Source organism: Vicugna pacos, chromosome 10 (genome assembly GCF_048564905.1).
Source record: "Vicugna pacos chromosome 10, VicPac4, whole genome shotgun sequence".
In the NCBI taxonomy this organism is placed as follows: Eukaryota; Metazoa; Chordata; class Mammalia; order Artiodactyla; family Camelidae; genus Vicugna; species Vicugna pacos.
In genome coordinates, this window is record NC_132996.1 from 49,704,513 (window position 1) to 49,848,691 (window position 144,179).

The window sequence follows — 144,179 nt, forward strand, 5'->3', positions numbered from 1 at the left end:
ACAGGGAGGGAAAGAAAAAGAGGGGGATCGAGAAATTGAGAGACCTCGGCATTTATAGGAAAAAAGAATAATAAATTGCTTTCCTTACAAATGAGAGAATCAGGCCTACTAGGGGCCTTTACTATTAGGGTTCCCAGTGCAACCTGCCAGGCCACGGGCATTCGTGGCTTTCTTGTGCCCTCTAGTGGGCAAGGGTGGTCAGTGTTTTTCCGTGAGTGACAGCCAGAGCCTCTTATGCACTTGTCGGCCTTCTTATTACATCATGAATTTTGATAAGCCCATTAGCCAGCCAGGCAGCCAGGAGGAGGATGTCTTTCTCACTTGATGACTACACAATGAGGAGTAATATATTTTAATTTAAACACCATAAACCTATTGAGTGCTTAATTAACTTTAACCGTCTTTAGGGGAATGAAGCCAATTTGAGGGGGTCAAAAGGAGTTGTTTCAATATCAAACAGTTTTACATAGTCAATCCATTCATTCGGCCTACAGCTACTGATTAACACACAAAATTAACATGTTAGTAAAAATTCATATTCAGGCCTCCAGGGAAATTAAGATGCGCGTGCACAGGGCGTGATTAGCAGAGCTATTGTTTTCTCCCAACAATATAATTTAATGGGTTTTTAGAATTACAGAAAGAGAGACTCGGTGCTGGTTTGAATTGATTATTTACCACAAAGCTTTGAAATATAGAAAAGATAGAAAACATCTCAAGCCAAAAGGGCCGGCGAACAGAGGCGGACAGGCTCAGAGTGAGTGTATCTTACTAAGGAGTTTGGCCAGGATGAACTGATGCAGAGGCCGGCTGGGCGCCACCACCAGACAGGAGCCGGGGCCAACAGGAGGGGTGGGGAGAGGCTTTTTGGCTGCGAGGAAAAGCACAGTAAGAGCTACCTTTCCAGGCAGGAGGAAATTATTCCATTTAAGATTTAATCATACTACCCAGCCAGCCTATTCCCTAGAAGTATCTGAAGCATTTACATGATTCAGACACATATAAAAAGAGTATAATTTTGTTTTTAAAAAAAGATGAGTCCACAAGAAAGAGACCAGAGAGTAACAGAATAGGAGGTTATCCCATTTGCAAAGCAAACTTAGTTCTGAGCTTCCTGGTAGCCAAGGAAGAAGTGCTAAGTGCACTGGGATCTACAGTTCTCATTATCGATGTCCTACCAGTTAACATGTAAGTTTGTCTGGATAGACATGTTTCCTTCTTCATGCTGAATTTAAGAGAAATTAATTTGTGTGGTTCCTTACAGGAAGTGTTTATACTCACTGAATAAGACCATCTATGTGTTTATGTATAGCTTAGAAAAAATTACGGAAATGTTCTTCAGAAAGAGCTTCTCATGTTACCACTGCATAAAAGGTGAGCAGAAAGTTTTAAGCTGGAACTGGCAAAGCCATTTCTGTTGGGGGCTAAAATAATACAGGGTAAGTATATGCTTCCTGGTGATCTTTCTTGAGTTCAGGTGATAGCAGTAGCTTTAGGACCCAGACAAGCAGGAAGGATAAAGCACCTTTTCTCACACAGAATTTGCAGGGTTTCTATAGGAACCTCATAACTGACCTGGAAGCCTTCAGTCTCTTGCCCTGTCCAGACCACCTCTACATGGCTGAAAAATGAACTTTCCTAAAACATTTACTTTAATATACCCATTTTGCCGAAAACCCTCCAGTGCTTCCTTGCTCCCCACACATATCTGTTTCCAGCCTCGTCTCTCAGCATTGCCCACAGATCCTCCAGCCAACCCCCAACCAGGCCTCCAGCCCCGCACACACCACTCCCCCATCCCCCGACGCTGCCTTTCCATTTCTTCAAATCCTTCTTTTCTCCACCAAACCTTTCCCTACTCTCCTCACAGGCTAGTTTTCTGCACAATAAGTAATCAAGGCCCTTCATTATCTGACCCCAGTCCTGCTCCTGCCATTACTTTCTGCATGTCCCAAGCTTCAGGCTGCGAGACTGTTGCTTTTCCCCAGACTCACTACGAACGTTGCCGTCTCTGGACCTTTGTCCACACCATCCATCTGCCTTGCTGTCTCTCCTCTTTCAACCAAGCACAAAAGAGCCAGCTCATCTGAAACCTCTTCTGTGAAGCTGTTCCAACCCTCCAGGCAGAGTTAGTCTCTTTCTGCCCTCTGCTCACAAAGCACCTGCCCTCACCTCTTCTAGAGCCCAGCACAGCTTACTGCAAAGATTCAGGACAGCTTCCATCTCCCCTGCCACCCTGGGAGCTCCCTGACAACAAGGGGAGTGTTTTAGGTGCCCTTTCTTTCCTTTCCTTCCCTTCCCTCCCTCTCTGTCTATCCCTCCCTCCCTCTCTTCCTTCCCTTCCTTCCTGTGCCTGGCACTTAACAAGGGTCAGAATATGCTAGTCCAACTAAATCCCCCAGTGATCCTCAGCCACACGCTCCACACCCACCACACTCACAGCTCCCGGGAGACAGGGTCTCAGGGCTTTGCTTCTCTGTGCCCCTCTGTTGGGAGAAGCAGTCACTCTCTGTGCTTGCTGTTGTAGGAAGACCTCTCACTTCCTGTCTGTCTGCCTGCCCTCCTCTCTCCCTTAGCTCTTCTCTCTTCTCTCAGTGGCTTTTCTTCACCAAAGAAGCCTGGCAAGGAGGACAGGTACCAGGAACCAGACAGAGTACAAGATAATGGCTGAGAGGACCCAAAGAACAAGTCTTTTTCCTTAGAGATACTTTGCCCTGGCTGGCCTTGCTTCCTGGAGCTGCGAGAGGCCCAACGTCCAAAGACACTGAAGCCCAGTCCTTGGCAAAGTGAGCAGACCAGCAGTCAGGTCAGTGGGACAGGCTGGGGTCAGAGTGACGGAGAGAGGGGCTGGGTGGGCTCCAGCCCAGGTGACAGGACTGGAGCTCCTGAACAGGAGAGCTGGGGGCTGGGACGAGATGTGCCAGGACACTGGGGTGGCTAGCAGGAGGCAGAAACCTCACGGTGGGCTCACAGGCTGGATTAGGTTGGCAGCCAGTCCCCCTCAAAGAGGAGATGGCATCTTAATGTCCTGTGACCTTGGCCTGCTTCCCCTCCTCCTAACTCTTTTCTTCATTAACTACTTGGTGTCCACTCTGTTCCTCCACAGGTATCAGAAGATGCAAACATGTTCATAGGGAAGCCTGCTCACTACTGGCTGAGAGCAGCGAAGGCAAAGCTGCTCGGAGGCTTCGGTCCCTCCGCTGGGCTGCTTTTGTCGGCACGTTGCTTCCCGACCCATCTGACAGCAGAGGCCAATCCTATCCCGTCAGGTGCTTGGGATTCACACTCTGATCCCCCCAACACACACGCCCTCCCTCTCTGTACTGCACTATTTTATTACAGAATAAGCGTATGTGTCTTTCATCGCCATTGGATGGAATGAGGTTTGAGGGGGAAGCATTCACAAAGCTACCACAGGTTTAGCTCTTCATCAGAGACACACAGGAAAGATGGCTCCCTGAGTATCTGAAGGGACCACGCGGAAAAACATCCTCCACGTCACCAGGGAGGGGCTTTTTGGTGGCAGTCTGGCACACTCACCTTTTTTTAAGCAAAAAAAAAAAAACCTTTTTGGAGTTGGGGAGATAATTAGGTTTATTTATTTATTTATTTATTTTAATGGCAGTGCTGGGGCTTGAACCCAGGACCTCGTGCATGCTAGGCAAGCACTCCACCCCTGAGCTCCACCCTCTGCCCACACTCACTTTTTAGTCTTTAAAATATACGCAATCTTAGGACCTTCAACTTATTTAGAAATTTATGCCAAATAAATGCGTACGTGCTCAGAGATTTAGCTGTATGGACATTCACTGCAGAATTATTTAGGGAAAGCTGGAAACATGCTCAACGATAGATTGATTCATTAACAAACTTATGGTGTCCAGTCAACGGAATACCAGCAGTCTAAAGTAGATTAGTATTTATCAGCAGAGGAAAATAATGTTGAGCCTATCTTATTAAATCACAAAGGCATAGAATAAAAGAGTTTCTACAGTATAATCCCATTGTATTTAAAAATAGATGCATGTCTGTGAATATACAGGGAAACTTCTGGAAGGATAGTTACCAAGATGTTCTCAACAGTTCTCACTATGTAGTGGAGTCCTGGCCCTTTTTCATTGAAACCTTTCTGCTAATCTGCAATTTTTTTATTTTCTAACAATAAAATTATGTCGCTTTTGTAAAAGGAGGGAAAAAAAGAGGAGTTATTTTAAATTACTTTTTAAAAACCTGACCATGCAGCTGTGAGAGCTTCCCACTCTTCATTGAAATAAGATCCCCAGATTTTAGGAAACTGTTATATCTCACTTGGCTAATACTCTGGTTGCCACTCAGCACGCATGCTTCCCCTCCTTGGTGACAGAACCCCAGTGGGACAATCACTCAGCTAAATAACTAGGTTTTCCAGCCTCCCTTGTGGACGGCGTGGCCCTGAGCCTAAGTGCTGCCGGAGGAGACGTATGCAGAAATGTTGTGTGGGGCTGCCGGCAAAACTCTTCAAGGCAGCGCACTCCACTGGAAGTTTTGTCCATCTGTCCTTCCCCCTTCCTGCCTTTTTGTTACCGTGATGGTTGAAGCTCCAACAGCGTTCCTAAAGCACGGGTGACTTTGGGTTGAAGGCCACGTGATAAAACAGTGGAGCAGAAAGGTCGCAGGCGCCGGGGTTCCTGTCACCCCAGCCATGTCTGCTTATCCCTGGACTTCTTTATATGAAAAAAATTACAATACTGTTTAAGTCCCTGCTATTTGGGTTTTCTGCTATTTGCAGGCATTCCTACTCCTCCCTGCTACAGATGGTCAACGGTTACTAAGAGGAAAAATAAAGGAACTAAAAGGACTTGAAATTTTAAATTGGGGTGGCAAAGAGAGCCAGCAAACACTTCAGAGCTGGGCTTTTATGTGCTATTATTTAAAATCGTAAATGCTGACATTTATGCAACTGAGGGAGGAAATGCCATTATTTCAAGCATTAACAGCATAGAGCTATGGCAAGTTATTTCACTTAGAAAATGTTTAACACAGGTACCATAATTGTCAGTTAATGGGTCAGGGAACCAAGAGAGACCTGCCTTTGTGTGCTAGGGCCTCCTCTCTGCAGATCACAAATATTTCCTTTTATGTTTAGGAAATGTAATTATGTCTAATGCAAATTACAAGCCAGAACACCACCACAAAGCTTATTGCTTTTGTGGCAGTTTAGTCTTTGCATTATTTTACAAACACTGCAGCCCCCGAAAGGCAAAGCTTAACTCCCCAGACCCTGTGGAGAATATGCAATCATGCCCGTGGCAGAACTGGTCAGCAGTGATGCTGGACAAAGCTTCCAAGGTGACTTTTTAACCATGGCCTCCCCCAAACTGAAGCTTTCAGGTACCTCCCTCCTGCCTGACTTGTTCCTTTTTGTCTTTTAAGATTCATGTCTGATGTCCCCTCCTCCAGGCAAAGCTCAGCTGGGGGCTTGTCCCTGGTGCTCCTGTAAACCCAGCGCTCACCTCTCTCAGTAACAGCTGCCACCTTATTAGGCATCAGGTGTTGTGCAAACTGGCGCTCTACGTGGACTATCTCATTAAACCCTTGTAACAGTCCTGTGAGGTAGGGGCATGCACATTTTATAAATGAGGATACGAGGCTGAGAGAGGCTAACAGTTCGCCCAAGGCCTTGCAGCAACAATCCCAAGGTCATAAAGTAATGATTCACCCAATTCATCTGGCCTTAGAGGCCAGGTCATAGTGTCTTGTAAACCAGAGGCAATCTCTGATTACACCGTATACTTCCCATCCCTGCAGCATCCAGGAGGTACTCAACAATGTCACCTGAATAATGGACTGGTCCAGCGTCAGTCTATGCCAATCCAACTACACAGACATGGGTTAAACACCACCAGACGAAAGTGAGACTCGGTCTCCGTGCCTGCAAGGAGCAGCCCCAGAGAAGAGGTTACGCGGGAGTCTGTGTATGGGGAGTGCGACCTGTAGTTGAGGATGGAAGCTCACTTGAAGACATCCTCATACTGCGAGGGACACGTGGTTGGGTGGAGTCCACACTTCTCCCTCTTGATTCATCATGTAAACAAACTAGAACCAACAGCAGCTTAAAAACGCATAAGGGCCAGCACCCTGGAGGCAGGGCCAGCCCTGTCCTCTGATTCCAGAAGGCAATGGCTCCAAACTCAGAACACGATTTAGGGGGCGCCCTTGAAGGGGCTCCCAAGACTCACAGCAGAGATTCGGACGAGGCCGATGCCAGCGGGACCCACCCTGTAAGGCTTTTCCTCAGCCTCACAGCAAGGTGTGTCCCTGATCTTCCCACTGTACTCAGTGCTAACCAGACTCGCGTCTGAGACCTTGCTCTGCACCAGGTACGTGTCCCTGCCCGGAGGATGTGCTGAATTGGGCAGGAGGCCTTTACGTCTCCTCAGGATAGCCAGAGACACGAGGAAGTGAAGGCGGGAGAAATGGAGAGGTGAGGCCTGTTGCCACCCTTCTTTGAGCCCTCAGGGCCTTCCGACGCCCCCTCCCTCCCCCCACCTCGGCGAGCCCCTCGGTGGGTGCGGTGCTCGGGAGCCCGGGCCCCGCGGGGCAGGCGCAGGAAGCGGCGCCACGGCGGGCCCTGCCAAGTGGAAAGCGGCTTCCAGCCGCAGCACCTGGCCTCCTGGCAGCTCCTCAGCCGGGCTTGGAGTTGTGCCTGAGTTTTTTGTTCCTGGTTTTTGACATCTCCTCACTCCACCCCTACTTCATTTTTTTCACCCAAAAGCTTCCTCTTGAAAGCCACCCCTTGTAGCCACGTGAGGGGCCGGATGGGGCTGGTCCTGAACGGCTTCCTCAGTTTCCTAGGGACGCTGTCTCTGACTCCTTAGCCAACCACAGGCTAAAGTCTAGCGTTCTTGAAACTGCAAGTCTGATCTGTGAGACGAAAATGAAATCCCTTTCCTCGGGCGGCCTCACAGGGCTGCCCGGGCGAGGCTGTGCTTTGTGGGCAGCAGTTCAGCTCTGCAGGGGACACAGGGCAGGGCTGTCCTCAGCCTTATCCGTGGCCCCTCTAGATGTCAGCATCCTAAAGAGGAACGGGGCAGGCCGGGAACACAGAGACCCCTGCGCCCAGGTGTGCCTTCTCCTTGTGCAGCTGCAGTCACCAAGTGTGAACCCTGTGTCTCCGATGGCGGTTTTACAGCCTCTTGTCCTCACCCAGCACTAGAACAGCAGCCTTCAGCACCTCGTGTCTGGGCTGTCGTCGTGGCTCCCGTCTCCCTTCCCTCTCTCCTCTCCCCTCCCTGCAGCCCTCGAGCACAGTGCGATCATGTCTCCCCACTGCCAACTCCTCAGCACACAGGCCAGCCCAGATATACTTTTCCATCCTCCTCCTCCTCTTTGACAGTTCATACCCCTGCCACACTGCTGCTTTCTACCCCATGGACACGTGCGCACCTGTTGGCGGCATTGCCCCTAAAGTCTGTCCCCCACTCTCTAGTCTGCTGTGCTCCTCATGCTTCAAAATCCAGTGCACATTATACTCCCTGGGACGAGGACCGCCACTGCCCACTCCAGGCTGAATGAATTACTCCCACCTTTACAGTCTGTAACTCCTTCATTCCTTTTTCACCTCCTCCGTGGAACCATGTGCTCTTTGACTCCAGAGCCTGGTGTGGACTTATCTTTGCACCTCCAGCACTGATAGGGCACCTCTCCTATGTAGGGACCAACAGTTTTGAGGAGAGAATGACAGTAAAAGGGAAGAGCAGACTGTGTGCGCAGATACAGACCTATGAGCCAGGTTCAGGTGAGGGAGGAAAACTGGCCTGAGATACCCAGAAAGACTGGCACGCTCCTCAGCATGAGCCCCTGCCAGAGAAAGCCTTCAGTGGGTTACCCAGCCCCCGTCAGTGAGTGCCAGCTTTGGAGCCTTTCCACCTTCCCTGGGTCGGATCGCCCGCATTCCCGAGTCGCACCTCTCCCCTTCCCCAACTTGCTCCTTCAAACATCGTCACCAGACTGCTCACACAACCCCTGCCCCCAGTTGCTTCCTAGCTTGTGGGTTTGGTACCGGTCGAATTGACTTTGGTCTACACTCTGCCTCTGATAACTCAGCTTCCAGGAGAACAGGTGGGGCACCCTCCTCTACCAGGTATTCTTCAAGGACATGACAAATGCCTCATGGTAGGTCGTGTGGCCTCGGGCTGTTACTGTGACGTTTCTGTCTTAACTCGGCACTCCTTCGTTCTGCCTGTTATTACATTTGGCTGCTTGCAGTGCAGACTGGCCCTGCTAGACCGCAAGCTCTCGGAGGCAAGAACCCACCTCATCCACCTCTGTAATCCCCCACCTTGCCTTGAGCACAACAGATGCTCAGTGTATTTCCATTAGCTGCAAATGAAACAAATGAATCAAAGAAGTTATGAGTTGTGTTTAAATAGGTTCATATGCGTCTGAAAGGCACTGTGGTCAGGATCATGGTATGAAGCAGTTCTGGAAGAGAAAAATGGCTCTCAAGGAGCCCATAGTATATTTATGATAATACAGGTGAGTGTCCAAACACTAAAAGCCACAAAGTAATGTAAAGAAAAACTACGTTCTTCAAGCATGCATGCAAAATGAAGCAGAGATTGCACAGAACTTATAAAGGTATTTTCAGGACATGACTCTGAATCGCATCTAGGATTTAAAATACTATTGGCTTTGTTTGGGGAAACAAAGATTCTCTGAAAAGTCTTAATATTTGTTGCATGTAACTGTGAGATTCTGTCATCATGATCAGCCCAACAGGGGGCTCTTCTGGTGCAGCGCAGGCTAGTGATTAAGAGCCAGATCACCTGAGTGAAAATTCCAGCTCCACCACTTACTAGCTCTGTGATGCTGGGCAGTGACTTAACCTCTCTGTGCCTCATGTTTTTCCTCCTGTAAATGGAGGCCATAATAAATACCTACCTCATTGGATCTGTGGGGGGACTAACTAATAACATAGAAAGTTCTTAGAACATAGTAAACCCTATGTCAGCACTGACTGTTATTCTTAAATACACCAACCTTCCAGAGAGGGACTGGGACACTGTCCAGCTAACAAGCATTTGCGTAGTACCTAGTATTGAGGAACTACGCTTTCCTTCTCATTGTGCTTGGGATCTAATTTTTAATGGGAAGCTTTTGTTGCTTGTTTTTAAGTGGCTGCCATCCATTAAGGGCTTGCTCTTTTCACAGAGTATGCATATAAATTAATCATGTATTCAGAAGGAACAGCGTACAAGAGCTAAGACCTCTACAGCCAGGTCCCCTGGGTCATTTGTAAGTGTCTCCACCATGTGACTTAACCTTTCTGGTTCTCAGGTTCCTCATTTGCAAAAAGAGGGTAATAATATGTCTACCTCTTGATACCCTCATGAGGATTAAAGTGTTGGGACATGGAAAGGCTCAGAACAGCCCTTGAGATGTTGTTAATGCTCAATAAATGTAGCTGTTTTTATTCAATAAACAGGTACTGAGCACCAACTGTGTACCAGGCACTGTGCTAGTTACTGGGGATCCAGCATCAAAAAAGGCGAAGTCCCCACCCTCTGGAGGTGTAGTATCCATTAACATCCTCGAACCTGAGGCTAAGGGTGACTAAATCTGCCTGAAATTACTTCCTAGTAAGTGAATAGGCTGTGGTTTGAACCCAGCCAGGGCGTAACCAGAGCACCATCCCCATTCAGCATGGAGCCCTCGGGGATCAGTTTTCACTCCTTCACCACCCTAGAGGCCTTGTTCACTGTCGGCATTGTTAGAATTTCGACTCCTTAGGTTGTTACTCCAGACATGTCAACCCTGGTACCACCTTCATACCCTTTTCTGTGGGAAGCAGCCTGAGGCTGATCCACAAGCAAGACAGAGCCACTAAGTGGACCACCGCTGGGCGCCTGACTCAAAAGCAGCCCAGCTATAGGCTGACCGTGACCTGTGATGTGGCCATCACAGGACCTCTGCCCAGTGAGGATAATGGGAACTAGTTAAGTCAGTTAGACTCAAAGTCTCCCTCTAGAGTATGAACAGAAAACATCGGAGAGAAGCAAACCGATGGGGATGAGGGGCAGGAAGAAGAAACCATCCAGAGATGCAGAGAACACAGAGGGGCCGCATCTCTCTTGTTGGCAGAGGACAGGGGTAGAGACCTCAAACTCCAGGCACCGAGGGAAAGGCCTTGGACCCAGGACGATGGTGCATCCCATAGGATTTCCTGCCCACCTACAGATCCCGCATCCTGACAAGAAGCCTCTGTTAACTGTCCCCTCTGGCTGTGTGCAGCCATCCAAGACTCTCTGACCCCGGCCTCCCTGCCCTGCTTGCTCTCCTACTTCTGTTCCACATGTAACGCTCCTGGGACCCAAACAGGCCTGGAGCACTCCTGCTCACACTCTCCCACGCCCTGTGCCCACATCCTTCAAGGTCTAGCCACATTCACCTTCTGCTTGATGCCTCCGTCAGCAGGCACTGCTCACCGCCTGTGACTTCTCTGATCTCCTGTTTCCTTCTCTGCCTTCAAGCCCACGTCCTGTCTCCCAGCACGACTCCAACCATGTCGTGGGCCTAGTGTCTTCTGGTACAATGCCTTGTACACAGCACAGTGAAACCCAATAGACGTTTGCTGCTTGACTGGCCTTCCGATAATGCAAAGCACCATGGGGCTAGAGAGGCAGTTCCCACCCCCAGCCCCGGGGGACACTTGGCAATGTCTGGACACGTTTTTGCTTGTCACAACTGGGGGAATGTGTTACTGACATCTAGAGGGTGTAGGTCAAGGATGTGCTAAATGTCCTGCAATGCACAAGACAACAGCCTGTCCACAATAAAGAATGATTATGCCTAAAATGTCAATAGCTGATGTTGAGAGACTCTGGGTTAGAGCCATAAGAAAAATAAAAAGAAACAAGATTTGGGGGGTACACTTACAACAGTAACACATTGATAGAAGTGGAATGTTCAATTAGACCATGTTTCTATGAGTACTGCTCATGATTTTAGAAAAACTACAGTGAAACCCTGTGGTCCCAAACCCCACGACAATGATAATTTGGAGAAAAGGTAATCAACGGTTGACAGCAAACTCGCCCCAGCTTTTCCGTTTACTGTTCAATAAGCAATAAGGTGACCCCACATTTTATGGGGTGGAGTTTTGGACCCCATCGAGAGCATTATGGCGGGGTTAGATTGTAGTTCCATGGTGTTGGTAGAAATCGTGAGCAAGACAATGCCATTTTGGACGGTCCAATGATTTTTTTATCCAACCTATGGAGCTTCACTGGGATTTATCCTATTTACCTTCTTTTTAACTTGAACAGCATTTCTCCCTGCACGTCGGTTAAGCGCATAGGCTTTGTAAGGGCAGAGCCAGATTCCACTCTCCGTCTGCCAGTGGTCTGTGTCTGTGCACCCCAGGAGGGCAGGGACCTGGCCTGTGCCACAACCACTGCACACTCAGTGCCTGAAAAGAGGGGCTGCCCAGGAGACATCTGTGGAATGAATGACTGCACTCACCGTGCCTCCGACCTCGTTAGAACTCAGTTTCTTCGTCTGTAAGATGGAGAACACAGCACCGAGGACAGCAGTTGTTGCAAGAATTCGATGAAATGAGACCGTGTAGATCAAGCTGCCAGCACAGAGCTGGACCCAGTTCACTGAACGGCTGTCATCCCTCCATCTTAAAACTAGTGACAGTCTGCTGGCTCTTTCAGAATCCCAAACAGCATCACGATTTCCTCCCCGAATCGTCTGTTCTTCAAAGAAGCATTGTCAAGCCAGAGGAAGCTCCAGAGCACTGAGGCTGGGGTGGGTTTCTTTTTCTGAAACAAATTAAAAATCAAAAGTTCTTCCACGATTTCTAAGCCAAATTTATTCTCCCATGTGGGCTTCCTATTTAAAATTTCAATCTGATTATGCACATCTCAGACTAGCACCAGGAATGGATGAGGGCCAGGGGCTTGTCTTTTTATATTTTCCCAGCATTATCTACCTACAGCAGGTGCTTAATAAATAGTAAATGAACAAAGGAAAGGACCACAACCTCAGGTTTTAGCTACCAGATTCCCCAAGGGTGAAAACTAGTTCACAAACATCAAAGCTTGTCTGTCTGTACCATGGTTCACAACTGGACATAAAGCCATCAAGATGAAAGAGTTTAATTATAGCATCAATGCTTCAGATAAAACCTTGCGGACCCTGTGGCTGCTGAGAGAATTTCTATTAAGGCAGCATCCGTCAGCACACAGACCGGGAAGGCAGCCTTGCACAGCAGAGCAGGTAAAAGGGGCTGGCTCCAGACCATGCGAGGTTCAGTTCCTGGTTCTACAGCTTTCCAATTGTGCAACTTCAAGTCTCCACGTTCTCATCTGTAGGACAACAGTAGACCTGCTGCTATGGGCTGAACTGTGTCCCCTGTCCAGATTCATATGCTGACATCTTAACTCCCAGTACAAAAACTGTAACCTTAGTTAGAGGTAGGCTTTTTACAGAGGTAATCTAGCTTAAATGAGGTCATCTACTCCCATCTGACTGGTGTCCTTACAAAAGGGGTAAATTTGGAGACAGACAGGCACACAGGGAGAATGCTAGGTGAAGACAAAGCCAGAGATCAGGATGATGCTTCTATAGGACAAGGAACAGCAAAGATTGCCAGCAAACCACCAGAAGCTGGGGGAGGCGCGGGCGGATTCTCCCTCACAGCCCTCAGAAGGAGCCATGCTTGCTCCAAATCACATATATAAAAAACAATCACATTGACTTAGAAATAATGCCTTTTCCATTCCTACATTTCAGGAAGTAAGTTTATTCTAACATCAGTCTTCATCACCTAGAGCTTTTTTTGAGTCAGTTTTCAGGAGAACTTCATCTTCATTTTGATCTAAATTATTTGAAATGCAGCACTTCTGAATCTGTATATGATGCTAACCTGAAAATTTTATCCTAAATCACGGCACTATTTTCACATACCATTATAATTGTTAGGTTTTTTTCATTTATTCGTACTTATTATATATTCATGACCTTCACAGTGTAACCACAGTGCTTTGTAAAGTGGTTTCTAAAAGGCGCGTTTATGACAAATTCTAACTCTTGCCATTGTGAAGTCATACCCAAAGGAATAATCCCTAAATCAGTGCTGGGAACCTCTCTAAGCGTTGAAAACTAAGGTTGATTTAGGTCAGTTCAGGCTAATGTGATTTTTCAAAGTAAAACAACTGAAGGAGAATCCCATAACATGAGGGAACTTGAAAGACTTGAATATCAGGCAACTTCTTTTCTGAGGGGCAATTCTGGGGTGGGGGGAGTCCATTACTTTTGTTCAGACAATAAGTAGCTTATGCATGGTTGACTTTATCAATCCCAAAGCTTTTTCCTACGTCCAAGTGATTCTCATCCTTCAAGGCTAAGTTCAAACATCCCTTCCTCTACGAAGCCCCTCCCCCATATAGTTGGAATAATTCTCTCGTCATTTTAGTTTCCACTGCACACCACTGTCCATCTCCCATAGTTTTCTCTAGTCTGGAAATTGAATGCTTGTCTTAATCACTCCCTTGGTAAACAATAGGTTCCTTTTTCATTAATGAATGAGAGAAAATAATTTTATTCTTTCTTCTGTTTATAGCATTATTACATATTTATTGTAAAAACTTCAAATTCCAAAGATTTGTGTCAAGACTAAAGTGTATCTTCTAAAACTCCCCTATTGTTCAATTTTTCATGTATACACTTCCAGAATTTTCAGTTTGCACACAACACACACATGCATATACATGTGCATACACATATATATGAGACATACTTTAAAATAGATAAGGAATCATGCCATAACATGTTGTTCTGTAACTACTCTTATCACTTAATAAATTATGCACTACATAAAGAAATACAAATTTATATTATAATTGTTAATGGCAGCATAGTATTAGAATATCAAAATTTATTTAATCATTCCTGTACTGATGGACCTTTAAGTTGTTTCACATTTTTTTAATAATCACAAGAAATGCTACAATGAAAAGCCTTGAAATTACAGCTTAGAAAAATGATAATTTTCTTAAGATAAATTCTGAAAAGTAGTATGTTAGTTCAAAAGGGTATATTTAATGTCAGTTTTAGCTACTCCCAGCAACCGTGCAAAACAGTGCCTGTTTCCCAGGGTCCTCACCAACATTAGAACTAACATTGTTTTTAATCCTGGCTAAAATGAAAGAATATAAAAAGTAACGTTGCATTGTTTTAATCCCCATTTTTTATTACTAGTGTGTTTGAGCATCTTTTGATTAATTCAATTCTACAATTGTTTATTGTATAATACAATTATTTATATTGTATTATATATATTTGAATCCACTACAATTATTTATTGTATAGTGTAATTATTCATTGTATTGCATTATAATGTATCATTATTAAGTTCTTAATAAGCATTTGGAGAATAATAACAGTTAACACTGCATATATGCAAGGCCTTGTTCCAAGCGCACCTCCACATGGTCCCACCTCCTCTGGGTCATCTGGGTGCATTGATTAGGTACGTGAAGGTTGCCATTTAGTTTGAATAGGAGTCTGTATTAATTTGTTTGAAATATGATTACATTTTGAAAGAATGGTAGTTATTTGTTAAACATTTTACATATTTTTTTTCCATATTATTCCCCCAACAACCTCGCAAGGTCTGCACTATTGCTATTATAATCCTTACTTTGCAGATGAAGGAACTGATGCGTGGGATGCTTAGGTGACTTACACAAAGGCACAGGTCTAAGACATGCAGTCATGATTTGAACTCAGGTTTTCTGATCCCAAAGCCTCCATCCTTAATCACTACACCAAACTGCCAGTGACAGAAGCCCCTGTCAGGGACACTTAACTATCCACCAACAGAAGTAGTATCTGGCTCACAAGCCCCTCAAGATGGCCTCGTCTGTAAGTCAGAAGGGACACTTAAACCTTAAAAGTAAAAACAGTAAGAGCTAGAGATGAACTAAGGCACTGGAAACTCCCATGCTTCCAGCCAGAGCTTCAACCTCTCCATCAGACACAGAAGAACCCCTGAACTGGAGACTTGTTCAGGGCTGGACAGGGTCACAGTGGGAGGTGGATTCCCTGCATACAATGGCAGGAGAGGTTGGGCAGCACCAGTATGTGAACCGGATGGGCCCATTCCATTTAGAAATCTAGACTGAGAAGCTTTGTTAGCCAAGCAAAGACACTTAGAGAGAGCCAAGTCAGGGAGAATTGGAGAGAGTGAAATGAATAAAGGTGACATTTTCTGAGTGCTCACTAGACACCAGGCACTGTGCGTGTGTCTCTGGTAAATCCTCCCAACCATCCTGGGAGGTAGGGATTAACATAGCCAAGCTGCATATGATCCTTGTGCAAGGTCACATAGCAGCAGAGCAAGGGTTCAAAGCCAGGTTTCTGATTCAAGTCCAGGAAGGATCCCCAGGGTTCTATGGATGTGCCTGGGTGGGACAAGGCTCTGGGCTTCTGACCTCACATCAACCAGCACTCCATTTTAATCTGCTTTGTAAAGGAAGGGCAGTTCCAGGTAAGGGTTTATTGGAATGAAAGGGTTCCAATGCTTTAAAAAAAAAGTACCATACCACATCAGGTTCATACCTCCCTTTAACCATCAACCAATCGTACTACATAGGCACATACTAATCATTTACTGTGCACAAGGCTTCCTGGCTGGCAGTGGCATAATGAAAACAAACTGGACATCATGACACTGCCCTGATTCCACACTTACTGCACCAAACAGCAGAAGTGCAGGTGAGTAGGGTAAACACGAGTGCAGAAACAGACAAATGGAACCAATCACGTAAAACAGAGGAAGGTTTTGCTGAAGATGCATGTTAGAGAGGGTCCTGGGATTTGTGATTTAACCAGGAGGACAGAAGACAACAGAGGCAGAACCGCGTAGAGTGAGGTATGTTTGTCCTTATGTCATGAGCACAGTGAGGAACACGTGGGCACAGAGGGGCCGTTTCAGGGACGACGAGCCCCCAGACCAGCAGTCAAAGCTCAAGTAGCCTTTGTTCCTCTGGTCATCCTGGGGAAGATGATGGAAGCGAGAGCAGGGCTGGTACCCCCCAGCCTCGCTGAGTCTGAAACTCCTTCTAGTGAGCCAGGTGCCTTCCCTCCAGAAGATGAGGCCAGAAGAGCCTCAAAATAAATAAATTTTCTGTTTGGTTTTAATATAAAATGTAAAATGTGCATTCCTTTGGACCTGGAAAATTCTCCTTCTGAAGAAGAGATCTGATTACAGAAAGTGTTATCATAACAAATGTCCAATAGCAGTGTGCTTAGTAAATATATTAAGGTACCTTCCTACAATCACACACTAGAAAGCTATTAAAATTAATATTGGGGAAGAATACTTACTAAGATTGAAAGATATCCATGATATTTGTTAAGTAAAAGAAATCAAATTACGAAAAAAAAGTGTTAGAGTATTATTCAATTCTTGCAAAAGGAAAACAGAGTAATATACGGAGAAAAACACCAGGGTATTCATAGAGGTTATATGATTATTGATGAGTGTGGACCGACTGGTGGTTTTGGCCTCTCTATTTTCTGAAGTTTCTACAATAAACATTTATTATTTTTGAAGTAAGGAAAAAAACAAGAAGTCAGTTTTAAATGTTCCTCCCACCCAGAATAAAGACCCAGAACAAGTACACGGCTGGCTGCAATTCCTGGCTCTTATTTCTGTGACCTGGCTTGTTTCTAGACACAGAATTCAAGGTTGGGTATCAGAAGGTACAGACTGAATCCTCGCCCAGGCCCTGTCTGCTGGAGCACATGCCTCTCAACCTCCCCATTCCATCACCACTGTTTCATTTAATGGGGAAAAAAGTATTTGAGTTCAGTTCAGACCCAATGTATATAGGCTATTCTTCAACACTAAGCTGCCACTTCTTATGCACTGTTTCCACGCAGGGCTCTGTGCTAGACACCTTCAAATTACCTCCTTTAACCCTTCAAAAACTGTGAAAGTTAGGAACCATTATTTCTACTTTACCATCAAGAAAACAGAGGCCCAGAGATATAAGTCACCAGCCCAATTCCTAATGACCAGTGAGTGACAAAGCCGGGTTTCGAATTCTGGTCTGTCTGACTCCAAAACCTTCTTTAATCTTTATGTCTATATGATTCTGTCCTTGTAAGGAACCAGCTTATTAATCTTCATAGAGAAAGCATATGTATTGAGAGAGGTCTTCCAAAGATTCTGGGACTGGAATGAAAAACCTCCATCCAGGAAGGTGTCAAATGTGAGGTAATAGGTGGCAACTGTGACAGATAAATTACATCAAAAATGAAGGTAATAAATATGCTATTCAAAACTCATCACATCCTCACTAATTTACATTTTCCTACTAACTGTGCTCTCACATGTGTGGTAGAAACACTCCTGCATATCTCTTTCCAACTTTGCACTCCATGACATCTTGTTGGGAGCTTGAAACTGGCTATGGTGGGAGTATTTACACCACAGAAATTAGCAAAGGCTATGAATCAAGGCTTGATTTATTGTTTTGTTGATTGTTTAGACTTAAGAAGGTGATGAAGAAAATGTTAATAATATAGATTAAACTTAAACTGTGCCATCTTTGGCTGTTACACTATGAGTAGTACAAAAAAGATGAAAAAATATTCTTTCAGTAGCTATTATCTGCTTCACTAAAGAAGCATCTCACACCACTGATAAATGAGTAAGGTTCTGACCTATGTCTTTGTTGTGTCATTCCTGTTGGAACTGCACTCATTCATCAATGATGTGAGCAACTTCTTTGCTGAGTCAGATTGTAATCAGGCATTTATCTGCAGGTCTGATTTTGCAAAATTATGGTTGGACTGCAACCACAGCTGGGCTGCAGATACAAGAGTTCAGCAAAAATCAACAAAAGCACTCTGTAATAATCAGTTGACTCTGTGAGGTTTACAATAAAATGTGTTACATCGTTTAATAATATTTGTAAGTTGTGAGCTATACATCGTCTATGTCAGTAAAATTTATAAGAAATTTTTTTTCTGAAGGAAAAAAATGTTTTCAGTTGTTAAACATTTAAAGCACACCTCTAGATAGAACCATGAACAACCTATATGGCTCCTCCAGCAACAAATTCTCATAACTGTACAGACAAGGTCCTCAGGGATCCCAAGAAATCTCTAGGGGAGTGACATTTCAGATCTGGCCCCTTTTCAAAACACATGTCCCACCTCCCAGCTTCTTAAAGTCACTTATTCTCTGGGCCCATCTTTCAGAGAGCTAACCATAGATCTCTCAACAGAATTAGAAAGTCTCCCCTGGACCATGAGCTGGAAACAAAATAAGCTGGGTTGGACCAGATAGCCTTCCCAAACACCTTGTAAAAACTCGATCAGAGCCTCTTCTTAGTCACAGGTGAAGATTTCATTGCCACACTAATCATGTGACATTGTTAGTTACTGATATACATGTCAATTTCCCCTGCTAGACCATGAGCTCCATGGAAACAGGAGTGTCTCTTATTCATCCCACGCTCAGCTAGAGTTCAGTCAATGTTCTTGAGCTCATGCATGAATGCCTAGAGAGAAGAAGGCTGAAAGACACCTTTACAAATCTGGTGTTGGCCAAATTAGCATCTGTCTCACTGTGCTATTTAGGCATTTCCTGTATTATTCAAGCGCAATATTTTGATTATGATGCTACAACCAAATAGATGCAATAGCAGGTCAATTCAAAAGTCATCCAAATCCTTCAGAATATACTACATATTCTTGTTATTCCTACTATACAAGATACCTGATCATCATAATTAATCAACAATATCCATGGACTTAACAAACAAATAAGCTGCCTTTGCAAATATGACTCCCAAATTTCCAAATATATGGCCTAAAGACACTTTACAAGTATAATGTAGACTTGCCTCTTCAAGTTTTGTATTTGTAGAGGGAACAACCCATGGTTGTGTGACTATGTGTGGTGGGAGCAGGTCCCACACATACAGTTTTATCCAAGGGTATCACATCTACCTTGTGTCAGAGTGTGTAGGAACCCATGCTCAGGACACTTCGAGGACAGGAGACAGAGATGCAGAGAGGTGACAGCTACTCTCCAGAACACAACCAATCCTGAGAGGGATAGCAGGCAACACCCGCACAGGTACCACTGCAAAATCACCTACGGCTTAGACTGCTTCCTAAGTTGTATATGGAATTTTAAGAAAAAGAAGAATGGCAAGCAATACACTTAGGGTAATTAAATCATCGTTTAATTCAATCAGTGACATAACAGGTATCAAAATAGGACCGAATTCTTCTTTGGGATCCATATAGATGTTGATACTGGCCCACCACCCTGATTCCCATGCTTTCATTGGCTTTTAATTTTTCCTTTCAATGACTGGAAATCAAATACACAATTTTATCCTTCTTAATTCTCGCTCACTAGAAGCTGGGAATTTCCTGATATAAGAAGCTAATTAAAAACACATTACTACTGCAAGGGTTGCCTTGCAACTTACCTGACATCTAGGAGTTAATCTCACACATTTAATACCCCACCTTAAATAGGAATAATAGAAGCCAGGAACCAGCTTTCATGACAACTTCCCTAAGACGGTGCTACTTCTTCAGAGCACAACAGCTTTAAAAAAAAAAAAAGGCCATGCAAATGGAGATAAATGGTACGCAGGCCACCGAGGTAATTAAAAATGTATTTTCCATCTCCTAGTAATTGAATTGTGTACAAGCTGCAAGTTAATGAGGTCATCTACCCTCGAGCACTGACAGGAAAGCAGGAATAATTATCTTTCAATTTTTTCTTATGTAGCAATTAATTTTAACCATTCGCCTACACCCCACTTCCACTCCCCTCAATCCAGTCAGTCAAAGTCACGGCTAAACCGAATTGACAAGCAATTGATACGGTGGCGGCACCGAGCTGCCGAGGCGGGCAAGGTAATCAAGGCACTGCAGCTGTTGAGGGCTAAGCGCTTCCAGGTGAATGTCGCCTGAGATTTCGCATTCTGCCACTCGGAGGACACGGGACACACAGTGGTGGCTGACAGAACATCTGGTGCCAGGTGGGCTGGGAAGAGGCACTGCTGACTTGGGAAGGCGACAGAAGGATGGACAAGGATTGATGGATGGACAGGACTTTGAAACAAAATGTCACTTAACAAAAACTGTTATCCAAAACCAGGGAAGAAATGCTCAGTCGCTCGTTAAACTTGTCTTGCGCTTGTGGCATCACTGAACTTCTTGGAGCTTTCTGGCCGGTGGACTTTGGAGTGGGGTCCTAATGGCCAACGCTTCTAGAACTCACAGGCACAAAGAATTTCATATTTAGATCAACAGAAGTTCATTGCTCTTTTTAGTCATCCTCCTCTGAGCCCACTGTTCTAAGACCAGAGCACTGCAGGAGCCTCTTATTCCAATTCTGTGGCTATCTGGTTGACTCAGCCCAAAATGCACCCTGTTTTGCTAGGTATTAACGGTCTGTCCACCTGTGACTGTAGTCAGCCCAATGTTTAGATCAAGTCCTAGCCACTCCACTCCATCCCCACTTTTCTCTGTTGAAATTAGAGCAAAATCTAAATACTTATGAGAAAGAAAGAAAGAAATCAGGTCTTCATTCACTTAGTCTATTCAGACTTACTAAGCACTTAGCTCTTAATACTAAGTAGGGTGGGTTACATCTGTTGTTCTGATACAATTATTATGAGCATCTACTTTCACATTCAAAGTGTCCCATTATGGATGGTAGCTTACATGGCCACCTGGACACAGGGTGCCATGGGACGAAAGTTGGATATAGTGAGAGTATAAGCCTCCTCAAAGTTATATGCTCTCTCCCCTCCTTGAGAGCAGGCTGCATTGACTTATCTCCCCTGACGGTACCCAGCACCATCAGGGAACACAGCAGCCTCTCGCTGAATGCACATCAGTGACTTTGTGAATCCCACGTGAGATGAGAAGTCAGTGCAGGGAAGCTACACCATCAAGCAATGTGGTTTTCTATTAGCCCCTGTGCTGGAGGGGAAAAAAAAAGAAACAGATCTAAGGCTAGTTTCTGCATTCCCAAATCAAGAGAGACTTTTTCAAGAATGTTGAACCAGGCAGAATATATAGCTGGAAATCTTTACATTTTCCCAGATACCTGCAAAAAGGAAATTTCCTTTTGAAAATATGGACTGACAGTTTTGAATTAGAGAGAAAGATTAGCCCAAAGCAAATAAGGTTCTGAAAAGCTATGCATGAGGACAAGAGATATTAACTGAATGTCTTCAAGTCAAGCAGAAGAGCAAGGTTGTGTCACCTCTTTTCTTTGTTCCTGAGACGTCTGTTGCATCTTTGTTCTCATACTGTCTATGCCTTTTCCCAAGGGGACCACACAGGGAAGGGCACCTAGCATCCAGCGTTACTATGATCAAATTCAGGGATGACCCAGGTGGGCTCGGAGCTCCATGGCAGGACAAAAGGAGTCTCCTTCAGAGGCTACTAGGCATGGCAATCCTGCTCCTGTCCATGCCCTGAAACAACGGCAGGAGAGTGATGGGGGAAGCTCTCCCAGGTCACTTTGCAAAGGTGGGTGGCTCTTGTTATAGGTTTGCTGCCTCTGCAATTAAACGCATGCCTGCAAACCCAGAACACAAGGAAGTCATCATGGAAAGATGCACATTGTAACAGAGGTGCTGCAATTTTTCTTATAGGTTTAACTGTCACTGCCCCTGCCTACCCCGAAATAATTCTCTCTCTCTTAAGAGGATAAGGAAGCTAGCACTGATTTAGCACCTACCATGTGCTAGGCAGTTTACCTGTGTTTAATCACTTGATTTTCATAGCTCCCCTATGCCTCAACGTAAAGATGAGAAAACTAAGGCTTGGAGAAATTAAGGGATTTTCCCAAAGACACACAAGCTAGATTTAAGCAAAAGGTTTAAGATGTCAAACCCCTGGCCTTTTCCTTGATGTCCCTCAGCTGGACCAGGTAGGTGAGGTATTCATCTTTTTCTCATTGCAGGTGGCTCTTTTTTACTGCTATGCTATTACCAGATCTAGCTTTCTGGACAAGTGAGATGACATCCCCACTGATGCCTGAGTGTCCATTCTTCGATGATTGTTTTGAGAACTGCCCTCTTCCTCTTCTACAGGTGAATCCCAAATGGGGATGGGGGGAGTGCACCAGCTGTCTCTCATGCCTTAGTGTGACTGAGTTTACCAGGTCACTTCTCTCCTGAATTACGTGGCTATCAGGAAGTAAGTTCTACAAGAAGAGAAGAAATCTAGAACCAGGGAGAAGGACATAGATAATAAATAGGCTGAGGCTGAGTAGTATATTGGTCAGAGTTTTCCAGAGGAACAGAATCAATGGGCGAGACAGAGAGAGAAAGAAGAGAGAAAGAGAGAAAGAGAGAAAGAGAGAAAGAAAGAAGGAAAGAAAGAAAGAAAGAAAGAAAGAAAGAAAGAAAGAAAGAAAGAAAGAAAGAAAGAAAGAAAGAAAGAAAGAAAGAAAGAAAGAAAGAAAGAAAGAAGGAAAGAAAGAAAGAAAGAAAGAAAGAAAGAAAGAAAGAAAGAAAGAAAGAAAGAAAGAAAGGGGAGAAAAGAGAAGAGAGAAAAGAGAAAAGAGAAAAGAAAAGAAAAGAAAAGAAATTTATTTTAAGATATTGGCTTGTGCAATGTAGAAGCCTGGTGAGTCCAAAATCTGGTTGGAGACTCAGGAAGGAGTTGTAGTTCAAATCCAAAGGCAGTTAGGTTGAAGATTCAGGGAAAGCTGATGTGGTTCAAGTCTGAAGGCCATCTGCAGTGGAATCCCTTCTTGCTCAGGGGAGGTCGGTCTTTTGATCTATCCAAACTTTCAACTGATTGGATGAGGCTCACCCACATTATGGAGGGCAATCTGCTTTACTCAGAGTCCACCAATTTAAATGTAAATCTCATCCAAAACATCCTCTCAGAACATTCAGAATAATGTTTGGCCAAATATCTGGACATCATGATCCAGTCATGATAAGACAAAAAATTAACGATCATTAGCAGGGAGAAGCGAAGAAGCTGGTGTCATCTCAGAGCATCTCTTGGGCCAAGACCTGGAGAAAGTAAGACTACTGTGCAGCTTTTATCATTTGCATCACTTTTCTGGTTTCCCCAGAATCACTGTCCCTATGAAACTAAGGAAATGTGTAAATAAAGCATTCAGGATGTTTATTGGAGAAGAAACATGGTTAATTAAGGTGATGGAAAAATGTTTTTAAGATGAGAGATAGTGGACCGTATGTCTACACTGGCAGAAATGATCACTGGAAAGGGAGAGAGGGGTAATTCAGGAGGAACAGGAAATGGCCAAAAGAACCAAGACCGGTAGACTAGGAGCCACCAGTAGAATCACAGAACCTCGGAGCTAGAGGAGACTCTGAGCTCCCCACATGTTCTACCAGCAGAACAGCAAGGTCTGACAGGCAAGACACTCAGCTGGTTAATGGCATAGCCAAAACTAGAACCTAGACCTTACCAATGACTTACTGTTTGTTGAGCACTTACTATATGCCAGGCATTTATTTTACAGAGCAAGAAACTGGGGCTCAGAGAGGTGAGTTGTCCAAAGTCACACAACTAGTAAGGGTTAGATCTGAGATTCAAGCCTCATAATGTCTGATTCAGAAACTCAAAACACTTACTCTCCACACTAGACAGCCTCCCAGGCCGGGATCCCCACGCCCTACAGAGATGACCCGCTGAGTCTCTGGAATACTTCATCTGGAGCAACTCACAGACTTCTTAGGGAGAAGAGGAGTGTCCTAACCTCTTAGAGGGTGGTTCAGGCAGGAGGGGCTTTTGATTCCAACTGTAACACCCAGCCACACAGCCTCTCAAGGTGGGAGACAAGATTAAGATCAGATCCCGGGGAGAGTCTGTCAAGAACACTGCACACACGCACACATGCACGCACACACAACGGAAGTGCTCACGAACAGTCGGCAGGGCTTCACGTGGCTCCACCAGGAGAAGGGCTGCCAGCAGGACCCGCCACCATCACCTGCCAGTGACAAGCTGTTCCACCCCCAGCAGAGCCCTGGAACCAGTATGCGCTCAGACACAAAAAAGCCCAGCTTCATTTTAGCAGCCAAATCGCCATCCAAAGAAAAGACTTCCCAGGACAACAGATTTCTCTGAGGAGAACACAAAAGGGTGGACAGGTGGTTTCCAATTGAAAAGCATCACCCACAACTTCCTCTCCAGACTCCAGGCTGCCCGGTCAGGCCCGCGGAGGAAGAGAAATGCTGGCTCAAAATAGAGAGTTTTTTTGAAATGCAAATGTACGTTTGGAACTGTTTGGGTATTTTGTTTTAACAGATAAAGGAAATTTCTTGGAAAAAGATAAATGATGATGATGACAAGTACTATTTATTAAGCTGAATAATGGCAGCTGCAATGTATTGAGGAATTACTACATGCCGAATTACTACATGCCGGGAACTGTGTTTTACTTGCTCTAATTTGATCATCACAATGCTATGAAGAGTATTCTGTTCGTATTCCCATTTTATAGAGGAGGAAATGGAGGCTCCAAGAGGTAAATTCACTGCCCAAAAGACATTGAGCTAGTAAGTGCAATCACGGGGCTTAAATCCAAGTCTACCTAATTCCAAAGCCTGTGCCCAATACATGTGTGTGGATGTGTGTGAGCAAATGTGTGTCTGAGTGTGTGTGTGTATGTGCGTGTGTCTGAAGATGACCTAACATAAGATGCAAAGTACCCTGAGCAATTAACTGTCCAAGAAGCAAGAAGAACTCCAGGACAGAGTGAAGTTAAACCTACCCTCTTTCCACTAACAGGTCCACACGCTGGCAGGTATGCAAGTGAAGGCCCACAGTTCCTCTGTGCTCGGGGACAAAGGTAGAGGGACCTCTTGCCCCTTTCCAGTTTGCCAGACTTTTCAGCTTTCTGGACATTAGTAAGACATGGGCTCCCTGGTGCCTCCCCAACTCCCTCCGTGACACGCACCCACTGCCTTCTGCATCGCTTCCAATGTCTTCAATCACACTTAGAATAAAATCCAAAGTCCCTCCCTTGGCCAACAAAGCCCTGCATGATCTGGCCGGCTCTCCCCTCAACACTGCTGAGCTCCCCATCAGCCCCACACCCTCCACTGGACTGCTGGTGAGAGAGAAATAAACCCCTCTCCTGTTTAAGCCTGGCATTTGGGAGTCTCCTGTTACAGTGGCCTCGCCAATATCTAACTCACATACTTGGTCTCCGACCTTGCCCTTTAAACGTCCTCCAGCTCCTCGAATCTCTGACCTGCCCTGTCCACCTAACCCCACAGTCTCAGCAGATGACTGGATCTTCTCGTTCAGAAAGAGCACTCTCTCAGCTTTCACTACCTAAGCACTAAAGGTGCCATCTGCACCCAGCCTTCTCCTCCCCTCACTGCTGGGACTCCATGGCAAGGTCCCTCCTCCAGTGCCGGCCAGGATTTTTGTCAGGGCTTTGAGTTCCATCCCCTCCTGTACTCAGGGAACTCTCATTGTCAGTCCTCTTTTATATTTCAACCTCTCCCTCTCAATTGTGTCTACAGCTGTATTTATTGTATCTTTTCCATGTTAATAATACAAAAAAAATACCAAGACTTGTCTTGATCGCACACCACCCCTTACTCTCAAACTCTTGAACAATTCATAGCAACATTTTTAAGAGGGTTGGTTATGGTTTGTCTCTATTTCTTCAGCTGACATTTCCTCTTCAAATGGAAGCCCCCACCACCCCAGAGGAGTTATGACCCAACCCTGCACAAAGAGTCCTAGTGCACGTCTCCAGTGCTCTCATGTCGAGAGATCCAGCCTGCACCCCCCTTAGCCTCGCAGCAATGCCCCGCCTTGTTCTCCTTCCCTCCTTAAAACTGTCCTCCAGCACATCACTCCCTCCTGAGTTTGGTCTCATCTCTCTTATAGCCCCGTCTCATCTAATTCTCATAATGAACCTACACCTACAGGGTAGGACTATTCCTATCCCCGTTCTAGTGATGAAGAAATGGAGACCTGGGGGTGGTAAATAAACTTCCCGAAGTGACAGGGCACAGTTAGTGACGTGCTAACTGCACACCCAGGATCGGAACCCAGACCCCCGACGTCAGAACCTTCATTCTGAACCTCCACGTTAATGTCAGTTATTTTAACATGACACATGTTACAGGACGAACGCCTTCCCTGAATCAGTGTATTGAAGAAGTTCAAGGAAGCATTTACTTCCAAAGCACACAGGCAAATAGAACGAATGGTTCCTACCTTACCAAATTAATGGGCAGGGTTCCTCCCTGCTGATGTTGCAGTCTGGTAGTCACCTGTTTACTTTCTTCTAACTCTGCTTTGTTATATTTTATCACACAGTCATTAAGTTTACCAAGCGTGTGTTTAATTTCAGAATTTGGGGAGGATTTGGGGGCGTCAGGTGGGGAGGAAGGAAGCTCTGCAGAATTGGCTACAACCACCCCCAAAATCTTCAGAAACAAGAAAACTGTTTTGGTGAGCCAAACTTCGAAAGAAGCAGTTTTTCTTGTCTTCTAGAATAACATGAACCCACCCCGTGCCTGGATTTCCCCCAAGGAGGGGGCACCTCGGCAAACCAGCCAAGGAGTGGGTGCCTCTTCCCTCTTGCTGTTAGGCTGAAAACAAAAGAGGCAGAAATTTCCACTGCGGTAGGAGGGACTGAATTGAGTTCTCTTGCAAAATACGGCTAGAGAGGACTCAGACAACACCGGCTGCTGTGGAACGTGCCAGGGAATAACTGGGGCCTTTACCGCCCCTCACCAGACACCACCACCATCATCATCACTGCATTTACTGCTCTTGTGATGCCACACATTTCTACAGCCCCCTCTGGAGTCTGCAGTGAACTTCGCATATTAAGGCAAGGCTGAGTAGCAGAGCAGATATTTCAAAGTAGGACCCTCACCTCTGCACTTGAGTCTCATTTTCATAAAATGCAAGCAATAGACAGATTAGTTCATAGGGTGGTTGTGAAAATATAAGTATATTATATATGTAAGGTAATCAGGATTTTCCACTGCAGCCCATGGAAATGAAGTCTGGTGAATTTAGGAAGAAAAGGGATTTATTGAAAGGATTTTGGAGAGCCCACAGAACTCCAGATGGGCTGGAGAATAGATCTAAAGCCTCTGTTGCCAGAAGTAACTCCCCAAATCACATTCCAGAGTGAATTCCCCAAGGAAACCTCTGCCACAGCCACTATCCCCAGACACACTCTGGACGCTGACACAAGGTCACTGTCATAGCCGGCATCTCAAGCAGCATGTATCTGCCGTAGGTCCATCATGTTGGCCGGAATGGATCCTGCACCATCCTGACCTCAACAAGTCAGTAGCTGCTGATTCTGAGGCAGGTGCACAAAGCCTGCATCCTGCGCCAGCACCTTAGCTGCAAAGGAGGCTGGGAAAACAGGTACCTGGCATTTTCAGCTTCTAAATGTGTCTGTTGGAAGAAAGGAGTTTCCTGCAGTCACGGGAAGTGTGTTCAGTTGCTGAGAGACAAAAAGAATGACTAGCATTCATTAACAAATGAAATACTTAATCCAGTATCTGATGTGTTATCTGTCACCCGTATACTTCATCTTACCCAAGTCTGTGTAGAGCACAGTGTCACAACACCGTGTTGTAAAGACCTTCACAACCACCCGCACGTCCCCCAACACCCCACAAAACCTCCCACCAGTAACACCCACCTGTCCCCACATCCCAGTCTCTTTATTCTTCTCCCCAAGAAGCCAATGCCTACCTGATAACAAATCTGTGCCAAGCGCTGACTGAAAATGTGTTACTTAGTGTCTTGTTCTTTCTGGAATCTTCCTGTTTCCCCCAGGAGATTGCAGGGGGCACAAAAGTTCAGCCCAAAAGGATTTCAAGCAACTGTGAAATTTACCTTGGAGAGGTCCTGGTCAGCAAGGACGTCTTTTGACTCAGGCAACTGCTCTTCAGTAAATATCCTGAGATAAACCAGTATCACCAACTCCCTAACAACCCCTCACCCTTGAGCAGACCTCATTGATGTACGTTTGATCTCACCCAGTCTTCCCCTCAAAGCTCGGATGACCTTCAGGGAAAGTATAATTATCTTCATTTGACAAATGAGATACCCAGAAAGATTTAATGAGTTTCCCAAGGTACTACATTTGGTAAACAGCAGAGCTGAGACGGGACCCAGGTTTCCTGACCCCTATCAGGTGCTTTTTACTTTCTGTGACTCCTGGCTGCCCTTCCCCAGGTTTCGGACAACCCCAGGGGTGTGAGTGAACAGGGGACCAAAGAAACCCGTGAGACAGTCCTGGGAGGCAGGAGAGGCTGGCAGGGGAGAAGAAAGAGCCCCGGGATGATCCCTTTCCTAGAGTGAGTCCTACTGGTTTTGATTTGACTCGGAGTGTTTTCAAACAGGTTCCGATTCCAAAAGATTTACATTCACCAGGAGGACTGAATATAATGGCTTCCCTTTTCTCTCAAAAACTGCAAAACTTAGGGGATGTACAACAACTACAGATGGAATCCAGGAGCTGGGGAGGGGGGCAAATCTGCAAAACCGATGCGAGCCTTTTTAGCCACAGCGATGGGGAAAGTGTGCCTCTCTGAGCTCCATGATTAAAGCAACTGCAAATTAGTTTCCACAAAGGTCTTTCCCCTTAAATTGAAAAGCACCATGTAATGGAATTTCATAGACACTGCTTTGCAAATGACTTCATACCTCACTCTGCTCAGAGCTGAGAGGCAGCCACATGCCGTGAATCGTAAGAGGCTGAGGCTCTCTCATAGGGCTGCTGAATTTTCCTCTGACTGCGACGTCTAGACACTCACGGCCTACTCACCCCATCCCTCACCCCGAGAAGGGAATTAGTGAACTCAGAGCACTGGAGTCACACGATTACATGATTAGCAGTCTTCCCCTTCCCCAGACCAGGCTATTTACCTGCAAACTGTGCTTTCTACCTCAGTCAGGCTCCAAGGGGTTGCTAGCTGCATACGGATGGCCCAGGTACACGCATTTTACATAAAAGGCTCTTTGGAAGGCTGTGGGGTTTCCAGGGTTTAATGAGATTTCCAGTGATGATTAAGTCAGGCTGACAAAGATACACTGAAGGCCATATCATGTTCACCGACCACTTTAGCTTTCTTGAGGGCACCTCTCCAGAACATAGGAATCACATTTCCTAACTGTCAGCAGCTCTACAGTAAATCAAACAGGTTGCATTTCAGTGTCAAGCCTGTTCGACTAATATTTGCAGACAGCCCAAACCTCTAATTCATTCACTCAAGGAAAAAGGTCATTAGCACCTACTATGTGCTAGGCACCATGCCAGCCCTGGGACACAACGGTGAGCAAAGCTATCAGTCACGGCTCTCATGGTGACCATAGTCAAAGGACAGAGACAGGACGCATTCAAATAACTGTTCCAATGAATGGAAAATTGCAACTCTGACTGTGTTACTGTGGGCGACACTGAGAGAGCCCAGGAGAGGGGAATTAGACCTGGTCAGAGCATCCGGAAGACATCCCTGAGAAAGTGACCACTTATCTGAGAACTAGAAAGTCAGGAAGAGATAACCAAGAGAGAAGGGACACCCTCGAGGCAGAGGGCACAGCACAGGCAACGCCTGACCAGGTCAGGGGCTTGGTGAGAACTGGAAAAAAGGCTCATATACATTAAGCTTGGTGACTGAGGGGAGCGTGTCACCAGAGGATCCTGAAAAAGGGGAGACTAAGCAGGGCTTTGTAGAACCTGCAGAAGAGTTTTGTCTTTATTTGAGATGTGAATTGCATGCCCCAGAAAACTGTAATGGGGGTGAGGGCCACGGGAAACGTCTGTCTGGCTTCATCACGGTGGCCACATTAGAGGGGATTTGGGGAGGAGGGGTGTGTGCCAAGAGTTATTTCCCAAAAAGCCATCAAGGAAAGTAGGTGTTCAGAGTCTCACCTGCCCTGGCGGCGACCTGACTCACCCACAATCACACGGGCAATGGCCCGGCCAACCCAGGAATTCAAGACAACAGCCTCCAACCCCAAAACTCTTTCCACTACAGCATTACCTAGTTGCACAACTTTTAAGCAGTGATGAGCTGTGATGAGCACAACTTTTAAGCTGTGATGAGCAGTGAGTTAGTAAACCAGGCAGCACATCCCTTCACCTCGCTGGGAAACTACCCACGGACACAGACAACAATGGTGACAATAATCAGCATGAGGGTACCAACTGCGATGACAGCTCATCAGCACACACCTGGGGATCTCTTCCCAACTATATACCCTCTGCCTGAGAAATGTTCAGGCGTGTGCTCTCTAAAATGATAATAATTTAAAAATTTAACCTTCAGTCACTGCCTCTGTGCTTGTGTACTGGAGATGAGGAAGAGAGCTGGACACCAGGACCAAACTGTCTCTACCCCTTTTAGGAACTAGGGCTCACCTTACGTGGCGATTTATTTACTTAAGAGTTAAAGCACAATGTCCGCACGGCGTGGGCCACCGTAACAGAGCACCATAGGCGGGGCAGCTTAGACAGCAGACATGTATTCCTCACAGTTCTGGAGGCTGAGAGATCCAAGGCCAAGGTGCCGGCAGATTTCCTTCTGGTGAGGGCCCTGTTGCTGGCTTATATTCGGCCGCCTTCCTACGGTGTCCTCACGTGGCTGAGAGAGTGAGTGAACTCTGGTTTTCTTGCTTCCGGTCAGGGCATTAATCCCATGGTAGGAGGTCCGTTCTCATGACTTCGTCTAAAGTTAATTTCACCCCAAAGGCCCCACCTCCTAATACTTAGCCCATTGGGAGTTAGAATTTTGACGTGAATTTTGAGAAGATACAATCATGCAGTCCATAACATGATCATTTTATGAAATTATTTCACATTTGCTTATCATTTCATAAAAAGGTCTACCTAACGTACTGGGGTTAATTTTTAAACTTTTATCAAAACTTTTCCTGTTTATAACAATCCTGTGGTAACCATGTTGCAGAGTCCACCCAGAGCTCTGCCCCTTCCCCTCTGCCCAGTCTGCCAGAGTGGCTCACGTGCCCACCATCCCTTTGTTTCTGTGAAAATTTATCACTATGGTCCCCAGAAGGGGTTCCACATACGCCCACAGCATCCTCTGACCACATTGGCATGGAACAGGTTATTTAATGAGTCAGGAATCAGGGCTCTACACAAGTGGAAGGCAAGACAGATGAGCTTTGATCATGAGGCAATGGAAGGTAGAGAGACAAAAAAAAAGTGGGATAGGTGCACCCTTGTGGTGGCAACCAGCAGGCCTGAAGGCATCAGGTGCCAGTGAGCGGAGGGACCAAATCTCAGGTTCTGTGTGTCCTTGCTTCATCTTTGAACAAGGTCGATGTGGCAGGGAAAGCTACCTGTTCAGCAAGCCCCATTTCTTTTTTCTCCTGGGGACACTTTTAGACTATATTCCAGCCCGTCCTTTCAGTTAGGTGAGGCCACGTGATGTCTGCCCCACGGGGTGTGAGTGGAAGTGCTGTGTGCCACTTCCAGGCCTGGCCTATAAAACCTCCTGCAGAATCTTCTCGGCTCTATTTTCCCATCTCCTTGATGAATGGAGGAGGCTCCACTAGCTCAGAGCAGGGATTCTCAACTGGGGTCAACTTTGTCCCCCTCCCCTGAGGACAACTGGCAATGTGTGGAGGCATTTTTAGTTGTCATACTGGCAGGATGTCCAACTGGCATCTCTTGGGTAGAGGCCAGAGATGCAGCTAAACATCCTACGAAGCACAGGACAGTCCTTCACAATAAAGAATTATCCAGCCCTAAAATGTTGACAGTCTTGCTACTGAGAAACGTGATCTACAAAGACAAAGAGCCACAAGGTGGGTTCTTGAGTGATCGAATGGACAGAACACCACACACACATACACACACACACTGACCTGCATTAGATAGCGGTTTAAACAAGACATAAACTTTGTTGTAAGTCACCTGAGATTTGGAGGTAATTCATTATAGCAGCTAGTGTTACTTACTTTAATAAATACAACTGAGACAAGTCAATATAAAAGGACCAGTGTACCCTAGCAACAGAGCCCCATCATGCGACAGGTACCAGGAAGGTGTCTGGAATAAAGAAGTGAAGGGCAGTGGATGCCTGGTCCTGTCCTGTGAGTCGCGGGGCCTCAAAGTGCCATGGGGTGAGTGAGTCAAGACCGCAGCAGCTCCTTCGAGCTCTTTCACCCCGAATGACCAGAAGCGGTGCCTTTGGGGAGAAACTCTTAGCGACTCAGTGGAGGAACCGAGCAGGAGATCACCCAGAGGGGGAACCCACGCTAACCTCTCTCATTTTCCTCTTCCTCTGGCCCGTCTCTTGTGAGACAGGGACTAGCTGACAACAGTCGGCAAGGTCCGTTTAGTGTATGGTCTGGTCTTGCTGTGACTAATAAGATGATTGGTTGTATATATGCTCTTTATGGCTGTTCATTATTTCACCCTAACATAAAGCAATTTAATTTCAGTGGGATAATTAGGGTATTTCTAATCTAACTGATAGTCTGAATGAAATGAGATTCTCAGAGGGAGATTTGTGTATCAGGAGACTGGTGACCTCTGGCCCCAATTTTCACACAATGTATTAATCTGACAGCCCGACTTCCCAGGCACACTGTATCCGTACATTTCCGAGCCTGTGGGTTATAGAACGCGCCTGCAAATGAGATTACTTTATTTATAATGAGATTTCCCTGGGCTGGAGGAGGTAGATCATAATATTTTAACTGAGGCCCTCAGACTGACGGAGGAATCGTTATGTTAAGGGATCCTGAGACGCAAATATACACAAGAGGCCGCTTGGCTCGTGGAGGGGGAGGGTCTCAGATGTGACTCAGCAGAAGACATAAGGCAGAGCCCTGTGACAGGGACAGCTCAGGGCCACCCCAGCAGGGCAAACCTCTTGCTGGGAGGGCCACAGCAAGACAGTTCTCACCTCCCCTTGGGGAAGCTGCAGAAACAGTCTGCTCAGTAAGCCTGAAGTGGAGGACCAAGGAGACCTGGAAAAGGGAAGCAGCAGAGGCTGAGGGGTCAGGCCCAAATTCTCAGTAAGCAAGCAGTTCAGAGAGCTCCCGCCTGCTCCCCGGCCCCCCAAACACACCCCCAGGGGCAGACCCCCTCACCCCCGTTCTCCATGCTGGCTCCAAACCCTACCACTAGAGTCATGCTTTTATCCCAGTCATCAGAGGCAGGATGCCACCTCTTATGAAAATCTACCACTGAAAACACTTCCATTTTTCATTTGTTCATTGAGCAAGCACTGGTCAGACCCACAAGAGATAAAGGCCCCGCTTCCAGGCTATTTACATCCTATTGGTTTTGTTGCACAAGACTCCTTGGTAAATTCCTTTATATTCCCTTTGGAATTTACTTTGAGAGAAAAAAGTCTGTTTTCCTGGGAGAAATAATATGTTTTTTTTTTATCAAATAATGAGAACTACGTAGTTCATCTTGTTCCCCTTGTTTTCTTGGGTGCCAGGAGGCTCAGAGGTTAACGTCATACTCAGTTGCAGCACTAGGTTGATGTTTTCCATCTTTTTCCTTCTTATATTCTATTTTACTTATTTTTCTATTTCTATTGAAAAAGGTTTATTTAATGCTTCTTATTTCTCAAGGTATTTCAATAGTTCAAGTTCAATTTGGAAAGGAGTATTTTATTAATATATTTATTAAGTATTAAAAAATAAAGGTAGAAGCACTGATGTACAAAAGCCCACTGTTAAAAATCCTTTAGTATTTACCAAGTACCTGTCAATAGCTCACATTGGCCGAGCACCTGACATGAGCCCTTTTCTAAGCACTTCACACCTCCCAAGAGCCTACTATCCCCACTCTAGAGAGGAGGGAATGAAGGACTGAAGGCCTAAGCAGACTGCCTGAGATCACACAGTCAGTAAGGAGCAGAACCAGGATCAGAGCCTGGGCAGTCTGGCACCAACAGCTGCCCTCTTGACCACTGCTTCTCAGCATGTGCAGCTTACTGTGCGGGACAACGGAAAGTGCACAGTACACGTACTGGACGCCTCTGCCAGGCTGCCTCGCATCCTCCAAAGCCCCCTTTTGTGCTCCAGCCATTGATACAGCAACTGGCCGTGCTCGGGCCCAGGTGTGACCCGGCAGCCCCTTGCCGGGACAGCATGGAAAGTCTATCGCTTTCTGCCCCAGGGCGTCTCTGCCCCAACTTCAGGGGAGGCTGCAGGAATCTGCTCGTGATTCTGACACAGGCACACACTTGGAAGAGAGGGGGAGCTAACACCCCATGGGGCAAACCTTGACCAGGTGAGGGAGGGAGCCCGTAGATAAATGCTCCCGCTTCTGCCCTGTGGGTAGAGAATTCCGAGGCCCATCCTACATGGCTCCTCAGGGATCCCAGCGGCGTCCAGCTGCTGTTGCCCACACTGCGGATCAGCTAGTGACGCCGCATTGGCCTTCCCTCCAGTTCACTCCTCCTGGGTCCCCACTCTTCCCCCTTGGGATCCATTTCTAAAACTAACGACCCCTGTGCAAGAGCTTGTCTCAGCTCTGCTTTGCAGGGAAACCAAGGCTATGACACTGAAGCTCCTATCTTGAGTTCAGATTAGGGTGACATGTCATTACAAGGTGGACAGCAGCTCAGTGACAATGCATGAGCAATCCATGATTAAGCAGCCAGAAATGTGACATGAACTGTAAAATTATAAGAGTGTAGAGAAAGTGTAATAAGCAGGGGACTTCACTAAAGTTTTATTGGAGCATAGCTGCATGTTCATTTACGTGTTGTCTGTGGTTACTTTCCCACTACAAAAGAAGAGCCTCATAGTTGCTACAGAGACCCACAGGCCACCAAGCCAAAAATATTTCATATCTGACTGTTTACTGAGAAGTCTGTGGACCTCTGATACAGAAAAGCCAGGACCTGTGGGAATACAGAGAGTGGGGACATATCCTATTCATGATGGGGTGGCTGGGGTGGTCGGGCTGCTGAGCAGGAGCAAGGGCACTCCCAGCAGAGGAACAGTGGAACCAAGGGCACAGGGCTGCGAATCGGCACGCTGCTGGCGAGGAGCCATGGCTAGCTTACTGCTGCGGGAGAGAAAGGAACCACGAGAGTGAAGGGAGACGAGGCTCCAGGCAGAGATTCTTTAAGGTCTCTGCTGCTGGGTTATATCTCTCATTTGAGGATATTTCCTTCAACAGTCATCATAACACCATAACAAAGAGTAACTCCAGAGCCAGGTGCGTACCTCCCACTGCAGGGAGCTTATGTGGAGTTGGTGACAGTTACACTCTTGATGAACAGTGAGAGCCCTTCTCACAAAGCAGCCCTCTTTGCACCTGGGCACCCCTGACATTAAAGACTGCTGCTCTGTCCTGCTCAGGGGGCAGGGCTTGGGATATGCCAGCTTAGGCCTCCTGCTCGTCTCACTGCTCAACCAGACACCGCTGACGCGTCACCGTTACAGTCAGACCTCGCTGGGTGCTCGGATGCGTCTCCCTGCGGGCCTGCTTTTTGGTTTCCTGGTATGAGGATGCAGTAACAGGTGGGAAGAACAACCATGGGAGACTGAGACCTGCCCCATGGCCCCAGGAGGCGGTGCTTCTTCGTGCCACTGGGAAAAGAAAAACCCTGGGTGAGCAGCATGGTCTGAGGATGAGTTATTTTGTTTAGTTCTTTCAGGGACATTCACTGAGGGACAACAAAATACACACCAGGCAGGGCAGTCTATTTGGGATACATAAAAATTACGGAGGTCCTGTCCTGCCCTTGAGGGGCTAACAGTCTAACGGAGGAGATGGGAGGTGCTCCTTCCACGGCAGGGAGAGTGCTGCCAGCTCCCCTCTGATGGGAGCGCAGCCCTGAGAGGTAAAGCAGAGAGGACACTAAAAGCTTAATGAACGTCCTAAGGGAATCTGCCTTAATGGTTATTTTGGAATGAACATAGTTACCGCATCATCTGCTGACGTTCAAGTACAAGGACAAAGTCCTGAGGATGCCCCAGAACAGTTTATTCCCCTCAAGAGATGCAAGATTCCCCTGACGATCCTCATTTATACTTGTGGCTGGATGGGTGAACCATTTTTGAATAAGCAATACAAAGGTAAATTTCAGTACCAAAAGGATAGAATTAAGCATGATTTGAAAAGCAAACTGGTAATGCCAAGTTGCTGGCATTTTCAGTTGTTTTGGATTTGGCTATAAAGGCTAGGATGGAAATGTTAAAAACCAACATAGATTTTTTTTGAGAAGAAAAAAGAGTTAACATTTACTGAGTATGTACATTTTGTCCAGCACTATGCTTCATATGCATTTATCTCATTTAATCTCCACAACAGCCCTCTAACTGTAGATTCTACTATTGTTATTGTCTCCATTTACAGACAAGGCAACTGAGTCTTAAATAGATTAAGTAACTTGTCCCCCAGCCATCACTGGATGAAGCAGGCATCACCTGACTGGTAACCATAGGGGCCACACCCTTAACCATCACACCAACTGTCTCCCCTTACTGGCCAGTCCCCAGTTCCTGCCTGGGACATCATTTTTTCAGCAGTTTGGCCCAGAATAGATTTCAGGGTAAGTTCCTTCATTGTGATAAGCAGGGCCCAGGATCCCTGACAGCTGTTCCCCGCTCTTCATCATCATCTGAAACAATCAGTAAGCATTAGAGAGTACTTTTCCCTTTACAAAGGTGATAATTAGATAACAAGCTGAGATTAAAGTAATTACAGTTAGACAGCTGGCGAGGCAGCACAGTCATGTTGAAATATTGTTGGTACTTCAGCATCTGGTTCTAATAACAGCATAGGCTAAAGGATTTTACATTAATTACAGAACATAATTTAATATAAACATATTTAATTACAATTGATGAACGATAAACTGTTCAAGAATGACTTAACCCCTTCCGCGTGTCAAAGTGATGGGAACTTTGGGCAGACTGTGGCCTCTTCTGCTGTCTTTCTCTCTGTCTCCACCCCAAGCCCTCCGTTACCCCCCTGGTCTCCTCTCCTAGAGAAAAGCCCCCTCAAAGAAGGAATGTTCTAGACAGGCTCATTGCTCACTGACTATCCCACGAGTGTCTGGCAATTGAGCAGGGCCGCCCTTCCTCAGAAGGTCAGGTGGAAGGAGGCGAGAGTGCATTGCTTCCACCTGACCAGCTGCCTTCCTCGCACAGGCGAAACGAGGCTGCCTTTTCCTGGCTGGTCTTCCCAGGGTCCTCACACCTTCATGTGGTGCTGACTCGGCTTCTGACAGTCAAGTGAGCAACATATTAAACAATCCTCAGATCTCTTGGAAAAAGTGTAAAGGTAGACCCATTTTTTTGTCGGGATCAGGAAGTCCCTGGCCGCAATGGCCCGGGTATTTTCACAGTTTTGGAGTCGATGTGTAATACCTGGAGACTTCTACATGAAACCGGACACTGTTCTGGCAGGAATTCTTCCTCACGTGGTGCCAGCCCCCATCCCTACCCCCAAAACTGGCAGAAGCAGACCTGGGATGAAACAGCACAGCAAACTGAGACCACACGGACACAGTCTCCATGGGATAAAGGACTCAACCATCATATTTGCACACTGTCTTCCCAGAAGCCTCATTTATGATTGGAAGACATTCAAAAGTCACAAAAGCCATGCTGTGGACTGCATGTCTGTGTTCCCTCAAAATTCATGGATTGAAACCCTACCCTTCAGTGGAATGGAATTGGTAGATAGACAGGTTTAGATGAGGTCATGAGGGTGGAGCCCACGTGATGGGATTAATGTCTTTACAAGAAGAGAAAGGGTCAATCTCTTGGCCATGTGAGGACACAGCAAGAAGGTGGCTATCTGCAAACCAAGAAGAGGGCCCTCCCCAGAACTCAACCATGCTGGTACCCTGATCTGGGCTTCCCAGCTTCCAGAACAGTGAGAAATAAATTTCTGTTCTTTAAGCCACCAGTTTATGGTTCCATTATAGCAGCCCAAGCTAAGGCACACCACTAGGTCTCGCCTGCAATAAAATTTAGTCGACCCAAAAAAATCGCAAGACAGATTCTTCCCTAAAAAGAATAAGCCTTGGAGCGAGTTGGGAAAATTCACTGTCAAGTTTCCTTACATGACAAATGATGTGAAATTACAAACAGCCTCAAATACTGTTTTTATCACCTGCTGTGGATTTCAAAGTATAAAGCATACATTCTCCTAAAAGCTAAAATGAGTGCTGAAAAAGACAGTTCATTATTCAAAAGTAAGCAAGTGTGAACTACTTCTAGAGGAATCACTGACAGATGCACACAAAGTAACATTAGTGTGACAATTCAGGACCATATACCATCTAAGAGAGAACCAGGCTCTCTTAGAGTGAAAGTTGTTTAATCTTTTTGAAGAAAAAAGAAGTTTAATTTCTCTAACACAGCAAATCTGCCATGGGGGTGAGAACTATAAGGCACTTCTTGTAGATTAAGTGCTCCTGCAAAAGTGAGAAAAGGATAGGAAAGGAAAGTAACCAATAAAGTATTTGCTCTTCAAAAAGTTACCACTGTCATCAAAATTAAAAATCTGTGTGTGTCAAAGAACACTAACAAGAAAGTGAAAAAACCTAGAGAAGGGGAGAAAGTATTTGCTGTCTTCACGCTTTTCCCTTTGTCCTACTTGGTTACGTGGTGATCATTCTTGCAGTTTTGGTTGTATGAGACCTTCTGCCAGCTTTCAGCAGGTATTCTGTGAGAACTGCTCCATATGTAGATGTATTTTTGATGTATTTGTGGGAGGAGGTGAGCTCCACATCCCTCTACTCTGCCATCCTGATCTCCAGGAGAAAGTATTTGTAAATCATATTATATGATAATGGTCTAGTATCCAGAATATATAAAGAACTCTTATAACCCAACAATAAATATACAAATAATCCAACTGAAAAATGGGGAAAGGATCTGAATAGATATGTTTCCAAAGAAGATATACCAAAGACCAACAAGCACATGAAAAGATGCTCAACATCATTAATCATCAGGGAAATGCAGATCAAAACCAAAATGCAATACCACACACCAGGATGACCATATGCAAAAAGATAGATAATAACAAGTGTTGGCAAGGATGTGGAGAAATTGAAACCCTGATACATTGCTGGTAGGAATATAAATGGCACAGTCATTGTGGAATACAATTTGATGGTTACTCAAAAAGTTAAATATAGAGTTACCATGTGACTCAAGCAATTCGATTCTAGGTACATACCCAAAAGAACTGGGAACATGTCCATACAAAAACCTGTACACACATATTCACAGCAGCACTATTCATAATAGCCAAAAAGTGGAAACAACCCAAATGTCCATCAAATGATGAATGAATAAACAAAATATGGTATATCCATGCAGTAGAATATTATTCGGATGTAAAAAGAAACAAAATAGTGATACAAACTGCAACATGGATCAGGGTTGAACACATCATGCTAACTGAACGAAGCCAGACACAAAAGATCACATATAGTATGATTCCACTTACATGAAATGTCCAGAACTGGCAGATCTATGGAGGCAGAAAGGTTGCCAGAGGATGAGAAAAGAGGGGAACTGAGAGTAACTACTAATAGGTATAGGGTTTCTTTTTTGGGGTGATGGAAATGTTCTGGAATCAGATGGGGGTGATGGCTGCACACATTGTAAATATACTAAACACCACCAAGTGTACATTTTAAATAGTTAAAATAGTACATATTATGTTCTGTAAATTTTATCTCAATTCTTCTTTAAGCTACCAGTCTGGGAACTAGACCCCAATCCCACTAGGGAAGCCTGGGAACCTGTGTACAGTCTGCAGCTCAGAGTTATCTCATCCAAGAGATAAGGAAGCTGGGGTATTCGTGTACTAACTCTCGTCAGTCCGTGACTGAAGGCTGCTTTTAGGGAACATTAATTCCCTGCACTTCTGGGAAAAGAGAAAGTCCTTAGGCAAAGAAATGTCAGAGCTGACAGCTGACAGTCAGGTCGGTGTGTCCTGAAAGGTACAGGCAAGGAGGTTTGGGCAGTGGACCGACAATCTGCTGTTCTTTCACCAAGCTGTTTTAGGATTAAATAAGAAAGTCTGTGTAAAAGGCTTTGCAGTGCTAGACACAGAGAAAGCACTCAATAAATGTGTTATTTTTACAAAAGACCATATGGTTAAATACTTTGATCCAAACGCATAGTCAATGTAAGGTGGAGCTAGGATTCACACAGCTCTCTCTGTGCAGCCCGATCTTTCATATAGAGAATTATATTAGCCAGACATTCACTGACCAATCTTGCAAGCACATCTCAGACAGCATCGTGTCATCATGGCATTCAGAGGCTGTAATAAGCATCCTTCCTCTCTCTGCTCCCCCTTCTGTGCCCTCAGTGGGGGAAGCAGCTGCTTTTCTCACAAAGGCCTTGAGGGCTGATGTTGCTGTCTGCTCAAGTTCCCGAGTCTGAATATTGTGTGGTTTATTGTGTAGTCGCTTAATTGAGATTCAAAGCTTGCACATTGCTGACAATTTTGAGTAAAGGCCCAAGACGTACAAACACCTGAGACTGCAGGAGCAGCAGGGCAACCCTGTGCCCACTCACGTATTGGTCCTGCTGGTCTCCTCCGGAATCATCTGATTCCAGTTGGGTCAACCTCTGCTGGAGGCAAAAACTAGCAGAAACACTAGAGCAAAACAGGAATTTCTTCCTAGAATGCCCTGCAAGAACTCCCACCCAAGGACGTGCCAGAGGGGTGACATGAGGATCGGGGGTTGCAGAGCCCATGCCTACCTGATCAGGTAGTGGCTGATAACCCTGTCGAAGTAGCTGTAGCATTGTAGCGTTGTTCACATGGCCGTACTGGTCATTGTCCTGCCACCTCGTCTGGGTGGGCAAGAAGTACCCACAGGCTGCATGGTGCCGATGAAATCAACTCGCTGGCTCTCTGACGATGTAGTCAAGGAACGGACTTTCCTAGGAAGCAGCCTGGAAGCTCAAGAGGTCACAGTTGGTGGTTGCTGCCTTGGAGAGTACCTTCAAGAAAAAAAGCAACAGAGGATAAGAATGGCCTTCACAAATCTTGATTTTAGTTTTACAAAAACAATTGCATTAAATTTTGGCCATTGGTTTCAAAAGGAAATTAGATTTGGGGGTTTTTGACTAAGAAATAAATCTTCCCTGATAACTGACGTCCTTGCCACACACCTATTTACTTTTAAAATGACTCCTTAATTACAAGGCACACACTGACAGAAACAAGTCTGAATTTGACCATTAGGATTTTAAGTATATTTTTATGGAGGTACTCTGTTCCATGAAGTATTTCAAGGAGGGTGCTGTTTCTGACAAAATCTGTAACACCACTAAGGGCATAAAGATAGAGCTTAGGCAACCAGTATAAATAAAATGTTTACCAGAAAATATTATCAATTGGGCCCATCAACTATAAAGTTTCTTTAAGTGTATTAATTTTCTTTTAGAACAAAAGTAATGTCCTATGGAAAATGTGCAGATTATACACAAAAGGGAAAAACCTAACAACCCACCAGTGCCAGCTGTTAACTCCTCTATGTGTTTTATTCCAGTCTTATATTTTATATATCTGTGTATACATTCTTAAATGGGAGCATTCTGCTCGTGTTGCTTTATAATCTCTCGTGCTTAACAATACTCTCTATTGTTAAATGATGTCTAAATATGCTTAAATTCTCTCTTATATCACTTGCGATGTTGAATTCTGTTATATTCCATTGTATTGAAGCACCACAATTTATCAAATATTCTACTGTTGTATATTGAGGATTTTGATTCCAATTTTGTTAACTAGGATTGAAATCTTTGTATTTATAAACCTTCACATACATCCACAATTATCTTCTTAGGATAAATACTCAGAGGCAGAATTGCAGGGTCAAAGGACAAGTGAGTTAAGGATTTTGATATAAATTAATGCCCTCCAGAAAGGTGGTACCAATTTATACTCTCCCCAGTGGTATACGAGCAGGCCAATTTCCTTGTCAATTTTAAAATGCTTTGTCAATTTGACTGTGTTCTCTCATTTCCATACAAATTTAATGAAATGTGCTAAGTGGAAAGACGACTGCTGCTACTAACAATGATGAAATAACCAGCACAGAATAACCCCTCTGTCTGAGAACCACCACCGAAGCCAGACGAAACGTAAAAGAAGAGCTGTCTGAAGGTGTGAGGAAATAATCAAGGCAGCAGGACTTTACAGGCTGCAGCCCCGGGGACAGGGTGACACACTTGCCACTGCTGTTTCTCACCAGGGCATCTGCCAGCCAATTCACTGTGAGCGGAATAAAGGCTGAAGAGATAACAGCAGCCCAGAGCTTGCAGTGGTCTTGCTGTGTTGGAAGAGTTGACAGAAATCGAAAAGCCAACATCCTGGAGAAGAGTGAGGTGCAGAGAAGTCAGCCGAACAGGGCAAACTCCCCTCCAGGCCTTTGCTGACTCTTCAGCCTCACATCTTCTGTGAAAACAGAGAAACCGGCAGAAGCAACTATACACAGCCGAAATTTCAGGAGGGCCCAAAAGTGAGCTTTCAGAGGTGCCAAGGAGGAAGGCAGAGACCCCAGACTTTCAGTTTCGGCCCAAGAAAGGCTACTCCCTTAGAATGAAGGCAAACCTTAAATTGACCAGCCTCAGTCAAGGTTATCCACCCATACATCATCTGTCAGCTAGCAGAAAATGAAATCATCTCTGAAGGGAAATGACACCATCCAGAGCCTCCACAACATTTTATCCACAAAGGCTGGCATTCAGTCAAAAATACCAGGCTTATCAGGAAAGAGGAACAAAAGGGTTCTAAAAAATAAAATAAAAATAGTCCCAAACACTCACATGGATTTAAAAATAACTACGATTAACATACATTACAGATAAATGGCTAACATCCGTCCCCAACACACAAAGAACTCTAAAACTGAAGGGGCAAAAGATGAAAAACACAACAGAAAAATAAGCAAAAGTCACAGACAATTCACAAATAAAGATTTTTAAATGACCTTTAAACATATGAAAAAATGGACAACTTCAGTCATAAGAGAAATTATAACTGCAAATTATAACTATGCTGAGATACCATTTCTCAATGATTAGATTTGGTAAAAGTTACAAAGCTTGACGGCACGTTCTCTTGACAGAGTCATGAGGAAAGAGGCTTTTTTACATTCTTTGCTGGTGGGGATGTCCTCCACACCTTTGCGGGAGGAGGACTTGACAGTATCTAACAAAAACCACAGGTGAGTTTACCTTTTGAATTACATCTAAGAATTTTCCTTGAAGATACACCTTCAAGAATGTAAAAAAATATACAGGGTACACTATTTGTAAATGAAAAACACTGGGAAAAATACATAGATTGAATGAACTATGGTATATTCACACAGTGGTATATCATGCAGCTGTAAATAAAAACTAAAGATGTGATATGGAGTGATTTCCAGGATATACTTGCTGCCAATCAATAAAAACAAAGTGCAAAAGAGCATATATAGTATGATACTTCTGTGTAAGAAAGAAGAGGAAGAAAGAGAATACAAATGTATTTATTGATATTTACAAAAAGAAAGTCAGGAAGGTTGCACCAGAAACTCGTAAGGGTGCATGAAGGTGCATCGGCTGGGGAAGGGGAAGTAACACTCCTCCAAATACAGATTTTTGTGTAATTTTGAGTTTTGAAAGCATGTTAATGCTTTGCATACTCACACAAAATGATGATGATGATGATGATGATGATGAAGTAAAATTAACAATGATGGAAGGGAAAGAAACCTAAAATGAAATATAAACAGGAACAAGCGAGCCTAACTATAATTCAAATGAATAACCTAATCACACTGAAGGGGAAAATAATTACTTTTGAATACAGAGGTTTTTATTACAAACCCTCAGTATAAAGACAAAAATCTTTTAACAAGTACCAAACACTGGTCAGTAGGTATAATTTTTTATAGTGCTAGGGCTAGCAATTTTGAAACGCTTTCTGTGAATCTAAGACTGGGCAAGTGAGTAAATATACTGAGGATAATGTGAGCCAGGGTTCTTACTTGGGAAAAGGACTTACAAATACAGAACAGAGAAAGACTAAAATGAGCCTTCTGGTGTTAGATTAGATCTGGGAACATGAATATGAACTCCTTGATGAGAGACAGAGACAGATTTCTGAGCCTATCTGAGCCTAGACACAGTGGCACTGCAGGCGAAAATGAGCACACTGAGCGTCCAGATCTTAGCTTCTAAATACCCATCTCCACAAGAAGGAACCAGGGCTCCTTGAAGAAATGACTGATTCCATTGCTGGTGTGGATAAAGTAAAAGGTGATCTCTGAGTATCTTGTTTTGCCAGAGAGTAAAGAAATGTTCAAAGAATGATGGGCATGTCAAAAGTTCATAGGAGCCTGCTTAAGTGGGTTCCCTATGGCCAAATCTGGAACAGTTGAGCATCAAATTAAAAAAATGAGACCAATGGATAATAACCTTTTGAATTAAATAAGAATCCTTAAGTCTACTAAATTAATAACTGGAGGTGAAGGAAAGTTATCCCTTACATAAGTTTGCCAAGTAATAAATGTAAAAAGGATAACAGAATGAGAAAATCATCATTTTGCAAATATCATAGTAATAACTGATTCAGCCAAGAATCACTGATGGACATTAAAACATACTGGATACAAATTTGGTGAGGAGCAGATTAGTTGCATTGTCCCAAAGTATTTCCCCACAAATTATTTATTCATTACAAATTAATAATAGTAATTTTATGGCAGCTCATACTGGTAATATATCTCCTTATCCAAGATATCACAGTTAATATCACTAATAATGAAATTAACATCATATGCCTCCTGAGATGATGGACTGAGAAGGATGCAACATTGCTTTTGTGTTATTTCTGTCAACAATGCAATACCTGAATCTAATCATGACAAAACACCAGAGAATCAAAATTAAAGAACAGTCTACAAAGTAACTGTTCTGTGCTCTCTAAAAATATCCAGGTTGTGAAAGACAAAGGGAGAAGAGTTGTTTCAATTAAAGGAGAGTAAACAGCCATGACAACTAAATGCAACGCATGATCCGAGATTATATACTATACCAGGAAAAAGATGTTGCTATAAGGGACATTATTGGAATAACTAATAAATTTTTTAGACTATAGATCATAGTATTGTATCAACATTAAACTTCTTAAATTTGAATTTGTACTTTAATTATATAAGAGAAATTCCTTGTGTTTACTAGATACAAATTGAAGAATTTAGGAATAAAGAAACATGGTATCTGCAACATCTTGCCAAATGGTTCAGAAAGAAATAGTGTGTCGGGTGGGGGGAGGGTTGGATAATACATGTGCATGGAGGGGAAGATGATAAAGGAAGTGAGAAAAAAATGTAAAAAATTGGTGAATCCAGGTAGAAGACATGCAGTAATGCTTTGTACTATTCCTACAAGATTTCTGTAAATTTGAAATTATAAAAAAAATCAAGTTACCTCCAAAAAGCTATCATTAACATATTCAAAAAACAGATTTTAAAATGGATAATGTTACCAGAGCATTGGAATCTATGAAATACAATTATTATACTATGAATTCAATAGATAGGTTAAACAAGGCTAGTCACAGAAGGGGGAACTAATTAACTGGAAGATAAATCAGTGTAAATATTCAGATTGAAGCACAAACATATAAAAGATTTAAAATACAAAATAACATAAGCAACAGATAGGACACCACTTTTTAAAAAAGTAACAATTATTATAATTAAAGTTCTAGATAGACAGGAGAAAGATAATGGATAAGAAGCAGTATTTGAAGAGACACTGGCAGAAATTTTCCCCAAACTAAAAGACATGAAGCCCCAGATTCAAGAATCACTATGAATCCAAGCTGGATAAATTAAAGAAAACCAAACATAAGAAAACAGCTGATAAAGACTATGAAAATCTTAAGCAAAAAGAAAAGACACTTTACCTTCAAAGCAACAACAATAAGCTGACTTGTTCAATGGGAACAATAAAAGAAGACAAAAGAGTGGCAACTTTAAAATTCTTAAGTAATTGCAGAGCTAAAATTCTACACCCAGAAGAAATATCCTTCAAAAATGAAAGCAAAATAAACAATGATTTTAACAAAAACAGAGAATTTATCCCAAGCAGACCTACACTAGGAAATGCCAGGCTGGTTTAACATTTGAAAATCCATCAATATAGTTTAGCCCCATTAACTAAATAAGAAAAGTTATATAGTCACTAAATATATGAAAAAAAAAAAAGCATGTGATAAAATTCAATGCCCATTCATGATGTTTAAAAATCCTAACAAAGCAGGAATAGAAGGAACTGCCTTAACTAATAAAGAATATCTTTTTAAAAAATCTATAGTAAATATATGAATGGTAAAATAGTGAAAGATTTCCCACTGAAATTGATAATGAAATCAGATGTCTGCAATCACTTCTATTAAACTTTGTACTGTGGCCCAAAGAAAAGAAATTTATTTTTTTATAATGATTTTTTTATTGAATTATAGTCAGTTTACAATGTTGTGTCAATTTCCAGCATAGAGCACAATTTTTCAGTTATACATGAACATACATATATTCATTGTCACATTCTTTTTCACTGTAAGCTACCACCAGATCTTGTAAGAAAAGAAATTTAAATTATTTTTTCTTAACTTTAGGGGAAAAAAAAATCACCCTTGTTCACAGATGATATGTGTATATGAAAAATATTCAAGATCATCTACAAATAAACTATAAAGAATTGAAAAGTTAATCAACAAAGTCCCTTAAAAATCATGCTTAAAAATCAATTGTATTTCTAGATACTAACAATAAACAATTGAAAAATAAAATTAAAACAATACCATTTACATTAGTATAATAGAAACTATCTAAGAGTATCTCACATCAAAAACACCAGATACCTAGGAATAAAACTAATCAAAAATGTGCAAGACCTGTGCATTGAAAACTACAAAATACTGCTAAGAGAAAAGAAGAATGACATAAAGGGAGGGAAGTACCATATCCGCAGATTGGAAGGCTACATGTTGGGAGGATATAAGTTCTCTTCAGTTGATCTATAACTTCAATGCAATTCTAATCAAAATCCCAGTGGGCTTTTTTATGAAAACTAATAAATTGATTATAAATTTTACATAGACCTATAAAAGACTTAGAACAGTCAAAACAAACATGAGAAAAGAATAAAGTTGAAGAACTTACATTATCAAATACCAAGATTTATTATAAAGTGTAGGGTAATTAAAACAGTACGTTGTTACAGGATAGACAAATATATTGATGAAAAAGAACAGACGGTCTAGGAAACAGGCCACCACCTAATTTATGAAAAAAGTGCCACTGGAATGCAATGAGGGAAAAGATAATATTTTTAATTATTTATATTTTTAATGAACCTTTATCCCACCTCAAAGCATGGACACAACTCAATTCCATATGAATTAAACACCTAAATGTAAAAGAAAAACAGTGAAGTTTCTAGGAAGTAATACAGGCTACATATTAACATTGGGGTAAGCAAAATAATCTCTCAATACAGCACACAAAAATCACTTATTATAAAGGAAAAGATTAATACATTTCATGTCTTTAAAATTAAGAACTTATGTTTATCAAAGGACACCAGTAAGGTATACAGTACATATATATAACCAAAAAGAATTCATATCCAAAATATGTAGAGAACTCTCACAAATCAATGAGGGAAAAAAACAGACAACCCAAATTAAAAAGAAAAAAAGTTACAGACTTGAATAGGCACATAATGAAAAAGCATATCCAAATGGCCAATAAGTGTAATAAAAGGTGCTAAGCTAAGTATCATTAGCCATCAAGGAAATGTAAATTAAAACCATAATGATTTCACTTTTAAACCCCTCATAATGGCTAACACTTTATTTTGTTGATGAGGATGTGGGGTAACTAGAACTTTAATACTTTGCTGGGGGAAGTGTAAATTGGTAGATAGAATTTAGAAATGTTTCACAACATCTACTAAAATTGCACAACTGCATATCTTATGATCCAGCAATTCCACTCCTTGGTATATAGCCAATAAAAATGCATATATATGTCCCCCCCAGAACACATACAAGAACATCCATAGCAGTATTGCTCATAATAGCCCCAAACTAGAAACAACACAAATACTCATCAACAGTAGAACGGATAAATAAAAAATGGTGTGTGTGTGTGTGTATATATATATATATATATATATATACCATATATATATAACAGAATACTACACAACCTTGAAAAGTGACTTTCTGCTACACACAGTCACATTAATAAGTCTCATAGACATAATTTTGAGGGAAAGAAGCCAAACGTAAGAGCAACTGCTATATGATTCTATATATATAAAGCTCTAAAACATCAGCAGTAATCTATAGTAATAGAAATCAGAATGATGGTTACTTTTGGGTAGGGGATAATGACAGGGAAGGGGCATAAAGAAGGCTTCTGCAGGATTAGTAATGTTCTACACCTTGGTCTTGGTGGCATTTACATGGGTATATTACTTTGTAGAAATTCATCAAGCTTCTTTCATCAATAAATGTGGTATACTTCAATTAAATTTTTTCCCCAAAAGTGTGCAACACTTGTGAAATTTCTAGTGTCCAGGACAGTTTATTTTTCATTTGTTTATATACAGGGAATTTATCTCTTGTGCATTCACCCTAATAAAAACTCAGAAAACTTGAGGGAGTCAAGCGTCTTCTTTATCCACATAAGGCCTTGTTATATTGGTTGCTTTGTGGATATGTGCATAATTATACAGCCCTAGGCAGGCATTGATTAAGATGGACTTTAACTCTTACACAGTAGGAGAGTAAGTAATTACTTAGAATCTTTGATGACCTGAAAATAAACTACCAAGTGACATTTAAAAAGAGAAGGTTCTTAACTTACACATCTTTACATCAAGCTTTCCTAAGGAATCAGCCGTCATTGTCTGTACCTCTTGGTAACACAAAGGCTAATAATATCCACTTGAGCACACACAAAAATCTCAAAACTGAAGAGCACTCTGCATGATAGTGAGTACCAGTTGGCATTTTGATTGACCACTAAGAGAAAGGAGAGGGAAGTCACCTTTTATAAAGTCATCATTTTAAAGAACTGTATTATGAAGAAGCAAAGCACACTGGCATAATCCAAAGGAAATCAATTTTGACATCTGCATCACAAATACTCAGATTTTACAAATAATATTAAGGGCACTCTAAATCGCCTTTGGGAATGTGCCTTGACTCAACAAAGAAAGTCACCACAGAACGGGCACTTTCCTGAAGTTTAAGTGTGTGGGGGAGGAGGATCCTGCCATGCAAAGAAATTCTCAGGAAGCTGTGAAGATATTAGCTATTTTACTCAATTTATTCCAAGCTGAAACATAATAGTACATTATAAATCTGTTTTGATTTTACTTAATCTAATGAAAAAATGTTCATCTTTTTGATAAGTGCTCATTAGCCATTTTTTTCTGACATAAACAGACAAGAAAGATGTTCTTGTGCTGCATTTAAAACGCAACTCAGCTAATTACAGTGCAATGACTCAAAGAACAAAATCAATGCACTGAAGTTTCTCACTTGAATTGTCTTTATAGTTGACTTAAAAATCTAACAAAAAAATTTTTAAAGGGCCCCAGCAGGGTGTTTTACACTTAGGTTGAATAATGTTTAAGTAAACAAAGGCTAAAGTCTAGCACATTATATAAATTTTTAAATTTTCTGATGTCAATTGCTCTCTAGGAACAATCGCTGAATTTACCAACAAATGGATGTTTGCTGGGGGCCGGGGGTACTCTCTTTTTTAAAAGTGGTGATAAATTTGCATAAGGAATTCATTCTATTTTACCCAGTCCCTTGTGAGACCCAGAGCCCACATGTTGATCATCCCTGGTCATGGTTAGAACCAGAAGAGGGCCAGAGAATAACATGAGGATGAGTGATCATTTAAGAATCAAGCCTGTTTATAGGCCAGGTTTATGCCCAGGACTTCTAGGAATATCAGATGTTTTGGGCTTTTTGAATCACAGAGTATTAATCTGTTGAAAGATTATCTTGAAAGAGTCTAACAGAATTAATGCCATTTTCTAAAATCCTTGATTTATGCTCCAAGAAGAATTTTAACTAGAGTAATCTGACACTTTGGGTATCTTATATCTGGCTATGAATCAAATAATCATTTCATTGATTTTTTAAATTTATTTTTATTATAAAATATATTTATCTGAGACTAGAAACTTCAGAAATTATTTTAGCTCTAGGATGCATAAATTATGCAGATTGTGTGCAAACTCCCAGGCAAAACATCAGAGGAGTAAGTAAAATTACTTAAACATGTCACTTCTTCCTACCGTTTCTATGAGGTCAGTATTTAAATGAATACATGCAACTTTTAAAAGGCTCACTTGAATGAACAAACAACAGTCTAGTATGAACTCAGCTGATGATGGTTGTAAGAGTCACCTTCATGAATGATTCTGCTAGCATTTCATAGCCTTTAGACATTGGATACTAAGAAAAAACATACATCTTGTGTCCAGCAGGAATTCCAATTGCTCTAACCCGTGTTAAGAAAATGGCTATCCTTCATTAACAAAGCTGTAAACACAGCAGAACCTCCTCAAAGCAAAAATGCATAGCGTGGAGGTCAAGAATTTCGGGTGGAAAAGACAGAGATTCAAGCCTCAACTCCACCACTTACTCTTCAAGGGAAACTGAGCAAGATTCTTCACTTCTCTAAGATGCAAAAATGAATAAATGTCGAGGGAAAGAATACCTACATTGCTGTTATGAACATTCAGTAAGATGACAGGTGGAAAGCACTTAACACAGGGCCTGACACATCTTCAGGGTTCAGAAACTTAGCTGAGATTAATGAATCATCGGTAGGAATGAGTCTTGGGGAATTTCCCAGGAGTGAGAAGCCACTTTTCCTTCTGTGTCATTTTCAACATTCCTGGCTGGTCTAGAATAAAATCGCAGACCATTTCCCTACACTAATTGGCTGGTTTCAAGCATCAAACCTACAACCTTGACCTTGTTATTATCACCCCAGCACATCCAGCTCTCTTTATTAGACCTCACCCCAAAGTGTCAGCATTTAAAAGAAATGTAGTACGTGGTACATTTGGTCATTATGGGTCATCAGAAAACTACCCCTTTTCTAAAATTCTACTCCTGGGTTGATATATCTATTAATATTAATTTGACACAAAGGAGAAGTTTACCAATTTATTAAGTATTGGAATGGGCCATATTTACTTTACTCTGATCTTATCTAAAGCAAATGAAACCATCAGTGCCCTATACATGCTTATCAAGGCTGACCAGAATACCTCATTCCTCCCCATCAATATAAAAATTTAGTAGTCAATCATTATTGAATGCTTCTTAAGTCCTAAGAAGTGTGTGAAACTCTTTAATAGACTATCTATCGCATTTAATCCTCAAACAATTCTAGACAGTAGGTACAGACATCATTTCTTTCATCATTAGGAGAGAGAGACTTAGAGAGGTTAAGCAACTTATTTAAGGCCATGCAGCTAGTAAGTGATGGAACTAGGATTCAAATTCACGTTGGTCTGACTCCAAACCTCATAATCTTTATCATAAAACCATAACACCAGAAAGAAGTTACAGAGATTATCAGCAAACACATCCAGGGGCATTTACATCAGCAAGAATTAATTCCGATGGGGTCACAATTGGACACCAATTAAGTGGTTATTCTTTCTACCTTGGGGTTACCTGGACACTGCCTAGCAAGTTCATTCTTTCATTTATTATTTCCTAACCTGGAGTCTCAGGTGCTTCTCCCAGGCCTCATCCAGAGCCCAGGGACATCCACTACGAGTCCTTTCCTCAACTGCCGTGCTTTGGACAAGGACAATGGACTTAGAAATGAAGGAAGTAAGATTTTCTACGTTTTATACAAGTTAATCAAGTTCTCTCCAGCCTGTTCTTTGGGCACTGTTGCCGCCTGCAATTCCACAGCGTTAAACAACACATATGAGGGGTTTCACAACCTTCCTCAGTTTACCAGAACTATCTTCCATTGTTCTCCACCACAGACCCTAATTTCCAACCATGCTGAGAACCACTCCGATTTTCACAACACATGGGGCTCCTTCTCACCCCCTATACCGTGCACAAGCTGTTCCTTCTACACAGCATGTCTGTTCACCTTAGAATATCCATCACCACGTACCACCCAGCTCAAACATCACCTTCTTTATTATATCCTCCCTAATCATTCCTCTCTTACTGTCTACAACCTTGAATAATTCGCTCATTCTTTCAACAAACTATTCCTGAAGTTGGGACAGATTAGTGAACAAACACACCAATATCCCTGCCCTTGGGAAGCTGACAGTTTTGTGGTGGGAGACAGACAGGGAAAATAGATGTAATAATTGAGCAAATTATACAGAATGTTATAAGCTGATAAGTGGCATGAAAAGAGATGGAGTAGGGTAAGGAGAGTGAGGATGAAGGTTTCCAGGGGAGGGCTGCACACAGGAGGAGTTGCAATTAAAAGCAGTGGTCAAAGTAGAGCCAATTAAGAAAGTGACAAAGAACACGCAGAAGGTGAGGGCCTCTGAACATTTCCTAATTCCTCTCCCCCTTTACCATTTTGCAATTTCTCATCTGCATTTCAATCTTCCTCATTAAGCTGGGAGCTCGCCAGGGGCAGGAACTAAGTGAATTACCTTTTTCCTCCCCAGTGTACAGTTCAGCACCTGGGAGGAATTGCTCAATTTATTGTTTGTTGAGTGAACAAATGAAAAAAGTAAACTCTTCACAGGTGCCACAGTCAGGGAATCAGTCACTTCTCCTTTCCCTACATTTTTTAAATGGTGCTTTACTTTGTTTGCTTTTAGTATCCCCACATCATCTTCCTGTCCTCTAAAACCAGTGATATCCACGCGTGGGATGTGCGCCAAGGGCTTTCCAGGATGATCCAATGATGAGAAGCTTGGAGAGGCAGGAAACAAACACTAGAAGTTCTATACATATTAATTTTTTAATATCAAAGCTAAGCGAGAAAATAAGTACTACTGAAATACAATATATGGGCTGATGCTGATACCCGTATTCACAGTGAGACCTGAGATGTCCTAAGGAAAAGGGGGTTCACTTAAGAATGGCATCCCCATTTGGACAGGGCCCACTGCTGACACCGTTTTACAGTATGCTCTCATCCTAGCAGGCTCTCAACAAATATTTGATGAATAAATGAATGAATGAGAATTACAAATAGTGAAAGTTCTGGAGAACTGAACCAAAACTTGTCTGCACCTCAGTGACCCCACGTAAGGGCTGGGGAGGACGAAGCTGTCAGAGACAAAAAGGGCCGCACCCATTACCAAATCAAGACTTTCCTGTTACCTGAGTCACCTCAGCCAAGGAACAGTGGCCCTGGTCTATAAAGTTTTATAAGAAAGGGAAAAAAAGGACCTCCTCCTTGTGCTGTGACCCGTCCAAAGGAAGAAGCTTTTTCATCAGGCTTTTCCTTACCTGCCAACATTTCCTTCCTCATAAGCAAGATTCAGATACCTGAGAGTCTCCTGCGTTGAGTTAGGACTCATTTAGCCTGACTCGGGGGGAAAGGGCCACCCATGAACCAACTCTTTGTCCTCGTGGAAAGTAAGTAATATGCTCTGCGACCTCAGTAGTAAGCCTTTGTCTGTAACGCTGCAATACCCCACCACTTGACTCTGGCACCCTGGACATGGCCAGGCAGGGCTGGTAGTTAGAGATGGGTAGTCAGAGTAGCCTTGTGGTACAGGCTCGCCAAGCTCTCCCTCAAACCTTCTCTGGGGACAACAAAGCAAGGATGTGCCAAGGGCACCCCGTGATCACTGGGCTACTGGGTTCTGATCAAACTATGTAGAGTTTCTTCCTCCTTCTCCCTTCCTCCTGGGTTTGGAGATGTGGTACTTGAAGAGGACAGAGGAAAACAATCATTTTGGCACAATGACAGTATAGGAGACACCCAACAAATTGTTTGTCATATTTTGCAAATACTCCCCACTCAGAAAAGACATTGTGAACATCCCCTCTAAGTCCATCATTCAGTGCCCTGGTACCATCTGGTCAAGAACACAATAGAAACAACCAGAACAGAAAGAGGTAAAACTGAGGATTGGAAACAGACAAATAAAAACTGAAGAGGGCACCAGGGACGCAGAGAAAAGGTAGGAAATTAAGAGAGGAAAGACTTACTTACCGTCCCTGAACCTGCTTCTCTATCTATAAAATGGGAATAATTATGTAAAGTCCTGAATTAGTGTAAAACGTCACCTGCACAAATATAGGGAGGGGAATCTCTGATGAAAATCAGGGGTTGAGTTGACTACAAGGTTAATATGACAAACAGCATGATGCACACAATTGTTTAAAAAAACACACACGCAAATATAGTCTCCAGCTGCATGAATAGAAGTAAAACTGCAATAAACATGGCAAGACACTTCTCTTCCTTCTGCATGGCTTTGAGGTACAGCGTTCAGTAAAGGTCCCTGGGAAGGTTGTGGTGAAACCAGCAGGGATGCTCCCACGGTAAGTACAAAGAAACCCAACCCTGCCGGCCACCTTGCTCTGCCTCAGCGCCTTTTATGCAAATCCGGCCATCATTAGCTGCTTCCTGATTATGAAACCACCCTCAGACAACAGAGAATTTCACTAAACGGGTCAATCTGACCTAAAATTTTATGTGTACGTATGTGTGTCTATTTAAATATGGAAGCATTTGTTTATATCCTGCCTCATTCTAAAAGGGATTCAAAGTTGTTTACAGTGATACATACAGCAATGCAAAGTAGCATACAGCGGGGAGCAGTTTTGAGAAAGATAAATATTCTCTTATTCTACCTCTTCTCCTCCCCTACCCCCACTTTGCTTTGGGTTCCCAAGTCACAACTGCTGTCCAATTTGACCCAACATCTGCTCCAAATGAGCCTGCTTCAGCGACAGCAGCCAGAGTCAGGTCTGTGTACTCAGCTTCCCCTCCAGCTCCCTCCTTCTGATGCAGGAAAACAGGTATGGGGAGTGAGAAGGGCCGTGTCCCAGGTCTCAGTTGAGCCCCTGGGACGTGCCCCGTCAGGTGTGGGTCCTTGGCTTCACACAGGAAAGAATTCAAGTGCGAGCCACAGTTGAGTAAGGGTAGATTTATTTAGAGAGATACAAACTGCATAGAGTGTAAGGCAAGAGAAAGGCAAGGAAGTGGGAGGCAAGAGGTGTGGGAATTGGGTGCTCAGATTAAAGTAAAAGTAGGTACACACTCCACAGTGTGGGCCGTCTCCAAAGAGGAGGGAGCAAGAAAAGGGCCATTAGGCATGGTGCTGTCAGCTACAGGTGGGACCATTCCAACTACCCTGGGGAAGGGGCTGGGATTCCCAGGAATTGGGCCACCACCCATTCCTTGGCCTTTTGCGGTTAGCCTTGGGGCTGTCATGGCACCTGTGGGCATGTTATTTATCACGCTGTTACAATGAGCATATAATGAAGCTCAAGGTCTACTAGAAGTCAAACCTCTTAATCCTCAAGGCCAAATAGGAGTTGAATCTTCCACCATTTTGGTGAATCTTCCACCATCTTGGTGTTAAATTGCTGTCATTCCCTGAGTGGCTGTGCCCTGCCCCCTTCCCTCCCGTCTCACTTCCATCCTTACTTAACACAGCCAGTTAAGAACCGGAAACACAACAGCGGCAAGACAAGGCCACTTCCCATAATGAGTGCACAGTCCAGCAGCCCACTTTCTTCTCAATGGACAGAAAGGTTAAGAAATTGGCAGCGTCACTTAGAAAGTGCAAGTTTAGGGAAACTGGATCGCTGTTTCCAAAATCTGAAGGGCTCCGACATGGTTTATCTCTTTCTTTTGGTTTTTTCACTATGCTATTTTATGTGCACTTTTATTTGAAGAGACTTCAACTTCCATTTGGCTCTGAGTAAGTTATAAATTAGAAATGAGCGACCACAGGACAGCAAGATAGCAGAGCAGTTCAGTGCAGAGGCTTTAGAGTCAGGTCTCTTGGTTTCAAATCTAAGCAGGCCTGGTTATTAGCTATGACTTACGATTAGATTAGTTTAGATAACTGAGATTAGACCTTGGCAAGTATTTAACATCAGTTTCCTCATCTTTAGGAAGAGAATATCAATACGTTATGAGGATTACATGGCATGATGTGTGTGAAGCACTTCGAAACCTAGTAAGTGCCCAAGCCATGGTAGCTAGTTATCATTAAATATAAGCAATTTGAAAACATATTATGTAGAAAAGGAAATCATGATACCAGAGCTGAATTGTTTCTTTATTACCATCACCTCTAGAAACAAAATCTGGGTTTCCTTAGATTGAGATTTTTTTACTTATCAGTATAAGGAATAAGTTTCTAAGCACCAAAACATTTAACAACTGCAACAATGTGGGGGTAAACTCTCCATTGGTGCGTGGACAAGCAGTGTGATCATCTCTATCATGACGGTCTCCAGGAGGGAGCTGGGCTAGTATCTTATAAATTTCCTTCCTACTGTAAGACCTTGAATTTGAATTAAATCTACTGTAGCATGAGAACAAAAGAATCATGCTAGCTTGACCTCAGAAGACAGGACTAGAAAAATTAAAGGCAGTTTTCTGAAGCACTGCAAAGATCAGGGGATTCTTGGAACTGGAAGCCTCATGTGGCCAGAGGCCAAAACAAAAAGTGCTGGATTATTTTGCTTGGTTCCTGGAAACCAAATGTAAATCTAATCAACAATCAATCAATATTTATCATATCCAGGATTATGAAAAGCTCCAGACATGGTCCCAAAATAGCATATGAGATCATTAAGGATAACAATGACCATGAACCTGTCTTTGCATCCCACGATCTGGGCTGTGTCCTCTGAGGCACAGGTCAATGGCAGTGCTTTCAGTTGAAAGCTGCCAGGCCTGCGTCTCACTCAAATTGCTCAGAGACACCATTCTTCAGTTCCTCTCCTAATGTTGTGGGCACAGCATGGCAGCCCATTTGTGATGTGGTGATGTGTGGGTTGGTAAAAGAATTTACCAGAGATAAAGTATGAGATTAGAAAAGGAGTTTTTTTAGGGGTACGGTGTCATAGACAACAGCAGGCCACACAGACGAGAGGTGCCTGTGTGAGCCCTGAGGGCCACTTGTTGAGGTCTTTTATAAGGTCCGTCACAAGGTGCCTAACTGGCTTGTGCACAAGTCTCTGATTGGTTGCAGGTGAGGTAAGAGGTTTAGGGTCCATGAAGGGTGGTGGGGTTTATCACTCTGATAAGGTGGGCTGAAACAAGCCAGCTATTGTGAGATTCATTAGGCATTACCTAGGGCTATTAATTTGTTAGGGGAAACACTCCTAGTAAAGAATGTACTTTATCTGTTGAGGGATCAAAGGCGGACATCTGAGAGTCCAGAAATGGGGGTCATTGGACTTTGAAGGACGTCGGCTGGCCCAGCACTAGACAGTGAAGCACAACCTTTGAAGAGCCACAGCATTCAGTTCTGGAGACAGTTACTGTATAAAGCTGGTGATGGTTTGTTGTTGTTGTTGTTTTTTTGCTTTGTCTTTTTTTTTTACTTCATAAAATATATGTGTGTGTGTGTGTATATATGTATATAAATATATATACTTTTTTTAACTGAAGTATTGTCAGTTACAATGTGTCAATTTCTACTGTACAGCTCAATGTCAAAGTCATGCATATACATACATATATTTGTTTTCATATTTTTTTATTAAAGCTTATTACAAGATATTGAACATAGTTCCCTGTGCTATACAGAAGAAACTTCTTTAAAATCTATTTTTATATATAGTGGCTAACATTTGTAAATCTCAAACTCCCAAATTTATCCCTTCCCATCCCCTTTGCCTGGTAACCATAAGATTGTTACTATGTCTGCGAGTCTGTTTCTGTCTTGTAGATGAGTTCATAGTTGGACTGAACATTTTTAAATTTGCACTTGAGCTCTTGGAAGAAAAATACATCAAAGGCAAATAAATTTCTAAAATCTAGGGGAAAAAACCTTATCAGATTATTTTAAAATAAATTGTCATTTTTAAAGCTACCTTCCAGTTCCTTACAGAGGAATGTTAACTTTGTTCCCAATCAAAAGCTTTTTCATGCGTTTAGTCCCGAGTTGTCATGCTGCCTACAAAATCTGCAATAAAGCAATTAGAAGCTGTAGGGTAAACAAAATGTGTTCAGTCGGATGGCAGGCTCAAGAAGCAGATCAGAAGTATTCACACATAGTCTGTCAGCGTGTTTTCTGGGTTCTTCTCTGTTTTATTCATTTATACTAATGTGTGGACAAGAGGGTTGAAAACATTTTGCTAAGAATGAAACCCTGAGATTTATATGTAATTTCTAAGCTTATCCTTGGGAAAGAAGCCCCAATCTGTTTTCAGACAAGACTAAAACAGTTGCAATTCCCTTTGAAAAACAACGTCCAATCTTCCCTTAAATTGAGATGCCAGAGAAACGAGATTGAGATTTAAATCAGAGGACAAAATTAGCCCAGGTACGCTAGGGTGGAAGAAGAGGCAGACCAGACACTGGTAAATAGCCTATGAATTCAAAATGTGGAGACTTCTCCCTGCCCTCAGCCAATTTTGACTTCCAACAAATTAGAGAAATAAATTGGCAGTTCACCTACGATTCAATGGAAAACAAATTTTTCACCAGCTACTTCATGACCGTCTTTTGAGCTGAGCCTTTTTAAATTCCATAAAGAACTGGGCTGTAACGATAACTCTTGGAGTTCACAATAATCCTTGGCAGGGCTCTAATGAAAAACAAAAATCTCCACCTAATTCCAACAATTTGCCATAGTAACAAAGCCTTCCTATTATTAATATTAGCATGGCCTGAGAAGAGTTAGAACCTCAGTGAGGGGCAAGGACTGACAACAGCAGCTAAAATATTGCACCTCCTGGATAAACCCAAAGAGATTTGGTTTTCAAGTTGGGTTCAGAAGGCAGACATTTGGACCAATATCAATACCAAGGATGGACTTGGCCAAACACCTTCACATGCAGCAAAAATGACCTGATCATCCTGGTCAGATAGAGACTTGGACAGCTGAGATTTCTTTGTGCTGTGGGGAAGTGGAGCCATTTGTTGGTTCTTCTTACAAACTAGATTAAGGGGTTCCAGTCCATATTCCCATAAAAGTCAGTACACCTGGGGAGAATCATAATCCCAGATCTGCCCTCTCTTCTCTTTGGGTTCTGTAACCAGCTGAGATCTCTGCTGGCAGAGAATTGAGGGTTTGGTGGGGAGGGAGGGAACACATTCTGACTGGAGGAGTTTCTGCTCCACAGAGATGCCTTATCTCTGCAAATATGTCCCACTGGCAGGTTGGCTGGAACCAGACCTATCTCTCCAAGGCAAGGACATTTCAGGACTCAGCCCACGGTGGCATCTATTTAGTACAAAACTTTGCCGTCGATAGAGCACACACAATCTGCCTATCACAGCTTGTGTGTTTTCCCCAGTCCCCACCCCAACTCCTTCCCTGGTGAAAGGCACTGATCCCAGGTGGGGAGACATAGCCAGAGACGAGAGAAAGAGCCTTCTACAAAATAATTTTTGCAAAGGTTTAGGTAGTGATAAGGAAGGGTGGGGTAATTTGCAGTAATTTAACACCCTAGCATTAAATTCAGTCCAAGCAGGCTTTTGTAAAAAATCATACCAAATGCTGGGAAGTGATAATCAACTGAAAGCAAAGTGGTCCTTCCTCACCAAAAGGTTTCCAATTCATCAAATTTTTAATGGGAGAAGTGGGTTAGGAGGTGGGGAAGTGCATCTCCGAAAGACACAGCAGATCACAAATGTGCTGATCTAATAATGTCAATAACATCTCATCCCAGATGGCAAGTGAAGGAGACACTGGGATTTAAGGCACGTAGACATTTTTCAACAAAATATGAAGACATTAGGAAAAACAAACAAAAAACAGAAAAATAATCCTTAAATTGCATTATTTAAAAGGCACATAGGTCTAAAAGTATTTCAAGGAACAATTTCAAGAATAATAAGCATCTAAGCCTCAGAATAACATGAACTTCTAAATGCAGAGAACGGGGATGCTGGCTAAATTCAAGCCTTTTCAGAGACTTTATTCCAGGGCACGAGGCTGAGCTGCTGTAATGTACACAAGTAGGGTGTAAAGTCAATGGGATTACATTTTCCTAATTATTTTCTGCTTGAGCTTTACAGCACATACACAAAATGAGATCAGCCGGGACTTGCCTCTCTAACAAATCACTCAGATTTAAACATTGCTCACATAAACAAAGGGGGTGGGGTGGGGGAGAGAGGCACAAGGCTGGGAAAAGACAGAGAAGGGCTTCTTCAATCACAGTTGCAAGGAACAAAAACCTGGAGGGGGGAAAGAGTTGTTGGACCGCCACCAAATCTCCCCCACTGGAGACAAGAGCCCATCTGCTGAGCTCGGCAACTTCGCTGTAACTACCATTCAGCTCGCGTCTCTGCAGAGATCTGTCTGCAGAACTGGCAGATGGACCCCTGCTTCCCCGAGTTGCTGTGTTATTTGTTTAATAAATTTAATTAATATCCATACTGCATTGGATTGCTCCCAGAAAGGAGGCCAAAGTGCTCCCTTTCTGAACAGCTACACGATGAGTGATTTCCCAGAAAAGAGCAGATAACGGTGCCCCAGGGCCACCGAAAAGTTAAAAGTACCGTGTGCTTACATTTCTTTGCATGTATGAGTTTTTTGCAATGTAGTAATATATTTCTGATGGGTATTTTAACTCTATGAAAGTATGCAGCTCTTTAAAAAAGGCAGGTTATCTCTTCTTTCAGATCAGTTCTGTTCGTTCAAATGTTTTTTAAAGAATCCAATTCAACCATATATTCAATATTTTTTATCAATTTCCCCCAAAATGGTGGGTCATGAATATTAAGGAGGTTCCCTTTAGCAAATAGCTAAACAAACTGAAAAATCTCCCTGGTCACATTGAACCTGCAAGATTTCCTAAGCTGAAAAATGTGGCCATTGCAAGCATGGAGATTAGAAAGAGTCTTGAACAAAATCAAGGCAGTAACATGCTCCCTCTTCATAAAATGCAGTGCCAAGCTGCTTGGTGACTGAGTCCCTGCAATCAACAAGTATGAATTAAAACAGTGTTTTATTTGACTTGTTATTCAATGCCATCCTGTCTTTCTCGGCAGCATATTTCATCTTAACCTAGATTTCCCAGAGTGAGTTCCAAGAATAGTCCCTTGAAGATGAAAAAAGTCTAGTAAACATTATGTCAAAGAAGGTTAAACAGGATTCTTCACTGTAGGACTTCTCATAGCCTTTAATGTGCTAACAAGCATTGTGAATATTCCTGTAGAAGAGAGGATGGGGTTCAATATAAGAGGCAGCATTTACCAAAACCCAGGATTGTTTGGTTCATCACCACATCCCAGGGCTTAATACAGGGCTTGGCAGATAGTAGGTACTCATTAGTACTTGATGAATGAATGAATCAAAGGAACAAATGAATGAATAAATGAGCAAAGAAGTGACACCCCCCCCCCAGTGGTTTTGCTTAGGGAAAATCCTTGGGCACCTGAACCTGACCACTGATAAGATTTTATTAAAGAACAAATGAACAAAATCACCTCCATACTAAGGAAGAACTGAAGGAACTTGAATCAAATACTGAATTTGGAGAGTTTTACTTTCAAGGTGCTATTTCCTTATATTAGGCTGATTCTGCATTTAAACTTTTCTCCATTGTTAAATACCCTAGACAAGCCCCACTTCCTTTACATATCATGAAAACCTGATCTTGTAGAATTTTGTAAATGTCTCAGTTCCTTGGCAATATCCTAATTTATTTGTCTTTGATATGCACAATCTCTTCCTAGGATCTAAGTAACAAATTCAACTCAATCGTTGGCATTGAGCTGGTGATAAGGATGAAAAATTACTCCTTTCAACAGAATTATTTTAAGTGCAAAAACTTACAAAGGCAGAATTATTTTGAGAGTTTATTGATAATCTCAATGTTAAACTTGTTAAAATTAAAGTTTTACTTAATAGGAAAAATTAACAATTATTTTAATGTAGGTTACCCCTTGTGCATTCTGTCCAAAACAATTGCTCATTTTCCTTACATAATTTTCCTACCATACTCCATCCTGTTGATACAGCACTGAGTTCACTCAACTTTCTCCTACAATTTCAGACAACTATAGCGTTTCCTGCTAATTTGATACTCATAAAGAAGACAAAAAAACTGGCACTGGATCCTACATACCCAGAATAACTAGATGATAAAAATCTCTCCTCTAACTCAGCTGGCTACTAACTTCTAAACTTAAAGAAAAAAATCTTCTGTTACCTAGTGATTTCAAGCTGCTGACCGCAGTTTCATGTTGAAAGATCTCAGAAGTCTTCACTAACATTCAAAATTTTAGGAGTAAAAGGAGAAATGAAGTCTTAAATAAGCAGTGCATTTTAAAATGTTCTTTATAACATTTATAAAAATCAGAATGTTTATTGAACTGGGAAGATAATCAATAAACAGAATGCAAAAAATATTATGGGCTAGACATCAGGAAGTATGGGGAAAACAAGAAGGGGCAGGAAAGTTGATATTAATTGCAAGCCTACTCACATGCCAGCCACAGGGCTCAGTACTTGTAACAGTAACAAAAATCATCAATGACAGCTAACATTTAGTTATGTGACAGATACTGTGATAAATATTTACATGGATATCTATTCCTCCCAGTAGGTACCATTATTATGAGTTCAAGTTAAGGAAACTGGGGCTCTGAGATGCTAAGCAATGTGCCACAGGTCATGAGATCAGTAAGTGGACTGGGGGAGCCCAGATTCGAACCCTGCCTTTCTGACTCCAGGGCTTATGCTCCCAACCACCATATAGAGCAAATGCTTTCAATCATTCAACAAGTATTTACAGAGTGGTTTATAGGACCAGACACTGTTCTAGAACTTTTTTTTTAAAGAAATAACTAAAATTATATTGTAAAAATTCACTAAGATCATGACTACACTCCTTTCCCCCTGGGCAGAGACACAGGAGAATAGTGATTAAGACAATCATTGTTCTTTTCTAATTAAAGCCCCCTCACCATTTACTGTTACAGACTACTTTAAGAATGTTTTCTGAAGCTAGAGCAATGATGAGCAAATCCACTTGTCCACAGATATAAAACACATTCTCTAACATCAGCTTTAATAATGGTGGTAGTGCTACTTGAGTCGCCATATGCCTTCCTCTTCTGTCTTATAAAACTCAGTTGATCAGAATCTGGAGAAGAAGAGGGGTATTACTTATTGATTCCCTTCAAAATTTAATACACATTGAGTAGGGAGCTTCAACAAGAGATGGCACAAACTAGACACCTCGCCCCTGATGCTAAGAAAACACTTAAGCTTCTCCGGAATTTTAATTGCCTCAAGGGAGAAGAAAAGGAGAAAGGTAAAAAGAACACATTTTCTAATTGATAGAGAGGATTTACCAAAAAAGAAACTGAGAAAATCCAGAATTACTTGAATTTACCTTAAGCTGGCAAGACTTTCCCTCCCCATCCCCTGCCGTCAAACAAACTGGGGACTGATAAGCTGGCTTAGGTTCAGCTACAGAGAAATAACATTCCATTTTTGCACACCTAAGTTTCTGAAAAGACCTATTACACAAGCAAATAAATACTTTACAGCCTGTAATAAATGCCAAAAAGGAAAGAAGGGAAAATGATAGTGGGAGAGTGATAGAGATAGTCAAGGAAGATTTCTCTGAAGAGGTGACATTCAAGCTGACATGTGATGGAGGAGAAGGTTAGGGGTACGTAAAAAGTAGGGCTGAGGGAATAGCACGTTTTTTGGAAAGAGGAAGAGCCTGGCACGGGGCAGGGCTGGCAGTGGAGAGATAGCTAGGAGGCTGCTGTAGGAATTTAGGTAAGAGATGATGGTGGCTTGATCTGGGGCCTTGTTAATGGAAACAGAAGTTAGAAGCAAGAAATATTTAGGAAGTAAAAATAACCAGTGAGATTGGATGGGGGTGGTGAGAAAGAGGTGGAGAGAGAGAATGAGAGGAGAGACAGAGAAAGATGGACTACCTTGTGGACGATTTCCATGTGTCTGGCTTAACAACGTGGTGAGGCAGTACACTTAAACGTGACCCATTTTTTTGGCTTTGAGAAAAGTTTCCCATGTGCCTTGAGAAAAATTCTAAAGAACCAAATTCTCACTTCTTTTTATCCTGGCAGCCATGGGCAAAATCCTCCATTAATTGGGAAATCAGACAGGAAACAAACTAAAATACCTCCAGGAAGAGGGCTAAGTTAGAGAATGTGTGAAATCAAGAAAGGGTCTTTACTGATCACCTATTCCAAGCACTCTATTTTAACAAAGGAGAAAAGCATGATTCACGGATGGTAAGGAGCTGGGCCAAGTTAACAGTCAGTTAATGGCAGAACCAAGGTTGGACTCCAGTTTTTCTGACTGGACCAAATATGAATGAAGCAACATGACAAATGGGTACAATGATTTTTTTTTTAATAACCATGTACTCATAATTTCCTTTCCTCCCTCCTTCAATCCTTGGTGGAAGACATGTGACATTTTAATGCATAATGGGAGGAGGCAGTTAAATCTTTTCATCAATTTTTGAAGACAGTCTGCTAAACATATGCTAGGGACACTAAACTGTATATAGCCCTAAACATTACTGAGGACAAGGAAGGAAAGATAGAAAGGAGGGAGGGAAGAATGGAGCAAAAGAGGGAGGAAGGAGAAAGAGAGAAAGCTGGAATTTTTAACCTCAAATTGCGTTGCTGAAAATGAACAAATTTGGACCAAATATGGATTTTAATGTGATGCCTCTTTTGCTTTACTAGGCTATAAATGATAATGAAATCTGTGTGAAAACTTTAAATATTTCAATTTCCTAAGTCTAAACATCTGATTTTGTAATCTTTCCTACATTTTTCTAGTATTCCAATTCTAGTTTTTTTTCCAATATTAAAAAAGATTATGAATTCAGAAAGAGGTACTAAATGAAAAGAGAGAAGATAAAGCCAAGATACCATTATTTTAGTTCCAGTATTCCCTTCCCAAATGACATTTCAGCCCTGGAGACTTACCATCCCACTCCCCAATCCACTGACATTTACTTTTAACTCTACAAACTCATTCTGATACAAATTCAGAGAGAAATCTATGTAAAATATTTCAAACTGTTACTCATCTCACAGTAACATGTTTGACTAAATTCAAGTTCTTAGGAAAAGACAACTTTGAATGAAGCCTTTCAAGCAGACTTATATCTTCAAGCTTAAAAAAAATGCTTCTGTCAACATATCCAATTTTACATGAGAAACAAATAGCTTTCATACACATTTAAACCCACCAACAGAGAAAACAATCTAGCCTAAAGCTACCCACTTTTCCTGAAATTATGGGTACTCTATGCAAGTTGAAAATGTCCTTTTGAAATCTTTAAAGCCAGAATTAATTTTGCTTGTTTGAAGATAGCCACCAAATTTCTTCCCTCTTAACAGGACAGTTAGTTCTTAGGGCCTGGATTCATTGCAAATTTGAAGTTCGGAAAGATCAATTGCTTCTCTTTCTTTTATTTCATTTTCTCACACTCAAAATGGCTGGCTCAATTTAGGTAACACTTTCCTCCAAACACCTCTCAGTGTAAAGCACAATGTAACTGCTCAGAAAGTTATGAGTCATGGAAATGAGGAGGTTATAAATATAAAGCCTTTCTCTTCTAAACTAAATAAAAGCATGCATTTATTTATTTATCTCCAACCACAGGAGATAAAAGTCAAATCAGTCTCCCCGCAAGCCAGTGGATCAGTTCTATAACCTCCCACAAGATTCTTCTCAAATAGTCTGAAAAAGAATTAACAGAGCCTTCGCCAAAAGAGTTGAAAAAACATCCCAGTGTTTCTGTAATTCACTGATGAATTTATGAGAGTTGATAATTTTCTTGTCAACGGAAAAATCCAACTTCACTCTTCTCCAATTCAGTTTCGTATTTAAGTGATACCTTGCAGTTTAAACAATAAACCTTAATCAAGTAATGAAACAAGGCATTTTACTATGTCATAAACTAAGGGGGCTGTCATAAATTCAACCCCATCGTGTCCCCTGACTATCTCAGGACCTATGTATAAAGACTCGGTCCACAGCCAAGGGGTTCATGGGCCTCCAATCCCGTCAGACTGGGCAGAAAGGGGAAAAGGAGAAGATGAAAGGTCCAAGCCTGCCATGTCTCCCATGCTTTTCTCCCGTGTGTTCTATTTTTCTGCCGAGAAAGCAAAGGAGGTTTAAAAATATTTTCATCATAGTGACCTACTACTTACAGGGACCCAAAAGAAAGAGTCCAGGATTATTTTCGACAGAGAGAAATAAACACTACCACTAGTTACTAAGGTGAGCGCCTCTTTCACAGATGCAGGCGTTTATTTATTCAGCCGCTTTTCCACTCAAGGGCTCCTCCCACCCACCCAGACCCATCCTTCAGCCCCACCTCCACCCCACTGCCCAGCCCGCGGCCAGGACAGAAGGTGCTGCGCACTGATCTGACTTGTAAAGTGACTTCAGAAAAGTAGTCCGTCAGGTGGCCAATCACGGGCTACTTACATTCTGTTTTGAAAAGTTTATCTATCGGAAGCTCAGATCTGGATTCCTCCCTTCCACTAGAAAGAGTAATAGAACATGTGTGTGCGTGCGCGCCCGCGCGCACTAAATGTAGGAAAAGGTTGTTAAAATGTTAGGATTAGAAAATGAAAATGCTGGGGAAGACCAATGGGTCGGTCACCACGGACCCCCAGGCCTACGTTAAGAAATATCTTAGGTCTGAATGGCACTTTATAATAATTTCTTTATAGATATTTATAAACACATCTGTTTCTTTGCAAGAAGCCTCATTCAGCCTAAAACTATTGAGATGTGCCACAATTTAGTTCAAGTTGGAAACAGAATCCTATATGCAAGGACTGTGTTTCTTCTGGCAATTTGTACAAACTGTGAATAGACACATTATCCCCGACATTCACAAATGTGGGAGAGAACTGGGAGAAATCTTATGACCCTAAAGTCTCTTAAAGCCTCTAAGCCAAAGTAAACAGGCCAAGCGTGCTAATCATCGGACAAACGTAGAAGGCTGAGACCTCCACTCAGAGCTTTATAAAGATATTCTAAAGCTCACTTTATTGCAAGTAGGATTTTCAAGATACGAATTTCACTAAAGCACAAACTGAATAGAATCATGTCAGTATAATCCTCATATACTCCTGCCAGCTGGGATCCTGGATGTTGAGATGTGACCACCTCTCCATGGGCCTGAAACCACCAATCTGTTTCACCTGGGTCGCTGCACAGCCATCAGTTGGAGACACTGTGTGGTCACTACCCCAAAAAACAGATCCAAACCCCCTACGTGGAGGGAAAAGGCTACAGCTCCCATTTCCAATCTCCCGAGCCACCCCAGTCCCGCTGCAGTGGAGTATCAATAGAGAGACTAAACGAATTGTTTACTTAATTGTGCTGTGCAAGCTGAATAATTGCACGCTTTCCAGAAAGGCTTTGTAACCAATGAGATGGCACTGGATCTGCCAAAACCTGTACCTTGAAGCCAACATCCTTTCTTTCTACAGTCTCTCTCCTATCACAAATAAATGCAGCTCTGGTATTATTTCCAGAAGAGGCAAAACCATGGCAGAAACATCAAAAATCATGTCTTTCAAAATAGAAAAATCTCCATTAAGCTGCTGCTGAGAACTGCTATCTCTGTATTTGCCAATGTGAAACCTTCAGTCACAAACCGTGATTTTAATGCATTACACACTCAAACAGCCAACAAATGCAACAATCTACCTTTAGGGCGAGCAAAATTTATCCATTAAATATAATGACCACATTTTAAAAAGATAAGAGAAAAGTGATGATAATAAGTGGAAGCAGTAGGCTGTTTTTAAAATATCAAATATTATGCAAGAAGACTACAAAGATGAAAAATGGAATATCATTTACTAGTTAAAAGAGTTTAGGATGACAAAGATCAATTAATACCAGGATAGAAAATACTGAAATAAGATATGTTGAGTGAAAAAAGAAAAATCTTAAGGGTAGCAACAACCAAAATTTTAGCCAGAAAAAAAACCCATATTACTAAGTCAAGGGAATAAGGCTAAGGAAGATGTCTTTATTATTCTCCTGCAAAAACTTGCTTGAAGCATTAAAAAACACAATGGAAGTTCTCAAAACAAAAGATAGAGGAACTATTTGTAGCACTTCACGCTTACTTTGTTGTTTTCATTTAGTTGTTTTTCAACAGGTAAGCCTTCAAAGACATTCAAAATTTTGAAGTCTCCCTCCTGCCCTGGTCTCCCGCCATCCATCCCTCTTCCCAGAGGCAACCACTGTTTCTTATGTTTCCTTCCAGATCAGAGATCTAAATATTCTTTAAACTAAATTTATTATGTAATAATTTTCCTTCTATATTTTCTTGGAACAGTTTTTCATTGATAATAATTGGAGTCTTTTCTCTTTGATAGGTCAACATTCATACAGTTTGGGATTCTCCAACTGGCTATTTCTTCTTGGATACCATATCTCACTAACAGGATTAGGACGTTAGAAAAACTATGCATCCGAATCTGACAAGAATGCAAAAATGTGATTTTTATGCAAAAATCCTTCAAAAAACCAAGAGATTGAAAGTATATCGAAAATACAATGTGTAACTGCCACCAAACCAAAGCTCTAAGAGGGGTTGAGTCTTGGCAGGACAGTGTTATCCTGATTCAAGTGCCAGCTGGCCTGGATTCTAAAATACCAACCTTAGCTGAGTTTTCAGGTTCAGACTGGGAGAAGTATCTGTGAAGAGTTTGAGGGAGGTAAGTCCAAGTGTTTGCCTCCCCAACTACAAAAGCTTAAGAGGAAACTGAAAGTTTCTTCTATCAGATTCTCCTCTCATAAATCAATACATCCGTAAGATGGACATGTGGCGAATCAAATTTTCTCCCTCAAGACTCTGAATCTTTAGCAGAACAGCACAAGAACAAGAGAAATAACCAGAGATAATTCACTCCAGAAGTGATACCCAGGCAAGAATGTTGAGTAATTCCTGCTATAAGGCTTTCTATTCTTCAACTTTCCCTTCAAATCTACAAAACAATCTCAAATCCTCTCAATAAATTCTTTCCTATGCAAGTTAGTGGTTTGCTGCATACCAACCCACTCCAAAAGCTAATGGCCTAAAATAACCACCATTTATTTACTGACAATTCTATAGATTGGCAATTCGGGTAGGGCTCAGTTGGAATGGTGTTCCTCTGCTCCATGTGGTATCAGTTGGGTTCACTTAAATATCTGTGGTCAGTGGTAGATCTGCTGGGGGCTGACTGACCCCGGATTGCCTCAGTCATTTACTTATTGGGAAGCTGGTTGGAGCCACCAGCTGGAACACCTCAGTTCTCTCTATGGTATCTCATCCTCCAGCAAGCTAAACTGGACTTCTTTAAATGATGGAGAAGTGTTCAGAGAGAATAAAAGAAGCTGCACCCTCCCTTATACCATATTTTATTGGTTAGATAGCTTGAAACAAAACCAGATTTAAGGGACGGGAGAATAGACTTCATCTGTTAATGGGAGGAGTGACAAAGAAACCCTGCCAAGAAAAGAGGCTACAGGGAGATGTGATTCATTGGGGACCATTACTGTACTAACTTACCATGTTGAAGTTGGTTTATGTTGCTTGTAACCTAAAACTGATAACCAGTCCGCCAATCAGTGGCATGTGACATGGAACACATTAGATTTGGGGGCCTAACCACTTAGGACATTTTCTGTGTTTATACCTCACATGAAATAATCTGGAAAGACTGTGGGTGTCATGGTAATGGGGCTATAAGAAGCAATGAATTTAAAGTGAAATTATCATGGTTCAAGTCTTGTCAGTTATTTAGCTATGTAATTTTGAACCTACCAAATCTCTGTGACTTCATTTACACAAATGAATGAATGAATGGAATGGGTGTGATAATATTTGCTTAAGCTACAAAATTTTTGTGGATATTAAATTGTGTAACTCTGTGAACTATAGGCGATCCTCATCTTGCATGTAGGACAGGAACATAAAATGACCATGTAAGTTGAGACTGTGCAAAACTGTCTTAATGGGAAGTCTCATAATTGTTCTATGACCTCTAACAAATTTTTGTCAAAACATTAAAAACTCTCTCACTATTGGTTATAAATGTATAAGGAAATGAAAAAAATAAAGCTGATGTTTACTTAGTACATTATTAAAGTACTACAACATTGAAAGTAAAATGTCTTATTTGTGAAAAACTTACCAAGATTAGCTTAAGTGGGTCTTGCCTTCTTGTCATCACATAACTGACAGTGGGGAGGGAGCATCGTTTCTGTGCCTCGGCAAACTGTCACACTGCCATCTAAGTTTACATCAAGCTCCCAACATTTTATCCCTTGTATTTTCAAGGTCATGAAATATCTCCAAGAGTTCCTTCTATGTGAACTTTTTGCTGGGGTCACGTTCCCTGGGACATTTTTATCCTTTCATACAACCACTTTCCTCGTTTATGTCAATAAATTTGCCTTCACTAAGTTCCTCTGATTGCATGTCTTTCAAAAGACAGTAATGTTGACATTCCCAAAATTAGCTATTTCTTCTACACTCCATTTATGTTTGATTTGAACTTCACTTTCACCACTAGTACTTTTGTTTCTTTGTTGCATTGTCATTTTTGTTGAACAATACTCTTTTCTAATTATCCGTATTTGTTAAGTGCCATATGTGCTTATCACTGGGAAACAAGGAGGCAACACAAATACACACTTTGCTGCCTGTCCGTGAACTGAGTAACAGATGCACAGTGACCAATCACTGACAGACTTTGAAAGAAGTGACAAGATTGGTCATCAATCATGATGTGCATCTGTCACTTTTGTAGTGTCCTGTGGTCTAAAAATCTAGCAGCAAAGTTTGTACGTTATGCAACTTATCAGTTAATATGTTTGGTAACTGAGATTTGAACCCTGTTGTTGGGAAACTGGTGTTATTTAATTGTGATAACTGAAATTTGTGTATATCAGAACTATGCAAAGCAAGAATAGTCTGTATTAAATATTATGTCGAATTTAATTATTCCCTCAGTTGTTTTATTAAAGAAGGAAAGACTAGACCTCATTCTCACTGTATTAAAGAAGGAGTTCAATTTAAGTCAAACACTGTTAAGCTCCAACAGTTTTCATCTTTGCCACTGCAAGGTCGGCAGATTACTACTAGATGCAAGCAAACAAGAGGGGAGGAGGAAGGACTGAAAAAACAACTGTGTTTTAACCTTTCCATTTAGGCCTAGAGGAGAACTCCTGGAGAGGAAAACAGAGCAGACCAAACCCAAAGGTCACACAAGAGTTGTCCAAATTAAGTGGCTCTTTTTGCTGCTCTTTCCTTCCAAGGTCATAAGGAAATATTTCAATATAGCATTCTAGGAATGTGGCTGTTAATCTCCTAATACCCACTTTCCTTCCTTTCTTAGTAGCAGAGCCTCAATTTCTGGCTGGTTATACTGATACACCCAATATTTCCCAACTTCCCTTGCAGCATGATTTAATACCATCCAAAACAATATAAAGGAGAGGTTTGGGGAGATTTAGGGGAACTCCTTAAAAGCTTATTCTATTAGGAGAAGCAACCTTTTGTCCTTCCTATTGTCTAGAATGTGGACAAGATATTAGAAAGTCATCTTAAGACTATGAAGCAATGTTGAGAATGGAAGCCAGGCACGGGGATGGTGGAACATAAATACAGAAGGACTTGAGTCCTTCACAGCTTTATGCAAACATCATACCAGCTCTGGATTGCCTCCCTCCAAACTACTTTATGTGTATTTATGCTACTCTCTCTTATCCACATCTGAATACAGCTCCTAATGGATAAAATGAATATTCTTATCTACTCAATGGGCTATTTCAGTGACCCAAGTAACGGTGATTGGCTCTTACATCATTCTACACAACAAAGGTCCCAAATGAGGCAGGAACACATGGGCAAAACAATACTTTCCACATGGTGTTGGGTATTTAGGGGAACAAAAGCTCATGGTTGTTGCAAAGTCCTAAAACAGACTCAAATAACCAAAACTCACACACAGACCTGTCTTAAAAACTGTTTGCACAAAAAATAAAAATAAAATAAAATAAAATAAAATAAAAAAGAGGGAGGGAAAGAAAGTACTAGCTCACAACAAGCTTGTGATGAACCAGAAACTGGGTGGGAAATAGAAGCCCTCAAATATAATTGGGTGATAGGCTGCCCTCATTATAAGTGTCTAGAGGAAAACAAAGGCGGTCCTAGCTCAGTGCTGGTCCTGGGTTACCATGGATACTTAACAAACAGAAGTAAATCGAGGTGAGGGCAACCAAGGTGGTCTGTTTATCTCCATTTCGTGAAGGGTGGGAGAAGCAACTGGGGTTATGTAGCTGGGAGCAAAGAAGGCAAAGTAGAGATGTGACTGGTATTTCAAATACGTGAAATACTATCTTGTAAAAGAGGGTTTTTCTTTAATCAGCATGGTTTTAAGCATTAGAACCAATGAGTGATATAAAAATAAAACATATTTCAACTCAATAAAAGAAAAACCTTCTGAAAATTAAAGCTTTCCAAAACTGGAATGTGCTACTTTGTAAAGCAGTGAGCTATCTGACAAGGTAGTGGAGTGGATTTTTTTTAAAGTAGGGACCAGAATAGAATTCAGGACTTCTTCAGAAACTCAGAATAGGAAACGAAAACACTGTTGCATCTGGAAATCCTTGGAAAAATGAAGTGATTTTGATTCTTGGATGACTATCAATGAAGAATACTGAGGAAAGGGGTTCTGCATTAGATGAGAAACTGGACCAAGAGTCCTATCCATTCTACCATTCTACTAATACTGTATTTTCCTGTTACCTGTGAAGTAGTTAATACGCAATGACCCAGGTGTCGAACAAATGCTCCCTGAGGAAAATCATGATGACTGTAGTGGCCAGAACTCTTCCACCTGTAAGTTGATAAAACCAGTTCAGAATAGTCAGGGGCAGGGGGTGATATAAGAAATTTAGTAGGTTAAATCTCACTTCAGGCTCAGACAATATGGCAGAAATCTGTCTCCTTCTCTTGAGTTAATTTTCCCCCAGCTGGCTTCAGTCTCAGGCAGACTCTTACCATGGAGAAGACTACATGGCCTCTGTCAGCTTTATACTTCATTCTCTAGCCTAGAAATTTCAATGGATAGAGAACTTCTTTTTCTCAAAAGTCTTAAGCTGACTTAGACTAACCTGGCTTCAGACACAGCCCATTTCTTACCCAATTACTGTGAACTTTGATTGGCCACACTTGGGTCACAAGAACTGAGAATAGGGCAGGGTGGTTTCCATAAGGAAAAGAAGGCCTCTGATATCAGGATGCTGTGAAGATAAAAATAATAAATGTCCACCATAATGACAGCAATGAATGTGGCATATTTTTTTCATTTTTGGCAACTTTAATATAATCCTAGGCCTATTCTGAATCTCAAAATAGGAAATAGAAAAACTGTTGTATCTTAAAATCCACGAGAATATGAAGTGAATTTGATTCTAGACCTTAATCTAAAATTCTAATACTCAGGCAAATACTAACTTTAACATGTCTGTCTTTTCACAAATTCCCTCTTTTTTTCTTAAGATGCCTCTGTTCACAGACAGCCTCATCAGACAAAGTAATAGCAAATGAAGAGAAAAGCACAAAGTGTTAATTGAAGTGGATGAAGGCACGGTATGTAAAGAAAAATTATTCATTAATAGTTGAAAAAATCTTTCTCTATATTTAATATTTAGGTGACATATTTCTATTTCAAGAGAGGTAAACATTATTGTCATGAATAGCAAACAGAAACACAAACTCCATTTATTTGTAAAATAAACTCATTTTCTTTTCATATCAATGCAAAAAATGACCCAATGCCATATGTTCCATTTGCCATGATTCTAAGACAGCACAGCTATACAATTTCTAGATCATTAACTTGTCTTCCTATTTTCCCATGTCTTACAGTTCTGCTAGGTAAGCGTTCGTTCATTCACTTTGATAATGCTACCTTTTATAGGTTTGGTATTTGATTTGCTCAATTACTTCATGCAAAACTACAGCAGCCAGCGGGTGGGGGTGTGGGGAAGAAAAGGACCCATCCTACGGTTTCTCAGGAACTCAAGACTGCACTTCTAATGGTTTTGAACAAAAGGGGGTTTTGTCTTTTGCTAGTCTCAAGTTTGAAAAAGGCATCCATACCCCCTCATTTTATATCACCGGAGCCAGGCTGAATGCCACAGTACTCAGGAGAGCACAATGGTACAACAGAGCGGTGTGTCAGTTCTATAAGTAGGGGGTGGCAAGCTGGGGAAGAGGCAAGTGTCCCTGCAGTCACATGGGAATCGTGGAAGGTCCCTGGGAGAGAAGAGGAGCAATCACAGGGCTTCAGGTTATCTGCATAAAATCAGAGAAGCAGAATTCTGCAAATAAGTCTCAAAATCAGACCTGAAAATTATAATTCAGGGTCATTGCCATGATATGAGAGAGAGAGATATCCTGAGGTTAAAACAGCCGTGTATCATCCCTGAGTTTTCCATTTTTATTACATTGCTTAGCTATCCACAGAGAGATTTCTTCAGGCCAGCTTAATCCATTCAGAATGGTTGATGGGATTGAGACCATTATGGAAAAAATGTATTCAACTTCTGAGACAAGCTATGGAATTCACACTAAACAGCCTAGCCTATATGACTTAGAATATAAAGTCATCAGTGGATGCTTACCCAAGAAATCAAACAGGAACTTGTTTACAAGCTGAATATGTGAACATGTTAACAGGATGTAGGAGCTAAGCAGTAACAAGAGGTGTAAGAGAATGCAGCAACTCATAACAGGTGCATGCTTACACAAATTAAACTTACTACTTCTTTTTGGGGGACACACTCAGGAGTTTTCAAAATGAACAGACATAATAATAACTACAAAAAGACCACCATGATTTATTGAGCATGAATAAGTCATTTAATAAACCCAGTATGGAGTACATCATTGAATTCTTTCTATAGGTAGGCTCTAATGGTATCTTCATTTTAGAGAAGAAGAACGTGAATCTCTGAGAATTTTGTATAATTTCTTGAAAACCACACAGCTAGTAAAGATAAAGCCAGGATTTTAATTCAGCGAGTCCGATTCCTAATTCTATGCTTTTAACCACCAGCGCTTTTTCTCAAGTGCTTTGTAATTAAATCACTCATTCAACTTGATTCTCATAACAGTCCCCATAAAATAGAAATTATTATCTCCACTTTTCTAATAAGAAAATCAAGAAGATAGATCATTTTTCTAGGTTCACACTGCTGGTCAGTGACAGAATCAAAATTGGAACTCATGTCTGTCTGACTCTAGAACCTATGTTCATAGATAATGTCATAAACTGCTACTTGCCCATCAAAATCTGGTCTCCTCTTCTTCCTGGACACAAGTCTGTTTAGCCCAAAACTGCACTTGTAAGCGTCCTTTGCAGTTAGGTGTGGCCATGTGACTCAGTTCTTATCAAAGGAATATGAGTGGAAGTGACGTGTATGACTTCTGAACCAAAAGGAACTCCGTGGTCCCAGACCTCCTCTTTCTCTTTCCCAGAAACTGGAACTCAGAATAGTAGGGGCCAAGCTTCAATCATGCAGACAATGACTATATCCTAAGGGAATGACAGAGTTTAAAAATTGAAGGAGCCCAGGATTCTAATTGTCTGTATGGAGCAGAAGGGCCCCATCTACCTGGACCACCTCGGAATTGTTACATGAGAGAGAAATTTCTACCTTTCTAAACCACTGTACTTTTAGAGTATCTTTGTTACAGCATCTTAGTCAAACCCTAACTAATATAGCCAACAAGTACTATCTGATGAGCAAAGAAAAGATGCTACAGACTTAGGTAAGGAGGCAGGCATGAGGGTGTGAGGGAACCAGTGAGACTACTATTCTAAATACTTATCCTTTCTATGAAATTACCATTGTAATACATTCTTCATTCCTAAAGACAACAAAGTACTCCGTACAGAAGACACCTGCAAAACATCATCTAATGAAAAAGGCAAAGCAAGGACAAGAACAACCACCTGGCATGTAACAGCAAGCACTGGGGAAAGTGGTAAGACTTTCATTTCTTGTTTTTACTTTGCTCCATGACACTTAAACTGACTAAGAGTCATTTTGAAATGGATATCTAAAGTGGCTGTTGGTGGAATCATTAGAACAGCCAAGCTAGAATCCATTAGAACATAAGAAAAGAAAAACAAAATCCCCTATAAAACAGATGTATTAAAGTGAGTCCAAATCACAATATTGTGACAGACTAAGTCACTCTATCTGGACATCACTTCAGTTATCTTCATTTCTTCCCTGAACTGTGGGTTGCCTCTCTTGGACATGTTGTTCTGGGTCATACAATGCAAATTCCTTTGTCACCTTTTTGAAAGATATCAGAAAATATTGTAGGGACCAACCTTCAATTATACACCCACCCCTAAGTCTGTGGTTACCCAAAGAACTCATGGGATCTTCCGACTGAATCTGAGAAACCTTATGTTTTAATTTTTTAATGTTAAAAAAAGCATTCCTATGGAGAATAGTTTTCAAATATTTCAGTATCCACTAAAATGATCATAACTTTTGACAATCTAACTCCACATCTGGGTGCTTATTTTAATGAAATGATAGGAAGTATTCTATTTGCAAAGAGGTTCACTGAAGCGTATTTTACAAAGAGAGAAAATTAAACAAAATATAAAAGAGTAGAGAAAAATAGTTAAATTATGGTTCGTCCCTAGAGGAACTTGAATATGATTGGACTATATGCAATATCAAGGAATTACTACTAATTTTGTTAAATATCACAATGGTACTATAGTTGTATAAGAAAATATCCATATTTTCTAGAAACACATAATAAAGTATGGAGGGGTGAAATGCCTTAATGACTGGAACTTGCTTTAAAATACTTCAGTCACAATAACAGCCATAACAACAAAACACAAAGCACATAGGAGTACAAGTTCTGCAGCAGCCCGCCTGAGCTGTTCCAATTTTGATCCAACACTTAACTAGTCATATAACCCAAGGCAAGTCACTTAACTTCCCAGTGCCTCAGGCTCCTCTTCTGCTTCCTAGTGATACCAGTCACATCTGTTGTCTTGGGTTATTGTGAAGATCAAATGAGATGAGCTCCATAAAGTACTCAGCACAACATGTAAGTTGTTGTTGTTGTTGTTATTATTATTATTAACAACCAGTATGCTCTTCATGCATCTGGGACCCCAAACTCCACTCCCCAAAACCCTTAATCCCCTTAAGTCTCTCCTCTGTCTTTCTCTCCAGTTCTTGGTTCCTTCCTGTTTCCTCCCTCCCCAGCCCCTGTTTCCTTCTTCAAGATCTAGAACCTATGTTGTAATTGTTAACAATGAACTAACATTTCATTAATTTTTAAAATAATTTTCTTTCTGAAAACTAACTTAGGAAAACTATCGAATAACATGGAAATCAAGAGAATACAAAATTAACTGGTATAATTACACCCAGATATGGACATGGAAAAGGAAAGGAAAAGCAGAATATGTAAGTGGAGACATTCTGGATGATTTTCCTTATAATCAGCGATTTCTGTTATTAGGTTCAAGCAAGAAATTAACCAAAAAAAGAAAAAAAAAAAAGCAAAAGCAAACTCCACAGACCTGAGGGACCCTAAGAACACTTGAATACCTGTGCATGTGCTTTGATGGGGGAGGGCGTGCATGGCTATTACTGGCAAATGTAGGGTACAGAAAGGAAGTGGAAGGCATGAAATAATAAGAGTAATAGTAAAACTTCTTACCTCATGGATTCTGCAGTTTCATGGGTGTGTGACCTGTTCAGTCACACAGGGTCTTGTGCTTAGAAGGGCCCCACACTTCAGAGCCTCCCCCGGGCTGCCTTTGGCCTGACTCGGAACAATCCAGGATCAGGGGGATCATCCTGACAACGTTAACAAAACACAGAGTCACACAAAGTCTTCAGGGTTCTTTCCAAGAGCTTTAGTGGCTATGATTGTTCCTTTAAATGGATCATTAGACTTGGAGCACATTTCTAAAAACAAACAAACAAACAAATAAATAAATAAATTCTAAAACCTTAGACATCAGGGAACCAGTTCCCAGATTAGTAATATGAAAAGACTCCCTCAGCTCCCATCTGTGGTTTCACTCTGGGGGAGGTTAAATGAATTGCATTCTGTTGCACTGGTTCAGTTAAAGCCGGAGGGTGAGGCCACAGCCCTGCGTGGAGAGGGCTGTGAAGACTCCTCCTGGCAATTAATGGAAATGAAACAGATTTCCAACCAACAGCCAGTCTGTACCGGGCAGGCCACAGGCAAGGAAGATACTCCTGTCCCTCCCTCAGATCTTCTCCCATATCTGGATCTGCCTCCTCCTCTGTGGTGGGGAGGGACACCCTCTGGCCAGGAGGTAGCCAGGAACTGAAGGCAGCTGGTGTCCAAGCTTCCAAACATCTTTATCCTCTGGAGTAGTTTTTTAATGTAAAGATTCCACGACCTAGTCTAGGGCAACTGAATTGGAATTTTGAGGAATAGCCCTAGATCGTTTTGGTTATTTGTCTTTTTTTTAAAATCTGTTTTTTATTTCCCACGTGATTCTTATGCAACTTGATCCACAGACCAGTTTTTAGAACCACTAGTTTTCCCTTGACCACAGAGTCGTGTACCCACCCCTCCCCCTTGCAATGCAGCAGAAAGGTGGACAGCGCCCTCTCTGGAAAGAAGGGATGATGGCAGCAGTGATCAGTGACGTCAACCCAAAAGGAAAGTGAATCTCAGGGACCAACACTTAGTGACCATGAGGCCGAATCTTGCTTCAACCAGAGTAGTTCTGCATTTATCTGTTATATATATTGCAGTTCCCTGTGCATTCATCTGAAGGAGAGATTCCACTGCAGGGGGAAAATAGTTTGAAAAACATTGCCTTTTATAAACCGTAACTTAACCAAAACACATTTCTTCTTCAGCTACACTTTAGGCAAACAGAGCTTTGTGGGCTGCCCTAAAAATCTAAATATCACTTATAACATAGATCCTGTGGAAAAATACCTCATGAATTTGAATTCAAGATGGCAAAAAACACATCTCCCTCCCCACCAGCAACTTCCCACGGGTTGAGCAGCGAGATGGGATTTGTTATTGCCTCCCTGAATGCCCTCAACCCATCCATAAGACTGCAGTGACTCCCAGCTTGGAATAAAGGAAACTCTCCCTGAAGCCAGAAGGGAATCCCTAGTCCCTCCCTCCTCCCCTTACCACCCTTGACAGTGGCCACGAAGGCTGGACATTGTCCAGCAAAAGGGACAGCAAAGGCACACTAGGCGCACTGATTCTCCGGGGCTTAGGAAACCCCCCCATGCCAGCCCTGGCTATACCAAAAAGGGCCCCGATAAATAAATAATTTACATGCAAAAAGGAAGCAACTGACCACTGCCAGCACAGGATGTTAGAGTGCGGGCTTTGACCTGCTGTGAGGAGTTGGCTATGCATCATCCCCATGATCTCTAGGGCAGAGCAACATCTGTGGAGTCAGCCCTGGACGTAGATTAAAGCAGATCCACGCGGTGACCTTGTTCTTGGCCTCATGACTACAATATCCCAACCAGACGAGGCCAAAAAACCACTATGGTAAGAATTAAGGCACTGCTAACTACTTCATTTGCCAGACTTGTATTTCTCCTTTCCTTAACTTCTGCCTAACAAAACAACACTCTAGCAACTGCTAGATCAGCACAAGGAGCCAAAAGTCCTGTCTGTTCCTGGTACTAATGAGCTGAATCAATGGGAAAAAATTCTAATTCATAATAGTTCTAGCCTACCTGAAAACAAGCCAATCCTAAGCATGAATAACCCACATTACACCATATGTGTCTTATAGGGAATAAATTCATTTAACTCACATTTCTCAACCAGCAACATCACCAGCTCCAGTAATGACCTTTAGGTAACGACCTAGAAATAGGTAATGACCAGTAATAGATAATGACCTATAATATTCTGGATGCTTACGTGGGAGACCTGAAAGAGCTTCAGCTGCAAAAGACTGAAGTGGGCTTGTGAAAATGTGTTTATTGATATAAGGAAGACACACACATTTCCTCACACATTCACGAACAAAGTTTGAAACCAAAGAGGTTGGGGGAGACAGCCTTCCTAATTATAAAGGACAATGCCTTAAGCATTCCAGTTAATTAAGAGCTTGCCTCGTGATTGCATTTGTAACACTAAAAGCTTTCATCTATTCATATATTAAATAATAATGGCAGCCAAATACCAGGCACTATTCCTGGCCTCATTTCTAATCACCCCACCCCTAAATTCCACCTTCTAAATATACCGGGTTGCTCATAGCGCCCAGATCACGCTGTGCTCACTCCAGGCCTCTACACATACTATTCTCTCTGCCTGGAATGTCCTTCCCCACCCTCCATAGGAAGTGTACACACACACACACACACACACACACACACACACACACACACACACACTGTCTCTCACCATTCCCTTTGTCAGCTTCCAGCACAAATATCTCATTCTCATTCACTCAGCTCAAAGGCCATTTCTTCCAGGAAGTCCTCCCCAACCCCCTATATGTGTTCCCGCAAGTCTGTCTCACTGCAGAATGGAGCCTGCTCGCGTGTCTCTCTCTTCCAGTGAGCTCTGGAGAGCAGGAACTGTGACTTCAAGAAGTGGTTCTTCTTAGTGGTTACCCAAGCCCTGGAACTAACTCCCTGAATTCTAACCTCAGGTCCATCTCTTAATCACTGCATAATTTGGGGCAATAACTCAATCTCTCTGGGCCTCTGTTTGTTCATCTTTAAAATGGAATAGCAACTATGTCAATCTCCTTGTGTTATTAAAAGGATTGATCAGTACTTGTAAAGTACTTAGGATAGTGCATTACTCATCGTAAGAGCTCTATAAATGGTTTCCTAAAAATTTCTCCTATAGAAATGTAGAAAAAACTTACTTACATACACCTCCATGATATTGCGTAAGGGTATTATAATTAAATGACTTGTCTCTTTAAAAATGTTCAAGGATAAAATTAAGTGACAAAAACCTACAGAAACAGGCAGAACCAAGTTAAAAAAAAAAGCAAGTAGTGGGAGATGGTACTTGCAATGCAATTAACTGGCAAAAGATCTGTTTCCAGAAAAGATTGAAAAAAGAGAAAAAGAAAGAAACAAAAACCCTCCTATGAATCAATAAGAAAGGCAGAGACTCCCCAGTAGAAAAACAGGCAACGGCTATTAAATATGAATAAGCATTTCACAGAAGAAGAAACCTGAATGACCTATATAACTATGCAGTGATTCTCAGGGAAACAGAGATAGCATTTGATAGCCACTAGAAAACGCCAAGTGTAGCTGAGGACGTGGGGAAATAGAAACCCTTGTCTCGGGCTGGAGTGGGTAAACAGGCACAACCACATGGAGAACATTTCCAAAAGGAAAACCGAAGATGTGTAATCCCACTCCTGGGTGTCTTCCCTACAGAAGCTTGTGTGCACACGAACAAGGAGACACATTCCGAGATGTTCACGACAGCATTGTTTGTAATAGCAAAAGAAGTAAAAAAAACAACCTAACTGCACACGAGTTAGATGTATATGTGTCACAATGAATAAATCTCAAAAAATACAGTGTTGAAGAACAAGCAAGGTGCAAAAGCATACAGATGGTAAGTGCAAACTGTAAAACTCAAAACAGTAGTAAGTATTATTTACGGATACATACAGGTGCAGTAAATGTATAAAACCAGGCATGGGAAGGGGACATGCATACGACACGCCATCTTTAGGCAACAGAAAGAGGTGAAAGAGAGGAGGTGGGTTTTGACTTTCATTGCTCTATTTTCTTTCTTTAAAAAAGAGGGACAAAGGAAATTTGAAGTAAATATGGCATAATATGAAATCTGAATTGTTGATACATGGGTTTCTAGAAATTTTTCTTTTCTAGTTTTAGATAGTCGATGATTTAAGTTTTTATGTCAAATGAATTTAAAATAAGAATAAATATTAGAGAATTAATGTTTCCAGATATATTTCAAGAAACTGTATATCCAGATCTTTTACTGATACTTAGTAACTTCACTGATTCCACTAAATGGATGATTAGGTGAGGGGATGAATAGATGGACGGAGGCAGGGATGCATGAATGGATGGATAGATGGATGGATGGATAGACAGATGAATAGGTGGCGGGACAGACTGACATTCAAATAAATAAGTAGACAGAGGCAGAAGAAATAAAGTAGCTTATAGAAGTGGAAAGTTTTAACAGAATTGTATAAAATTAAATGCTCTGGCATTGGAGTCTGAAATCCTGGCTCTGCCACCCCTTAGACTGTTACTTTGGGCAAGGCCACCAGGTGAACTGGACAACCCCAGAGGGCACCATCTACATAGGCAACAATGTGACTGGCGCCCTCTGGAGTTGTGCCATGTCCCAGCCCTGATGGATACATGCCTTAACCTCTCTGAGTCCCCATTTCTTTATCTGTAAAATGAGCCCAGTATTACCTGCCTCACAGGGTCTTTAGGAAGATTCAATGAGACAATGCATGTGAAGTGCATAGCACAGAACCCAACACACAGTAAGGAGTGAGAACATGGTAATTATTATCCAGGCAGTACTAGGAAAATGGACACTAAGTCTAATGTTCAAGAATAAGTTAATATGCAACAGTAACCCCAGGAGCTGTCTCCCTAGAATTTAAAAACTCATCCACTTGCAGCAGGAAAGCAACACGTGTGTACATGACGTATACCTAGTCAGTTTGGGATCTTGGTGACTGTAAGTCTTCCAGTAGGCACTGGAGTGTGTTACAGCAGTGGCCTTCCACTCTGCTGTCAGGGTTCACTGGAGTCCCTCGAGGGAGCGGGGTCAGACTGGGCGGTTGAGCACCCAGATCCTTCCTCTGCTGCCATCACAGCAGATGGGCCTTTCTGTGCCCGGAGATGCAGGCATCTCTTAGCTAATTAATGTAAGCGATATAAGACTTAACGAACACAAATCTGATTTTATGGAAAGCTTTCCACATGGTGTCTATAAAACGTTCATGGTTAATAAACACACGAACAAGCTCAGGCACGATGTTTCTGGTGCGCGGGGACGCGGGGGCTGGGAGAGGGCAGGAGGAGGCAGCAACATGCGGCGGCTGGAAGCAGTCTCTCCTCTGTTTACATGGCCATCATGCAGGAACAACTTCACAATTTAAAAGAAGCTGACTTCACACACAGAGACACACCAGATTTAACATAAGTTCTCCCTGAAGGGCTCCTCGTCCAGTCATCTATTTCTCCATAGCAAATCACCCCCAAAACTTAGTGACTGAAAACAACAAGAATTGCCCGTTTCTCCCGACTCTGCACTTGGCTGGGTGGCGCTTCTGCCTTTCTGGTGGGCTTGCTTCCTGCTGCAGCCAGCTGGAGGGGCCCCTGAGCTGGAAGGTCCAAGATGCCATCCCGATGTGCCCGGCCTCATGGCTGGATGTTGGCTGGGTGGCCTCAGCTCTCCTCCAGGTCTCCTCTCATCCTCTGGTGATAGGGACAGCTTTTCCATCTGGTAGTCTTGGCAGTCTCGGGGCAAGGACCCAAGAGGAGGAGTAGGGGCTGCGAGGCATCTAGAGGCTTCCACACATTCTGTTGGTCAAAGCAAGTCAAAAAGGGGAGGAGAAGCAGACTCCACCCCTTGGTGGGAGAGCCCGACTGCAGAGGGACTGGCAGGGGCTGACGGAGGTGTCTTAGGAAACCGCCTGCCACGGGGCCCTTTGAAGTCAGGCGTGGACTGGGCTGGGCTGCTACATATGATCTGTTTCTTAAGAAAAAAATGTCAATAGTTTAAAAACCACTCCATTAGAGCAAAAAGGACAGAAATACTAAGAAAGTGGGAGTGAGGTGCATTTTTTTTTCTGAAGAAAAGTCTTCCTGATGAGAGCAACAGGGTTCCTGAGGACACAAGATTTCTCCTCCACTGAGCAGACAGTGAAAGTCATATCAATGTGACCAATGAAGATGGTGAACAAGTGACGGGGGAGTGGAGGCCTGGCCTCACTGGAGCAGGTACCTGAGACTTGTCCTCATAGGACAATGACGACAGAGAGTGGGCTGCCTGTGTGTTGGCAGGCCAGGCTGTCCGGTGAGAGGGAGGTGGGGCCGGTGAGCCAACCCGGTGGCGGGGGGGGGGGGGGGTGCGGGGGGAGTGGCACTTAAGGAAGCAAACGCAGAAAGAGGCAGAGCTGCTCAGTACAGGGACGCCCTTCACCAAAGGGACAAAAGGCTGAAAAGTGACCCTCCAGAACTCTTCCTTTCCTCTTCTGGGAAGAAAGCAGGAAAAACAAGAAAGAGGCTTTGTCACAATAGCAAAGCCTTATTAATCCAATCATTGGACACTACGTAAATGAGGAGAGAGTTCATAATGCCCTGACAACTCAAGAGGACAAAGGAAAAGAGAACAGAGTAAGACTGAGATTCAAACAATAACCAAGCCAGCCCCCCTCTGAGAAACACTCCAGCTTCCTCTGTGCCGGCAGGGGGACACGTAGAGTCATACTTGTATACGTGGGTTTATAATTGGTTTCATTTTATTCCATAGTAAAATGGGTAAATAGTACATCCATATTGTGACAACATTCTCTAGCAAGTGTCCTAATTAGGAACCCTAACTAGCTTTCCATTATATCGAAACTGTCCAAATCTGGGTAGACCCCTAAGGCCATCTGGAACCTGGACCTCTGCCCAGGCAGCAAAGGATTGTCCTTCATTAGACCTCTCCATGCCCCACCTATTGGAGACAGAGGCAGGGTGATGGAGAGTTACGTGGTGAATACTAGAAAACAGCATTCCCTGCTCAGACATTTGGTTTCACGATCGTATCTTCCTTGCAAATGACCATGTTCATAAAACTTCAAAGGAGATTTTTCTGGTGCTTCGGCTATTTAAAATGAACTGGGACATGCATTTAAGTATGCAATGATGTCTGCATACTTCTGCAGAACACTCATCCAAGAAACAACAGAAAGTACTGCTATTCTTTATTTTATCTCTGAACTATTTTAGTTTGAAGGGGAAGCTTTTTAAAAATCAAGAATAACTTCAAAATCCAGAGGGAGGAATTGCCAATAAAGTAAAACAACTCACGTTGATTTATCATTGTATTTCTGCAACCATTGCTTGCTTCAGTAGCTTGTCACCATAGTGGTTGTGTGCGTGCAGGGTAGGGGGTAGTCGTCTGGAGCTCATGTCACATCTAAAATCTGATATGAATTTAAAATTCAATCATAAAGCTCCCCCAAGTGGATATTTTTAAAACTGCATGAAGAAATCAGCCACCGTATCTAGGATCACAATCAAGACTGCAGCCCCAAACAGGCTTTTGATGGGCAGCAGTGACCCAGCTTATCCATCATTTTGTACATAATTTAGTAAGATTTTCATCTTGGGAAAAGAATTCTATAAATGTTAAAAGAGAATCTGCAAAAGCACTCCCCCTGGCTTCCTGGGAACTTAACTCAGCCCAGAAGCTGCCCATGGCTACGCTGGATCGTACCTGGACTCAAAGGATCCAGGGATATGGTGATTTACAGCTGCTTGGTGGTGGAAAATCCCCCTGTGGCCCCTCTGGAAAAGCTCCCTGTCCATTCAATTGTGTTCCTTATTCCACTATCTGGGCTGATTATACTGAATTACTTGGCACCCCTGTTAAGCCTGTCACTTAGATTCTAGAACAAATTAAGTTTGTTGAAGGCTTTGCTCTTTCCCTCTATTAAAATATTCATATCTACTCTAACAACCTGATAAAAACTGGCTAAAAGCCTTGCGGTATCCCCAACAGGGAGTGCCATTTTTAATGAACCTGCAAGCATCATAAATAAAAAATAACTGGTCTTAATAAAGAATTGATAGAGCAGCTCTGGCCCCAAATAGGTGTCAATGGGGAAGCTACACGCAGCCTTGGGAGCCCCAGGGCAGCACACGAGTCTCCCAGTTGGATGGGGAAGGCCCCCATCCACCAGCCAATGCCAAACAAAGGCAGCATCAATGAGTAACTTTCCATAAAACAGTTGAATCTCACGGGTCCCAATAGGGTTGGAAGGTAGAGGGGTGACAAGGAGGCACTTCCAAGGGTGTAAAAGACAGTGGGGGAGGAGGACAGGGGATGGATGTTGGTAACAGAAATAGCTAACACTTCTGGAGCATTTACCACATACCAAGCATTCTCTTCCCAGCAAACCTACTAATCAGGCAGCATTATTCTCTCCTCACAAATGAAGGCAAAGGGGGTTTATACAAGCAGCCCAAGATCTGAATTCCAACCCAGACTGACCCTAAACCCGAGTCCCTAACCACTAAAGGCTTGAGGAAGCCTGCTTTAAAAACTCTTAATTCACTCCAGTTATTTTTTGGCAAAAGGTGGGACATGAAGTCAGCAATTGCAGCATTCACTCGTCCTTGCACCAAGGACCCTGGCTGGAGTCCCAGCCTCCTTCCTACCAGGCCAGTGGCCTGCTCATCCCAACCCCGCCCCACGGCCCCACGAGAGAGCACAGGACCCAGAATTCTAAGCTTCAGAAAATAAACTAAATAAATACTCTCATAGCCTTTGGAATCAAGGCAGAACTGCAGCCCTGCCTCTGTCATCTGGGGATTGTCCTCTCATCACTTGAACTCGTCCTCTCATCTCTCTGAGTCTACAAATTCTCACTTAAACAAGGATGACAGCCTTCACTGTTCACACCCAGCCTTGTTCCCAAAGGATTTAAGGCAGCTAGTAACACCTACTTCACTGATCGGTAGTCAGAATAAAACATAATTTCACTACCTATTTATGACAGTGGCACTTGTTATGAGAGACTCTCCATAAAGAGCCCAGCACGGAGCCTGGCTCACAACGGGCTGGCAGTAAACGTGTCCCTGCCCCTTTGCTCTGGACCACTCACATCCTCCCAGCCCTCCCACAAAGCCTTCCCAAGGGCTCCCACCCCATTCACATATGGCTCCCACCCCATCGCCGTGCCCCCGCTCCCCAGCCCTTCATTCCTTCCATGACTTATACCTGCGGATGGAGGTAGGAGGGAGGTCAAGAAAAAGGAGTTGAAATCATCCCAGCTTCCCTCTTACTCCTCAAGAGTGTTCACAGGAAAAGCACTTTAATTAGTCAAAAGGCTATTGTTGGAGTGAAGCCCCTGCAGGAGAGGTTGACTGCACTTGCTTCTAAACCTCCTTCCCAAGTCCAAAGGGCAGGTGGACAGAGGGATGCTGCCCCTCGGGCAGCCCAGTGTGTGACATCCAACAGAAGACAGAGGGGGGGCCTCGGAGGCAGGGAGTGGCACAGGCGGTCCAGATAAGCAAACCTTCTTTCTCCTTCAGTCATACTGCTTTCTTGCTGAGTTTTATTACAAGTTTCAGACAGGTACCATTTTGGCGAAGGCCAGCACTCCAGAGTCCACAGCCAGACCAAGCCATGTAACCTCAGTTTTCTCACCCACGATACTGGGCAGTGATAAACTGGGCCTGGGAGGGTGGTTGTGAGGACTAAGTGAAGTAATCCATGTGGAAGTCTGACATAGGGTGAGTGCTCCATAATATTTAGATTTTATTACGGGAGCTAAAATAGACTTGTGCTCGTCTGAGAACCTGGCTGCCGGTTAGAAAACACTGTGGCTGAGGGAGCGTAGGTTCTAGGCAGGCACGTCCAGGCACTAGGAAAACGCTGGAACGAGCAGGGCAGAGCCAGGAATCAGAAGCTGACTCCACCAAAATCTCACAGCTCGGGCTAACTCGGCAGTGATTTCCCAAACCTGGATGTTTATCAGAATCACCCAAGGAGTTTCTTTGACTCTCTGCTTGTTTTGAAATTGAGACTTTGGGCCCCACAACCCAGTTCTGGGAGCTAGGTTGGAATCCTGTACTGTCTAAATGTTCCCCCCATGTTTCTGGCTGTAAATCAGGCATAGGGACTTCTGAAATGAATGGTGACTCCTCCTAAAATATTTTAAAAGGAAATAAGAATAAACACATTTTTAATTTTTAAAAAACCCTTAAGCTTTCATGCAAAGAGAATACATATAAACTGCTTAGTAATATGTTTTTATAATCCCTGGTATAGCTGCACAACAAATTTTTAGAGGAATAAAAATATTCGTGTCTCCACAACTTAGCAATTCTCAGTTTTAGTCAGGTAACCAATCGATTCTTCTAAATCGTTCCTAAACCACTGCTTAAATATCATAGAATTTAAAAGCTGAAGAGCCTTGCACATTCCTTCAACTATCTCATCATGGACAAGAAGAGACGTCAACCACAGACATGAAGTGTCTTGCTCACCCCGTGGGCCGACCCGGATCAGAACCCAGGTGGGTGGGTTCACCGTCCAGGCCTCGCTCTGCCACATCCTACGACGTTCTACAAGAACAGCATACCCTGGGTCTGCGGCTGCAGTAGAATTAATCCCCGCAGGTAAGAAGGAAGGCCATTTAAGCTATAACTCAACTATGGGATTTTAGGCCCATTCTAACAAGAAGGAATCTATAGGTTGCTTGACCAAAATCTACAAAGAACAGGTAACCTAGTTCCACAGACCATAAAGAACCAACAAAACACAAGGCTGGAAGCCAGGACTTGAATGAAGGTCTTTGGAGAAAGATGACTTATTAACCCTTCCAGGCCCAAAACTTACATCCCCTGTGAATCACACAGGAGGTGTGGAGGGGGCATCACTACAGGTGTTGCTGCCCCTGCAAAGATTTAATCACCTTCACTGTCCAAGTTGATGTCACCCCACACATAGCCTTTCCCAGGCAGCCAGGTAGCAGCAAGGGGAGTTTCCCTGAACTCAAATTGCATGAATACCAGGTTTGGGATTTCTGAGGTTTGCTACAGGCATGTCAGTAACGAGTCTGCCGGGTTCCCCTTGGCTACACTCCCCAGCAACTCCTCTGCCTGCCTAGTGACCCCAAAACTAAGAAAGCAGGTGAGCCCCAGCGAGTGTTCATGTCAGGACGCAAGTGGTTCACGGTGCTTCAATTCATAAGAATAAGGACAGTCCACTGACAGGAAGTGAGCAGAGTTTATAGGAAAATGCCATTCAAGGACAAGTTGGTGTAAGAGTGACGCTGGTACAAAGGAAGCACAAGGTTCCTCTCAGACAACTGAAGTCTGCGGGCCAGTTCTTCCCTCTGTGCTCTGAGAACCTGCTCAGGTCAGTTAAGTGCTCTGATTCCCGTTACTAGCCTGTAAAACGGAGGGACAGTCAGGATGTCCTACCTCCAGCCTCCGTGAGCTCACCTTTGCAAAAAAAATAGGAACTTTGCTAAACTCTATAGTCTATGCAAGTCGGCTGTTCTTGTTACTACACTGTGTATGGTTGGGGGGAAAGGTGATAGTTACCAAAAAAAAAAAAATCCACCAGATAGTAACAATTATGGTTACTGCTCATTGAACACTTACCAAGAGCTTTGCCAAGTCCTTTAAATTTACTCCTCCCCAAAATCCTATAAGGAAAGTATATTATCATTCCGTTTTCAGACGGGAAAGAAAATGAGGAAGCGTTTGGCCATGTGCACAGGGCCCCGCGGCTGGGAAGCCGCCGAGCGGGACATTGAACTTAGGCGTCCATCAAGTCCACCAGGCAAGCAGTCACCCTTTGTTTCTTAACTCTTCAAATGTATGGATATCAAATGCAAAGCTTCAAATGAATGGTGGTGGTGGAACTCTTTATGATTTTGTGCCTTGGTAGCCTGGGGGGTGGGGGTGGGGGCAGGTTCCTTTTTCCTGCAGTTTTAAACAGCTGTGTGAATCCCTGCCCGAGACTGTGCTCTCAGGTTCTCTTTATCCTCCCTCCATGCTGTGGCTAACTCTTTCTGGAAAGCCCTGCCCACCTCTGGCCGCCTGGCTCTGCAGCTGTCTCCTGCGCTCCAGCGTTGCACTTTCATCAAATTGACAATGGCTTATCCCGATCTGCTTGATGGCAAGGAGCGGGCTGCTGTGTCCAAAATCATCAGGAGAAACAAGCCATTTGTCACTAGGGCGATACCTTACATGGGCTGTTCAAATTTGCTACAAAGTGAAGAATTTTTTACAAGAGGAAACACGCCCATATTTTTTAATCCTCAGAAATATCTCCAAGTAAAGAAGCTCAAAGAAAAGAGTCAGCTTTCACCAAAGGCAAAAAAAAAAAAAAAAAAAAAAGTAAGTGATTTATGAATCAGCATCTAAGGCCACAATGGAAACACAGGCATTACTCCTCCCTGCTGCCCCCAGCCACGGGGACAAGGGCATTTATCATTAGAGGCTCAAGAGGGCCTTCCAGTCACTGGGCTCAGGAAGATTCCCCCACAGAAAAGGCCCCAGCAGGCAGTGAGCTGTTGGGGGGAGACCCAGACGCCCACCCTTTAAACAAGGGCAAACACATCCCAAATCCTCCATCTTCCCCACAGCTGTGATTGCAAAGCTTTCTTAACTATTGCCTCCTTACATGGGCAGTGGCTGCTGGAAGTCCCACCCTCAGCAAGGCCCTCTGCAAAAGCCTCAAAAAGGGGTCTCAGCAAAAGCTTCCGAAGTGGGAGTCTCCTTCGTGAGGCCCCTCATGAGCCAGCCCCTCTGAACTGTCTCTCTGGGCTCCCCCCTCCCCACCACCCATACTGCAGCCTGATCAAACCACTGCCTGTCCTGATGCCTGCTCTAAGTCACAGTGCCTGGCATAGGGAGGCCACGCAACCATCATTTACCATATTTGTGCATACCTGTATCTCCCTAAATGAACCATGTTCTTTTTCATCTCCAGGTCATGGTTCAAGCTACTCTCGTTGATGGAATTATTTCATGTTTCCCTAACTAACTGCCTCTCTTCTTACAAGAACCAGCTTTAGAGTTCTCCTCACTTCATCTTTGACCCTCTCTCTGAACTGGGTGAGGGACAGCAATTACAAAGAAGATCCTGGGTCTGATGCAGAAGAAAAGGGACTTGGTTGTGCTTTAGCAAGCACATCAAATTTACATTCTGAATGAGTGATGTCCTCTTTAAAGAAGTCATTAGTCCACTTCGAGAGATCAGCTGGATTTATGGTATTCGTAACCCTCTTAGAAGGCTAAGAAATACATTAAATTTCCCAGAACATCATACCACTAAGGGTGGCATCACTCTTCCCATCTCCCAGGATTCTGACTGAAATCAAAAACTTCAGGGCTGGAAGGTAACCTGGAGATCATCTCAACCCCTCAATTTAGAGGTGTGGAAACTGACGTCCAGGCTGAAGTCATCCCAGAGCTCAAGCAGGAAGGTGGTGGCAGCATTCAGACAAGACTTCAGTTTATCTTTAAGCTGATTACCCACCCAAGACATTTATCTTTTCATCCCACACTCAGAATAAAAATCCTGTAAATTTCTCCCAGTACCTGCTTTGAATTGTATTCCATGCTTTATTTTGTTTTTTGCCATACCAGGTAAAGAATCACACTATAATGCTAAAAATTTAAAGCGAAAGTAGAACGCTGTAAGAGTTCTAGACAGATGCATCGTAAAACATATTATTTCAAGATATGGGCCCATCCCCAGTGAGCAAAGACTAATCCTGAAGTGCCAAGGCAACTTGTCTTTAGTCTAATGTTCCTTAAACATCATTGGTTCACATATCATCACCTCAATTTTTGTCATACTTGAACTCCACTTTTATTATTATTTCTCTACATGTTTACTTTAACTCGCTTTTCCTTAACTCACTTTTTTTTTACATTCTCGACAGTTTTTTTCTTAACTCACTTTTTAAAACACAACTATCCAGTTTAACCTTAGCCTAAGCAAAATAGATAACAAATAATCCAAGAAATCACAGGTTTGGTATAGTATGGTGTCTTCCTAGCACATTTAAGATGAATTCATAGCTATTAGAATCAATCTGCATACCACTAGCAGCATGCAAACCCCACCACAGGAACTGTGATTTTACTCTAGATCACAGCTGATTCCATCCAAAGTGAAACTGTTCTCCAGGGTCTGTATTCAGCCTGTATGCACCTATTTTATCGAAGTGCCAATCAGCAGCAGCACATGCAGGGCCCACACTGATGTCTCTCTTCTCTTCCCACTAACAGCTTCTCTTATCAACCTCCAGATCACTGTGCCTTCCACACATTTGATCTGTCACTTTGTTTGAAATAATCCTTTACCCTAATGTTCTTCACTGACTATTAATAAATTACGAACAAACAGCAAAAATAATTACCCTTTCACCTAGGAAAATACTGGTGACTACGACTTAATGGTCTACCAGTGACATATGGCTTTTCCCAACATAATGGATGCAAATGTGTAACAGGATATGGGTAAGTTATTTTCACACAAGCTGTCACTTGTCACACAAATTACATGGGCTTCTATTAGCTGTTTAATTCACAGATTAAAAAAAAAAACTTCACTCACAATACCTGCCTCATTCCTGGATCTCCTGGGGAAGGCAGAACCACACACCCTCAAAACCCCCAAAAGGATAAAGGCTGAGGGAAGAGCATTTCCTCTGCGTGTGAAACTCTGCTGTGTGTGGTGGAAATCACGTTAGTCAGAGCTGTCCAAGGATAGGGAAGTCTTCAGAGAAGTGGGAGACCCAAGATTATGAGGGAAGCCCAAACCTGGACGCCTCCTCAGGGCAGGAGCTCAGTGCATCGGCCAAGTGCTCGGTGGGGCTGCCAAAGCCCAGGCAAGGTGGGGCTGCTGGCGCCGCACAGAGGCGATGCTAAGGTCGGCTGCTTTACGCCATCAATCTAGACTGGACAGGGCCCCCCGAACGGTGCCTTCCACACACATTCCTGAGGAGCAGTGACTGGGGACGGGAGACTGAGGCGCCTGTGTTGCCGGGGGCGCTGGGGCTGAGGCTAGGCTGTGGGGCCAGCTTCAGCCCGGGGCTCTGTTGCCACTGTAGGAAACCAGCGGATGCTTTTGCACACTGACTTGGTTTTATTCATAGCCCTTACATCTTAGAGTTGGTACATTTTACATTTTCCTTCCTTATAGTAATAATAGCTAATATTGATTCAGTTCTCAGCATGTACCAGGCACTGATCTAAGCACATCCAAGCATGAACACTTGTAGAATCATTAGACGTCTGACCTGGAAGGAGCCTCAGCTGGTGTGGTGGAAGGCACCCTGGACCCATCTCGGGAGACGAGCTGTGAGATCTTGAGGGAGGCAGCTGCCTCTCCTTGGGCCTGTTTTCTCACTGGGTAAGGTGGTGACAGAATGAGAGAAGACGAATAGGTTTCTGTATGAGTGCCAACTCTGAGTCCACTGAGCTGTCTGGGGCACTATGTTGAGTGGGAATCCGTGCCCCGATCCATTAGCAATGTCCTCCATCAAGGGCCCAGGAGCAGGGGGTAGGCATGTCACCTACTCCCCATCTCTAAGGTGCCTCCCTGTTCAAATTACTTGAATTCATGGTTCCAGCCTCCCTGGCTAAGTGTAGTCTCTTTTTATAAGTTAAAAAGAAAGAGAATAAGAATTAGTTTTGGAACCTTGGATTCCTCATTTCTGTCATAGGCCTTTGACAAGAAGTTGAATCTCCTTAGGTCTTAGTTTACTCATCTACAAAGCAAGGATAGAAGCAGTCATCTTAAGGATTAAGCAAATGCGTAACGCAGTGCTTGGCGTGCTGCTGATGTTCAGTTACGTGGAAGCAACTGTCGGTACTTTCATCACTGCCATCATTATTAGTCTATCACCTCCAAATGGGATTTACAACATTTCCTGACCCGTGGTTCATAACTTCAAGAACTTATGCTTACAATGAAAACTGACAACCATCATTTTCCTGGAGGAATAAACTTGAGCCCCTTCCCAAGGAACTATTGTTTAGATTTTTTATTACAGAAAACTATAAAAATATACAAAAATAGAGGATATTATAAAGAACTTCCACGGACCCCTCGCTGAGCTTCAAGAATTATCAATTCATGGCTACCCTGGTTTCATTTACATCCCCACCCACTCACCCCTCTTCCAGACAACCTGGATTTTTTTTAAAGCAGATCCCAGGTTTCATATCATTTCATCTATAAATTTTTCAGTATCTATCTCTAAGTAATAGAAACCATTCATTCTTTGTAATTTTTAAAATATTTGTTTTTTTTTAAACTAGATGAAATGGCAGCAGCAAGGCATAATTAGGAAACTTCCCTCACGTCTCTAATAACATTCCATAAAAGTCACTAACAAGTGTATGTACTTTAAAAATAATAATAAGGGGCTGGCTCAGGAGGCCACGTGGGGACTGTGGTATGCATGATTTATTGCAGCTACACAAAATGAGTCATTTCATTCTTTCAGATATTTATGACACCGCTAAAACACTGAACACATCAACATCAGAATTAATCATGAATAATATTTAATTAGTGCTTGACAAGGATCAATTTGGCAACTCTTTTTGTTCTTTGTCCTTCCCCCAAATAGAAAAATAGTCATAAACTAAAGTGTTTTATTTTTTCCATCTGCTTCTGGTAAAGCGCATCCCTGAATTGCTAACTTAGTTGAGATCTCCTGAACTTTCATATACCCAGGTAATTAGACTCAGATGCTGTCCGGACTGGGATTATAAATCAAGTCTGTGTATGTAAGCAGAAAACAGACTGCTCACACCAAGGGCGGGTGTTCTGGCAGGTCCGGTCCTCGCAGACCTGCCCGGGAAGCAGACAGGCCCTACGTCTGAGCAGAGCAGAAAGAAGCTTTCATGTAGCTCCCATGGCATTGAACCCCTTCTCTCACCGCTGCCACCCCCAGAAAGCACTGATTACCAGCTGAATTTTTATTTACAAAAGAAAAAAGTCCTCTTGGGCATTCAAACAAAAATTCTGCCCAGAGCCGTGCTAGGAGGTATGAGCCAGGAGACTGAGGCACAACGGGGGTACACGGGGATGGCATCTTTCCAGGCAGACTGTTAACATCCAAAGCTCTTGGTGCCCCCAAAGAACTTGTGTACCACTTCCCAATCAGGGAGTTTTGTTCTACAGCAGAACGATTAGGAGAACACTCAATCCATTGTTTTGTAATAAGATATGCATCCTCTGAATTTTAACAGAACAGCAGTATTTGTTTCAGTTAAGTTAGTATTTTAAAAACTGGGTCGCCAAAGGCTCCTGGGTTTCTGAAGATGTCTGAAAGGAAGTGTTAACTTTGGTGTCATTCTAAGGGGTCGCCTTTTCTTTACCTCTGACTTATATCAAGTAAAACCAAGTTGAAATGCCTGTTAGAGACAATACACGTGACCTTAGGAGACAGGATTTGGAGACCAGCTAACATTTGATAAGATCTATGTGCCAAGTCTGGTACTTTCTGCATCTAATAGAAGCCTCATGACACTCCTGGGGTGGAGGGACATGGTCATCAACATAAGAGAACACAGAGGCTCCAGTGCTCTGTGAGGTGTCCAGAGTCCCTGAGCTGACATGAAGGAGTTAGGAGTCCAAATTCAGGCTTCTCTGACCCACAGTCCAAATTCACAGCACACAGGCTGATCCCCTACATCGGATCTTCCACCCTCAAATATACTAACCACCATTTACTGAGGACCATGTACTAAGAGTTTTATATGGTGTAACCCCCACCCCCACCCAATGTTGCTCTTAATTCCACTTTACAGATTTGAAATATAAGGCTTAGAAAGGATAAGTGACATGCTCATGATCACAGATAAAATTCATCTGACTGAAGGGCCCTTCCTCTTAGCACTCTACCTCTCCCTGAAAGGCAAACTGGGCCACAATTGTAACATAAGATTGTAAATCAACTATACTTCAATTAAAAAAGAAAAAAAACTGGGCCACATTCATGATTCTATGAGACATATAATACTCTGAAATTCTGAGTTCCCATAGATTTGTAAATACTGCTGATGGCCTGGGTAGGTGCTCAATGATTTCACACTGTGTAGGGCACAGAAAATTAGAATTCTAAGCCCTCCAACAGAGAACATTCAACAAACACTCACAACTCATAAAGACACAAGCAAAACTGGGTACCACTGAACGATTTTTCATAAAGGAGAGGAATGGTAAGAAGGGAACTGGCCAGAGTTTATCATAAAACGCTAAGCTCTTAGAAGATATCATTGAAATAAAAATTCTATCTGCTTTTATCCTCCCCTATGTCAGACGCTGAACTCCCTCCTCCATGGCTTGGAAGATGAGGTCAGTGGATCTTGTTTCTGCTCCACTGATTTCTCCACATGCAACCCGATAGCTTCTGGAAACAAACCAATGATTACAAGATCATTAAAGTATGTTATTTTAATTAAAGGATGGTCCTACGTGGAGCGGGGAGGGGCAGTAAGCCTGTTAGTGGACAACCCAAGTACCAGGTGAGAATCCACTCAGTGGGTCCCACCAATTCTGCCTCCATATTACAGCCTGACTGGAACCAATTCTGCTCTGAACACACGTCAAACTGGGTCAGCCCACCTGGAACCTCACAATTGACATTTTCAAATGTCATTTGTGACATTTTCCAAATACGCCTTGAGAGGTGAAAAGTTAGTGCGTTGAAGCAGTTATCACCACCAGTGCTAAAAGAGAGGCTTGAAATTTAATAGGGCTTTGAAAAAGAAAAAGAAAAAGAAAAAAGAAAAACGAAGGAGAGTCTAGACTGCCAAGAATTAAACTGGCATTGCTGTAAAATTGCGTTGCACAGCGAGAATACAAATATTATTCATGTTAAGGAAAGGGTTGACCTAAGATGTGATTTATAGGCACTTCAAATGCAGTACAGGAAGTAAACGGAAAAATTAGGGTGCGAGGTCACCGAGTAGGCAAGAGTCAACTTAAGGGTAAAGTTAAAAACTCTAGGAAGGGAGCACACAGTTCAGCTTGCCATATAAATTAAGATCTGTCCTCACTTTGAAAAAATGGAAAAATTCGAACATTAAGATACATACATTACTGAAGGCATTTTCTTCTCACACACAAGAAAATAGGAAATTTTGTTATAGAATGAGAAATGCCAATGGGATGTTTCATAAAGAAAACAGAGAGGAGGCTGATACGATCCCAGAATCAACTGTGTTATCAGTCAGTAATGTAAACGAACCACAGTTACAAGCTAACGGACTTTAGAAGCACTGTCCTGAGCAAGAACAAGGAATCCAAACCAAGTTTTGTTTTTAGGGATGTGTTACTTCATTTTTTATTAAAATAATCTAAATTGGTTTGGAAGGTTACCAAACTTGTCAAGGGCCAGGAAATTGTTACTTAAGCAGAAAGAGGTGTTCAATTGTGAAGCTCCCGGGACTCAGCTCTCTTAAGTCAACGTGCTCTCTGGCTATTCTGTTTAAAATACTGTTAGCATGTTAGCATTAAACGTTGTCTTTTCTTTCTTTTTCCCCAGAGAATGTGAATGTTTCCCAAAGATCCACTAGAGGGCGGACTGTGTGATGTTCTGAAATTAATAACTGTTAAACCAGCCCAGCTTCCTGGCTGCTACTAGAGGTAATCACAAAAATGGCTGTGACCACACTTCTGTAAAGCCTGTGACTGTCTCCCCTGGGCCAAAGTGCACATAAAACAAAATAGTCAAGACCCTTGAAGGGCCCTGTATCCCTCCTGTTAGAATGAAGGGCTCAATTACCGCCGATACAGGGCAGCCCAGAAGGGGGCGCTCCACATTGAAGCGGATCAAGATGGAGCTGAGGCTCAGAGACCCCTAAGGCGCCCAGCATCCTCCCGGGGGGTTGGCAGGGGCTTCCCCCACTGCGCACTCCACTCACATGCCTGGGACTACTTTCCGTTGCAGTCCTTCCCCCCTTGACCAAGCAAGCCCCTTGTGTTCATTTTACTGTGATTTCATCTGCATAGAAAAATATTGGGTGAGAAAAGTCAGGATATCAGGAAAATTTACTCCGGGCCTAATGCGTTTCTTATTTGCAGCCTTCTGTTAAAACTCTCCCCATCCTCTGTTGGGCTGTTATCCTGGAGCGACCAGACTCAACGTTGGAGGCACCATCCTGAGGGCTGCAGTGATGCAGAGAAACAGCGCCTGGGTGAAATCTGAGTGAGCACCAATGAATCAGTCCTAGGCTGCCACAGATGGCCCCCACAAAATCCCACCAAACCCTGTCTCTCTGGCCTCTAAGAGGCAGTCTCATGCTGGAAAACAAGGGAGTGTGTTCCTGGGGTCCCGAGTCCCTTCACTGCTCCTGTCCCCTGCTTGGAGACCTGAACACAAGGGTTCAAGCTAATTCCCAGTCATCATCACCCACCCCTGCAGTAAGGTCCTCATTAACCCACGCCCTTCTAGCACGTCTATCAGAGAGAAATCTGATCTCAGCTGAGGGTGTGGGAAGGGGCAGTGGGAATTTTCTCTCTTTCAGACTTTGAGTTAGAGTCCTATGCCAGGTTTAATTAAAATTGTCATACAGGCAGCCTCTGCCAGACCACTCCAAGCCTCAGTTTCCTAACCTGTTAAAAGGTGAGCATAGAATTAACTACCTCATGGAATCACTAAGAGGCTGGAATGTGGTAATGAGGTAATCCTTGCAAAGCCCTGAGTGCTGGTTACTTTTTGGTCAGCCTCTATTTGCAGACCTCTGTCTGCCCACTGTCTCATGGGATGACCTGCTTTTCCACCAAAAACTGTGAGGGAAGGAGGGTACCTTCAGACTAAGCAAGTCTGTTTCTGCCTATCACCTGGAAATGACTCCAGATTCATCGTGTGACCTCATAAGTAGATTTCTCTATCTGTAGAATAATGTAATTTTATCTTCATTTCCTCAAGGATCCCAGGACAATCCATGGTTAGAAACGATCTCTAGGACTGCATCTACTGCTTCAGCAGCTGTGCCCCATACATAGCTGGTTCATCTTAAGCTTGTGGGCACCAAAGACCCCAGATCTTTTCCACAAGGGCTATCCATAAAGCAGCCCTCCATCACCCCAAACTGAATGTCTGCCCTTAACATAGAATTTCATGTTTTTCTTCCTGTAGGTTTCAGTGCAGGTTTCAGCCTGTTAAGATCATTCTGAATCTCCAGTTGAGTCTGCTTCCCTCCCAGTTTTAAGTCATCTCTAGATTGCAGTGGGTCAGGGAGTATCCAGGCTATGTGCTGTAAACATACAATTTATTTTCATGGCCAAACCACAAAAGAGGAGAGGGATTTTTATATCTGAAGCTAAGTACCAAGGGACAAAGGGGTGAAGGGCAGTGATGGGTGATGGGAGTCTCCACTGGCAGGGTGCACCATCAAAGTGAATGAGACAATGTGTGTGAAATATTAGCATAGGGGCCAGCACATATGATAACTATTGTTATTAGTTTTTACTATGATTAACATATAGTTCGGTCAATTTAGGGCCACTTTTTCTCCTGTTGTTCAGCTTTGACTGCATGTTCACAACCAGACCCTAGCACAGTGTGGTGCAGTGAGACAAACCCAGGACCAGGAGCTGCATGATGTTGGGTAAGTTACTTAATGTCTCTCAGCCTCGGTTTCCTCATCGATAACACAAGGGTAATAAGAGCACCTCTAGAACTGGCGTGGGTAGTAAAGACATAATTATTAAGTTTGCACAAGTGTCTAATGTAATGGGCACTTGCTAGGTAATAATTATCATCGTTACAAAAACAGGTACTTGGGCAACTTGTTAATTGAGTAGAAGAAAGATAGTCCTGAGAAAAGAGTGTGGCATTTAAGGCTGCACTAGGGTTCCAGAATTATCAGTGGATTTCAGTAAGTAATTCAGGTGGGCTCTTTGCTTTCTAGCCACTATTCTCAACCCCCCACCTCCAAGACACACAGATGTACACACACACACCCCGAGAAAACTAAGAGCTTTCCATCAGACAAAATAAAACCTGGAACCCATCCAGTGATGCTGCCTGTATAAACCTGGGTAAATCAGGGAAACTGTCAAAAATCTACTTCAGTAATGAGAAACATGAAATACATGGAGAAAATGACTTAAACATTCAATTATAATGTACAAAAGTACAATTATTATAATGATTCCTCCTCCACTACACACATAAAGGACATATATAGGGTGTTTTGTTGAGTGACACAATGAAAGGACATAATATAGGGTGTTTTGTTGAGTGACACAGCCTGGTGAGGGAACTGAAATACACTTTTTTTTTTAAACTAATACTTGTTACTCACCATAGTCTAAATGAAATCTGGGTCTAAGGACTAATGACCCAATCATGTCAGAGCTCAAAATTATACACCACTTTCCTCTCTGCTGCCTCCAACTGGCTTTAGCACCAAGGCTAGTCCAACTCTGGGTTTTGTTGGGTTTTGGCCAGATTCTCATCAGGATCTGCCAAGATGGAGTAAGGCTGGGCAGCTCTGGGTGTAATGACTGCCGGCCACAGGTTCGGTTCTGGCTGGGGAGAGCGCACCGCAGGGAGAGGCCGGCAGCAGGCCGGTCACCCCACGGCCGGGAAGCGGGGAGTATGTGACCCAGGTTGCTGGAACTGAATAAACAAACCATCAGCACTCAGATCCAATGGCTGGAACAGAGCAAAAAGGGTCTTCAGAAAGAGCCCAGGGTAATACTAGGTTTATTTAAAATTTCCTCCCAGGGCCATTCTTATAATAACCCAGGCAGTGGTTTCTGTAAAAGCCAGATTAGATCGTCCTGCCCTGCCTTTTAGAAGTTTCCACAACAGATGGAGGGACACAGCTTTAGAGGAAACCCCAGCTCACATCCGTCTGCATTCATTATTGGCCCTGTTCTCGAAATGCTATATGTTATCTTGAGCCTGTTTGTTTTTATCTGTCAGAGTGGTTTATTGTTAGGGAAATGTGGTGTCAGCTGTCTCTTCCCCACCATCAAAGCCGCTTCATTAAAGTTAATAGTGTTTGACTTGCAGAGATCTCTTACCGAGGTAACCCAAGAAAGCCTCTGCTGGCTGTTATTTTTCCGGCAGTAAAGGCACCAAATGGATGCAATAACTGCATTAATCTTTTAGGAAGAAGAAGAAGAAGAAAAAGCCTACGGCTTGACTCTATCTAGTAGCTGCTTAATAAATGCATCTTGAATTCAACAGGCTAACCCTACCCTTTGGTTTGGGACCAGGTGTCAAACTAGATGACCTGTCTCCTGCCTCTGCCACTCAAGGCTCTGTGGCCTGTGGCTTGTCACTCCCCCAGTCTGAGCCTCCGTTTATCTCAGAAATAAGGGGGATGATCATAAGGAAGGCTTTTTTTCCTAAACAAGGAATTCTTTGGGCAAAAGTAATCTTACAATGAAAACCGATATATAAAGCAGATAAAAGCAAATGTTTTCTAGCTAAAGTGGGTGAAAGAGACCAGAAGACCTACCTTGTCGGCATCTCTACCCTCCTCCAGACCCCCCCCACCTGAACCCATCCTTACTCCTCCCCCAGTCAGTCCTGAGCAACCTCCGTGCGATACCATCCCCACCCAGGACTTCCTGGAACATCATTTGAAATCTACTGGCCTAGGGCGAATTATCTTTAAGGTCTTTTCTGCTCAGAGTCTGGACTCTGTGATTAAGTAACTGGAGTCAAACCGCATAAAGACAGTTTCTAATTAGTGTAATAACTTTATGGAAGTGTCTCTGCTTAGTGCCAGACAAACATGAAACAGTTTGGGGTTTGCTTTGTTTTTTTTTTTTTTTCCTTCTAATCACTGCTGTCAAATCTCCTTCCCAATTGAAGCATGCATCTCAAGCAAGTTCCATCACCTCTGGGTACCTGTCACTGACTGCCAGTTAGTTCAGCTTGAAGTGTCAATCTGACTTAGTTGAAATCTCACCACCTCCCCCAACTGCAGGGCAAAGTGTGACTCTTCAGAATGCTTCCTCACCCAGTGGGCTGCCCTCGTAGGTGGAAACACCAGCAAGCAAGTCAGACGCTGCAGCCCTGCACCACCTGACCACAAGAAACTCAGGCATCCTTTGCCACCTCAACCAGTGCGTGTGGAGGCCGCCCCACAGCCAGCACCCCCAGCAGCCCGCCAGCAAGCCAGGGGACAGACCCGCCAGCCCAAGCAGATGTCCAGTAGGGAAATCTAAAGCCAAGTCTCCCTTCTTAAGCAGGAAGGAATTTCCCCTTCATTTAGTTTGTTGCAGGAATTACCCTCCTAGCCTCTGTCTCTCCCTCGAGGAACGAGGAGAAAATATGAACGCTGTTCCTCCAAAAGGCTGTGGCCAAGAAGACTCTCTCCCTCTCCCCCCTCCCCCCATAACCTCCAAAAAAGGCCTTCAGGCTGAGAAAAGGGGCTGGATCAACCAGTGGAGGCAGAAGACCAAGCAGGCTTCCCCATAGTAGGGGGTGAAGGGGAGGCAGAGGATGGATGGAGAAGGGAACGAGAGGGGCCTCAACCGGCAGTGGCTTTCTTTAAAATGCTGCATTCTCAACTAGGGCTCTAGTTGCCAAATCTAATACTGCAGGAAAAAAAAAAAATCCTACCAAACATCCTGTACACGTGTAATATTAGGATGTCTACCAGACTGTATTAGTGTTTTTACATGTGGTTCAGACTTGGATGGGTACCAGCATGTGCACCTGTGTAAAACCCTAAAGAATCCCAAACCACACATTCAGTTTTATTTTTTTGACCCAAGTCACTGATGGAGAAAATAAAACTAGAGCAAAAAGAACCATTCCTTCATTCATGCATGCATTCAGCACCGGTTGTGGAACCTCTCCTCACGTGGGGCACTTGAGCAAGGCGGTGGCAAATAAAGCCTCCTATGCATTTGGCCACGGTTATTCCAAACCACAGAAGTAACTCCATTTGTATAACACTTTAGCATTACTTTTCAAGACGCTTTTATACACAATAGTTCATTAGGATCCTCGCAATAACCATAAGATGGTTACGGCAGATATAATCACTATTTTACAACTGAAAAAACAAGTCTGCAAGGTTAAGTGACTTGTCTAGTCCCACAGATAGTGGAAGGATTAAAACTGAAGTCATCTGACTTCCTATCCCAGGCCCTTTCCGTTTGACCAAACTGTAACCAAATGTATCCTGTGACTTCCTACAGATGCCATTATAATGACTGTATACCCCAGACTTTCAAGGATCTTTTCAAATATTCTGTTCCCTTGTCTTCCAAACTTTGCTTATCAGACCACCTGAACTAGTTCTGAAAATACAGTCAATATGTATCAGCTTTAGGGTTGAAAAACATCCCAACTGTGGACTCTTTAGTTCAAGTGGATTGAAATTAGGTTTAGACTTCATAGTTTAAGATGATACAAGAGCCACCATTTTTCAATCAAACCATCCTTTGGTGTAGAAAATTATTTTGCTACACACATTGTTTAAGCTACTCTGAAACTTACTCTGACATTCTTTTTATTAATCTTTTTCCTGTTTCAAATCCTTCCATCAGGCATTTCTGTCAGGCTTGTGAAGGGTCCCATATGCACACTTCCAGTGCAGAAATGTGTTCTTTTTTGGTTCATTGGAATCCTTCAGAATGTCTGGCACTGAAACATATTGGCTTTAATTAAAAGGCTATGATTTCTGTGAATTCCCATTAAGCTAGTGAAAGAAATCTGCATTTAAAAAATACAGTTAACACATAAAGATACAGTTGTACTGAAAAATGGTTCATGTTTAAAAACTACTTAAGCAGATGAAACTAAGCTGCCTGAAATAAAAATATGCTCATTTTTAGTAAAATCCTTCACTTCTAAATAGAGGGCTCAGTTTTAGTACATATGTGCCCAATTAGCCATAAAAACTCAACTAGACATGAACCATGCAATCCACCAATCTGCCCGTTGACGTTAAAACACAGATCCTATTAACAGGAATGTAATTTAAATGGTTAAAAAGTGATAAAGTACATAACTATAATCTGATAGGGTTTGAAATATGATACCACTGTATACTGATGACAAATCAGTTTTGAATTACAACTCCAGCAAAGTTTGAAATAGCTCAAGCATGCTAATTAGTGATCCACAAATTCAAGAACTGCATTATATTATGTCATATATTATATTCAGTCACACCTCTTTGCCCCTGAGCAGAAGCAGATTCTCTAACATTTAGAGAAAAAAAGCCACGTGAATCTTTTAAAATTCTACGCCCTGGATGCCCTAGAAATCTTCGACATAGTTTTTCCATATTCAACTTACTTGTCTTTAAAATGTGATTTAACTCAAGACAGTTGCTCAAGGAACAGTAGTTCAGAGGACCCATGATTTCAGAGACGTTCGATGGTTACTGGGGAAGAGCACAAAGAGCCATCAGTATAATCACTTCTCTCCACATCAGTGACCCTCAGATTCTGTGGGGACAGGCCCACATGGGTACAGGAGAGATGGTGATAAGGAAGGACTGGGAAGAACATATCTGAACCATTTATTATTAGCTTTATTAGAGATAAATATGAGTTTATGTACCTTATTCCTTACTATAAAATAACACCCTATACATTTCTGGGATAGACGTGAGCCCATCAAGAAGATCTTAATGGTTCACCAATGATTTGGCCAACTTGCTTTGAGAATCACTGCTCCAGGAGCTTATGATATTAAAGGTAGGGATTCTTCTATAAGCATTCATAAATAAAAATTAAGATTTGATTATTTTGGAAGACAAACATCTCAATTAACTGTCTCATTTTTTTAAGTGGCTTCAAAACAGTGTATTGCAGCCCTGTTGACCGTGCCTTCTCACCTGTCTCCCGCCCTTAGACTCAGCTCCTCGGATCTAAGCCAAATTCTGTTTGCCTGGGTTCAGCAAATTCCCTCTGGTTTTACAGTCATTGGAAAAAGGGACATCTTGTGACACTGGCATTCTCCAAATCCTATGCCACTGCAGCAAACTTAGAGAATGGCTAGGAACAGTGTGCCCTACCAGAGGACCTGGGCTCTGCCAAAACTACCAGATTAGAGGCTGAATAATGTGATCCAGCTGGTGTCTCTAAAAAAACTAGCTTCTTGGAGGAGAGGGAGGAAATCAGCATGAAGACACTGGCAAACTAATCTATTTAGTTCTGTAGAGTAAGCCCATTGGGTTATAAAGACCTCCATTCCAAGTTCACCAAATGTTACTGTGGTTTTACATTAATAATAATAAAAACGTCCTGCTAGCTTTCTAATCAAACTCAGGTTCACTCCCTCCTCTCCATTTTCTGCTGCATCTCTTGAGTGGCATTATATGTAGCACGGACTATTGCAGTAGCCTCTTAACTGGCCCTTCCACCCTGAGTCTGTTGTTTTTCACACTGCTGAAAAGTTAATCTTCCCAAAGTCCAGCTCTGATAAAATTACTCCCCAGATCAAAAAACTTGAATCATTGGTCCCCATTGCCTGTCAACAGAATGAAGGTCACATTCCTTAGGCTGGGATTCAACACACTTGCCTCTTTCTAACGTCATTTCCCACTTGACTCCAGGTAATCAGCAAGGCGCTTTCCTCTCTGTCCAGACTCCCTGCTTTTGCTCTTTCAGTCCCCCCACCTGGAGTTCTATCCCCTGCCTTCATTCCATCTCCCCTTCAGCTGTCTAAGTCAAGATTTGGCCCATGTTTAAAGGCCTATAGGAGAGAAATTCCATCTTTTCTATAAAAAGTGAAAAGAGCAATTCCTGGTTCAAAAGCACTCAATAAATGTTATCTGTTATTGTTGCTGCTGCCATGAAGTCTTTAATCTTCAAGGATGGACTAACCCCTTCCTCCTATGGGATTTTTAACTGGAGCTCTCTTATGATATACCTAATTACATTTTGTTTCCTTTCATATTTATTTAATTATATATTTCATCTCTTCTTATAGATGGTAAGTTGCTAAAAGAAAGATCTTATTTCATTCACTTTCCTATCCTCCATGTCAGAATAGGCTTTATACACAAATTTAAAGAAAAATGTTAAATATTGCACTACGCCACCAGGGGGCATGGTTGAGCTACTCTAATAGTGGAATCGTCCTACAGTTAGTAATAATGGCTTTAGAATTGAAAGGCTTTTCTCCTTTGAAAGTGTATTTGTAAATCTGTTTAAAGTAAATATATATGCATTATGTGTGATTACAAATCTATTCATGTTGACATGGAAAGATAGCTGTAACGCCGTGAATTTTAAAAAGGAATAAGCAAAACAGAATTTGTATGGTCCAAGTTTTATAAAATATCTATTCTTAAATAAACACAGGAAAAATAAAAGTCTGGAAGAACACCTACCAAAAGGTTAGCAGCTGTTATCTTGGTGAGGGGTAGAAAGTGGTAATGTGGAAGTTTTTATGTTCTATTTTGTACCTTTCTAGATTTTTTAAATAACCAATACATATTAATTTTATAGTAAAAAAAAAAGCTATTTACTTCAGAAAAATATCAAAGCAAAGTGTTTATTTCTCTTGTCATCTCATCGCCAATGCCATATTTGATGTAGTTAAAAGAGTATTCCTAAGAAAATTTAGCATCTCCCCCAAATTTCCCAACCCTTCAGGCAAGACTGAAATTCTCACTTTATCTTCATTTCAAATTGGATAATGCACTTTCCCTTTGCTATAAATCCTAGGCATGATGAAACAGGACCTAGACTAGCAGCTTGAAGAGATGGGCAAATGCAGACTGACCTCGGTTCCAGAACCCAGTGTCCTGGCCGCGAGGTTCCCGTGAGAGCTGCTGGCTGCGATGTAGGACTGACGTTGAAGATCCGAAGCCCTCGGCTTGCTCCTTACTTGCAGGCCTAGTCTGTTGATACATTTCCAAACTATATTCTAAAAATGTTTGGAGGATATGATATATTCTCTCTAAAGGCTCAGAGAAGTCCTGCAGTATAGAAGTTTCAATTTCAGCTTTCTCAAATCCTCGGGCACTGATCATTTTCAAAATATCCCTGGCTTCTCCCCTTCTTGACACCTCTATTTTCAGTGGCACCCAATCTCAAATCTTCAGTCTTTTTTTTTTAAATTTCTCCTTTTGTCAACACATTCCATCAGCCATCAAACTATAAATTTGGCTCCAGCCTCTTTCATCAACTTCTTTTTTCCTGTGTCCCCTGCCGTCATGCTAGTTTAAGTCCTTGTGAGTGTCCCCCTTGGCTGTCCCCAGAGCCTCCACATTGGTCTCCACATGTTTGATTTCTTCCCTCATAACAATCACCAGCAGAAGAATGCTTCGAGATCGAAGTGCTGAGCATGTGACAACTATGCTTAGGAAACTTCAGTGACTCCCCATTGCTGACTGAATAAGGAAGGCCAGATCCTCAGCCTGGCAAGTGAGATTCTTCATAGTTCTCACTCCAACCTGCCCTCCTAGCCTCATCTCAGGGAGCCTCATGTTATTTAAAGGACCCAAGATTTCCGACCACCACCATCTCCCCTGTTTGCTCTCCTTAATCAGGTTTGAGCCTCCTCATTTTCCCCTTGTTTTTATCCAGTGTTGTCGTCCAGCACAAATGCTGGAATTGCTGTGAAATCATTGATCATTTTTTTGCCCTCTCCCAAACACTTGTTTGAATCTCATAATTCATAATACAGCTCTGATTAGTGTCACAAGTTTCAAAACAATCAGTAGTACATTAGCCCGTGACATACTGAAGGACTGCAAACTATCTAACTGTCCTGTTCATCTCTGTATTTTCCCTAAGTGCCTAACACAATACTTGACACACAAAAACATTTAATAAATGTCTGTTGAATGACATTTAGCCCTGTTTCAAACTATCAGTGTGAAACACTAACCTCAGTTGTATTCTTAAGCCAGCAATAGTCAATTTTCTTTTTCTTGCATCCTGGATCTTTTTTTCTATTAAAATCTTAGGTAGAATTCAATATATCTTTTGTAGAGAGATTTTATATGTCTTACATACTAAGTAACTAAAACACGTGTAAGTGGCATCTCATTTTACACGCATTTATTTTAAATTAAAGTGTATAGCATTTCTTACTATAAAGTGAACTACTGAGAACAGTGGCAATTTTTATGAATATAAAACTTGAAGTAGACGGTTAGAAGTGGCAATTTGCAGTCAGCCATTTCTGGATCCAGGTTATTTCTATATTTTTGACTTGGCTTCACACTATCAGGAGAATATCCTGATTCACACAGATAAGTCACAGTGTGCAACTTTATGTCAGTGGGCCACTGGGAAGGTAAAAAGTTTCATTATTTTTAAAGCTCAGATACAACCTGCTATCTCAGCAAAACATAAGAAAGCCACACACAGCAGTTAAGAACACAGACTCTGATTTAAATTCGGGATCTCCTATTTAACTGTGCAGACTTCACACAAGTTATTCAGCCTCAGTTTGCACATCTGCAAACTGGAAATAATTCTTCTCCCTTAAGGCTGTGCAAGAAGACAGGACACACAAATTAATGCCATGGTCTTCAGTGTGTTAAATGCAGTATAGGAGACATCAGCGTGCACAGTCTTACTGTTTTATCATATATCAAGCAGTTACTAAAACATTTATAAGATATGTGTAAAGTATAAAGAACAGCATTATCACAAAACCCACACACCTACCCAGTTTAAGAAAGAGAAAGGGACAATTACTTTTGAAATCCCCGATGTGTCGCTCCTTGATCCTATTCCCTTTTCTCCCCCATGAGGTAACTGCTACCTTTTCCATATTGTATTTTTTATTTTTTTTAAGCACTTACCCTGTTAGTATGTGCCAGGCTCTAAATGCTTTCCAAAATTTACTCCATCTAACCCTCATAGGCACCCCATGAAGTGGATAACATTATCTGCATCTTACAGGTGAGTGTGGGCCACGGGGAGGCGTAGGAACACGCTCAGGGTGAGCGCACCGTTTGCAAGTGGAGCCACCAGGATTTGAACCCAGGCAGTGGGCTTCCACAGTCCCTGTCCACGACACAGCCAGGCTTGAAACACATTTCGAAGCACACTCTCACGCTTCATACGTGAATGAACACTTACTAAACACAGCATGGGCCGAACACCATGCTGGGCACCACAGAACTTAACTTCTTCCTTGCTGGCAACCGGCAGCTCCCAGAACCTCAGGGGGCTCGCACTGCTGTGGTCTCTGGCCCCGCCCACCCGACCTCCAGGGCAGCCGGAAGACCCTGGGAGGACAGTGTGGCCTTGAGTAAAGGCAAACAGACCCAGACCCCACCTGGGTGTTGCCCAGGATGGTTCTCAACAACAATCAATCCCCAAAGAATCACGGGAAATCCCAAACCTTTCTGCCCCGACTCCCAGCCTCTTCCTCATTAAGGCTTCCTCCGAGAAGTGAACCACGTAGCAATCCACTGGAATCCACGGCCTCTGCCAGCAAGAGGCCAGTCACAGCCTCGTGAGTGACCCAGCCCACAAGGAAAGACCTCGACTTGAGCGCATGTCACTCCCCTAATTATTCCCTGTGCCTGGAGTCCAAGAATAACAGCGCAACTTTCACAAGCAGCTCCCACCACGAACCTTGGAACCTCATGCATGCAGCCAAGCACTAGGACGTGCTAAAGGGTCAGGGAGTTTGTGCGGCCAGCAGTCCCAGGCCTCTGGGGGAGAATCCCACTCGCTCTCTAGTCCAAGAACTGGACCCAAAGAAAAATAAAAATACTGCCGGAGGCCCCAGCTGCCTCCAGGGCCTACTTCCTAGGGCTGGTGGGTCACTGTGGGTGGGACCTTAGAAGGGCCAGCAGGTCACACAGCAGCTGCACCCAAGCTAGCCAGGGGGAAAGACAAGGGGTGGGGGACAGGAGACGTTTCCTTGGGGGTCACATTCACTTAGCAAATGCTCCCAAGGTTACTTTCTATACTGCACGCTTTTCTTTTCCCTCCCCTCCCCTCTCCTCTCCTTTCCTTTTCTTCTTTTCTTTGTATTTACTAAATAGGAGTCCTGGTAGAACCTGGGAGTGGGCCAGTATGGTTCTAGGCTGTAACAGGAAGTAAAACAGCAAGGTCCCTTATATTACTGAGGTGGGGGCAGGCAATAATCACATTAATAATTTCAGATCATGGTAAGTGCTTCGAAGAAAATAAAATATCTGTTGCATGGGGGTAGGCAGGGAAATGGAGCAGAGATCTGAGTAGGGAAAAGCTAGCACAGCAAAAGCAAGAGAAAATCATTCCAAGGAGAGGAAACAACAGTACAATCCTGAGGTCTCTGATTTAATGCTGATTAGGGGTTTAAGAAATGTTTGATGAAAAATTAGTGTTCTCAAAATTCTAGTACAAGGTACAGTTGAGTTCTTAAGAGTGCAAAGATCAAAGTGCTATATTGGAAAATTTGTTCTTGGCTTTAACCGAAGATGCAAAAAGAATGTTGTGTGAATATATATTTATATGCCTCACAAGGGTCTTTTTAAAAAAGCCTTTCATGTCCTTTATTCTTTAAACTTTTATAACATAGGTTGAAGCGTGATACAATCTTTAACTTCCAGCTCATATATTGGGAGATCTTTTTCTCAGAACTGATGAAGACTTCCGTTCTGCTGGGATGTAATTCACCTCTCTTGCTCCAGAATTTGAAGTGAGCATGCCGTGTACCTCTAAATGCAACTATGTAAAAAATACGTGTGTATGTGGACTAGGCCGTGGGGAGCAGGACAGGGGCGCGGTTGTTTTCAATATTCTTTTTTGTTGTTGTTATTAAAACTGGGAAGAAAAGAATACATTGTGCACAACTATGCAATCTCCCGGTCCTCAGTGTTAACAGATGTGTTTTTAACGGCTGTTGATACTCCATTTCTAACATCACTACCACCTATATCCTCTCCAAGCCACAGTTAAAAGTTGAAAAGTGCACCAGGTCTTTGCAAACCCTTTTAGAGTGAGTGCGTCTGCTCACGTACAATCCATGTGCCCCCTTCTTTCTCTCTCTGGACAGAATTTCTTGGGGATCCTTCAGGCCCCCGGCCATATTTCTCCCTAGGCTTTTATTAAAACCAGGTGCGCAGGAGGCGGGCCTTTTTGAACAGAAAAGCCTTCTCTGGGCCCAAAGCTCCCCCTTCCGGTGTGTTTTCTAGAGGGGATTCGTGAGCCGAGCGAAGAGAAGGCAGGCGGCAGGTCCTTGCCGGGCTAGTGAGGGTGGAGAAGTCCAGACGGGCACGCGGCCTGGCTGGGCCGGGACAGGTGAACAAGGGCGGGAAGCGAGACTAGAGGGGTAAGCAGCTGGTGACCGGGGACATTTCCCGCTCCGTGCCACGCAGGAGCGTCTTTCGCGCGCACTGAAAGGCCCCCGGCCCCTCCGCGCTCCGCGGGGCCGAAAGGAAGCCGCACGGCCGGCGCGCGTATCTGAATCTGCAGCCCTGGCAGGCGGCGGGCTCCGGCCAGACGGCGGCCTGCGCCCCGTGCGCGCGGAGGAGCCGCCGGCGACCCCGACTTCCTCCCTGGGCTCGCCCGCGGGTCACGCAGCGCTTACCCTCGGCGGCCGGTGTCGCTCGCGTCTCTGGGGACCCGGGCAGTCCGGTGGGGGCAGGCCCGGTGGCCCGGGCCTCGGAGCGCTCGGCGCGCCCTCCAAGAACCCAGAGCCGGAGAGCCTGAGCTTCCGGGGACGCGGGGGCCCCCGTGGGCGTCTCTGCCCGCGACCTTTGACCCGAGAGACTAGGCACCAGGCAAGGCTGCAGCCCGTGGCCGGGAGGGGTGGGGGCAGTTGGGCCTTCGAGGTCGCAATAAAATTCCTGCGAGGGCTATGACAGCCTCACCCCGAAGCCTGCACCGCGACTCCGGCCCAGCTTCTGTGAGAGCGCTGGCTACTTGTATGGGTCAAAGATTGGAGTATTGGCGCTTTGATTAAAGGCTGAAGTATTCAAAGTAGGAGACAGGCCTCAGAAGAAAGAGTTGCATTAGCTCACAAAAAGTTAAGGTGCAGAGGAAAAGAGACCACAAAAAGTGCTTCCAAATTTTGAGTGGCCGTTTCTTTTTCCTTGGACCAAATAACAAGATGTCCTTTTTCTTTCTCCCCCCCCCCCAATTGCTGGTTTTTTAAGCCCATTACCAGGGTCTGTACAGCCATACAGCCTGACAGCCTTGCTTTCTGAAGGGGTTGCATGAATTTTAAGTGAGCCCGGGAAATAACCAGACAAGGTTAGAAAGCCCTGCCATCCCAAACGTTTGCCCTAACACACCAGGCTCCATAAAAACCTCTCCAAAGTGGGTCACCCCAGCACATTTTCTGGGCTTGGAGCCCTATTTGATGGGAAAAAGTTTTCTCAAGTCTCAACCCTAAAATCCTGTGACAAGTAACAAAGAAACTCCAGAGAAGTTTACAGATTCGAGCAACCCTAGTAATTTCTGGCAAAATACTGTCTAAGCCAGTTTCTCAAATTTTGGTCCACAGACCACCTACATCAGATTCCCAGGGCATCCTTGTTACAGATTCAGGATTTAGGGCCTGCACTGTAGCTGATGAGTTAGATTAAGAGTGATGAGGCCCAGAATCTGTATTTTTAACAGGCTTGCCTTGTGAAACGTCAGCTCACTATAATTTGAGAATTACTAGATTTGGCCCTTCATTTGGCATTGCTGAAATGGTGCTTGTTTTTCCATCAGAACCCTCTTGCTCAAAACTGTCAACAGTCCTAAACATTCTTTTTTTTTTTTTCTAACTGTAGCTATGAAGTTTGGCTTCCAAACAAACTGTGCCTTATTTCATGAATTTTTTAAAATGAAATTATGTTGAAAGCATTATTTCCCACTCTGTAGAGCTCTAGCACATCCTGATGGTAGGTAAGTGGGCTATGCTGTGTGCCTTCTACTAGTGCTGGGCTTTTTCTCATTCTGAGCCACACACAGTCCCGTCCTTCTTCTGGACACTGAATGTTTTGTGTCCCCCAGAATTCGTCTGTTGAGACCTTATCCCCAGTACGGTGGCATCTAGAGGTGGAGCCTTTAGAACATGACTAGTCAGGAAAGCACAGCCTAGTAGGATTGCTGCCTTTGTGAAAGTGGCCCCCAAGAGCTTCTTCACCCATCACCCTGCATGAGGACACAGCTAGTAGATGGCTGTCTGTGAACCAGAAAGTGGTTCTCACCAGATACCGAGTCTGCCTGTGCCTTGGTCTTGGACTTCCAGCCTCCAGAACTGTGACAAATAAGTTTCTGTTGTTGGCAAGCCACTCAGTTTCTGGTATTCTGTGACAGCAGCCCAAAGGGACTAAGACACCTGCCAATTTTTCTTCTACTGCTTCATTCAGGCCCCCACAGCACAGCTTTTCTTGGATAAAATGGAAGCAGAGTCTGTGATTAAGATGATTTGCAAACTGAACTGCGCAACCAAAGCATCTTTGGAGCTTTTTAAACTACTGACCCACACAGAATCTCAGCAGTCCCAAGCGTATTTGTTTGCAGAACCTATTTCACAAAGCGTCTTATGGGATTAATAAGCTATCAAAAGCAGTACTGTCAGAAGTAGCTCTGATTTGAATCTGAGGAAATAATTAAGGGTATAAACAGCATTTACAACAAAAATGTTCGACACAGTTGCTTATAATACAAAGAATTTGGAAATAATCCAAATTTATCAGGCAGTAGAAAGTTGGTTAAGTAAATTATGGTACCTTTTTTTGAAGGAATACAAGACAACTGTTAACATAGTTCAGAGAATATTTATTGACCTGGAGAGATGTTCTTGATCAATAAAGAGTGCAACATGAACAACTGCTCCCTTCTTGTTTAAAAAAAAAAAAAGTCTAGTGGTAACTGACAGAAGACCCAAGAAACAGACTCCTAAACTGATGATGGTGAACACAGAAAAGAATCCTAATTTGCACTGCAGAACTGGGAAACAGCAAAACACAGAGCTGGAGCTGGAAGTCTATTGAAGAAGCAATTCAAGATCCTCTCCAAGTCATTACAGCTGGGTGACTGTGCCCCACCCCAGCAAAGCACTGAAAGTTTATTCCCCAAAGAGGCTAAGTGCATTAAAAACAGGAGGATTAAATGAAAATGTAAATACTGCCCAAGCCCTCTTCTCCAGCGGGCTGGAAGCCTGACATACATCCTCCAGAGAGGAGGTTGCAAGATTCTTCTCTGCTAAATCTGGCCAGCCGAAGAGAAAACATAAAGCACAGTGACACGTTCCTGATCAGATCCAGTAAGATCACCCTGTGGTGAAGCCCATAGTCAGCAAACCCCATCCACACACACACAGCTTCCAGTTAGCTTTTGTTCCCCTCCACCTGGCAGATACCAAGAGTCACCAGCTGCTAGAAGAAATATTCTAATGTTAAAGAGATGGTAAGAGCAAATAGAAAAAAGAAACCAAGATTATCAAGCAAGAAGAAAAACAGGGGTTTTTTTTAATTAAAATTCTCAGAGAGAGGAAAGAATATATGCATCTAAGAAACAAGAACAAGCTGTTTAAAAAAAAAAAGGAAATGGGAACAAGGCAGAGCTCTTGGACATTTAACTATATGAAAAAAAATGACTAAGGGATAAAAGATACAGATGAGGTATGTGAAAATAAAGTACAGACTAGATCAGCTAAATGGATGGAGTTCAAAAAAGAGAGAAAGAGAAGACAGGAAAAAACAGAGGGGAGGCTATCATTAAATAAATAAATTGAGGGGAGGGTATAGCTCAGTGGTAGAGTGTGTGCTTAACATGCACAAGGTCCTGGGTTTAATCCCCAGTACCTCTATTAAAATGAATAAGTAAATAAATAAACCTGATTAACCTCCCCCCAAACAAAAACAAACAATAAATTAATAAATAAAATGTTTTTTAAAATAATTAATTGATTAAATCAACTGGCTTTTCTCAAATTGAAGGACATCAGTTTCTTGATTGAAAGGTCCTCTTGAGTGTCCAGAATGGGTGAAAATAAACCATGACGGAACATCATTATACAATTTCAGAATATTGGTACAAATAGATTTTTAGCCACTTCTAAAGAAAAAGAAATGAGTGACCCTGAAAACATCAAGAATCAAAACAGCTTCAGATTTTTTGACCCAGCACAAAAGTTGTAAGGCAATAGTAGCTAATAGTTAGGGTAGATTTTAACTATATTGTGGTAGATTAAGTGCTTTACAGTTCATCCTGACAACAATCCTATGAAATAGGTACTACTATTATCTCTGTTTTACAGGTGAGAAATCTGAGGTACAAAGCAACTAAGTCACTTACCCAGATGACTCAGGTAATAAATGGTGGAGCTGGGATTTGAACCAGGCAGTCTGGCTGCAGAGTCCATGGTCCTAACTGCTCTATCATACTGAAGCAGTGCCTTCAAAATTAAAAGGGAAAAGCACATCCAGCCCAGAACTATGTATCTGGCCAAATTATCAATACATGCAAAAGTAAATAATTTTTTAGATATACGTGTTCTCAAAAAAATATTCATCTTATACACCCTTTCTTAAGGACTAATATTGTATGATTCCACTTCTATGAGGTGCATAAAACAGTATGTGTAGAAACAGAAAGTAGAACAGTGGTTCCCAGGGACTGCGGGGAGGTGAAAGGAGTTGTTTTGAATGGGCGCAGAGTTTCAGTTTGGGATGACGAAGTGGAGATGGATGGTGGTGATGGTTGCACAATAATGTGAATGTACCTAATGCCACTGGACTGTACACTTAAAATGGTTAAAATGATACATTTTATGTTTAACAAAAGGGGGAAAAGCTACTAGAGGGAAAGGTATGCCACCCAAATGAAGGATTGAAGCCGGAAAGAAGAAAGTTGGGATTCAGGAAGCAAGAAATCTGACTCAAGAGCAAGGAAAAAGGAAGCCCCAGGAAAATGAAGAAGGGCGATCCCAGGATAGCGGCTGTCCGTTAGGCTCAGAATACAACCACTTCAGACTGGAGCAGGTCAGGTTTGGGGAGTGATGTCTCCAAAAAGAGGAAAAAAAGATTTCCTGAACTTATTGAAAAGATATGCAGCCAACTGGGGGTAAAATTGAGGATAAATTAATAATTATATAAGAACCTAAGCAAACAAACGAAAAATAGGTGATGATTATTCCTGGGAAAACACAAGAGTTGTGATAAAAAAAGAAAAGTAATCTTTATACTTTTTTATACTACATGGCTCAGCAGTAAATTGTATGTATCTAGTCATAGTAATGTGAACACTAAATATTGATCTAACCAAAGTTATGATAGAACTACATCAAGAAGATGGGGGGAGGTGAGCAGTATGTACCTGGGTGGCCAGGTGAGGATGGAAGCTACGTTCTTACATACCTTCATAAAAATCAACAGGTAATGCCTAAAAGAGTAAACTCAAGAAGTGGCTTAGACATATGTATTAAATACCAAAATAAACAATGACAAGATTTAAAAGCAGTTGTCTCTGAAAAAGCAGAAAATTGAGGAGATGGAATGGTTTGGAAACTGCTATTTTTTGTAATAAATCTTGGAGAACTATTTGACTCTTTAAACCATGGATATATAAGTTTGGTAAAAGTCAAAACTAATTGTTAATAAAGAGGACCAACACAACTCTAAATCTTCTCCAGGTAGTCCAGAAAAGTCTGTTTTTACCTCCTTGTTTTCTCAGATCAAACTTGCTTTTTTCCAAGCAGTAGTTTTCTGCACAACTCCTCTGTGATTCTCTGCCATTTGTATACACATTTTCATGAAATAGGCTTTTGTGAGCTAGCCTAAGAACTTGACCATGGCTCATATTACTTCTCTGGAGACGTGTATTTCAAATTCTAACCAAAAAACTTCCAAAAATCCTTTGAAAACTTCTCCTGTTTATTAATTGGGGACTGTATGATCCATTCCCATTAGACTTTACGTACAAAACAGCTGAAAAGACATTTGAAAAATTATAGAATATTGCAATTGCATTCAACACTGTGCCACCTGGTACAGTCAGTGAGTGATGTGGCTACTGGAAAGAAGAGTCAGGGGAGGGTCATCAGGGAAGACTTTGTCAAAGAGGCCCAATTCAAGCTGAACCTTCAAAGATGGATTGTAGCTTGTATAAATGGTGGTATCCATCAGGACTTTCCATGCAAGTGACAGATACTCAACCCAAACTAGCTAAGCCAAAAATGGAATTCTTTGGCTCACTTAAGTAGGATATCCCAAGGGATCTGGCTTCAGGCAAAGATTGATCCTGGGTCCAAAAGTGTTGCTAAACTTTCTCTATCTCCATTGTTCTCTACAGTTCCAGTCTTACCTTGCAGCTTTGCAGCATGGGGTGCTGATGAGGTGGGTGGCTAAGATTGATTGGCTGTACGTCAGAATCCCAGGGGAAGACCCTGATTGGTCCTCCATGGGTTCAGGTGAATGGGTACTATGATTGGCCAGGCCTGAGTCAGCTGCCCAAAAAGGGGAGATGGGGAATAAATCCTGGGCTGCCCCAAGTAATACCTATTACATCCAGTGTAATTGTACATACCAAATATGCTCTAGTGGAGATTTATTAGAGCCTGGGCCAATTGGCAGTGTAAGTAAAAATGCCTCATAAATGCTAAAGCACCATGAAATGTTGGTTGTGAGTCAGTACTAAATGTAAGTCTACATTGGCCCTGCCCCACCAAACTGCAATTACTCCTGGATCCTTAGCTCTCTGAATGTTTTAAGTTTTTCTTTCCTCCTAGCAGATTCATTTGTCACAGTTTCCCCGGGTATTGGCCTCTTTCTTCTAACAGAGTCTGCTTCCAACTGCACTGAAAAAATTTGCTTATGTCATTTTTCAAAGAAAGTCAAGAGGAAAAAAAAAAGTCCAAAGTTGAAATAGTTCGAAACTGAAAACATAATGGATGTATGTGTGTGTAATCAGATTGTTCTCAGCATCTTTCACTCTACCGTTTCTCTAATCTATTGAGTCATTTTCTTGGCCTCGCTGAGCTAGTCCTCAAACAAGCCAAAAATATTTTGCTGATACGAGCTGCAATTTATTGAGTGATGGGATATTTGTAAAGTACTTTGAGACCAAGCTTATAGCCCTGAAGATTAGGCAATTAATTAGTCGAGAAATATTTTTGCCATCTAGAAAAAACAAACTTCAGATTAATTAACTGTCTATATTGGGATTTCCAATTTTTATAAGCCTACTTTAGACATTTGATTTTTAATTAGGTGTGAGGTGTTCACATTGACAATGTGAAGTAGGCTGCTGCCTGCATGTGCTTCTGATAAACCTCTAGTTGCTGTCATCACAAGTACCTAATGCGACATTGAACTTTGTATTCGAAGACAGGGTGGATGAACTACCTGTGAGTCTGAGTTTTGCTAAGAAGACCTTAAGCCACATCTTCATAATACTGTTCTGTAATGGATTAGTAAAAACTTAAGACACAGCCTTCACTTCGTTAGCACAAAATTACCAAAACAAGGCATTCCTAGATATTTACCCAAGGCCATTCTCAGTCCAATTTTTCCTTGCCAGCTTCCCACGACAGAGGCTGAAAATTGCAGGTGTTCACTTTCCCAGCCTCCTCTGCAGCGAGGGATGGCCATATGATCCAGGTCAGGCCAGTTGGATGGAAGAGAGAGATGACTGGGGAATTCAAGGGGAGGTGTTTTTTTTTCACCTCCGTAAAAGACAAGATGCATTGGAAGGGAGCCTTTTTGTTTCCATCCTTCCTGCTTCCCTCCTGTTTGGTTCACATTTGAGAAGGTGATGCTAGGAGCTCTAGCTGCCACTTGCAACCACTGCTGAGACACTGAGTGTGACAAAAAAAAAAAAAAAAAAAAAAGCCCAGGTCACTGGGAATGTCCTGCCTCCACATTTCATGTAAAATAACATTAATCATCTCCTACTTTTCAGCCTTTGGGCATTCTCTCACTTTCAACCAAGGCACACTTTAGCTTTAAATAATTCAAAGGTATGAACTATTTATCCGGTAACTGTTCTATGTTCTCCCCTTCCTGACTGTACCTGGGTGTACTTGTGTATCTAGTCTCCCTAAGTATCCCACGTGGCCAGTGCAAGCACATTCTGCTCCCATTTCCAAGGGTGATCGTTGGTTGGTTGACTTGGGTCAGTCAATAGATTCCACTCCCCTGGCCTTAAATGGGGATTGCGTCAAGGGTTCGCTGCCACTTAAGCTGTCCATCCAGGGTGAATCTTTGGATTCTTGCTTGGAATGCTGGAAAAGAAGTGTTCTCTCACCTTCTCAACTACTCACATATGAATTCTAGGACGCTATAACCATTTGCCACTGTGAAGTAAGTCAGCCTTTGGAAGAAATTGATGCCTCAGAAGGCAGAACAGAAAGAAACTAAGTCTGTGATAAAGTCACTGAGGATCACCCTGGTTTTGGACTTGCTATTACATGAGCTCATAAATCTCTTTTATTAAAGTCAGTGTGAGTTGGAGTCTCTGTTCTTTGCAACTTCAGAATGCCTTCTGATTTGATATACTTCCCATTTGGACAGTTAGGCAATAGGCAGAGAGGAAAACCAAATGGAAATCATTTAAGAGGCAAAAGCAAAAACACCTCTCTGTAAGTGAACCCTATTAGGTACGTGTGTGGTCATCCATCCTTTCTTCCCTCATCAAAGATGGAGGGAAAAGTGATATATTGAACTGCCCCCTGTAATGTGCCCTGCCACTTGCTCTGCTGGGCTCTGGGCAAGTTACTTAACCTGTCTGTGCCTTGGTCTCTGTATATGTAAAGTGGAGACCATAATAGCACCTGTCTTTTAGGTAGTCTCTGAGATTAAATGAGATAATACATATAAAACGGGGCCTGTTCATAGTAAACACTCAGTAGATGCTAATTATTGTGATTATCAGGAATCCTCGGTCAACTAGGGATCGTGCGAGAGAGGACAGACGTCTCCTGCCAAATCTTCCAAATGATCTCTGTACAAGAGCTCACGAGCCTCTTCTTTTGGTCAAAGAGAGCAAAATAAGATTCTTCTTGCAGATTACCAAGATGGCCCAACTCCTGAGCTCAAACACAGACCTCTTACTCAAACCTCACCCCTGCCTTCCAGGAGGACCTGGAGCACTGGCCCTCACCATCCGTGAAAGAAGATGAAAAACACCCCCCCTCCCCTTACCCTAGGAGTCCAGAGCTAGCCCTGTTCCCAGCAGCACACCAGCAGCACAGCCCAGCATGAGGAGAGAGCCCACCCTGGCTGGGTGTACTTGGCAGTTGCCCACCCCACCCCGTAATCCCTGAGGACGGACCAGGATGGACTAGTAAACCCAGAGGGAAAGGGAGAAACCCAGAGACTGAGATGCAGCCTCTATAAACAGGGTTCATGGAACGGCTGCAACGGTGATTTCATCCCTGGCCAAGGGTGCCATAAAAAAGAGAAATATTCAGTGATCGCCATTGCACGTCGCTGTAAAAGACTTAGAATCGGGGCCCAGAAAGCTCGGCTTCCAGCAACATTCTGCTTTGACAGGACTTTAAAATGCCTTCTGGAGTCAAGTCAGGGAGACAAAATTCTTAAGGTAACTGAGTGCAGCAAATAACTAAGTATGAAGAATTCACTCTAATTGCCAAAAAGGAATATGTCCAAGGCTCCTAAGGAAAGGGGGGTAAAAGTGAAAAAAGAAAGCAGAAACATTATGATAAGAAGAGAAGGGATGTTCATTTTCAAACAGGAGATAAGATATGGATTAAAGTTCATCCTCAGAATAATGTAGCAAGAAACTTTATAGCCAAGCTGACTCCAACCGGAAAGGTCTCTGTTTCTCGGATCTCTTTGAATTATAGGGAAAACTAATTGGATCTTCATGTTTACTATGGAGGAAACCAAGTGTTACTCGGGATGTAAATCCTGGAGGTACTTAAAAAAAAAAAACAACATTGACCTTTACAAGCCTCTAAACTTACAGATCTGTAAGGAGAAAAAAAATTGATTTCCTGACCTTTAACTGGTTCCTTGTCATTTTTTTTTTCTCTCTCCACACAGGGGCCTCCAATCCCCTCACTCTCCTCGTCGAGTTTATTTTCGGACTGTGCCCTCTGTCCTAGGTCAGACCCAGGGGAAAGGAACGGGCCTGTTCTCCAGTCCAGCCGGGGAGAGGCAGGTCCGGGCTGCGAGGTGACTCCTCCCTGCAAAGACCCTGCATGAAGCCTGTCCCCTCTCAGCGTCCTCCACTGTCTCTAGAAGCTGGCTCACCTCTTCGCCAGTCCCACGACGAAGAGATGACTACCAGGTTTGAGAACGTACTGTGTGCTGGGTGTTGTGGTGTGACATTTTCAGACATTCATTCAGACATTAATTAATTAATTAATTTCAGACATTAATTCATTAATCCTCACATCAGCCCTATGAGTTTGGGCCTCTACTTGTCTACACATCTCTCTCTCATTTCCCAGCTCAGGAGCCCCTGTTCCCCTCCCTGTTTCCTCTCTCCTCCTTCTCCCTGTCTTCAGCCCCCCTGGCCGCGAGCAGAGGTGAGGTGAATGGAGGACAGCACCCTTTGCACTCAGAGTCCTCGGGGCTGGTAGGGCAGTTGCTGGAGAGATGAGGAAGCTGAGGCCTAGAGACGGAGAGTGCCTTGCCGCCAGAGGCCCACCAGCTCCTGAGAGGCAGGGCCAGGAGCTCCTCCGACCAGCCTTGTTCCACTGCCGCACACAGCACTTTTTCATTCACTGAAGCCTGGTCGAGAAGGCCACAGTGACTCACCATTCTTCGACGTGAAGTAATTCCCTGTGAGGCATCTGGCATCTTTAGTGTCAGCGTCCATGGGAGAGGGGAACTTGGAGGTCACTGCAGGACTGGAGGCAAAAGTGGGGAGTGAGGGGGTAGAGGAACAAATGGACACAACCAGGGAGAAGCCAGATAGTAGGAATGTTAGACTCATGAGGCAGGGGGTGGATGACACTAAGGGATTTGTCATCGTGAATTTATCCCTAATCCTAATGCAAACATGACCCTTCTCAAAGTAGGCAAGGAGCTAGGCAGTGTGATCTGACCCACGTCGGCTTCGGGGGCCTGTATGGGACCCCAGGTCATTACTCTTTGCCACCTAAAGGGTTTACAGCAACAGCTTGTGCTTTTAAGTCATTTACTTACCATTATGAAGATTTTTGTCATATTTCTGAACTATCTGCAATATTATTTGCTTAAGAGTTTAGATCAATTTTTAAAAACAGAAATAGAATTTTAGGGGAAATTTTGTCTCAGTACTGTAAACAGAAACTCAGTATCATTTGCCATAATAATAAATACAATGAAAACAAAACAAGGTTATTAGATTCTTGTTGGCTACTTGCCTATCAGAGGCTCTGAGCCTGAGCTTTTTTCTCTATTTGTTAAAAAAGATTACCAAGTGTTAGGTGTTAAACACAAGGCCAAATGGAAATTATCTCCTTGCCCTGAATGAGAAGGATTGACAGAGAAGTTAAATGCTGTTGAACACCTAAATCGTCTTGAGAACTGCCATGGTCTTCACACCAGACATTTGGGAATTCTGTGGGCCTCTTTCATGTTTCTCCAAAAAGCAACACTGGTTATACAAAAGAAGGAACAATTCATCGAAGACCTGTTTATCCAGCCCTGTAAATTGGGGTAATTCACTTCTCTGGGCCTCAGTTTTCCTCATCTGAGAAATGGGAGGGTTAGACCAGCTCATGTCTTTTAGTCTTTACCAGCTCTAGATCTTACTTCGTCTATAACCTCAGAAAACAAATATCAGATCTGGGACATAGGACAGCTTGGATGTAATGCACAGCCAAATAGGCATTTGAAAAGTGGTGGAGAGTGTGCTAGCAGCCCTGAACACTGGAGAAGGAATGGTGTGTGAAAGTATCACAGATAAAAGTCCCCTTCTTCTCAGCCTCACCTGGGGCCACCCAAGAATGCTCAGACGGTGAAAGTGTAAAACTCCAGTCTTTTCATATTCAACACTCAGATTTCACAGCTAAATTGTCTAATTTGTAGTGAGAAAATTAGACTTCATTTAAAAAATCATATTTACTTTCTTACATGGAGCATCCTGAGTAGGCTGGTTTCTGTTTGATTAGGGGGTGGTTTAGAGCAGTGCTTAGGAACTTGGCCTGAATTCCATCACTTATGAAGGGTATGACTTGGGCAAGTAAGTCCCCATCTTAAAAGGGGGGGTTAATAATGATACCTGCTTGTGGTACCCACTTGTGGCAGGTACCATTGTTAAATTAAATTGTGGTGGCTGGATGAGAAAATACATGTACAGTGTTTGGCATAGTATCAAGCAAACAGTAAATGAATAAACAAAAATATTAGCTGTTAGTATTTCCTGCACATCTTGTTGGCCCTTCTACTTGTTGTCCCAATACGGTCTCTCTCTCTCTCTCTCCTGCCCCCCTCCCCCATTCTAGTGCTTTCTTCCTGTCTTGATGATCACCTTTCTCATGCTCCGGATGGCACCTCTCCTATTGCTGTCTCCGTGTCCTTCACCAGACACAGTCAGCACTCAATAAATCTGTTGAATTGTGTAGAGGCCCCTTTGAAAATAGTGGAAGCAGCCTTTAGCTGAAAACAGGAAAGATTTTACAGGCACATTTTTACACTGCCTTCAGACTGGCTGCCGAAAAACGTAAGCCGAAAGAAAGTATGTTATATGCCGGGAATATTTGTGCAGCATATTCAATCTTTATAGGATTTAGGCGAAACAATTCCTACTTTGCTAGATTAAGGTGGGGAAAAGAACATAATCTCCCGCTTCTGTTTCATTTCACCCCAGGATAAGGAAGAAAAGAGGATGCAAGTTTCCTTAACTGCCCTGGTTTTCTTCTTGGATTCATCTAAGTGTGTTTACAAAATATACACAGTGGATTCCTTAGTAACACACACATGATTAGCCCCTTCAGATATCTGAAAGATATATGAATTGCTGAACTGCTGATGAGAAAGATCCACGAATAGTTTTTTTTTAATTGGTTTAGTAAAAGATTATTTCCAGTCAACAATTCCCTAGTTTAGTGGCAGAAGATAGATCTGTTTTCCATAAAAGTTAGATGCCAGACTTTTGAATCACTCCAAATAAAAACCATTCCCTTAAAGAGCCACTTGCTATCGCTTGTTTTATAGCAAAAAATAAAAGTCAAGATAGAAACTATTATCGGGGAATGGCATGCTGAAGAGGCACCAGAAGTGATAAGAACACAAACAGTTCTTAGTCCTTTATTAAATTTCCAACTACTGCTGCAGGATAACACTGTGCTTCGTTGGAAACAAATAAACAAACATAAGCCAACTTGCCCTCATTTGTTTCCGTCAGCCCTACAGAGCTGCTGCCTCCTACATACACAGCTCTTTAGAACAGAAGATGCTTTCTTGCCTAACTTTTACTTGGTCTTCAGAACGTCCCTGGGAGGCAAACAGGCTGGGTGAGAGAGGTAACATCAGAAACAACCCAAATGTCCACCAGTTGTTGAATGGATGCATAAAATGTGGTATCACCATGACATGGAATATTATTGGAGCATAAAAAGGAACGACATATTGATATGTGTTCCACCCCAGGCGAACCTTAACATTAGGTTGACTGAAAGAAGCCAGTCACACAGAACCTTACGTGTGATTCCATTTATATGAAGTGTCCAGAATAGGCAAATCTACAGACAGGAAGTAGGCTCGTGATTGTCTAAGGCTGAGAGAGCATGATGGGGTTGGCATAGGAGGTAGCCAAAGGGTCAGTGATTTCTTTTGAGCGGTTGTAAAAATGTTCTAAAATTGATTGTGATGACCATTGCACAACTCTGTGTACTAAAAGCCAGTGAATTTTAAACATTAAATTGTGTGATTTCTTGTATCTCAATAAAGCTGTTTTTAAAACGAGAGATGACATTGTGGAGTCTGCTTTTGGCATTAATGTGGGTTCATTTACTTACTGTGTGAGCTTAGCCACATTATTTCAACTTTCTGAGTCGCAGCCTTGCTTGCAAGGTGGTGTAGCGGGACGGTCAGGGCCCACAGAGTGCCTGGAACAGCGCCGCGTGTGTAGTCAGCACTTGAAAACCTGCTGCTGTGACTGTGACCATCCTGACGGTGCGCTCACTGAGGCTCGGAGGGTAAAGAGCCTTGATGATGGATGGGAAATGGGCCCAACTGGCCTCCTGCCAGAGTGGCACAGACCTGCCTTCTTCATGGCTGAGGCACAACAGAAAATCAGAAAGAACGTCAGATGCAGAAGCAGAAGAATTAGGCACTGACTCCTTGCCGTCAGCTGGCCCTGTGCGGGCCGTGGGGCACGGTACAGGGCTGGGTAGATGCTGTCCCCGCCCTAACGGAGGTTACAGAGGAGCACCTGGGAGAACCGGACATGCTTCACGATCCTGCTCAAGTTACTTAACTTTTCTGAGGTTCAATACCTGCAAGTGTCAGATGAGAATAACAATTATGCAGAACCTGTAAGATTGGTGTGGCGACTTAATCAGATTATCTAAAAAAGTAAAGCATAAAATACAGTGCCTGACACGATAAACACTAACAGCTGATATTACTGTCTTATTTATTACTATCATGTGTAGTAGTATTGTGTCCATGGCCAGAGAACAATCTATTCAACCTCCATTAGCTTATTTCCTTATTTGTGAGCTGGAGACATTAATGGTTATCTCTAGCTGTTTATGCAAGCCTGATAAGACAATTTGTATAAAAAGCAGTTTTGATATGGGATTATTATTTTCACTCCATGAAAGCAGCACCACTCTGAACCTTGAGGGGACCAAAGTATTGCTTTGTTTTGCCTCAAACAGCAAGCCCTTCTAAATTACAACCCTGGGAAATCAAGATGATAGTAAATTATTCGGGCCATCCCCTGGCCTGGGGGACTTAGGGTTAGGGTTCAGGTAGTAAGTCCTAGAGTAAGTGGACGTGCAGCCGGGCTGCAGATTGATGAGCGCTGAGAGGAGCCGGTTATTTGATCCCCAGGAAATGTTTCTGTGCTGGGGTCACTGTTGCCAGCTTTTGAATCAAGAAGGCAGCACCTTTCAGACCAGAGAGTTCAGTTCTATTTATCAAGTCAGGAGACGTGAGAGGAGCGACAAGCATGATGAGAGCAGGGCACTAGCCCGGCCTCCAGCCGGCCCCAGTGTAAGAGGGAGGGAGCCAGGCAGAGCGCCTCCTGCTTCCTGGGGGCTTCCAAGGATTTCGGTGGGGTCTTCCTTCAGGAGCGTTTTCCTTACCTCTCCAGACACCATCAGCAGACACCAATTCATTCCATAAACATTTATGGAACACAGACGAGGGCACAGGGAATCTTCTGGGCACAGAGAATCTTCATTTATGAATTGATTCAAAAAAATAAACATTGAGCACTTACTCTTTGCCAGACACTCGGATAACTGGAACAATGACTGAGACACAGCCCCTCATGGAGTGCCCAGTCTAGGAGGGAAGAGACGCAAATCAGCAACTACAGAGGATAAACAGTGACAGGGAGGACGGCACAGGGTGCTATCAACCCAACCCGGTGTAAGGGAATCTAGGGTGGCTTCCCAGAGGAGGTGATAGAGCCAGGAAATGAAGGATGAGTAGAAGTTAGCCACATAAAAAGCAAGAGGAGACAGCAAGCAGAGGGAATGGTGGCTTCAAAGGGCTAGGTGTGAAACCCACAGTGTTTTGGCAGAAGGGGAAATAGTTCCATTTGGGTGTAGTTCAAAAAAAAAAAAAAGTGCATGATGGAAACTGGCCGGAAATACAGCTAAAAAGGTTGCCTGCAGACACATGTCACCCACCTGCTCAAACGACTTTGTGGTCTTCCTGAACTGGCCGAAACACTCCAAGAATACCGGCGTGAGGCTCAAGAGAAAAGGCAAAGAAACAATTGTTTGAAACAGTAAAAGTACCTTGTTGTGCGTGCCACCTTCTGGGGGCTGAGGAACAGCAGGGGTTCCTTCCTCAATGTTCACTGCCTGTGAGGCTGCCTCCCCAGGCTGAAGTCCTGACTTAGCCAGTTTCAGTCCTCCAGGAAGCATCTGTGCCCCCAAACCTAGAGCAGGCACACACTGTAAACAATTACCCCAAAATATGGGTTCTCTCAGTGACCCCAAGTTCACAACTTGAAATCAAAACACCCCATTGCACCCACTTCCTCCTCTCCATCCAATATGTTGACTTGGCCTTTGAAGTCACTAAAAATTCCCCAAAGAAAGGAGACCCCTAGAGGCGAGCTGGCCCCATGTCAAGGAAATGAATCAAACTCGCGCTTTTATGTTATGGCTTCACATCCCTCGGGTGTTTTCCAGATTTGTGTGTTATCTGGCCTCCGTGATTCTCCCAAGGTTCCCATCTAAGGCACTCCCTTGAGTTGTTTCCCGTAAACTGTTACTGAGAATTCCGTGCAAGAGGCACCTGTCACGTGCTGGGTGTGGGGCAGAGGGGAAGGATGTCCAGCAGACCGAGCGACACGGCAGGGAGCCCGGGTGGGGCAATGGGCAGAGGCTGCTGGCTTTCCCCACTGGAGTGAGAGACACAGGGCAAAAGAGGGACGACACACCAGGAGCCAGCTTAAAAGGCTTTCCTTGGGAGACAGATGCGCATTTTTATCTCTATGCTTGACTGAGAATGGCAGGGCTTAGAACAGTGCTTCTCAGATGCGACAGGCATGGGAACCACCTGGGGTCTTGCTAAACTGCAGCTTCTGATGCAGCACGTTGGAGGCGAGGCTTGAGGTCCAAGTTTCTAAACGACCACACTGTGTTAGTTCTCTATTGCTGCCTAACACATTACCCGAAACTTAGCAGTATGAAACGACAAATACTTCTCATGCACACAGTTTCTGAGGGTCAGGAAGTTGGGAGCAGCTTAGCTGGATGACTGTGGCTTGGGCTTTGGGGTGAAGTGACAAGCCAGCTGATGAAGTGATGGCAGGCTGCAGACTCCAAAGGGACCATGCAGACCCTTCCAGGCTCAGGAACATCAGTCCCTGCTGGCAGGAGGCTTCAGTTCCTCACCACATGGCTTCTCCACAGGGCAGTTCAGGGTGTGTCTTCCCCGAAGATGGAAGCCACAGTCTCATTATACACAATCCCAAAAGTGACTTTTTACCATCACTCTCGCCATATTCCATTTGTCAGAAGTGAGTCGTCAACTCCAGCCCACACTGAAGGTAAGAGGAATTAAGCACCACCCTTTGATAGGAGGAGAATCAACACTCTGTTGACATATTTTAAAAACCATCACACATGCCACTGCTGCTGGTCCTTGGTCTGTACCTGGAGAGACAAGGGCTTAGAACAGTCCCCATAGTCATAGTACTGAGGTTGGAAAGTCACTTCAGTGACTCATCAATACCTCATCTGAGAAATGGGCACAATGGAACCTGTCATGAAGGGTTGTTGCCTTATGAGATGAGGCACAGAAACTGCTCAGCACAGCCCTGATGTGTAGAAGTGCTCATTTAATGGTAACCAACGTTACCATTATCCATGATGTCATCATTCGAGAAGCTGACCTGCTCCTCAGTGTCAGGTGCAGGCGGCTCTGGGCTTGGCCCTCCTTGCTCCTTGGTCCCTGACTTGGCTCAGCGCAGGCGGCCTTCTGTCCAGTAAAGCAGGAAGGTGTGAACCACACTGTGCCAGGGTTATCGAGAGCCCTCCCTTCCTCCTGTTCTCCAGCTTCCCACACAGGGGTTGGGCGGGTGGGTGAGTGGCTGGAAGGGACAGGAGCGAATGCCTAGACGGCATGAAACCAATGTTCGGGCCGCGGCACAGACAGCCTTAAGGTAGTGATGGCAGGTTTTAAGAGTCATCTTAGAACAAGGTCTGCTGAATCAGAATCTCTGGAGACGGAGTCTGCTAATCCGCATTTATAACACACTCTCTAGGATAATTCCTGTGCACACTAGCCTTTGAGAAGCACTGCAGACAGATCCGAGAGATTTATTTGCTCACCTACCTCCCCCCTCACCTCCCAAAGAACGGGAAGGCTTGACTTTGAGTTCCTGAGAACAATAATGAGCTGTCCTCCTGGGGCCCCGTCTGAGGCCAGAGCTGGACTGGCCTCAGGGTTGACCCGGTGCAGAACTTCTGTCCTGGTGACTAATGATGCAGCGTGGCCTAGCCTGGCTGCGGTTTGTCTGCAGGCCCCGTGACAGGCCCATCCACCCAGATAACCGCAATCTTGCTTTGTGGGATCAAATACTGGCTCAGGATTTATGAGTCCAAGGAACGACATGGCTGTGCTAGCAAGGGGGCAGTGGAGGGTGGGGGGCAGCCTCTTCTCCCCTGGAGCCTTGGCTGCCTTACCTAGCTTCGGGCCGCCGGGCAGGCCCCAAAGACAGGCTGCTGTTTTGGGTTGGGAAAGGGTCAAGGTGCCAGCGAAGAGCAAGACCACTGCTCTGTGTCTCCACCCACCCCTTCCACTCATGCCAGAGGGAAGACTCATCGCTTGGTACACCCTAGTGCATTTTGTCAGTCCAAAACGAAGACTGGATTAAAAATAAAAAAGCATCATTCTCCCCTTCTGTAGCCAGAGAACGGAAAAAACGTTTGTCCCTCTTATCCCCCCAACAGCTGGCGCTGATGGCTCGCTGAGGGCAGAGCTGCTGCAGGCCTGGGTCGTGACTTGCAGACGGGCATCTTTGTCTTTGTTCTTCTTTTGGGAACTTGAGAGTCTGTGTCTCATCCAGCTCTCGACAATGAGAAAGTTCCGGCAAAGGCCAACCTGACTGTCCAAGCGTTCCGCTTTCTCCGATGGTAGCAGGGCAGCGTTCATTCACTGATTTATTCATTTAGCTGATTTTGATGACATGCTGTTTGCCGGACACTTTCCTAGGCAACTGGGTAAACAGCAACTACCAAGACCAATGACGGAGCGTACGTTCTGGGGGGATGCTGGTGGAGACAAATAATACACAAGGAAACGTGGAAATTAATGAGACAACTTCCAGTGGTGAGGAAGCAGGCTTGGGAAGTGGCTAGGAGAATTGTTAACAGGCATCAATCAACCTGTGCTGTGTTTGGAGAAAGCGAAAAATTAGAAACTGATCTGCAACCTAGACTTTCAGTTCTTTTTCTTATTTCTCTTCTGAAATGGTTCCCTGGCTTAAGGACTATCCTTCACTCACTTTTCACTTTCCATTTTGTTCGGATGGAACATCAAGCAGCCTCACAGCCAGCCCAGAGACCCCATTAATGGCATGGTTGTTACTACACAGATTTGTCCAGGTCAGGTTTTATTGCTTTTGGCCCAAGGCTGCTGAAAAATTTACAGGGCAGAGAGAGGTACAGTGTGGTCTGCTGAGCAAGTTGCTGAGTTAGAGTGAGTTTCTGTGCTTGAAGATACTTAGCATTTAAAAGCAATTTCATAAAAGTCATCATTAGACTAATATATCACAATGGCAATTCAACAATGATGTCTAAAAGTTGTTAACTGTGATTTTAGAGCAGCCAGCACAAAAAAACCCCTTGAATATGGGGTTGGGTGTATTTTGTTTATACGTTATGGGGGTGATTGAACCCCCTGAGACCTGTGAGACACCGTGAACCCTGGAAAATTGCACGTGCACTCACATAAAATTTCAGGGTCCATGAACTCCCGAAGTCCATCCACGGATTCCCCGTGGGGATCCAAGGACCTTAGTTTCCTGCTCTAAAATTTATACTCATGGAAAGAAATCCAAGATATTTTTAAATAAAAAAAAATAAATTGCATACAGTATATTCAGCATGATTCCATTTTTCTCTTAAATGCTATATTTACCTGAGGGGAGTGAGGTCAAGGGAAAGGATGATTTTTACATTTTATTTTATATACTTCATTTTGAATTATTTCATACAGCAAACATGTTACTTTTGTAATAGTAATTTCTTGGGAACATTCAGCCTTCAAAAATAGGAACCATGCCCATGACTGAGTCAGACAATGTACTTAACCATTTCTGGGCAACTGGTCTTGAGTGAGAACCAGTGCTTCCAGGAGGCTGTGGCATGGACCAGAATAGAAAGGGCCAGATGTGAGGTCACGTGGAAGGTCTGTCTCAGGCTACTTTAGAGGTAGGGCTGCTTCATTTAGGAGTTCAGTTGGGAAGCCATGGAATAACTGGGAAATACATCTCTGAATGCACTTGTCTTAAGTGAGGAAAGAGGAAACTGAGCATGCGGAATGGGCTCCTCAGAGCATTTTAGGTTCTGCTGGAGAGGTCTGCAACATATAGCGTTCTGATCAAAGGTCTCTGTCCTGGGAGGTTGATGCCAGTAAGAGCCCATGATGAGTCCTCATCAGAAAGAAGCAGGGCTGACCCAGGAAACGGGAGTAATGAACCCAGTTTCCCCAGTTCCAAACCTGGGCACAGTTCACAGGGAAGGCTGACATGTAGGAGAGTATTTGCTCACACACACGTGGATGTAGAGAAGTTGGGTATCTCATGTTTTAAATCATAACCCACCCCCGACCTCTGCCATCACGTCTGACCCAGAGCTGCTTCCTGCTAAGGTTGTGAGTAGAACAGACAAAAGTACTAAGAAAGACACTTTCCATCCAGGAATCATTTACTGCTCTGAGGATGGGTTTATATCACACAGTGCATAAAAGGGAGCTCAGCCATGCAAGGAAGAAAGAGACTGCGCCCTCCTCTGAGTTAGGTCCTGGCCCATTTTTGCTGCTTTCCTCCCACTGTGAAACCATGAGCTGTTGAGAGCAGGCCTGTGTCAGCGTCTGCTCTGTTTTCCCTGGCCTTGGGGACTGGAGGCCAGTTACATTTACTGGAGCCACTCCATCTGCTGTGCACTTGGCCAGGCCTCCTCAGCTTAAGCTGCACAGAGTTAATCATCACACTTCACAACGGCTCTTCCAGGGGAGGCAGGAGAGTCAGATGATTAAGTCAGCTATTATTAACCTGATTTTAGCAGTACAGGCAGAGCTCCTGCAATACAGGGCCTAGCCCTGCAAAGATCTACCTGGCATCTCAGGCGAGGTGACACTTCTGTCCCACCTCCGGGGAGTAAGAGCATTTATGGGGTTGGGATCATTCTGACCCCTCTTACCTTCCATTCCCAGTCCCTCCTTGAGGCCAAGACCATCTTGGGCATGAGGATGGCCCATGACATCAATAGCCCATCATCCAGTCGCTCACTCAATATTAGCAGCTGTAAGTGCCACCATCCTCCATTTGTAGGGTGCTTTCCAGCCTACGCAGCACAGACACGTGGAGCAGTTCTCTGATCTGACCCTTACAATACCTGGGTGAGCCCTAGTTGAGTGTCCTCACTTTACAAATTAGGAAACTGAGGCTTGGAGAGGATAAGGAATTTTTCACAAGTCTGTTCATCTCATTAGTGGAAGAGAAGACACTTGACCCCAAGTCCAATGTTCTTTCCCCTCCACCGGGTGAGATTAGGCAAGGGACCTCAAGCAAAGCACAGTCCAGCTCTGAACCCGAAAGTGTCCCTGGGCGTGATCTGGGTTTGCCCTGGACATAGCAAAGGAAGCAGCCCTTTACCTGCCAAACAAAGATAATAATAGCTAGGTACATAGCTCTTACTTTGTTCAGACACACCATGAACAGTCTTTCTCCTGGTCCTCAAACTACCCGAAACAGAAGTCATCATGATTCATTTCATTAATGAAGAAACCAAGGCTCAGAGACATCAGATGACTGGTCCACAGTCACAGATAAAAAGTTGGGTGCCAGGATTTCATCCAGGCAGTGGGCCTGCTAAGGTCCCAACTCTTAACCGCCACGCTTGCCTCCCTGTCCCAGGGGGCTTGTTCCTCAGTCCATTTATCAGGCCATCCACCCCCAGCCCGACACCCTCAGGACCTTCACTTGGTAGCAGGTTAGTTGATTGAATCGAGCTGAATGCTTCCTCCCCATCTGTTAACACCCTTCAGCAATGGCGCGCTCGGGCCCTAAGAGCCCTTAAACCAGCAACACAAATCCCTTCTTTCTGCAAAATTGATCTTTCAGATGCCGGTCAAAGTCCACGAGGACACAGAGACAGATTCCTCAAACAGGGTCTCACTCGGCAGCATAATTAATAAACGTCCTGAAGAGGGTCAGGGGAAAGATTTGCTGCCGTTTTGCTGGGCATCTGGGGAGTGAAACACAAGCAATTCAAATACATTTTTTATTTCCACTTATTGCCTTTGTCAAGAACCTCCATATTCCCTGCACCAGATGAATTTTTTTTTAATGGTTCCTTGTTTAAGAGAACGACAACCCCCTCCTCCAACCTCTGCCTGATAAAAAGAAAAACCACATACGAAGAAAAAGGGAAAGGCAAAAACCTAAGCCCCTGTTGTTGACAAGTTCCACGGATGAAAAGTTTTCTTTTTATCCAATATGCTTGTTCTCGTGTTTCAGCCGAAAAAAAAAAAAAAACTTTTTTCTAAAGGCACTAAATGCTAAGTTGATACAATTTTGGTGGAAAGAAATAAACTTGTAATGGATTACCCCCCCCCCCAAAATTGTGCTGATAATGAAGGCAGGATTTAAGATTTTCGAGAAGGTTTTTGCCAAAAAGAGAAAGAAATCCCCGGTGCCTGTGACCTGGAAGTCTCAGCCCTTCAAGTCCCGGAGTTCAGCCTCGGGTTCTGCTGTCCCCCCGGAGACTCCGAATGATAGCTGCTGTCTCTTTGGATACAACTTGAATGAATTCCCAGGATAATGACCCGGCCTCCCATGATTTACTAACCTCACCTCTGTGCAGCCGCCCCATCAGGGCCGGTTAATCCTTTAATGGTCCCTGCAGTGTGTCCGGGTCTGCTCCAAAAATTCCACAGCCCTCCCTGGAACACCGAGGGGCATTGAATGCCCGGCTCCCCTCCCCTCCGCAGCCCCCCTCCCCCACCCCTTATCTTATCAGGTAGCTAATTCCCACAAATTATTGTGTGATTCCGGCAGAAGAATGAAACTGCTCTCAAATCATAAATTTGTCACTTTCTGGACAGCTGCTAAGTCAAGAAAATCTTGACCAAGTGGGGCTTAGTCACCGTTCTGAACAATTAAGATCCGTCAGTGCATGGTGGTACTCTCTCTCTCAAAGCAATGTTTATTGATGGGACGGAAGAAAACAGTTTATACAGAGATTAAACAGGGTATCCAGTCTTAAGTGGAGTGTAATCCTTCATCGGGGTAACGTGACTCCCAACATACTGTCGCAGGCAGAAAGTCTCTGTGGTCCACAGCACAGTGTCACTGCGGCCAGCCTTCGGCTCCATATTTGCCTTAAGATGACAAACAGCCAGGCTTCCTAAGTCTAGTCCTGCTCAGTGCTGAGAGTAACTTCCAGGGCTCTCAGAGAGAGAGCTGAGCCTCAGCAAGGACACTAAGGAATTTTTTTATAGATTATATATCCAAGCGTGCCCACTTCTCACCGCCTCCACAACTCCCAGCCTGTCCAAGCCACCTCTTAGATCATCGCAGGAGCCTCCTCATTTCTCTTCGTCCTTATCCCCTTCAGTTTATTCCACACTCAGAAACCTGAGGGATCTTTTAATTTTTTTCTTCAGTTAAAATTCACATATGATAAAATTAAACATTTAAAGTACACAGTTCAGTGGTTTTTAGTGCATTCACCATGTTGTGCAACCATCGCCTCTGTCTTGTTCTAAAGCATTTCATCATCCCCAAAGGAAATTCGCACGCATTAAGCAGTCACGGCCCACTCTCCCCTTCCCCCAGACCTGGCAGCCGCTAATCTGCTTTCTTTCTCTATGGATTTGCTCACACTGGACATTTCATTTAAATGGAATCATACAATATGTGACCTTTTTTGGCCTGGCTTCTTTCACTTAGCATGTATTCATGTCTCATCTATGTTACAGCATGTATCAGCACTTCATCCTTTTTTTTATAACTGAATAATATTCCAGTGTGTGGATAGACTGCATTTTGTTTATCCGTTCATCAGTTGACAGACGTTTGGTTGTTTCCACATTTTGACCACTGGGAGCAGTTTTGCTGTGAGCATTCTCATACAAGCTTTTGTTTGAATATCTGTTCTCAATATTTTTGGTATATACCTAGGAATGGAATTCCTGGGTCATGATCCTTTTAATTCTTGGGTAAGTTCATGTTACTCTTCTGCTTAAAACTCTCCAATGGCTTCCCACCTAGAATGAAAACAAAAATCCTTTCAACTCTCTACAAGGTCCCTCTGTGTTCTGGCTCTTGCAACCTCTCTGAACTCATCTATTACTAACTCACTTGGCCCCAAAAAACTGGCCTCCTTACTAGCCCTCAAGTCACCACGAGGCCCCCTCCCAGGCCCCGACACTTGACTCTTCTGCCTGGAATGCTCACTCCTCCCTCACTTCCCTCAGGTCGCTTTCCAAGAAACGACCCTATTTAAAATGGGACACTGGACACCTAGCCCCTTTGCCCTGCTTTGTTATTCTTCACCTGACCTAGAAAATAATTTTTGGTTTAGTTGTTACTGGTTTTTCTAATTCCTCCAATAGAATGTAAGCTCCACGAATGTTTGTTTTGTTCATTGGCATTCCCACCAACTAGAACAGAGCCTGCAAGGCTAATAGCAACTGGCCTCACCCACCAGAGGGTGGTTCTCATCTCAAGCTGTCATCTCTCTTATCTCCAACTACAGCTCGGGACATTAGTTCAGTCTCTATGCATGTATCAGATTTTTTTTTTAAAAGGTCCAACACAAAGGACATTAGGCAGCTCACCCAAACAGAAGTATTCTCCATATCTTAAATAATCTTGATAAGAAGTCTACGCATTACCCTAACTCACAGGCTTCTTGTAAAGAGGTTAAGTGACTTGCTCAGGATTACACAGCTAGCAAGAGACAGAGTAAGGATTTAGATGGGGTTTAAATATCCTTAAGCATTATGCTATATAACCTTACTATTTGAGTGTATTGAGCAAATGAATGAGCACACAAAAATATTAGGCTTGGAGATCCAAGTTTTCATTTCAAAAATCAAGAAAATAGGCTTAAAACACTTGCCGTGGTTTGGGGTATTAAACTGTATATTTTTTGACAGTTCAGAAAGCTTTGCATTGTGGCAGGGTAGTTACTAAAGTCATAACAGGGGTGGCTTTTGCAGGTATGTGAAGGCGGTCAGCAGAAACAGCAAACCGTGGGGCGGTTCTTTCATTTGATGGGTGCATGTGGTGGGTTTGAATTTCAACCCACGCATTCAAGAGCACAAGAAACAAAACTTTATTTTCCTAGAATGGAACTTAATTCCTATATCAAACTCCTAAGTCTTTGAGGTCTAACCGTGGTCGATGTTAAAGGTTCTAGTCTACGCTTCAGGGGATTCACCGCCAAAGCCTGGAAGGTGGTCCTTCCACTGTTCCAGGAATGTGTGCCTGTAGGTGTCCCCAGTCTGCCGGCCCCGTGCAGGCTGGGAGGGGGCTCGACGTTCACCGGGCCGCCAAGGGCACTTCACCACCCACCCTACCTAAGTCCAGTCTCTCAGCCATCCCCTCCCAGGGCCTTCCCTTCTCCCCTCTCAAGCCCCATTTTCTTTTCCCACCTCCTCCTGCCTGAGGGAATGTTTTTCTGGTCTTCAGAAGAAATCCTTCTTTCCTTTAAATCTTGGTAATTTCTTCCTAAAGTCATTCCCTTTATGATTTTTTGGCAAATACAGATATTAATATAAAAGTTCAAAAGAGGGACCAGCTGGTCATTTCTTCTCGTCATACCTGTTTCCAGAGGAAAGGGGCCCAGGGACTGACTGCTGGAGCAGGGAGAGGGAGAACAGAGTGCTGGGGGAAAAATAAAAGAGGACAATATTTCTGAAAAAGCATCCCATCATGCATTTCTGAGCACAACCGTGGGCGGCGCACTGTTCTGGGTGCCAGTGATACACAGAGGGAAAAAATCTACACAGAGGATGTCTTTGTTTTCTACTGCTGCTCTAGTAAATTACCACAAACTGAGTGGCTTAAAACAATAAAATATTTTTGCATAACGCTTGGGAAGATCAGCTGCCCAAAGTGATTCTCCCTAGGCTAAAGTCAAGGTATCATCAGGGCTGCATTCCTTCTGGAAGCTCTGGGGGGAAATCTGTTCCCATGCCTTTCAGGGCTTCTAGAGGCTGCCCACATCCCTGTGCTCATGTCTCAATACCACTCTGAGCTCTGCTTCCTTTATCATATCTCCTTCTCTGATTCAGACTCTCCCATCTCTCTCTTTTTCTATTTATATGTAGGGTCCACCTCAAGAATCCAAGATAATCTCCCCATTTGAGAATCTTTAACTTAATCACATTAGCAAAGTCCTTTTTGCCTTGAAAGGTAACATGCTCACAGGTTCTAGGAATGGGACGTCATTGGGGAGCCATTATGCTGCCCGCCATAGGGGGCTAACGTCTAGAGCAGTGCGGTAAGTACAATAATAGGAGAGATGTGGGATTGTGTGAGGGGTCACAGGGAGAGCCGGTCTGGGGATCAGAAAATGCTTCTCTGTTTAGGCTGAAACCTGGAGGGTGAATAAGAGCCAGAGATTTGGGAGAAATGGGGAAGAGGAGGTATTCAAAGTTTAGGAGAAAAGCTTAAAGAGGACAGAGAATAAAGTAGGTCTTTGAAGTGATGAGTTTTTGGACAAGGTAAGGGTCAGGTGTTCAAAGGCCTGGTAAACCCAGGGAAGTTTTGGCTTTACCCTAAGGGAAATAGGTGATGAGGTGAAAGGGCTTGCATCTTATACAAGTCCCTTGTGGCGGCTGGGCCGGTATAGATTGCAGGGGGGCAAGCTTGGTGATGGAGAGAGCAGTTATGGGACAGTAAACCAGAGACAGATAGTGGCGGTGTGGGGCTGGAGACACGCGGAGGCAGTGGAGAGAGGTTTAGGTTTAGATTTAGGGCTCCGTGACTGATTGGACACCAGGTCGGGGCATATGAGCAGAGACGCCCAGGATGGCTCCCAGGTTTCTGGCTGGGGCCACTGGGGAGGAGGAGGAGGCGTGGGGAAGAAGATGATGGACACGTTGATTTGCTGATCCATGTGGGACATCCAGGTGGAGATGCCTGGGAAGCAGCTATGTCATTGGGTTCTTGTAAGGATCAAACAAAATGGACCATGGAAAGCACTTAGCCCAGTGGCTGGCGCATAGTAAGTGCTTAATAAATATGAGATGTTATTGTTACTTTTTAGTTTTATATTCAGGTCTGGACTGTGCTTCAATAAACCATGCTCTGAGAGCCATTTTTGGGGGGAGGAGTAGAAGTGGGATTAAAAAAGGCAAATAAATGAGAGGAGAGCAATGAAGAGGGTGATTCTGTGGCTACACCCATTCCATGCCCCAATTCTGGGTCCCTTGGATTAACGGAGAACGAGGCAGTTTGCTTGGTGAAGCAGGGGCATCAATCAGCATTAACCCAAAACAGAGAAACCCAGATACCCTGAGTGCACTTTTAGGAGTTTTTTAGTATCCCCTGGAGGAGCCAGGAGGGAACGCAGATCGACTGCTAGGATTAACTCCAGGCTGCTTTGTTTTTAATGAGACGCTGGGTGGGCGTCAGGAGTGGGAGCAGTCCTTTTTCGGCAATATCAACAGCAGTGACGTCAGCAAAGAGTTGATTCTTCCCTTCACTCTGATTTCAGTCTTGTGTTTTCATCAAAGAGGGTTCTCGTCTACACATCTGGGCACACAGGCACTTGTAAGAAGACTGGGGCAATCAATTTCTCTGAGGGTTTTAATATTAATACCTGCCTCTCATAGAGAGGAATTAATTAGTACCTGCCCCTCAGAGAGAGGAATTAATTTCCCTGGGCAAAAGTACCATTTGGTACAAGGGAAACTTCTGATTTATGAGGCACCAGAGGCAATTTATTTCCTTTAAATATTATCATTATGAACATAGCAACTTCATAAGAGAAAAATGGAATTCAAGGAACATTAACCTCTAAACAGTTACAGCATTTCAAATTCCTGTGCTGTCTTCATTGTCAATAGGATAACTTTGGAAGTTGTGACCACAAGGTCAGACAATGCAATGAGAAATATCCAGAATCCAGTTGGGTGTTGTTTTAATATCTTTCATGTGCTGTTGGACTCCAACACTGGAAAAATATTAAAAGAATGCAACATTCTACTAAGTTTCGAGGTCTTTAAAACTAGACCAGAGACATTTAAGTATCTTAAGAATCAAAGAAATACAAAATCCAGTCAAGTGAAGTAGCAGATTGGGAGGTATACAGACTTCTGTGAATAGACACAAGGGTTAGGAATTAATTGTGTGACTTGTATCCAGGGGAGACTCAGATACAGGACCGTAAATAAATCCCAGTAGGTCCTATCACTCATGGCAAGTTTTAGTCAGCGTCTAGACTCAACCATACATACCAAAGGGAACCCCGAAAGTTTCCTTGGAGGGTAAACACTTCCTTAATTCTAAAACTGGGGAGATTTTTTTATACTTAAGTATAAAAATGGCAAGCGCATCAAACAAAGATACCAATATTTCTGTATTAAGACATCTGTACATATTTGGTATTTAAAGTGTAATGTTTTAAGAGGATTTGTTCTGTTAGAATTGCATTTCAGATACAATGCACAAATAAAATCCATTCTAATGAATTTTCTTATATTTTCTGTTCCTAGAGTCATTTTCTCTCACTAGTCAGTCTTGGGTGCTTTCCTGAGATCAACTGAAGATAGAATTATGTAATCTACAAATCAGTGATACTTTGGTTATATTTTCCTATAAATCTTAAACGTCTGTTCAAAACATTCCTGTAGAATAGATAAACAAGATTATACTGTATAGCACAGGGAAATATATACAAGATCTTGTGGTAGCTCACAGCAAAAAAAAAAAAAAAAAGAATGTGACAATGAATATATGTATTTTCATGTATAACTGAAAAATTGTGCTCTACACTGGAATTTGACACAACATTGTAAAATGACTATAATTCAATAAAAAAAGTGTAAAAATAAAAATTTCTATTTTTGTGTTTTGTATTATACCATTATCTCTTGTCTCCACTTCTCCTTGAATAGTTTTGCCGGTGTTGCTTATTCGTGTTAAATAGCAGTGATGACAAGAGACATCTTCACCTGCTTCCATTACGAAGGAGAATTTCATAGTTTCTACACTGAGGATGCTTTGGCTTTTGCATTTAATTTAAAACTCTTTTTTGTTATGGAAATTTAATGTTTTGGAATTTTTGGAATTTGGAATTTTTGTTATGGAAATGTTATGTACACTAAGCCAGCCAACACCCAGCTGCAACAATTTATAACACGTCTCTGATCTTGTTTTACCTGCTGACCCTACTCCAAATGTTCTTTTCTCTTCCTCTTCCTCAAAAATGATGAGGCAGACTGGAGTCTTTTTTTTAACTGAGGTAAAAATCAATGAAATGTACTAATTTTAAGTGTACAATTTGGTGAGTTTTGATAAATGTATACACCCAAGTGATCAAAACCCCAATAAAGATAAAGAACATTGCTATCATTCTAGAAGCTCCTCTAGCCCCTGTTCCAGTCAATCTCCATGCTTCACGGGTGACCACTGTTCTGGTTTCTATCACCATAGAGCTGCTTCGCCTTTCCTTAAACTTCAGCATCCCCCACAGCACAGAGCGAATGGACGGACAGATGACAGACACCTGCTGAATCCTGATGGCAGACAGAGGATATGAGATAAAGATTTCTGTGAAATTTGTTTTTAAAGCCTGCTTTAATTTTTGTGCTTTCTAAGAAACCAAATGTTTTAATGTTATGGTGGAAGGGACTACTTTGGTAAAATTAACTTCATTTTAAACAATTATAATTCACTTTTATGTCATTGCACAAAAACAAGTCAGTGGAACATCTGAAATGTATCACTGAAAAAAAAAAACAACAAAGCCGCTGTGGGCACACGTCTGGCACATTACTTCCTGGCACACAGACCCGCTGGGCACTCATCTCACGTGCTGCGTTAAGTCTCCCACAACTAGGGTGGCTTCCACCAATGCCCATCCTCTCACGGTCCTGGAGGCCAGAAGTCTGAAATACAGGTGTCAGCAGGACAGGGTCTTTCTTAAGGGCCCAGAGGGAAACTCTGTTCATCCCTCTCCTGGCTTTAGGAGGTTGCCAGCCATCCTTGACATCCCTTGGCTTGTGACTGTTCCTGTCTCTGACTCTGTATTCATCTGACAATCTCCCCTGCGTCTCTATCTCTGTCTCTCTTCTTATGAGGACCCACCCTACTCCAGTATGACTTCATCTTAACTAATGGTATCTGCAGTGACCCTCTTCCCAAATAAAGTCATATTCTGAGGTTTTGGGAAGGACATGCATTTTGGGTAAAACCAACACACACACCTATCTATTCATCTTGGGAAACTCAATTTCCAATTATAAAACACATGCTTCATTTCTTGTACGCCCTTTGCAGACACTGATGCACTCAGAACACCTGGATTCCAGTTGCTGGCCTGCCTTGAGTGGAGGGCCTTGGGAAATTTACTTCAGCTTTCTAGGCTTCATCCAAAAAGTGAAGTCAGGATAAGTGTCCTCTAGGGTTCTCTTCAATTTCGCTATTCACAAGATTTGGGGAACCAATGAAGCTTCTTTCACGCAGGGAAATATGGGAATGAATCATCAGGAAACCATGGCAGAGGCCAGGAGAGGGTATATATGGACTCAAACCGGTGTCCCTGCTGGGGAGCATCTCGGCATCACTGAAGCTCATGGTGGGTGGGGGCAGGTCATTGCAATCCTACTCCAGATCAGCCCAGTCTGCAGCTGCACAGAAGGCATCTCTCAAGGTGTTAATTGCTAATTTTCACCATACAAAGCCTCTGGCCTGTGAGACTACTTTCCTCTGGGGCTTTTACAGGATTTTAGGCTGTTCTTCTGAGCCAGTTTCTCATTAAACAATGGAATTTATTGCTATATAAATTAAAGACCCTGGTACATATTTTTTAAAATGTGGATTGATACCCCCAGCAGGAATCAAGAGAACAGACTCCATTTACTGAAAGTTACCAGGCATTGTGATAAGGGCCCCTATGATGTCTTTCATTTAATCTCTCAACTCTTTGAAGTCTTGTTTCGGTTAGTCAGTTTATTGCCTCTCAGCTCCAAATTCACCCTTCAGTACCTGCTTTGCAATGCTAGACCGGACTCTTCAAGCATTTCTTCTTCACACTGAGCACGATGTTCAGCTTTGTCAGTAGAGGGCAATGGAGAGACATTGTAGGAGAAAGAAGTTTCTCTTCCTGGCTTTGGTGTGCTTTTCGCTTTTGCTTGCTCCTGGGGCTCCATGCATCTGCTTGTGCATGTGTGGGGACAGCTCATGGGGCTCTATCCTACCTAGGGTGTCCGGTCCCTCAGCAACCTCACAGCCCTGGCTGGAGCCCAGTGACCACCTCGCTCTGGCCTTCCTGATGCAAACACTCCAGGCCCTCCCCACCCACCTCAGGCTTCCTAATCCGTCCTGTGACTGCCCGCCAGCCTCAGCTTGACTGCACCCTGGACGATTGTTTCCCATGGCCTCCCAGCATCAACACCATGAATTCCAGGCCAAGTGTCACCTGCCAGGAAGTGGACTCCCAACACCCCACTTCCCTTTGCCCTCCCCTCCGCCCCCACCCTTGCTCACCTGTACCTGGGCTGTTTCCTACTGCCTGGCCACTGTGGACCAGCTCTGGGCCAAACAACCCAGCAAACCTGTCTGCCATCTGGTGGGCACCACCCGCACCTTCTCCAACCAAGTCTGAACCTCAGCCTCGGGAAGGACTCCCATCCCGTATTTGTCCTTCCTTGGGTAGTTTCCCTCAGCCTTTAAGGTTCTCTTCACATCTTTGTAGTTATTCACCTAAGCAAGTTGAATACTTCTTTAGATTATACCACCCCTGTTCAAGTCACTGCATGGTTTCTGCTTCCTGATTGGACCTGGAATGATACAAGCAAGCACTATTATTATTTCCTTCTGAGAAATAAGAGGAGGAGACTGAGAGAGGTGACATGACTCGCTCAGGGGTGCATGAGGAGTATGGCAGAGCTGGACACAAACCCATGACCCTGAAGCCTTTGATCTCACCACTCTGCCACACTAAGTGTCAGTGTAGAGACACCACATGAGACAGAGTGATGGGTGGGCCACCTCCACTCCCCCACTCCTCTCCCATGCTTATATGTCCTGGGTGTTTCAGATTAAAACAAGAGCAAAAAAAATGCAAAAATGAGGCCAGCTCCTAGAGGAAGATTTTCAATACTCAAGAATGTCAATAGTCATCTCGAGCTAGTGGCCAAAATAAACACACAAAAAAAGAAAAAGGAAAAAAAATCTACTTAAACATCACTTTTACACAACTTTACATATGGTCAATATTGTGCTCCAAATACATTTGTTTTGAGGCTAAAAATTTGATTTTTGCCAATTTCCCCAGCTTTGTCTTATCTTCGAAAATGCCTCATTTTGCTAAAGAGAAAGATGAAATCCCAGTTTGGGGTCTCGCCTTATTTGTATTAGGCTCAAAGCAGCCAGATTTCTGGATGATGTATGTCCCATCAGCTCTCAGGGACTGTGGTCCCCACTGGGGCTGTGCTCAGAGACAACATGTAACAGCTTCCATATTCCTGGAAATGAAGCCCCAGCCTCCTCTTACAGTTTCTCCCTTGGGGAACACAGCAATGTGAATCCTAATTAGCCTCAAAATAACAAACCCCAATATTAATGATCTTCCTTGAAGGTTGTTCCTGTCTGCCAGCTTTGGTAGGAAAAAAAAAAAAATCCGGTGTGAGGATTAACCATTTCCTGCTGATTAGATGTAGTGAACTCTGGGCTAGGATACCTGGATTTGAGTCCTGGTCTTGCCAATCACTGTGTGGCCCTTTGTCTCTCTGTCAACAAGAAGGGTGGATTCTAAGCTCCCTCCCAGTTCTATGGTCCTTGGACTCAGAATCCTTTCAACTCCATTTTATCACAGTAAGTTAAGCCACAGTCACTTGCACCGTCAAGGTCTCTCAATGCGCCAGGCAAATTGCCAAGCACCTTAAATGCATTATCTTACATGATTCTCACAGAAAACCCATTACTGCCCACATTTTACAGATTCAGAGAGATTAGCGCATGATGATGAGCCACAGCTGGGGGTCTTCTCCCCAGGGGGGTCACTGGTTGTCCCCTAACCCGATGACTATGCTCCAGATGGGGTCCAGCAGAAGACATGTGGGTAGATCCGTTACTCTTTTTTTTTTTTTTAAGAAAGGCAGCATCAACCTCTACTCACCAAATGAGGGTAAGGCAGCGGGTGGGAGCAGTCAGGGCAATACGGGAGGGAAAAGACACTCACTGGCGA

At 43.2% G+C, this 144,179-nt stretch overlaps 1 long non-coding RNA gene and 1 other non-coding gene across 2 annotated transcripts; one reads left to right on the forward strand and one right to left on the reverse strand.

The window, feature by feature from the left end:
• Positions 1-11,072: 11,072 nt before the first annotated feature.
• LOC116282009 (uncharacterized) lies at positions 11,073-111,637 on the reverse strand. Its single transcript, XR_004191466.2, has 4 exons — positions 111,531-111,637; positions 78,008-78,147; positions 40,771-41,013; positions 11,073-11,807 (listed from the first exon to the last, which is right to left on the reverse strand). It is a non-coding gene; the product is annotated as an uncharacterized lncRNA (long non-coding RNA).
• A 3,039-nt stretch (positions 111,638-114,676) lies between these two features.
• TRNAV-AAC (transfer RNA valine (anticodon AAC)) lies at positions 114,677-114,749 on the forward strand. The gene has a single exon. It is a non-coding gene; the product is annotated as a tRNA-Val (tRNA).
• Positions 114,750-144,179: the final 29,430 nt, after the last annotated feature.